This window comes from Dipodomys merriami, unplaced genomic scaffold (assembly GCF_024711535.1).
Source record: "Dipodomys merriami isolate MVZ:Mamm:240054 unplaced genomic scaffold, mDipMer1.0.p SCAF_248, whole genome shotgun sequence".
NCBI lineage: Eukaryota > Metazoa > Chordata > Mammalia > Rodentia > Heteromyidae > Dipodomys > Dipodomys merriami.
In genome coordinates this window covers 890,650-1,034,828 of record NW_027203915.1, presented here as the reverse complement: position 1 = coordinate 1,034,828, position 144,179 = coordinate 890,650, and the positions used below count along the sequence as shown (strand labels likewise).

At 37.7% G+C, this 144,179-nt stretch overlaps 1 non-coding gene across 1 annotated transcript; it reads right to left on the bottom strand.

The window, feature by feature from the left end:
- Positions 1-107,619: 107,619 nt before the first annotated feature.
- Positions 107,620-107,726, bottom strand: LOC138836063 (U6 spliceosomal RNA). The gene has a single exon (XR_011374895.1). It is a non-coding gene; the product is annotated as a U6 spliceosomal RNA (small nuclear RNA).
- Positions 107,727-144,179: the final 36,453 nt, after the last annotated feature.

Here is a 144,179-nt window from a genome sequence, read left to right as displayed (position 1 = left end):
ACACAACAACCTTGTTTCTCACAGTAAGACTGTATTTCCTGGGTAAGGACAATTCGCATGTTAGCCTACAGGATTTACAGCACAGTTTGTGAGGCTTGTTTGTTTAGTGTAAAAATGAGCCATCTTACCCACATTGCTCCCTCTCAGCTAAGTCTCCATGGATTTTTTTGCATGAAAGCCTATTTTCCCAGGCAATTTTAAATTTTAATAGGCTAAGTTAAAAAGTTTGAACAATTAAAATTTACCTGTCATAATTTTAAAACTCTTTTGAAATTCCTTTATCAGAATCGCGAATTTACCAAACCTAATTACACCTTTACCATCAAAAACAGTTAACATGTTGTTTTCATGATATATTATCCATGAAACTATTATTTTCCAGTTTCTTTATTATGCATATATATGAGCATATAAACTGATGCTGAGCAAAATAAACTCCAAGATATGGACAGAGATATTTATTTGCAGTTGTTGTTTTTAATGTAACTTTTTAAAAAATCCGTACTATTTGGCATCTAATTTGAATTAATTACCCCTTCTTTATCAGAGGACCATCAACATGAATGTTATATAACTTGACAATTTTTTCACAATATAATTGCCAATATTTTCATAAAATAATAAATTTGTACTTTCTCATACTAAAACTGACAACTGATTAATTCTATAGAAACCCATAATTTTTAAAAGTAAATAAGTTGTGTAAGAGGACAGAATATGTGTGTTCCTCAAAATAATAACTACTAATAACTACTCACTTTCAAATTCTGAACACTCCATACCTGAGAGATTCAAAATAGTACCTATTTGCATGTTATGTAATTCTGCAATAGTTGCATTTTGCAATGGGGTGTTACACATTGAGAAGTGAACAGAAAAATAGCCACATTCTGGTATAGGATAAAACTATGAAGCTTGTTATAATTAATTCTTCAAGATTAAGCAATTGTTTATCAGATTAAGCTATTATTTCTATGACCATCAATCCCAAAATTTATGCCATAAAGTCATCCTAGACCAACAGTTTCCAACTTGTAGGGTGCACCTCAAAATTCCCTTAATTCCCATCACAAATAACTTATTTCTATTGGAAAAAATACTACACCTATGCTAATGGGATGCCCTGTGTGTTCTGGAAAGAACACCACAATAAACTGGGTTGCATCATTTTTCCTCCACTGGCATTCTTGAAAATATTATATATATTTATACTTTTTAACTATCATAGATATTCAGGATGCTAAGATCGGAAGATTACAGTTCAAAGCCCACCCAGCAGGAAAGATCCCTAGATTCTTATCTCCAATAAACTTCTCAGCAAAAGCCAGACACAAGTGGTACTGAGCTTGAAGTGGTAGGGCACAAGCCTTGAGCTTAACAGGCTCAGAGACAGTGTCCAGGCCCAGAGTTCAACCCCTAGGACAAACCAATAAAACAAAAACAAAAATAAAAACAAACTCCAAACCCAGCATTTTTCTTATTTTATACAGAGGCATTTAATTAAGGAAATTGCTTCCTGTGTTACATACAGGTAGAAAGAAGTCACACAATTATTCTCTTCATAACATGTTATACCAAAGCCTCAAAACATTGCTGTTTTTCTAAATTTATAAATTAATATCCATTTCTTGGCAACTCGGTCTACATTATTTACATTATCATTTTATACAGGAACTGTTGGAATTATCTATTAACTGAGTTCTAATTATAACTCTCTTGAAATAACATGCTAGGCAAATTGAATGCAAGAAACATTTGTAAATTTGTCAAGTAAACACACTATTTAAAAAGAATTTTGTAGTATCTTATAGAATATGAAATTACAAACAACACCAAATTATTTATTTGAAGTCTGAACTCTAATTTAGAAAGATCTATCAATTCCTACATTAGATGAACTTTGCTATTCCTCAAGGCTTAAGCTTTTGTAATCCTTCATCCTTTCCTTGGAATCTAACAGAATGATGATTACTTACTTTTTCTAATTTTGCATGGGAATTATGAGCCATTTTGCATCTAAGAATGTTCTGTAATGAAGAGAGCATTTAAAAGCAGAAGTGAGGATTATATATGAGTTGCATTTCAATAGGAAACGACTTCTCAAAACATAATGACAAAATTAGCCCAAACTTCCAACTGCGTATTCCTTTCTGGTTTGGTATCTTTTAATAATAGAAAATTATACTACCTGGTCCAGGGAAGGTATCACCATGTAATTCCAGTCTCTAATCTCCTGTCAGTCTGAGTGCTAGAATTGAAGGTTTGTATCACATTGCCCCACCGTAGTTTCTTGGTTTATTTATATGTATATATATTTATTTATTTACTTATTTGTTTATTTATTTATTCATTTTTGGAACCGGTCATGGGGCCTGAACTCTGGGACTGGGTGCTGTCCCTCAGCTCTTCATCTCAAGTCTAGGTCTCTACCACTTGAACCACAGAGCCACTTCCGGCTTTTTTCTTTTGGCTTATGTAGTGCTGAGGAATGGAACCCAGGGTTTCATGTATGCAACGCAAGCACTCTACCACTGAGCCACCTTCCCAGGCCCAGAATAGCAATTCTGAACTTCTCCAGTTATATTATCCACTAAACTTCTCAGACTGTTCATGTACTATTTTCAAAGATGTTCTAACATTTGACGCAGGATATGAACATTTTCAAATGCACCTGCGGGGTCTCTGATTCATTCCATGGATCTAATCCCTTTAATACTGATTACTTGAATCTCTTACTATCCCGATCTCTATCTATGTAATTTTCTCACACTTTTTTGAAGAATGTTCGCTTGAGGATTTTTTAATTTTACAAATTATCACTTGATTCTAGTCTTACTCAGGACATATTTTCTATTGTTTTCTAACTTTTCTACATATTCTGAGAGTTGCTTCATATTTGTATTTGTGTGTGCACATATAAGTGTCTCTATATATATGTGTATGATTGTATGTATGTATGCAAAAGCGTCAAAATCTTATTCAGCAATCTTGTTCATGACTGGTATTCTAATACTTGAGCCATACTTCCAATCCATCTTTTGGCTGGTTAATTATAGTTTCTCAAAGACTGTTCTGCCCAGGTGGATGCAACCTGAACTTCCCAGACTCCTTTACATTCTTAGGTTTTATTTATCCAGTGGAATCTACTGTTAAACTACAAAGATTTTTGTGAGTGTAAAGTCAAAGCTGTAGCCCAGCTTTTCAACTCAAGAATTCATATAAAGATAGATGAACATACACATTACATATGCTGAGTGTACACTGTTAAAAATGTGATCCTAAGCTGGGTGGTGGTGAGATCTGAGGATTGGAGTTCAAATCCAGCCCAGGTAGCAAAGTCCCGGAGACTCTTTTCTCCAATTTACTGCAAGAAAACTGGAAGCGGCACTGAGGCTCAAGTGGTAGAGCGCTAGCCTTGAGCTGAATAGCAGAGGGTCAGTGCCCAGCCTCTGAGTTCAAGTTCCAAGACCACCACCAACAAACAATATATAAGTAAAGGAAAGAAAAAATGTGATCTTATCCACCAGTTCATAGCTAGTATAACCCTGCTCTCACAAGATGGACTTTTTTTTTTCCCAATTAAGTCTATGCTGTTATATCTCACTTGCATTGAAAAGAGAATTATTCTTCCATTCTACTTTCTACAAAGTTGTGTCATTAGCAAGCATGATTTAGAAAGGGAGTGGCCTCATACTTCCTGTTCCATGTAGGAGTAATGCTTTCTATATATCACTCTCATAAATCTACATACTGGACTTGGCTTTATTGTTTCAACGTTGTCTTATTTGTAGAGTCTTCTATAGTGTATTGAACCCTTATACTTAAACACAGAATTTCTCTTTCTCTTATTATTGCTATAGTTAACATGAGTTAACAAATTCATGTACACTTGGGAAATAATGCGCAGAACATACACTCACAAAAAAATGATCTGAGAAACTTCTTCCCCTTTAAAATTTGCCTTAATTTACAGAGAATTTACAAAGTTTGAACTAAATATACTCATGGATAATGTATTTATAAGCAATATAAATTTCATATTTTCACTTTACTAAGTTGTCTCTGAAACTCGTATTACTTCAGGTCCAAAGGTGTCCTTGTGTTATTTCGTTGAAGTCAGAAATCATTCACTATACCTCAAACAGCACCATAGATTGTTCCCGGAAGTAACCGTTACTGGATGTGGAAACTGATCCAAGGAGAGGAATTGAACATAGAGGATTTACAAAGTTCAAGTTAACTTGTGCTTTCCTTTTTACTGTAAAAGAAGAGAATCCGAGGTCTTGAAGAAAACTCTGTCCTTGACTTTGTCTAGTGTGTTTTTACTCATATATAATTTTTCTGTAAATTTCTAGTTGAGAGAATTACAAAAAGAACTAATGTGCCATTTGATGGCCAGCATAGAACAAAAGGAAATAACGTTGTTTTAAATATGTTCTACTGCAGGGGCTGGGAAGGTGGCTCAGTGGTAGAGAACTTACTTTGCATGCCTGAGGCCCTAGGTTCGATTCCTCAGCACCACATAAGCAAAAATAAACCAGAAGTGGTGCTGTGGCTCAAGTGGTAGAGCACTAGCCTTGAGTTGAAGACCTGAGGTAAAGCGCCGAGGCCCAGAGTTCAGGCCCACGCCTGGACCCCCCAAAAAAATTCTACTGCAAAGAAACAAAGACATGGAGGTTTTAAAGTGTTTTATGGATGGATATTTCACTCCTGACATGATTCTCTTATTGTAGGAGTCAGTTATCAATTCCTTTATTTTGGTCCTGAGTTCTCCAGAGCAATAAGGATTCCAAAAGAGCATCCAGTGCGTATGATCAGCAAAAGGAGCCATTTCTCACACCAGTAGTCCTTAAAGGAGGGTCCCAATGAAATATCTGTTTTTCTTTGTTTGCTTTTTTGTTTAGTTTATGTTGGTTCTGGGGCTAGAACCCTGAGGCTGGACCCTGTCCCTGAACAGTTTTTGTTCCTGCCCACCAGCCCCCAAATCTAGTACTCTACTGCTTGAACCAAAACTCCACTTTTTGATTTTTTGCTGTGTAATTACAGATAGGAGTTTGACAGACTCTGCTGCCTGGGTTGGCTTTGAACTAAGATAGTAAGAAAGCCAAGTGTCATCAACTGTACAGTCTTCTCTTTTCAAATGAGAAATATTAGATGAAGCTTATTGTAAAGCTAATATTTGACCATATTTTCTTTCTTTTTTTTGTGAGCATACCTTACAGAGGAGTTACAATTACATGGGCAAGATAACGAGTACAATTCTTATCAATCATTGTTGCCTCCTTTTCGTTTCCCCTTCCCATCCTTTCCCATATACCCCCCTCCCCCATCCGGTCCTCCCCCCCCACCAAAGTTGTAAAGTTCATTTTTCCACATAACGATTTGTACATCTCATTGTTACAATGGGTCCACCTGTATCCCTAGTTAAACGATTTGTTTTAGAGAATATATCCAGCAAAGAATCCATAACATAACTCAGCAAAAGTAGGTGCACTGAATCATTTTGGAATTTTTTTTTTTTTTGGTTGGGAAGATTATTGATCTTGCCGTTCCTTTGGGGGAAACTGAAAGTCATATTTCACCACTTTTTTTCTTGAGGGGCTTGAACTCTTATCCTGGGTGATTAGCTACAACACCACTCCTGGTTTCTGGTGATTAATTGAAGGTTAGGGTCTCATGGACTTTCCTGACAAAGCTGGCTTTGAACCACAATCTTCTGGTCACAACCTCCTTAGTAGCTAGGATTACAGGTGTAGACCACCAGCACCTGGCTCATATTTGCATTTATGTGCACTGAATGACACTGTGTAGAAAAAGAATGGAAATTTTAACCAAATGATGACATTGCAGCATTTCAGAAAAATTGAAGTAGCAAGAAATATATCCTCCTTTTCCATTTTGTTACATTAATGACTGATGAGCTTTGGGACCCTTACATTAGCATCCTCTGCCATCTGTATAGATGTATTTAGTATCAGGAAATGTTCATAGAGAAATAGAGAAAGAATGAGATTTTTAGAAATCAAAAGAGATAAGGTATGAAAAATGGCATAGAAGGAGATACATTTATGTAGGGAGCCAGGGTAAACGCCATTACAAGATGGCACCCACTCCCTTGCAGCTTTGAAGTAACCACTCCATTTCAGGCGGTGCTTGGCGGGACGGTGGGTCCTGGGCTTTGCACATGCGCGAGCCACGTAGAGTCCCCAGCCAATCCCGTGGCACCTGGTGACGGTGAATGGCAGAAGACCAATGATAGAAAGACCCGTGTTCCAATCCCTATATAAGCGGCCATGTTTTGGGTGCACGCTTTCTCGCGCTCAAGCTCTCCCATCAACTAAAAGGCTCTCCAATAAAGCGTGATCTGAGAAGACTCCTGGTGTGGTGGTCGTTTTTTCTCGCTGGCCGAGAAGGCGTTCGCCGCAAACTGGTGCCGAAACCCGGGACCCGTGCGAGAGGCCGAACCGGAGACAGAACTCAACATGCGGAGAGGTATGCTGTTCACTGTAGATTTAGATATTTATTGGTTGCTTGCATTGCTTCTTCCCTTGTGGCTTGTCTTTTTGATGGTGCGCACTTGCCTGGAGGAGGGAGGGTTTGATTTAATCCAGGAAGGATGCAAAGTACTAACACAGCATCAGGATAGTCTATCAGAGTCAGCATCCAGTAATGGGGAGGAAAATAGGCCTAAAAGAAAAAGGGAAAAAAGACAAAAGGATCCTAAAGAATTAAAGCAGGAGGGACTGCAGCCCTCACAAAAGGAGAAGGGTCTTAGGGAGGAGGGGGTCTCAAGGAGACCCCCATGCCCTTCTTTAAAAGCAAACTGGTTCTCAGCCCTACATGTGGAAGGGTGGGACCAAGAATGCAGTGAACTTGTGAGTGACTCAGAGGAAGAAATGTTAGAGGAGGAGGGAGAGCAGCTCGATCCAGCTGATAGTGAAGACTTAGAAGAGGCTGCGGCAGAGTATGAGGCAGACAGATATGGGGGGTGGCGCCCCCTAAGGGTGGGGGTACCGCAGCAGCCAGGAAGAGGAAACGGAGCTGGCCCTCACCCATCGGCCCCCCGGGCGTGCCCGCCAGCGGGGCGGAGTCACTTTATAAAAGGAAGCACCTGGTCGCGGCTGGCGGCCCCCTTTCCAGTTTTTGAAAATCCAATTACTAATGAAAGAAATTTTGAGCCGGTTTCCTACTTCCAGCTTAAGGATTTAGTTGAGGCAGTCCAGACTTATGGAGTGACAGCTAATTATACCACTGCCCTGCTCCGAAGACTGACTGTAAATGCTATGACGCCCACGGACTGGTTTGTGGTAGCCCGTACCTGCCTCAATCATGGGCAGTTCCTCGATTTCCAGTCTATTGTTCAAGAAAAGGCTCAAGCCCAATACAGACAAAATGTCCGTGACGGGCACCTGGACTGGACCGTAGATATGCTTCTCGGGCAGGGACCTTACACGGTAGACCAGACAGGATATCCTTTTGAAGTATACCGCCAGGTAAACGAGATCTTTTACATGTCCTGGCGGGCCCTCCCAAACAAGGGAGAGATGGCTGGCAAACTAACAAAAATCATGCAGGCCCCTAATGAGCCATTTTCTGATTTTGTTGCCCGTATGCTCGAGACAGCTGAGCGGGTGTTAGGAAATCTGGAAACAGCCATGCCATTTGTACAGCAAATCATTTTTGAACAAAGCACCAAGGAATGTCAGAGGGCAATTACCCCAGTAAGAACTCAAAGCCTAGAAGCTTGGTTAAAAGCCTGCAGAGAAGTAGGTGGCCCCCGACCAATGCGGGGCTGGCGGCTGCTGTCTTGTCGGCTGCCGGGGCCGCAAAAGATAGTAAAGGGAAAGGGTGTTTCCGGTGTGGTCAGTTGGGACATTTTAGACAACAGTGCCCACAAAATGGTGGTCCTGCGCAAAACGTACCCAGGCCGCCAAGGACTCCAGGAGTGTGTCCTCGTTGTAAAAAGGGAAAGCATTGGGTCAACGAGTGCAGGTCAGTTAGAGACATCAATGGACATTTTATCCCCCAAATTACTCCAAACGCTGATTCAGAACCAGAGCCAAAAAACGGGAAGGAGGGCCCTCGTCCCCAGGGCCCAAAAATTTACGGGGCTTTTCAGACTCTGGCTCCCGGACAGCACCCGCAACAACCCCCAGCCAAAGAGAGCAACCTCAGGCTCCGCAGGGGTGGACCTCTGTGCCACCTCCGGACGGGTATTAACACAGCAGATGGGTGTCCAGATTGTGGAGACAGACATGACAGGACCCCTAGATGAAGGCACTGTAGGAATAGTTTTAGGACGCTCCTCCTCCACAATGAGAGGATTAATAATTTTCCCGGGAGTGATTGACCCTGACTATACGGGGACTATAAAGGTCCTCTGCCATGTCCCGGATGGAGAGGTGTCCATTTCTCCCGGGGATAGAATTTCACAGCTCCTGCTTTTGCCTTCTCTTCATGGCAACTTCCCTGCTAAGGAGATAGAGAGAGGAGATAAAGGGCTAGGCTCCACTGGAGTCGACCTTACATGCCTGTCCATAAGTTTAGACCAAAGACCCATGCTAACTCTCCAAGTGGAAGGGAAAAGATTTGAGGGACTGGTGGATACAGGGGCAGATCGAAGCATCATCCAAAGAGGGGAGTGGCCAAAGCAATGGCCAACTCAGAAATCCTCCCAGACCTTACAAGGGCTGGGCTATGCCGATGCCCCACAGTTAAGTGCAAAAGAATTGACTTGGAGAACAGACGAAGGCCAAGTTGGAAAAATGCAGCCATTTGTGGTAGACGTCCCTGTCAATCTTTGGGGAAGAGATGTGCAGCAACAGCTAAAGCTAACTTTAACTAATGATTATTCTGAGGCCAGTCAGAATATGATGAAACAGCAAGGATTTGTGCCAGCCTTGGGGCTTGGTCGGCGTCTCCAAGGATGCAAGGAACTGATAGAGCCACTTCCTAAACAGGACAGGAAGGGTTTGGGTTTTTCTTAGGGGCCTCTGAAAACAAAGCTTCCACTGAAGGTGCTGTACCCATACCTTGGTAAACACAAAAGGCGGTGTGGGTTCCTCAGTGGCCCCTCTCTCGAGAAAAATTGGAAGCGGCTCAAACTCTTGTCCAGGAACAGCTGCAGCTGGGGCATGTTGAGCTTTCAGTGTCATCTTGGAATACCCCAATTTTTGTGATTAAAAAGGCCTCCGGAAAATGTAGATTATTACATGATCTTAGAGCAGTAAATGCCCAGATGCAAATTATGGGACCCATCCAAAGGGGACTTCCATGGCTCTCTGCGTTACCTCGAGAGTGGCCTATTTTAGCTTTAGATATTAAGGATTGCTTTTTTTCCATACCTCTTTATGAAAAGGATAGGGAGCGCTTTGCCTTTACTTTGCCCTCTGTTAATCATGAAACCCCGGATGCTCGCTATCAGTGGAAAGTTCTCCCCCAAGGGATGGCTAATAGCCCGACAATTTGTCAATTGTTCGTAGGGGCTGCATTAACCCCTGTTAGGAAAAAATTTCCAAAAGTACGGATTGCCCATTATATGGATGATATCTTGTTGGCTGCTCCCTCGGTAGAGACTCTTCATAAAGTGTTTGGGCAGGTAACGGAGACCTTAGCTGATAAAGGACTGATTATTGCCCCTGAGAAGGTGCAACAGACTAGTGTTGTTCAATTTCTGGGAACCATAGTTTCTCATACTGAGTTTAAATCACAAAAACTTTCCATTCGAACTGGTCATCTCAAAACACTTAATGATTTTCAGCAATTGGCAGGAGATATTAATTGGATAAGGGGGTTTCTTAATCTCCCTCGGTCAGAGTTGTTACCTTTATTTGCCATTTTGGAGGGCGACCCTGAAGTCACCTCCTCTAGATCCCTGACACCTTTAGCACTAAATTCCCTACAAAAGGTTGAGGCAGCTTTGTCTAGGGCTCAACTTTCACGGGTTGATTTAAAATTACCTATCGATTTATGTATATTAAAAACAAAAAATTATCCCACGGGGGTTCTTTGGCAAAATGGCCCCTTATGGTGGCTCCACGGCAATTCTGTGGGAGCAAAAACTGTTCAATATTTTCCTGAATTAGTGGCTAAGCAGGCAATTTTGGGTATAAAGTATTGTTTGATGCACTTTGCAAAAATTCCAGATAAATTAATTATTCCATACACCCGTGAGCAAGTTGAAATTTTAGCAGCCACAGTGGATATGTGGGCAATTCTTGTTTGCTCATTTCCAAATGTAGTTGATAACCATTATCCTAAGCATCCTCTGCTTGCCATAGTTAACAAAAATTTAATGTATTTTCCTGTTGTCACTTCAAAGGAGCCCTTGGTTGATGCTCTGACCATCTTTACGGATGGATCAAAATCTGGACAAGGTGCCTTTTTTGTTCAAGGACACAAACAGCCGGTAGTCTTTAATTTTCGGCCGAATGTCCCACAGGCTGTTGAATGTTTAATTGTGCTTGAAGTTTTTAAAAGATTTGATCAACCTTTTAATTTATTTTCTGATTCATTATATATTGTAAATGCCGTTGCTTCCCTTGAAGTTGCTGCTTCAATTAAGCAGGCCAGTACAATTTCTAATGTTTTGTTACAGATTCAGTCCCTTATCTTAAACAGAAAACACTCTTTCTATATTGGACATATTCGCACCCACTCTAAGTTGCCGGGCCCGATGGCAAGGTGTAATGATTTGGTGGACCAGGCAACTCGGGCTGTGGCTCTGGTCGCTGCTGATCCTGTAGAATTGGCAAAAGACTTTCATAGATTGTATCATGTACCTGCTAATACCCTTAGGAAAAGATATAATTTGTCCAGGCATGTGGCAAGAGATATTGTTAAAGCCTGTAAATCATGTGTTACCTTTCTTCATCCTCCCCATGTGGGGGTAAACCCCAGGGTGTTGAGACCAAACGCCCTATGGGAAATGGATGTTACTCATCTGACAGAATTTGGTAAGTTAAAATATTTACATGTGTCTGTGGACACCTTTTCTGGTGTCATTCATGCCACACCTTTGGCAGGAGAAAAGGTGTCTCACATCAAAATACACTGCTTAGAAGCTTGGGCAGCTTGGGGAAAGCCCCTTAGACTCAAGACGGATAATGGCCCTGCTTATACTTCCCATGGTTTTCGCGCCTTTTGCGCACAAATGCAGGTTGCCCACACCACCCGACTGCCCTACAATCCTCAAGGACAAGGTATAGTGGAAAGAGCTAATAGAAGCATAAAAGAAATGCTTCAAAAACAAAAAGGGGGAATTGCTGAGTAGGGTCTCCCAGGTAAAGACTTTCTTGTGCGCTCTTTACCCTTAATTTTTTAAATTCTAAATGACAACGATCAGTCTGCCGCAGATCGGCATATGACAAGAGACCCCATGGATACTAAAGACATGGTTATGTAGAAGGATGTTATTAATAATAAATGGTATGGACCGGATCCGGTAATAACGAGATCCAGGGGAGCTGTTTGTGTTTTTCCACAGAGTCAAGAAGTACCACACTGGGTGCCAACGAGACTGACCAGGCTGGTGGAGAATGCAGAAGAACCCCCTCTTGAAGATGCCATCCACTCGTCTCCTGATGCTGCTGATCTTCCTGCTGTTAGCAACAGTGCTAATAGCAATCCCTGTGATAGCTAAACCGATGATGTTGTGGGCTGTTACAATTTACTGACTGGGCCTCTGCGGTTTCCTTTTTCAAAGAGTGGGTGGGAGTCGGAATGTTTTTAGCCTGCTGCCTGGGAGGATGCGTGGTCTGCCTATGGTTGGTCTGTCGCCTTCGAGCCCAAACCAGAAGGGACAAGGTTGTTATCTTGCAAGCATTAGCCGCTTTGGAGAGTGGATCCTCACCCCAGATCTGGCTGTCGGCCCTGAGAGGCAATTAAGCCTTACCACCCTGCATAGCCTTAGCACCCCGAGGGATTAGGGGATCCCATTGCACCGGGACAGGTATGCAACTTGCAATTTGGGACAGGGTGCAAGGCAAGTGCACTGCACTTGAGGAGGACCATCTCCTCAAGAAGAGCATGCTGGGTTGCAAGTGGGTTGATGCCCAAGATCCCACCTCTGCAAAAAAGGCATCGGACGGGCCTGGTCATCACTGGGGAAGGCGCCCCTCAGGCGAAGGCCAGTGCAAGGTCCTAATGTTTTAGACAGAGGCCCAAACTCTACTCTTACCTGTTGCCAAAAAACAAAAAAGGGGGAACTGTAGGGAGCCAGGGTAAACACCATTACAAGATGGCGCCCACTCCCTTGCAGCTTTGAGGTAACCACTCCATTTCAGGCGGTGCTTGGCGGGATGGTGGGTCCTGGGCTTTGCGCATGCACGAGCCACGTAGAGTCCCCAGCCAATCCCGTGGCACCTGGTGACGGTGAATGGCAGAAGACCAATGATAGAAAGACCCGTGTTCCTATTCCCTATATAAGTGGCCATGTTTTGGGTGCACGCTCTCTCGTGCTCAATCTCTCCCATCAACGAAAAGGCTCTCCAATAAAGCGTGATCTGAGAAGACTCCTGGTGTGGTGGTCGTTTTTTCTCGCTGGCCGAGAAGGCGTTCGCCACACATTTATCACACAGAGACTAAAAGCTAGCCTAAGAGATTTAGAATGCTAAAGGCAAAGAGGAAAAGCCTAGTTGGCAACAAGTTCTACAATAACCAAAAATGGTTCTCTAGAACAGTTTCTGGTATGCCTTAATTACTATCATTTATTCCTTCTATCTGGATTTATTCTTTATTTTCTTTTACAACTATTAATTAGCCTCTGCCTTTTTGGTGCCATACCTCACCAAAAAGATTTGAAAACCACACTTAGCGTACCCTTCTCTTTGTGATTAGCAGTGACGACACATATCCTGGAATCATTGAATTTCCAGAATTAAACTTTACCTGACATCTAAGCACATTCCTGGCATTAATAACTGTGACTTATTGAACAAAACTTTTTTAACACTGTATCCTAACATAACTAAAGTACATAAATTAGGGACTGTTGTCAGGTGTCAGTATGGAAGAAGCAATTATATATTCCAAGTATGGGGTCTTTATTTTGCATTTACTAACTAAATGTTTTTTGTTTCGTTTTGTTTTTGTTCTTTTTGCCAGTCTAAGGGCTTAAACTCAGGGATAGGGAATTTTCCTGAGCTTTTTTTCTAGCTCAAGGCTAGCACTCTACCGCTTGAGGCACAGCACCACTTCCAGTTTTTTTTTTTTTTTTAATGTGTTACTAAGGAATGAACCCAAGGTTTCATGGCTGCTAGGCAATCACCGTACCATGAAGCCAAATTCCTAGAGCCCTAAATAACTTTCTTAAGATGGCATTACATTTTCATTCCGTAACTATATATCATAATTTTTTTTTTTTGGTTGGTCGTGGGGCTTGAACTCTGGGCCTGGGCGCTGTCCCTCAGCTCTTCAGCTCAAGGCGAGCGCTCTACAACTTGAGCTACAGCGCCACTTCCGGTTTTCTGGTGGTTTATTGGAGATAGGAATCTCACAGTCTCTCCTGCCTGGGCTGGCTTTGAACCACAATCCTCAGATCTCAGCCTCCTGAGTAGCTAGGATTACAGGCGTGAGCCACCAGCGCCCGGCTATATATCATAATTTTGACGAGGTTTTAGAAAATGATGTAGAAAGCAATACGATACAATAAGTCTACTAAGGCTGGATGGACAATGAATAACTGTCAAGGTCTAGACAGGGAACAGAAGGGCTTATCTCATGAATCTGTTTCAACAAGCTAGCGAGACAGCTAAAGACCCACAACCCATCTCCAGAATGAGAGGGCCACCTTGGGTTCCAACCACATGGGGATGCTGGGCCGCCCCTTCTAGCTTCTATTCAACCAGGTCTTGGGAAAGAGAGAGAAAAAAAGTCAGAATTACAATTTACTTGGGTGTGGTAACTCAGAATTCTAATCCTAACTACACAGGAGGCTGAGATATGAGGATCATGGTTCATAACCAGCCCAGGCAGGAACGTCTGTGAGACTCTTATCTCCAAAGAACCACCAGAAAATCAGAAGTAGTGCTGTGGACTCAAGTGGTAGAGCACTAGCCTTTTGCTGAGGCTCTCGGCAACAGCGCCCAGGCCTAGAGTTCCAGCCCCAAGACTGACAACAAGTGAACTTCCTAACAGAAGAAGTGGACTGAATAGCACCCATTGTCCTAGGGAGCATGGTAGCGAAGTCAGACAGAGCTTCCTGTGAAACTGAAGTCATAAGTAGGTCACCTGGCTTCTCTGTGCCTTGGTTTCGCCAGCTACAAAACTCAACACAGTGAAGAATCCTCTTCCTCATGGGGATAGGGTAATGATGAAAGAGAGCCATGTTTTGTTTGATAATCCCACATCTGTTGCACGATTAATAACAGGGCCAACCTGAGCCCTTTCCAGGTATCTTCCTGTCATTTGCTCACAGAATTGCGAGAACCTTCTCTGAAAGCTGCTCCCTCTGTGCCTAGACATGCTCCAAAGATCCCTCTGTATAAATCCCTTTTTTCCTCACAACTGTCCTGTGAGGAGAATGAGGTTCGATGGGTGGGACCCTACCCAGAGCTTCCCCTGTGGTCAAGAATCATCTGCTGTGATTTTTCTGCTTGCTCAAACTGACTTAAGAAACCATTCAAGCCACAGGAAAATCAAAAACCTCAAGCAGACCAGAGACTCCAAAAAGAGACAGGTTAAGGACACAGGGAGATACAGGATCTTCCCATCCCCCCACCCAAAAACATCTAAGAACTCTTTTTTTGTACCTTTTATAAAAAAATTTTTTTTTTAATTTTTAATTTTTAACTTTTAATTTTTTTGTTTTCTATTAACTTTTTTTCTTCCTATTATAATTTTTATTTTAGGGGTATATATGTGTGTACTTTTTTTTCTTTTAAAAAATTTTTTGTTTAGCCCTACTGACCCTTTGATCCTTTTTCCTTTCCTTCTCATTCTTTTTAATTTTTCTGCTTTTTCATTCTTCTTTGCATGACATAATTTGTTATGCCAACAGTTGATTATTAGACCTTACCCCCATTGTGTACATGCTTAATCCAGAAATTTATTACTTAATTTAAAAACTATTAGACTTAAATTCCTTAATAGCAGTACTACCTCTTTATACCTATATAATATTTTAAGCATTTTTATTTTTAAGTTTTTCACATGTCTTTTATATCCATCTGCTTCTCTTATTCTATCCATGTTCTTTTCTGAATATTACGTTTTAAAATTTGCATAATTTTTAAGTGTTGCTTTTCTTAATTTTTAATTTTTGTTTTTCTATTTTTTCTTGTCTTTTTTCTTTCTCTTCCTTCTTATTTTCTGTCTCTCTACTATCATTCTATCCAACTTATTTACCGCTTTGAGATTACGATTGAGTTAAGTTAAATCTCCCACAGCCTTTCCACATCCCTATATGCTTATTTTTACCCATATATCTCCTTAACTTAATAATTTCAGTTTGCCAAATTCTTCTTTGCAGTTCGTAGCCCATTAATACATAGTTGTTCGGTGTTGAATAGGTATATCTGTTGAACTAGATTTTTGCTGATTTTTGACTTTGCAACTACAGACTTTCGTTGATGCTTGCCTTAAAATACTGTGCTAGCACAAAACTGGTGTTACTTTCATCTCAAATGATCAGAGCAACTGGGAAAAACACAAGAAAAACAGCTACTCCGGGTATCTCAAATCCCACTCATGATAATCAGGGGACAGAAAAGATAATGAATAATCCAGAGGAAAGTTCCCAAAAAGCTCTACAAACACTACTGGTAAACATGGTAAATGAAAATATTGAAAGCCTGCAAAGGACCCTGAATGAGAGTGATAGGGAGAGAGAGGAGGCAAAACAAAGGTTAATACAAGAATATCATGAGCGTGAGGAAGCTACTCAACGATTGATACAGGAATTGCATGAGCAGCTTGAGAACACTCAATGAGAAATAAAGGAATGTTGTGAGAAGACTGAGATCAATCAATGATTACTACAGGAACTGCATGAATGTCAAGAAGCTAAGAAAAGGGTAATACAGGAATTGAGAGAGCTGGATTAGAATGCAGAAAGATCACTAAAGGCATTCATGGAATCCATAAACAGAGAACTGAAAGAAGTCAGGGAGACCACAAAGGGAATGCTGGATGGAACCCAACAGAAGGAATGGGAATAACCAATCAACTAAGTGATTTGAGAATAAACACTGAAAAACAAATTAAGGAATTAACGAAGTTCATACAAGATATAAAACAATGCTCCAACAAAGAATTTGAAGCCATGAAAGCCTACCAACTAGAAGAAAAAGAAAGAAAAACAAAGTATAAAGTCTTCATAGTAGGTTACACCATGCAGAATATCGAATCTCAGGGATTGAAGACTGCCTAGATATTATAGAGAAAGAAAATACATCCATCCAAGACAAATCCAAGAAATATGATAGATCCATTCAACACTTGGAAGACACCATCAGAAGGGCTGATCTGAGGATAATGACTGTAGAGGAGAACCCAGAGACAGAAGTTAATGGTCTATGAAATTTGTTTAACAGGATCATAGCAGAGAACTTCCCAAACATGTAAAAAGATAGGCCTATTCGGATACAAGAAACTATTTGAACTCCAAGTAGACCGGACCAGAATAGGACATCCCACTGTCACATTAAAATCCACACAGGATAAATTCAGACCAAGGAAAAGATCCTTAAAGCTGTCAAGGAGAAAAGATCAATCGCCTATAAAGGGAAACCAATGAGAATGACCTCAGATTTCTCAGCAGAGACAATCATAGCAAAAAGAGCCTAGAATGATGTATGCCATGCCTTAAAGACAAACAACGATCAACCAAGAATTCTGTACCCAGATAACCTCTCCATAACTGAAGGTCAAATAAAAACCTCCATAGGAAAGAAAACTTGAAACACTATATCTCCACCAAACCAGACCTACAAAACATTCTTAAAGGCGTCCTACACATAGAAAACCAACAAGACCCCAATAAAGGCCAAGAAATTGCCCACAAACTGAGAATCCAATAACCTCAGGAAGAACCCAGTTACCTCAGCCCCCAAGAAGGTGGATAACATGGCAGGAACTCCCAAATACCTCTCAGTCCTATCTCTCAACATTAATGGACTTAACTCTACAATTAAGCGACATAGACTATGAAGTTGGATTAAAAAGCAAGATCCTTCTATCTGTTGCCTTCAGGAGTCACATCTTGCCCATAAAAACAAACATTTTCAATGTGAAAGGCTAGAACAAAATCTACCAAGCAAACTGCCCCTGTAAACAGGCGGGAATTGCAATCCTAATATCAGATAAAATAGACTTCAAATTAAAATTCTTGAGAAGAGGTAAAGAAGGTCGCTCCATACTAATTAAAGGATCTCTCATTCAGGAGGATATTACAATTCTAAATATCTATTCGCCAAATAAGGGAGGACCCACATTAATCCAAGAAACACTACTTTCCCTCAAATCCCACAGAGATCCAAAGACATTAATTGTTGGGGCATTTAACACACCATTTTCCCCACTAGATAGATCAACTAGACAAAATCTCAACAGAGAAAGCACAGATCTAAACAACTGCATAGCTCATCAAGATTTCACAGACATCTACCGAATATTTCAGCCATTAGCATCAAAATACATGTTCTTGTCAGCAGCACATGGAATGTTTTCTGAAATAGACCACATTATTGGTCACATAGCAAACTTGTCCAAATTCAGAAACATTGAAGTTATACCTTGCATTCACTCAGACCACAAGGGAATAAAATTAGATCTCAACACCAAAAGCCATCAAAGAATGTCCTGTAACTCATGGAGGAAATTCAAAGATTCATGATATTCAACAAAAATGAACAAAGGAATTACCCGCTCCTCTGGGAAACAGCAAAGCCAGTACTCAGGGGGAAGTTTATAGCTCTAAGTTCCCACCTCTACAAATTAGAGAGGTCTGAAACCAACTATTTGATAAGACATCTGAGCCTCATTGAAAAAGAGCAGGAAGATAATCCTCAATCCAGTAGATGGTAAGAAGTAATTAAAATTAAATCAGAATTAAAAGAATTATAATCCAAAAAATATATAGAAAGAATCAACAAAACAAAGAGTTGTTACTTCGAAAAAATTAACAAAATGGACAATCTTAGCAAATCTTATCAGAAAAAGAAGAGAACAAACCCAAATAAATAAACTGAGAGATGAGAATGGAAACATCACCACAGAAACATCCAAGATTCAAAACATTATAAGGGAATACTTCTCAAAACTTTATGCTAATAAGTTTGAGAACTTGGCAGAAATGTACCTTTTCCAAGCAAATATTGACATGACGAAACTAAACCAGGATGAGTTAAACCATCTTAACAGGCCCATATCAAGCATTGAAATAGAAACAGCAATAACACACCTCCCATCTAAGAAAAGCCGAGGACCAGAAGGCTTTACAGCAGAATTCTATAAGGCCCTCAAAACACAGCTCACACCAATACTACTTCAACTCTTCAATTAAATTAAAAGAGAAAGTTCACTACCGAATTCATTCTATGAAGCCATAATAACCCTCATCCCCAAACCAGACATGGACTCATCACAGAAAGAGAACTATAGACCCATTTCTTTGATGAACATTGATACAAAACTTCTCAACAAAATTTTGGCCAATTGACTTCAACAATTCATTCAAACAATTCATCATCTAACAGGATACATTTCAGGGATGCAAAGCTGATTCAATATATGCAAATCAATTAATATTATTTATCACATCAACAGGAGCAAGGATAAGAACCACATGGTTATCTCAATAGATGGCAAAAAGGCATGTGACAAGATACAACGCCCCTTTATGATGAAGGTTCTGGAAAAATTAGGAATCCATGGAACATTCCTCAATACAATAAAGGCTGTATATGATAAACCTACAGCCAGCATTATACTTAATATTGAAAAACAAAAGCCATTTCCTCTTAACTCAAGAATGAGACATGAATTTCCAAGCTCTTTACTTCTCTTCAATCTAGTATTAGAATGCCTAGCTACAGGAATAAGACAAGATGCAAACCTAAAGGGGATCCAAATAGGGAAAGATGAAGTAAAACTCTCCCTCTTTGCAGATGTCATGATCTTGTAGTTAGACAATCCCATAGACTCCACTCCCGAGTTACTCAAGGTGATTCAAAACTTTGACAAAGTAGCAGGGTATAAAATTAACCCTCAAAAATCAATGGCTTTTCTGTATGCCAACAATGAGAAAAGTGTGGCTGAAATTAGGAAAACAATTCCATTCGTAATATCCCTACAAAAAATAAAATAACCAAAAAACGGAAGGACCTCTTTGATGAAAACTTTAAAAACATGAAAAATGAAATCAAAACAGATCTTAGAAAATGGCAAAAACTCCCATCTTCCTGGAATGGAAAAATCAACATCTTGACAATGGCAATACTTCCCAAGGCTATCTACAAATTCAATGCGATACCTATCAATATTCCAACCTCATTCAAAAAAATAGAAAAAGCAATCCAATAATTCATAGGGAACAATAAATACCCCAAATAGCAAAAACAATCCTCAATAGAAGGAACAGTGCTGGAGGAATATCAATGCCAAATTTCAAATGCTACTACAAAGCAATAGTAATCAAAATAGCTTGGTACTGGCACAAGAACAGACCTCAGGACCAATGGAACAGAATTGAAAACCCAGAAATGAAACTACAGACCTATAGCCTTCTAATATTCAATAAGGGAGCTAACAAAATACATTGGAAGAAAGACAGCTTCTTCAGTAAATGGTGCTGGCAAAACTGGTTAACTACTTGTAGAAAAATAAAGCTAGATCCTTATATACCACACTGAACCTGAATCAACTCCAAATGGATCAAAGACCTGGATGACAAAGCAGACAATCTGAAAACATTACAGGATGGAATAGGAGATATCCTAGGTCTCTTTGGCACCGGCTGAAATTTTCTTAATAGAGACCTAGAAACACAACAAATCAAAGAAAGTTTGGACAAATGTCATTGCATGAAATTGCAGAGATTCTGTATGGTAAAGGACCTAGTTAGCCAGATCAATAGAAAGCCCACGGATTGGGAGAAAATCTTCATTAGCCATACAACAGACAAGGTTCTCATATCTACAATATACCTGGAACTCAAAAAAATTAAATCCCCCAACAACAAATCTTCAAAGAAACAACTGCCCAATAAATAAGTGAGCTAAAATCTTAAAGAGAATCTTCTCTAAAGAGGAAAGAAGGATGGCCAATAGACACATGAAGATATGGTCAACCTCTCTAGCCATAAAAGAAATGGAAATCAAAACAACATTGATATACCACCTCACTCCAGTTAGAATGGCTATACTCAAGAACTCTAATAACAGCAGATTCTGGAGGGGATGTGGACAGAAGGGAACCTTACTGAATTGTTGGTGGGAGTGTAAACTTGTTCAAACACTTTGGAAAGTAGTATAGAGGTTTCTCAAAAGACTCCACGTAGAACTCCCTTATGACCTAGCAATCCGACTATTGGACATTTACCCAAATGTTCACAAACAAGACCACACTAAAGCTACCAGTACAACTATGTTTATTGTAGCCTTATTAACATAGCTAAGATATGGAACCAACCCAGATGCCCCTCAGTAGATGAATGGATCAAGAACATTTGGTATATATACACAATGGAATTCTATTCCTCCATCAGAAAGAATGACATTGCTCCATTTCTTAGGAAATGGAAAGACTTGGAAAAAATTATATTAAGTGAAGTAAGCCAGTCCCAAAGAAACATAGGTCCCATGATTTACTATTTTCAATAACTAGTATATGTCTGACTCAAACAGAAAAGCTCAGATAAGTTAGGGAAATGAACCCTGAGATATGTATTCAAACATTTTTACTTTCATTCCATTTTTTCTAGTACATTTATAAGTTTATTTCTTTGTTATTTTTTATGTCCCTCTCCCATGGTATAATCCCTGCTTTCACTGTATTTTATATTGTTATAATTTATGGAGGGGAAGGAAAAGAAAATCATTTAGGGATTACAGGTGGAACCATTGCAACAATGAGATGTACAAGTCCTATGTTGAAAATGAACTTTACAACTTTGTTAGGGGGAGGTGGAGGGTCGGGTATGGGATGGGGAGAGGATGGGATGGGAAGGGGAATCAAAGAAGGAGGCTACAATGCTTGATAAGATATGTACTCATTATCTTGCCCATGTAATTTTAACCCCTCTGTACAGTATTTTCACTATTAAAAATATGAAGAAAAACGAATCAGCTGCTGTGGACTAAAAGTTTACGGTAATCCATCTAAATCGTTGACTGCGCATGAAGTTACATTTCTACCATCCCAACTCCAGAGGACCAGGTCTGGTGAAGCATACCTGTCATAGATAGGAGGACCTCGATCCAGCCTAGCCAGAGCATATCTTGAGTCTCTGTTTCAGAAATGCCCAAGACAGAAAGGTGGCTCCTCAGACTCAGGGAGAGGACACAAGTGGGGGGTCATGGTGTCCCCAGAGGGGTGTCTGACCTGTGGTAGGTGTGGTTTGGGGGCAGCCACTCACTTGGGCTTCTGGGAGAACTTACTGTAGGCTGCTCCAGGTGGGGCGAGCAGCGATGGCAATGGCATTGCAGACACATGGCCTCAGAGCAAAGAACCAGGGCCAGGGAGCACGTTGGGGCTTTATGCGGCCTGGCAGGGTACCATTGCCGGATGTTTGAAATTCCGCACCTTGGGAAGGAGGGAAGGAAGCCAGGGTGTGTGCAGGCATCTCAATTTCCTTCTATATTCCAAAGTTGCCTGGAGTCTCTTCCTCACCACTCAGCCATCTCTACCTTCCTCAATTGCTCATAGTGGTGTAAACTAACAGAGGGAATCCTGGTGCTACCAGGCAGCATGGAATGTGGGCGTGGCCAACATTCTTGTATATCATTGGTCAGAAAGAACTATGAATGAATGGGGGTGTGGCCAGAATCCTGTGATGCAAGCAGCATGGGCGGAGTCAAGAAGAGAGCTGCTCCCCCAGCCCTTTTTCCAGGGAACAATGGGTCCAATTCTGTTGGAAACAAGGGGGTGACCTCATTTAGGTGGATGGCTTCACAGATTGTTCTGTATGTCTGTTTGTTCCCAGTCCCAGACCTTGTACTCAGGATATGAGCACAGTCTGTGAGCTGCTTTTGATCAAGGCTGGCCTTCCACACTAGAGCCACAGGGGTTCTGGCTTTGTTGGCACTGAACTTGGACTTTCTTGCCTAGGGTGACTTCGACCATGATCCTCCCATCACAGCCTTGTAAGTATCAAGGAGGACTGCTGAGAGCCAATCGTGCCTGCCTAATCATTGGTCTTGTTGATGTTCTTGGACAGACTGGTGTGTTCCCTATGCTCGGGTTTAAGTGGTGGGAGCTGTAGCCAAAAGTTGGAATCTTGGTCCTGCCACCTCCAAATGGAAGGAGATCCTAAGAAACAAATTCCTGTCCATATGATTACCAATGGAATATGATGTATGTCATGATTGAAAGAGCAGTTCTTGAATGATTCTGGGATAAAATTATAAACAATTATGTTATAGGACACTGATCGTTGTTAGTTAATATTTTATAAGGCATTTAAACAATCACATTAATAAAATGGAGGTATAATGAAATACCTTAGAATTACTATACTATTACATACTATAATGGTGCCATTTTTTCTGCCAAGACTGGGATTGGAACCCGTGGTCTTGGTAACTCTGTTGCACTGTGTGGGAAGGGGAAACTGGCCTCCTAGAAGTCAAGAAATGCATGTCTATTCCTTAGGCCTGAAATAGATCCCCACCACTAGAAAACATCCTATTCATGTACAATTTACATATATGATTTATATTTATATACATATGTTGACTCCATATTGCATTCAGTGCAGTTATTTTATTTTTTGTTTTATTCATGTATTGACCAATTATTTTGACTATTATGGCACATAAAACATTGATTACATTGATTACATAAGATAGAGGTCTCCATATGTATTCTACTTCATACCTGACACCCAGGACTTTCATAGAAAAGGAAAACATGTGTCACCATCAACTTCTTACTCCACAATTCATTTTTGGGGAGTACTGGCATCTGAACTCACGGCCTACAAGCCTACGAGGCCCAATTCATGAATGGGTGAATGTCAGCACGCCATCCTGGGGCAAATTGAGCTGACAGGCTGTTCCCAGGACCTGAGCTCAAGCCCCAGTGGTTAACAAATAAGAAAATATTGACATTCAGATGGAAGTATGTTAATAAATATGTGCTTTTACAAAGTATCAGAGATGTCTATACATTATTCAGTTATATAGACTACAATCCTACTAATTCCTGGGTATTAATTATGTGTCCATGTAATTAATGTTATTGTTTTCATCCTTATACTATTAATAAAATCAATCAGTGTCCTGAAATTATTGTGTTCCTGTAAGTAATAATATTCTTTTTATGCTTCATAAATATTAAATAAAATCAATTAGCTTCCTGAAATACTTCTAATTTTATAGGAGCATCATTCATGATCCACTCATTGAACCTTGACATTGATAATATTATTCCATTGTTCTTCCTATGGATGGGTACCATTTTTTTAGTCTCTCCTGCCATTGGTTGGTGTTAGGAGGGGAATTCGAAATCAGGGCCTATGTTGCCATGTGGGCCTATGGCTTCCCAGATAGTCTGCCAGCCTTCAGCATTGCAAGGTGAAGTACCCTTTGCAACAGTGTCATTCAGACCCATGAGGGTCAACGAGCAAAGGAAGAAAATATAAAAAGGCCACATTTTTCTGTGCATTGCTTTCCCTACAAGACCTGTGGGTCTAGGATCCCAGAAGCAGCTGTAGATCTACAGTCTGCACCCCGGCCTAGGGTGATTGAAGCTGAGGCAGAGTTGCCACAACCTGATTTCAAACCCCGTACTGAGATAAAAAAAATAAAAAATTTAGCTCCCTGGCTTGCAATTCACACAGTTTATTCTTACTGGCTTTGGATTTGAACTCAGGATCTGGGTAAATCTGCAGCAATGTGGATGAAGGGGAAGATCACTGTACTTGAAGATAAGAAAGGCAGGCCTGTTCACTAGCCCTGAATTCAAGCCCCAGGCCTGGAAACATAGCATTTATATATATTGTAAAGATAGGATTTATATTTACCTATAGATGTTCAGTCCATACATGTTTGGTGTGGGTGTTCCTTGAATTTTTTCTTTTATTTGTTTATTTACCATTGATTGTACTATGATGAAAACCATTCCGTTTATTACATTGATGACATCCTATCACAGAGCATCTAGATTTTTAGAAATGTTCTCCACCATGCCAGGATTCTCAGGATCACCCAGGATATTCAGAGAGAAGGAAAACAAGTTTCACACTTGGCTTCTTACTCTACAACCCACTTGTTGGTAGTGCTGGGATCTGAACTCAGGGTCTAGTAGGACCAATTGTCCAATAAGTCAAGGTGAACACACCAACCTGTGAACTAAGGAGCTAGGCCATTCCCAGGATCTGACATTGATCCCCAAGGTGGTCCACTATAGTCATGAATTTATAATTTAAACATACAATCTATATTGACATTCATGTATCCACAGCATCTTGTGTTTAGTGAACTTCTCCTTATTTTTTCTCTTTTTCATGGAGGTATTGTGTATTTTACTAAATATGGTGACAGGTATAACTTTGCTGACATGGATGACGACCTGTTCCTATGGTTATATGGTTGCCTATGAATTCCCCTTCTTGGTTGAGAATCAGGACTTTCACAGGAGAGGAAAACATGTGCAACAACTGGCTTCTGACATCAGGATGAATTTTTTGTCAGTGCTGGGATTTGAATTCAAGTCTGAGTATCTCTGTTGCACTGTGGGGGAAGGGGAAGCTCACCATCCTTGAAGACTAGAATTTCCGGCCTGGTTTAGGACCTGATTTGAAGCCCCAACACTGGACAAAATCGCATGCCCACCTTTTTTAAACATAGGATCTTTCTTTACCTACAGGAGTGGTATGCATATTACATTCAGTGTAGTTACTCTTTTTATTTTGTGTCTTGTTCATTGATGTATTGTGCATTTTATTGAATATGGTGACAGATATAACTGTGCTGACATGGATGACAACCTATTCCCATGGCTATAGATTTGCTTATATAGCATTATCCATACTCGATGAGACCCAGGATATTCACAGAACAGGAAAACATATGCAACCTTGGTTTTCTCACATCAGAATGAATCTTTTGGCAGTCCTGGAATTTGAACTCAAGGCCTATCAGGCCCAATTGGTAAATGGGTCATGTTAAGCACAGCAGCCTGTGAGCCTCTAAGGAGCCAGGGCATTCCTGGGACCTGAGATTGAGCCCTGGTGTGAGGCCAATATAGTCATAAATTCATAATTAAACAAAGGATCTATATTTCCAAACATGGGTGGGCTGCATCTTGCGTTTGGTGTACTCATCCTGGCTGAGACCCAGAAGTTGTACAGGAAAGGACAACATGTACAATGCCTGGCTCCTCTCATCAGGGTGAATTTTGTGCTGGGATTCGAACTTTGGCCCTAGGTGGCCCAACTGCCCAATCGGTCCACATGATTAAACCAGACTGTGAGCCACTAAGGAGATGGGCTCTTCCCAGGAACTGAGATAAAGCCACAGGGAGGCCAAAATAGTGCTCAATGCATCATTGAAACATGGGATGTATATTCACATCCCTGTGTGGACTGCATCGTGCATTGAGTGTACTTATTGTTTTTATTTTGTATGCTATTCATGGATGTATTATGTATTTTCTTATGTATATGATGAGAGGTATAACTGGACTGACATGGATAACAACTTATTCCCATGACCACAGTGTGGCCCATGCATTCTGCATCCTACCTGAGACTCAAGACTTGCACAGGAAAGGAAAATAGATTCAACAATTGACTTCTGACAAAAAGATGAATCTTTTGACAGAGGTGGGATCTGAACTCGTGGCCTAGTATGCAAAATTGGTGAATGGGTCCACATGAGCACACCAGCCTGTGAGCGACAAAGGAGGTAGGCGTTCCCAGTACCTGAATTTGAGCCCCCTGGGGGGAGAGTGGGGAGCACAATAGTCATCCATTCATAAGCTGAAGGCAGAATACAAATAAGTACATATTTGTATAGAGTAGGATTGTGGTGACCTGTGATGGAATCCAATCTGTGAGTACCTATATTTGGATCTTTTCTGATGCCTCCATTTCATGTATATGATGATTATTGTCATGCTTCATCAACTCTTCTTTACAAATAATCTATACCCCATGAGTCTTATGTATCATTTCCTACTCACATCATGCACGAAATACTCATTCAAGGCTAAGATCTTTAGCATGCTATGGCTCTTCCTAGGTCCAGAAACGAGTATTTCAGGATTTCGTTTTATTCATTTATTTACCATTTATTTTATCGACTCTGATGACACCTCTACAATTTATTACATTGTTTACATCCTATCACCTAGAATCTAGATTTTAGATGTGTTCTCCATCATGCGTGGCAATGTGAGGATCTGAACTCAGTGCCTAGCAGGCCCAATTCATGAATGGGTGAGTTTGAGCATGGGAGCCTCTAGCCAATGAAGCTGTCAAGTGGTTCCCAGGCACTGAGATCGACCCCCATGTTTGGCCAAAACAGCGATACATGGATAGGCAGACAGTGGTATACAAATAAATATATATTTTTAAAGAGTGCCAGAGCCGTCTATCTATGATTAAATGACACCTACTACATTCCTACCAACTCTTAGGTATTTATTATACCACCATTGAAGGAATATTATTCTTTTCATGCTTAATAAATTATACATTAAGATCAATCAGCATTGTAGGGCTATTGCATCCAAATTTAGACGAGACGGATGCATGAACTACTCATTCAATTGGTATTCCCATGCATAGGAATGAGTCTCTTGTGATCTCCTGCCATTGGTGCCAGGACTGGAATTTGCACCCAGTGCTTATGTTGACAGATTGGCCTATGGCTTCACTGATAGCTCACCAGAATCATCAATGGCAAGTCAGGTCCACTTTGCAGCCATATCATTCAGACCAGGATGGTCACCATGCCCCCCAAAATCATAAAATGCCAGCCCTCTGCAGCTCACCACTTTTTGTGCTTTCCAGCTTTTTTTTTTCTTCCTGCAAGCCCTCTGGACTAGGATCTTAGGATCGGCTATGGGTCTGGAGACTGCACCACAGCCTAGGGAGATTCAAGCTGAGGAAGTGTTTCCACGACCTGAGTTCAAGTCCCATAGATGGCTAATAACTAAATAAATAAATAAAAATATTAATTATTTAACTAAATAAAAAAATAAAGCTCCCCGGTTTGGAATTTCTGCCAGTTTTCTTTCCTAGCCTGGGATTTGAACTCAGAGTGTTGGTAAATTTGTAGCAATGGGAGGGAAGAGTTGCCACTACTTGAGTTCAAACCCCGTGCCAACCACAAAAGAAAAACTAAGTCACTGACCTCAGCAGGGTGAAGTAGTTGTGGAGATGGGAGGGAAGGGATGATAGGGGGAAAACAAAGAAGGAGTCAACAATGCTCAATAGGAAATGTACTCATTACCTTCCTCCCGTAACTGTAACCCCTCTGTAAAACACTTTTGCAATAAAATAGTACAAAATAAGAGAAACACTGTCATTCTCAGAGATGCACTTTAGAGGCAAGGAAAGGATATCTGAATAGCTGTACAAATTCCACGCTGCTTTTTTTAATGTTCAGTATGGAACTGAGTAAACATAACTGCTTCCATAAAAATAGAAGTCACTGTCTTGGAACTTGGGCCACTGTTTCTGCCGTTGCTAGGATTTTAGAGCACTGTCCAGGTGTTCTCCTTGACTTGAAGGTCTAAAGGACAGTGCCCAGGCTTGAGTTCAAGACACACAATTGGGAAAAAAATGAGGGTTCATCAAGGTACTTTTCCTATTTGCTAATTATGAGAACATCCTTTGGAAAATGAACACTGATGTATACCTGAATTGGAGTCAGGGCTTAAGAATCAAGTGTAACACATCCATATGCCCAGCCTCTCAGACTCTAGCATTGTAATCTTGTGTCCTACAGGATTCTTAAAGGTCCAATGTTGAAAGGCTTAATCTGCTCCCCAAGCCCTTTGTGATAAGCAGTTGACTTGTATTGTCAAGGTCATCACAGTTCTGAACCTAGCAGAACACCAGTAGTTCAGGCCCGTCATCCTACCTCAGGAGTCTGAGGTCTGAAGATCACAGGATGAAGCCAACCAGGGCAGAAAAGTCTATGACACTCTGACTTCCACTTGTGAAAGTTCAGATGTTCAAGAGCTTCCTGTTTTTCCCTTGGTGATGAGAAGTACTTGCACTCTAAATGTTCTTAGAGTTCTTGAGCTATAGAAGCAAGAATGAAACATGATTGACCCATACTTTAGGTTTGTTCAGCCCTATACTTCAGGTTTGTTCGTTTGTTTCTTTCTTTTTTTTTTATTATTGTAGGAGTTGATGTCTGGGCCTGCGTGCTGTTCTTGAGCTCTTCAGCTCAAGTCTTGTGCTCTACCACTTGAGCCAAAAGCCACTTCAGCTTTTCTGGTTGTCCATTGGAGCTAAGTGTCTCAAAGACTTTCCTGTCCAGGCTGGCTTTGAACTATGATCTTCAGATCTCATCCTTCTGAGTAGCTAGGAAGACAGTAATGAGTGACAAGCACCTAGCTTCCACTTCAGGTTTCTTAGAAGTGAATTGGAGATAATAGGCTAAGGGGACCTTTTGTGTCTGGGATAATTTGGAACCCAGATCCTCAGATCTCAGCTTCCTGAGAAGGCAGGATGAGAGACCTCAGCTACAGACCAGTAGGCTGTAGCCTTTGCTGAAAGGGGGTCCATGGCTCCACGTGGTGGAGTGCTAGTCATGAGCCCAAGAGGTAAGGGTGAGAGCTTAGGCCCCTAGTTCAAGGTTCATGACTGAGAAAAAACAAAAGAAACAATTGTCTGTAGTAGACAACTCACTAGTCTTCAGTAATACATAATTTTTTCCCTGCCATGGAGACATATCTGAACCTCAATATTCTTGTCTGCATAATCATCTCAGTGGGGAGACCTTACAAGGACCCAATGAAAGAATGCACCTGGTGAAGGACACAGCACATGGCACTCTTTGCATTATTCAGCACACAGCATCCAGTGAAAGACTCAGAACCCAGCACCAATGCAGGACTCAGCACAGTGCACCCTGTGAAGGACTCGGCACATAGCACCATGTGCAGGACTCAGCGCAGAGTACCCTATGGAGGACTCATCACATAGCTCTGTTCCACAAGCTGTCATTAGATGTAGGGTGCTCTAATCAATATCTCCATTCTTTGAGGAACATTTCACAAACCACAAAAGTTCACACCTAAGTGTTTAGTGGGATGTTTTATTTGGGGGGGCAGAGTTAGTCATGGAGCTTGAGCTTAAAGCTTAGGGATCTTATTGTTCTAACCACATTTGCACAAGGCTAGAACTCTACCACTTTGAGCCATATTTCAAAGAGTCTCACAGACTTCCCGCCAGGTTTTAAAGCCCCAGAGTGGCCAGGATATCGGGGGTATGCCAGGGTAAGCCAGGATGATGGGGGTACCCATGGAGCTGGGTTGCAGCAGTTTATATCTAGCTAAGTCAGGTTAGGTGGCAGCTGTCAGTACCCGACTCCTAACTTGCTCTGTCATGTGGTATTTGAAGTACTGTCCTTATATAGTTGCAGTTAGAACATAGTACCTCTTTTTGGCGGCAGTCTTGTGGCTTGAGTAAGGGCTTTGACACTGTCCCTAAGCATTTGTGCTCAAGGGTAGAACTCAGTTGATTGAAAGACAGCACCCCTTCTGGGTTTTCGGTTTTTGTATCACTGAAGAATCGAACTCTGGGCTTCATGCTCACTAGGTGAGCACTTAACCACCAAGCCCCAGTAGTGAACGAGGTATAAATAGATAGAGATTGATATATATAAGCATTATATGCAGAGAAAGATGTCTGTATATTATTATTTTATAGATATTACTACCAATTATTACTTATTAAATCATGTCTCCATTTAATGATGTGTCCCAGTTAACAATTATTCAAACATTAACTAAATTACTCAATATCCTGTTATTGTTTATCATATATGTACATACATCCATACACATAATTTCATATTTTATAGAATGAGACAGATGTCTATATATTATTAAATTATGCATCATGTGTTACTACCAATTATTAGGTATTTATGTTTCCCATGACATTTTTATTCTGGTAATACTTAATAAAATATTAAACTTAATCCACATCCCATAGTTTTTGTTTCTACTTTTATCCTAAAATGATTCACTACTAATTCAATCTGTATTTTATTTATGGTAGTGACAACTCTTCCACCTATGACATTTCTTACATTTATGACATCCTATTACATAACATATAGATTTGCATCTGAATTATACATCTTACCTGTCACCGAGCACTTTCAAAGAAAAAGAAAACATGTGTCACGCTCGGCTTCTCACTCCAAGATTACATTTTTTGGCAGTGTTGGGATCTAACTCAGGGCCTAGAAGGCTCGATTCATGCATGGCTGACTTTCAGCACAGCAGCCTCTAGCCAATTCAGCTGCCAGGCACTTCCCAGTTCCTCAAATCGAACACCATATGATGACCCCATATTGTGCTTAGTGTACCTATTCATTTTATTTTTTGTTTTATTCATTTATTTACCATTTATTTTATTGACTGTTATTACACATGAACTATTTATTACATTTATTACATAGGATATAGATTTGCCTATGTATGAAACTTCACACCAGATTCCCAGGACTTTCACAGAAAAGGAAAACATTTGTCGCCGTGGGCTTCTTACTGCATGATTCAATTTTTGTGAGTGCTGGCATCTGAAGTCACAGCCAACAAGGCCCAATTCATGAATGGATAAGTGTCAGCATGCCAGCCTGCATATTGAGCTGACAAGCATTTCCAGAACTTGAGATCCAGCTCTAGGAGTTGACAAAATTAGAACAGATTGACATGGAGATGATAGTACAAAAATAATTATTGATTTTTATAGAGTGCCAGAGATGTCTATACATATTGAGGTTACATTCCTATCAATTCTTGGGTATTTAGTCTACCTCCATGTAATTAATATTGTTTTCATCCTTAATTATTGATGAAATCAACCACTGTCCCGAAACTATTGTGTCCATGTAATTAATAGTATTCTTTGAATGTGTCAAAAATATTCATTAAAATCCATTGGCTTCCTAAAATCACTCTATGTATATAGTAGTATTCAGAAAAATCTACTTCAACCTTGCCATTCATAATCTTCCATTGGTATTCCTATGAATGGAAACGAGACACTTAGGATCTCCCTCCATAGGCCCTTCAAACACAGGGCCTACATTGCCATGTTGGCCTATGGCTTCCCTGGTAGTCCGCCAGCCTTCAGCAATGCCAAGTTACCAACATTCTTCAACCAGGTCATTCAGACACAGGATCTCACCTAGCAAATAAAACAACTGTAAAACTGGTAGCCATCTGCAAGTTGCCAGTTTTTTCTGTGTGGCATTAATTACTTTTTGTCTTGTCAGCCTCTGGTTCCCAGGAACCCAGGTTGGGCTGTGGGTCCTGTGGCTTCACCCCAGCCTACAGTGATCAAAGCTGAGGCAGAATTGCCATGAAATGAGTTCAAGCCCTGTGCTTGACAAAAGAAAAATACCTACCTACCTACCTATCTACCTACTTACATACATACATACAAACATACATACATACATACATACATACATACATACATACATACATATATACATACATGCATGCATGCATACATACATTAAAATATTTTAAAAATTATGAGGCTCCTTGGTTTGGAATTCATGCCATTTTTTCTGCCAAGCCTGGGATTTGAACTGAGGGTCTGGGTAAATCTGCACCACTGTGAGGATTGGGAAGATCACCATTCCGGAAAAAAGAAAGTAAGGCCTGTTTCTAGGGCCTGAATTCAAGTCCTAGAACTCGAAAAAATAATATTCGTATATATTTTAAGTACATGAATTTTATTGACCTACACATTTTTACTGCATATTGCAGTTAGTGTATTCATTTTATTTTGTGTTTTATTTGTTTCTTATTTATTTTAGTGAATATGATTGCACATATAATAGTTTTTGTATCCTATTACATAAGACATAGATTTGCCTATGCATTCTACATCATTCCTGAGTCCCAGGAATTTCACCAATAAAGAAATCAAGTGGGACAATTGGCTTTCCACCAGGATTAAGTTTTTGGCAGTTCTGTGAATTGAAGTCAGGGACTAGCAGGCCCACTTCATGAGTGGGTAAATGTTAGCACACCAGTCTGATGCAAGAGAAGTTGGCGGGCAAATTTGAGGACATGAGATCAAGCCCTAGGAATGGCCAATATATAAACAGATAGATGATTAGACTGCAGTGTGTGTGTGTGTGTGTGTGTGTGTGTGTGTGTGTGTGTGTGTGTGTGTGTGTGAGTGTGTGTGAGTGTGTGTGTGTGTGTGTGTGTGTGTGTGTGTTGTGAGATGCTTTTAATCAGGGCTATCCCTCTACCACTGGAGCTACACAGATCTACTTCTGGCTTTGTTGGCACTGAAGTAGGACAGGGATCTCAAGGAATTTCCTGCCTAGTGTGAATATGACTATGATCCTCTTATCACAGCCTTGTAAACGTCAATAAGGACTTCTGAGAGCCATTGGTGCCTGCCTAATCCTTGGTCTTGCAATTCTTGGACAGACCAGTGAGTTCCCTATCCTCAAGTTAAAATGGTGAGAGCTGGAGCCCACAGTTCGAATCCTGGTCCTAGCACCTCCAAATGGAAAGAGATACTTAGAAACATATTCCAATCTATATGAATACCAATGGAGCATGATGTATGTTATGATTGAATGGGCAGCTTTAAAAAATTGTACGATAAAATTATACACAATTATATTATAGGACACTGATTGATTTTAATAAATACTTTATGAAGCATTTAAACAATCATGTTCATGCCGGGAAGGTGGCTCAGTGGTAGAGTGCTTGCCTTGCATGCCTAAGGCCCTGGGTTCGATTCCTCAGCACCACATAAGCAAAAAGAAAAAAGCCGGAAGTGGTGCTGTGGCTCAAGTGGTAGAGTGCTAGCCTTGAGCTGAAGAGCTGAGGGACAGCGGCCAGGCCCAGAGTTCAGGCCCCACGACCGGACCAAAAAAAAAAAAAAAAAAAAAAAAAAAAAAAAACAATCATGTTCATTAAATGGAGGCACAATGAAATACCTAAGAATTGGGCGTCACATAGTATAAAGCTGCCACTTTTTCTGCTAGGACTGGGATTGGACCTCATAGTCTGGGTAACTCTGTTGCACTGTTTTGAAAGGGGAAGCTAGCTTTCTTGAAGCCAAGAAATTCATGTCTGTTCCTTAGGTCTGAAACCTATCCCCAGTACTAGAATATGTCCTACTTGTGTACATTTTAAATATATGATTTATATTTACATACATAGGTTGACTCCATATTGCATTCAGTGTAGTTATTCATTTTATTTTTGTTTTATTCATGTGTTTGTGGGGCACATGGGCAGCAATGATGGTGCTGAGAGGAAGTTGAGTGGGCACAGCCCAATTGTTTACCTTAAAATCTGATTGGATAAAGCTTAGGTACATGATAGAGTGTGACCTTTACAGTGATTGGTTGGTTCCTTTCCCTCCCCTTCCATGCCTTGCAGTTTTTCTCTTTAAAAGGTGTTTGCTCTGTGGTAATAAATGAGTTCTTGCTTGACTTGACTCCCCACTGTGTCTGAATGTCTCCTGGGCTAAGGGAGACTGGGGAATGGGCGAGTGGCACACTTACCTTTACTTGGGCCCCATCCATCTTTCGGGGGTAAACAAAGACCAAACATGTATTGACTGTTTATTTTAATGACTAATATGGCACATAGAACATAGGTTACATTGATTAAATAGGATATAGATCTGCATATGTATTCCACTTATACCTGACACCCAGGACTTTCACAGAGAAAGAAAACATGTGTCACCATCAGTTTCTTACTCCATGATTCATTGTTTGGGCATGATGGCATCTGAACTCAAGGCCTACAGGGCAAAATCATGAATTCGTGTGTGGCAGCATGCCATCCTGGAACAAATTTAATTGATAGGCAGTTCTCAGGATCTGTGATCGAGCACCGGGGGTTGACAAAATAAGAACAGATTGACACACAGGTTGTAGTACATTAATAAATACATATATCTTTACAGAGTGCCAGAGATGTCTATCCATGGTTCACTTATATATATACTACATTCCTACCAATTCTTGGATATTTATTATGCTTCCATGTAATTAATATTTTTTATTTTTTTATTTTTTATTGTGAAAATAATGTACAGAGGGATTACAATTACATGAGCAAGATAATGAGTACATTTTTTATCAAGCATTGTAGCCCCCTCCTTTTTTTCCACTTCCCATCCCTTCCCATCCTCCTCTGTGCCCCCCCCACCCAATTCTCCCTGCTCCCTCACCACCACCACCCCCCTCGCACCAAAGTTGTAAAGTTCGTTTTCGACATCATGACTTGTACATCTCTTTGTTGCAATGGGTACACCTGTATTCCTATTTAAAAGATTTGTTTTTCTCCCCCTCCACAAATTATACTGACATCAAGTACAGTGAAAACAGGGGTTATACAGTGGGGAAGGGACATACAAAGCAACAAAGAAACATTCTTATGAATTTGTTAGAAACAATTGCATGAAAGAAAAAATAATTGAGTAGATATCTTAGGGTTCATTTCCCTAACATCACCTTATCTGACCTTTTCTGCTTTACTTAGATATATACTAGTTATTGCAAATAAGGGAAACCATGGGATGGGACACTAGCCTTGAGCTGAAGAGCACCCAGGCCCAGAGTTCAGGCCCCAGGATCCACAAAAATAAATAAATAAATGTTATTATTTTTATATTTAATAAAGTATTAAGTAAATCAGTGTCCTGAAATTATTGCGTCCCTGTGAGAAATAATATTCTTTTAATGTTTCATAAGATATTAAATAAAATCAATCAGCCGACTGAAATCATGAAGTTTAATTGTGTACAAGTATCATTCATGAGCACGTCATTCAACTATGACATTGATAATATTCCATCATTATTCCTGTGAATGGGAATGAATTTCTTAGGCTCTCCCACCATCTGGAAGTGGCATGACTATTCGAACTGTAGGCCTATGTTGCTTTGTGGGACGATAGCTTCTCCAATAGCCCTCTATTAAAAAAAAAAAATATTTAGCTCCCTGGTTTGCAATTCATGACATTTTTTTTTTGGCCAGGCCTGGGATTTGAACTCAAGGTTTGGGTAAATATGCAGCATGGTGACGGAAGGGAATCTGAACATGCTTGAAGACAAAAGTCAGGCCTGTTCCCGAGGCCTGAATTCAAGCCTCAGGGCTGGAAAACATACTCCTTATATCCATTTTAAAGATAGGATTTATACTTCCATACAGCTAGTCAGACCATATTTTGTTGGGTGTGGTTATTCATATTATTTCTTGTTTTTTCATTTATTTACCATTTATTTCATTGACTCTGATGACCCCTCTACCATGTATTACAATGTTTATATCCTATCACAGTATCCAGATTTGTAAATATGTTTTCCATCATGCTTGACACCCAGACTCTCACAGAAAAGGAAAACATGTGTCACACGTGGCTTCTTACTCCAACATTAAATTTTTGGCAGTGCTGGGATGTGAACTCAGGGTTTAGCAAGCCCAATTCATGAATGGATGAGTGTGAGCATGGCAGCCTCTAGCCAACGAAGCTGTCAGGTGGTTTCCAGGTGCTGAGATCCAGCTCCAGGTTTGGCCAAAACAGTGATAGGCAGAGGGTGGTATACAAATAAACATATATTCGTAAGGAGTGCCAGAGCCATCTATCTATGATTGAATGACACCTAAGACATTCCTACCAACTCTTAGGCATTTATTATACCGCCATTGAAGAAATATTATTCTTTTCATACATAATAACCTATTCATTAAATCAATCAGCGTCCTAGGAATATTGCATCCAATTTTAGACTAGACCGAAACATGAACTACTCTTTCAATTGGTATTCCTATGCATAGGAATGAGTCTCTTGTGATCTCCTGCCATTGGTATGTGTCAGTACTGGGATTTGAACACCGGGCCTATGTTCACAGGTTGGCCTATGGATTCCCTGATAGCCTGTCAGCCTTCAGATATGCAGGTAAGGTCCACTTTGCAGCCATGTTATTCAGACCCAGGATGGCCACTGTGCAAAGAAAAAAAAAGGAAAACCCTCAGCCCTTTGCAGCTTGCCCCTTTTTGTACTATGCTACGTTTTTTTTTTTTTCTTCCTGAAAGCCCTCTGGGCCTAGGAACCCTAGATTGACTATGGGTCCGAGGGTGCCCCACCCTAGGGCGATTGAAGCTGAGGCAGAGTTTCCATGAGCTGAGTTCAAGCCCCATGTTGGCAAAATACAGAATAAATAAAAATATTAATTAATTAGTTAAATAAAGTAAAAAAAGGAATAAAGCTCCCTTGTTTTGATTTTCTACCAGTTTTCTTTCCTAGCCTGGGATTTGAACTCAGGGTCTTAGTAAATATGTAACAATGTGAGGAAAAGTGCAGATTTGGCACTACTTGAGTTCAAACCCCATGCAAATGCAAAAATAAAAATTAAGTCACTGAGCTTGGCAGGGAGAATAATTGTGGAAATGGGAAGGAAGGAATGGTAGGGGGAAAACAAAGAGAAGGCAACAATGTTCAATAGGAAATGTACTCATTACCATGTTCATTTAACTGTAACCCCTCTGTACAACATTTTTACAATAAAAAAATGAAAAATGTAGTGCTCAGACAAGCATTCTGGGGTTAAGAGAAAGGTGTCTGATAGATGTACAAAATTCTACACTGCTTTTTTTTAATTGTCAATACGTAACTGAATAAACAAAACTACTTCCATTAAAAAAAAATTAAGTCACTGTCTTGGAACTGGGGCCAGTATTTCCATCATTGCTGGGATTTGATCTCACCATCCAGGTAACTCTTTTGCACGATGGATGAAGGCAAAGCTCACTGTCCTTGAGGAAAAGAAATTCAGGCTAGAGTTGACAGAGTCTGAATGAAGGCCCTGCAATAGAAAAAAATTCTATATATGTGTAATATATGATATATATTTACTTATGTATGTTTATTACATATTATAATTTTTATGATTGATTTTGTATTTATTTTATTTTTTACTTTTCATGTACTTATTGTTTATTGTATTTAGTATTATTATACACATAATATTTAGTACATGTTGCACATCTATTATAAATTTATACACAATAATTTAGGACATTGACTCGTTTTTATTAATATTTTATTAAGTGTTGAAACATGATACATAATTAAATGGAAGCATTTGTCACAGTCTTCACAGGTTTAGGGTCTCTCCTAAATATGAACTTTGTCTTCTTTATCTTTAGAACCTTCCTATAGGAATTTCTTTAGATGATTTTTACTTAGAAGCCTTTTCTTGGGGATAGGTAAGTTGAGGGATAAAATTTTAAGGGTGGGGCTAGAAATGTGGCTTAGTGGTAGAGAGCTGGCTCAGCATGCATGAATCGTAAGGTTTGAATCCTCAGTGCCACATACTCAGAAAAAGCCAGAAGCTGTGGAGTGGCTCAAGTGGTACAGTGCTAGGCTTGAGAAAAAGGAGCTCAGAGACAGTATCCAGGCCCTTAGTTCAATCCCCAGCTCTGGAAAAAACAACAGGCCTCATGCCTGTGGCTCACAGCAGGAACCCTGCTTCTCAGGAGGCTAAGATCTGAAGATCACAGTTCAAAGACAGCCTAGGCAAGGAAAACCTGTTAGACTCTTACCTCGAATGAACCACAAAAAGACCACATGTGGTGCTGTGGGTCAAGTGGTAGAGTGTTCGCCTTGAGCTGAAGGGCTCAGCGACTGTGCCCAGGCTTGAGTTTGAGACACAAAACTGGAAATAAAGTGAGGGTTAAGCAAATAACCTTTCCTATTTGTTAATTAGGAGAACATTCTCTGGAAAAATGAATGTTCATGTACACCAGAATTGGAGTTAGAGCTCAAGGTTCAAGTGTAGCCCATCCATATGCATAGCCTCTCAGACTCTAGCATTATAACCTTGTGTCTGAAAGGTCCAATGCTGAAAGAACTAATATGCTGCCCAAGCCCTTTGTGATAAGCAGTTTACTTGTAATGCCAATGTTATTACATTTCTGAACCTAGCAGAGCACCAGTAGCTCATGCCCATTATGCTAGCTCAGGAGGCTGAAGTCTGAGGATCACAGGATGAAGCCAGCCAGGGCTGGAACGTCTATGACACTCTGACTTCTATTGCTGACAGGTCAGATGTTCAAGAGCTTTCTGTGTTTCCCTTGGTAATGAGAAGTTACTTGCACGCTAAAAGTTCTTAGAGTTCTTGAGTTATAAAAGCAGGCAAGACACATCATTGACCAATCCTGGGTTCACATGAAGTTCTCAGCTTCTAACCCCTAGCCCTGTTAGCAGGAAGAACTCCAGTGTAACAAGATTTGAAGGCAGAAAACAGTTTCAAAAGCCAGACTAGGTGAAGAGACCTAGGCCTACAGGATTAGGAGGCAGAATGTACACACTCAACAGGTCAGTGAGCTGCAAAACCACTTCATTCATTCCAGACACTGCCACCAATGAGGGGTAACCTGAAACATTTGTCAGAGTGGCTTTTCTAAGCCTCTTCAAACAATGACTAATTAACCTTCCTCCCCCAGGTGAAGGGAACCCCAGGCTATCTTTAGGTTAACAATAGACAGCCTTGCTGTTTGGTCTTAGGGAGTGGGTTTTTTTTTTATTAGAAAAATACTGTACAGAGGGGTTACAATTACATGGGCAAGATATTGAGTGCATTTCTTATGAAGCATTGTAGCCTCCTCCTTTGTTTACCTTCCCATACATTCCCATCCTCCCTGCTCCCCCACCCAATCCTCCCCCCCAAATTGTAAAGTTCGTTTTCAACATGACAAATTGTACTTCTCATTGTTGCAAAAGGTCCACCTGTATCCTTATTTAAACGACTTGTTTTTCCCCTTCCCCTCCACAAATTATACCGACATCAAACACAGTGAAAGCAGGGGTTGTACTGTGGGGGAGGGATATACACAGCAACAAAGAAATAATCTTATAATTGCATTAGAAACAAATGCATGAAAGAAACAAAAGATTGAAAATACATATCTTAGGGTTCATTTTCCTAACATCACCTTATCTGACCATTTCTGCCTGACTCATACATATACTAGATATTGTAAATAAGGGAAATCATGGGACCTGTGTTTGTTTGGGCCTGGCTTACTTCACTTAATATAATTTTTTCCAAGTCTTTCCATTTTCTAACAAATGCGGCAGTATCATTCTTTCTGTTGGAGGGATAGAATTCAATTGTGTATATATACCCCAATTTCCTGATCCATTCATCGACTGAGGGGCATCTGGGTTGGTTCCAGATCTTAGCTATGGTAAATAATGCTGCTATATGCTCACATAAAGGGTATACAAATAGGGAAAGAAGAAATAAAACTCTCCCTCTTTGCAGATGACATGATCTTGTATTTAAAGAATACCATAGACGCAACTCAGAAATTACTCAAGCTTTTTCAAAACTTTGGCAAAGTAGCAGGGTATAAAATTAACCCCCCCCCAAATCAATGGCTTTTCTGAATACCAACAATGAGAAAAGTTGGGCTGAAATTACAAAAGCAACTCCATTTGTAATAGCTCCAGAAAAAATAAAATACCTTGGAATTAACTTAACCAAAAAACTGAAGGACCTCTATGATAAATACTTAAAAAGGAAATCAAAACAGAACTTAGAAAATGGCAAAAACACCCCATGCTCCTGGATTAGAAAGATTAATATCGTGAAAATGGCAATACTTCCCAAGGTTATCTACAAATTCAATGCGATACCTATCAAAATTCAAAAGTCATTCTTCAAGGAAATAGAAGAGGCAATCCAAAAATTCATATGGAACAATAAATGACCCTGAATAGCAAAAACGCGCCTCAATGGAAAGATCACTGCTGGAGGAATATCAATACCAAATTTCAAACTCTACTATAAAGCCATAGTAATAAATACAGCTTGGTCCTGGCACAAGAACAGACCTCAGGACCAATGGAATAGAAATGAAAACCCAGAAATGAACCTACAGACCTATAGCCATCTAATCTTTGATAAGAGAGCTAAAAAAATAGAATGGAAGAAAGACAGCCTCCTCAGTAAATGGTGCTGGCAAAATTGGTTATCTACTTGTAGAAAACTAAAGCTAGATACTTATATATCACCCTGCACCAGAATCAACTCCAAAATGGATCAAAGACCTCGGAGTCAAAGCAGACACTCTGAAAATATTACAAGATTGAATAGGAGAAACCGTAGATCTCCTTGGCGCAGGCCGAAATTTTCTTAATAGAGACCCAGAAACACAACAAATCAAAGAAAGGTTGGACAAATGGGATTGTATGAAGTTGCAGAGCTTCTGCATGGCAAAGGACATAGTTAGCAAGATCAATAGAAAGCCCACGGATTGGGAGAAGATCTTCACTAGCCATACAACAGACAAGAGTCTCATATATAAAATATACTTGGAACTCAAAAAATCAAATCCCCCAAAAGAAATACTCAAACAACTGCTCAATAAATAAGTGGGCTAATGACTTAAAGAGAAACTTCTCTGAAGAAGAAAGAAGGATGGCCAATAGACATATGAAGAAATGCTCAACCTCCCTAGCCATAAAAGAAATGCAAATCAAAACAACATTGAGATATCACCTCACACCAATTAGAAGGGCAAAAATCAAGAACTCTAATAACAACAGATGCTGGAGGGGATGTGGACAGAAGGGAACCTTACTTCATTGTTGGTGGGAGTGTAAACTTGTTCAACCACTTTGGAAAGTAGTATGGAGGTTCCTCAAATGACTCCACATAGAGCTCCCCTATGACCCAGCAGTCCCACTTTTGGGCATTTATCCAAATGTTTACAAACAAGACCACACTAAAGCTACCAGCACAACTATGTTTATTGCAGCATTATTTACCATAGCTAAGATTGGGAGTGGGTTTTTCACTCTCCATCTGTCAGATTTGAAGGCCCTTCTCCTACCTTTGCCAGTCCATTATCCTTCCTTCATTATCCACATCATTAATGAAAATCCCCAGTCCAAGGAGAGGTAGAGCCCTTTCTCTTCTGGCTCCAAGCACCTGAGTTAGAACCTGCCTCTGCCCTCTTGACTCTGGGGCCCTCGGCTGCCTGAGAAGTGGGAAAGATACAGTCTTCCTGTTCTGTGGTTGTGTGAAGACCATGTTGGTGTCCTGACACACTGCACAAGGCCTCATGACTGGGAAGTGTTCCCTTCTTTCCTCCTGACATCCAAGTCCAATTCTGGCTTTTTCTTGAATGTGCTACTGAGGAATCAAACCCAGGGTTTCTTGCATGGTAGACAATCACTCTCTCACTAATCCACATTCCCAGCGCCCTCATCTTTTTCTTAATGGTAGTTTTTACATAATTATGCTTCAAATTTATGTCCCCAATTTTAATTTTCTGAATACTGGTTACTTCTAAGAAACCTGATCTTCTCGTTCCCTCCCTGGTTTGTGAGTGTTCCTGCATTGGCCTCATATTAAAATGTAAATAAAGCCTGCTGAGGGTGACATGCTTTAGGCAGATGGCTACACAGATTGTTGTGTATGTCTGTTTGTTGCCACTCCTGGACTTTGAACTCAGGATCTGGGCACAGTCCATGAGCTGCTTTACTTAAGGCTAGCCCTCCAACACTGGAGTCATATGGCTAACCTTCTGGCTTTGTTGGCCCTGAAGTTGGACAGGGCTCTCAAGGACTTTTCTGCCTAGGGTGACTTTGACCATGATCCTCCTATCACAACCTTGTAAGTATCAAGGAGGACTTCTGAGAGCCACTGGTGCCTGCCTAATCATTGGTCTTGTAATTCTTGAACACACCAGTGAGTTTCCTATCCTCAGGTGGGAGCTGGAGCCCACAGTTCGAATCCTGGTCCTGCCACCTCCAAGTGGCAGGAGATCCTAAGAAACTTATTCCTATCCATATGAATACCAATGGAATGTGATGTATGTCATGAATGAATGGGAAGTTCTTAAATGATTCTAGGACAAAATTGTAAATAATTAGATTATAATACACTGATCAATTTAATTAGTACTTTATGAAATATTTAAACAATCACATTCATTAAATGGAGGCATAATGAAATACCTCAGTATTGGGTGTCACATAGTATAGAGGTGACATTTTTTCTGCCAGGACTTTCTTTAGTTAATTTTCATATCCCATTATCTGAATGTAATTTGGTATATGAAACTAGGATATATTATATATCAATTATTCAAACAGTTTTTATCAGAAATGTTTATAGCAAAATAAAGAGACAAATCCAAATTATATATATTTTGAAGACAGTTCTTGGTTAGTCCTCTTCTCATATTCCTCATTCCCTTCATGAGAATAATACACATTGTAATGTAATGCTTAGAATGTTTCTGTGAGATAGGTTGACTTTAAACCAGTGAGTTACTCTATGCTGCATTTTGTTTACTATATACCCAGAAAAGCAAAATTCTTACTTTATCGTTTTCCTTATGCTTTATACTCAGATTTAATCTCTGATGGGTGACAACAGAAAGATATAAACATTTTTTAACAGTGGCAAAATTTAGGCTGGGGAATCTAGGTACAATGTAACTCATGCAGATAGGCCTTATAAGTAATGAGACCCTGGTATCAAAATGTTAACCAATGCTTACTGGTGTCATGCTTATGAGATTTTGTGTGTTATAAACAGCGGTTATTAGAATGTTTTTGGAATCAAAATCCTTTCATGGGTTAGGAAAAGAAGAGAGCCATTACACACAGAACAAAATTTAAGGAGGAATTCAAAATTAGTTACCAAGATATACATCATGTAACACAATATTTTGAAAATGCAAACTAAAGGAAATAATTTATGAGAAACATCAACATGTACAATAAACACAGAATCACTATGACTGATTTTTCTCTTATCCCAGTTGCAATACGGATTACATAATGACTTTTCTCATGATAGGTTTAGTTAAGTCTTGATATTTAGTTGGAGAAGTTATGTTCTTTCATATATTCATTTGTCAGATCAAAGAGGAAATGAATTCCATGCCAGACTCAACATCCATAATAATGTTACAGATGTATCCTGTTACTTTGCCAAAGTTTCAAATCAGCTTGAGTAACTGGGGTCTTTTTTTGGATCTAAATAAATAGGTATGCAATTTTGTCAGTACTAGAACGATTTTGACCACCATTTGTTAAGCTATTATTTTCCAAAAACTATTTCTCTCTTTTCATGAGATTTTTAATTTCATTTATATCATGTGTTGATGTTCTCCTTTAGATTACCCACATTCAATCTTCTACAAAGTGTATTTTGGAATAGTTTGAAGTATATTCACTTTTGTACACTGCTCAGATTCTATTAGTTGCATATTTTTTCTTGTTAAATCAGTAGGAAATAGTTCTCAATATGGATAATATTGTTCTTATTCATTGCTTTTCTGAATTCCCTACACAGAGGGAAGAGATGGTAATTTAAGGGTTCCATAGCTCATGAGGCATTAATGAAACAAAATGGAAAAAGAGGACATATTTATTGCTACCTCAATTATTCTGAAAAGCTGCAATGTCACATCATTTGATTCAGATTTCCATTATTTGTATACTTAGTGTCATTAAGTGACTAAATGCAAAATGAGCCAGGTGCTGGTGGATTATGCCTGTAATCCTGGCTATTCAGGAGGTTGAGACTAGAGGATTGTGGTTCAAAGCCAGCCTGGTCAGGAAAGTCCATGAAACCCTTATCTTCAATTAACCACAAGAAACCTGGAAGTGGTGCTTTAGCTAAAGTAGAGCGCTCAACTTGAGCTGAAGAGCTGAGGGACAGTGCCCAGGATCAGAGTTCAAGCCCTAAGACCAAGAAAAAGTGCAAATATGACTTTAAGTGTCCCCCAAAGGAATGATGAAGTCAATAGTAATCTTGCCAAGCAGAGAAAATAATTTTAAAATGATTCAGTGCACCTATATTTACTGAGTTATTTAACTTATGGATCCTTTGCTGAATATATTTTCTTCTTTTACAAATTGTCAATTATTAACCTAATAATAAACTTCATCTAGTATTTCTTGGCTCAAAAGAGAAGTCCATAAAATTGATGTCACATAACTTTCTTACTGTCTTAGTTCAACGCCAAACCAGACAGGAGAGTATGTCAAATTCTTATCTGTAATTAAAAACCAAAATAGCCAGAAGTGCAGTTTTGGTTCAAACAGTAGAGTACTAGCTTTGGGGGGAGGTGGGCAGAGACACTGTACAGGGACAGGGTCCAACACAAACTAAACAAACAAAACAAACACCAGGTATTTCTTTGGGAGCCTCCTTAAAAGGAGTACTGGTCTGAGAAGAGGCTGCTTTTGCTGATCATACTCACTGGATACTGCTTTTTTGGAATCCTTATTGCTATGGAAAACTCCGGACCAGACTAAAGGAATTGATAACTGAGTCCTGCAACAAGAAAATCATCTCAGGAGTGAAACATCCATGCATAAGACACTTTAAAACATCCATGTCTTTGTTTCTTTGCAGCAGAACACTTTTAAAACAAATAATTCCTTTTGTTCTATGCCAGCCTTCAAATGGCATATTGTTTCCTTTTGTAATACTCTCAATCATAAGTTTACAGACAAGTTTTATATGAATAAAGAACACACTCCAAAAGTCTTTAGCCCCCTTATTAATAGGGCAGTTGTTTGTTTGTAGATTTGTTGTTGGGGAATTTATTTTTTTAAGTTCCAGGTATATTTTAGATATGAGACGCTTGTCCGTTGTACGGCTAGTGAAGATCTTCTCCCAATCCGTGGGCTTTCTATTGATCTTGCTAGCTTTGTCCTTTGCCACCCAAAAACTCTGCAATTTCATGCAATCCCATTTGTCCAAACGTTCACTGATTTGTTGTGTTTCTGGATCTCCATTAAGAACATTTCAGCTTGTGCCAAGGAGACATATGTTTTCTCCTATTCCATCCTGTAATGTTTTCAGAGTGTCTGCTTTGACTCCGAGATCTTTGATGCATTTGGAGTTGATTCTGGTGCATGGTAATATATAAGGATCTAGCTATAGTTTTCTACAAGTAGTTAACCAATTTTGCCAGCACCATTTACTGAGGAGGTTGTCTTTCTTCCATTCTATTTTTTTAGCTCCCTTTCCAAAAATTAGATGGTTATAGTTCTTTATGTTCATTTCTGGGTTGTCAATTCTATTCCCTTGGCCTTGGAGTCTGTTCTTCTTCTAGGACCAAGCTGTTTTTTTTTTATTGTGAAAATACAGTACAGAGAGGTTAAATAACATAGGTAAGATAATGAGTACATTTCTTATCAAGCATTGTAGCCTCCTATTTGTTTCCCCTTCCCATCCCTTTCAATCCTCCCCAGGTCACCCCAGCGAATCCCCCTTATCCACCTGCCCCCTCACACCAAAGTTGTAAAGTTAGTTTTTCGACTTAAGGACTTGTATATCTCATTGTTGCAATGGGTCCACCTGTATCCCTGATTTAACGATTTGATTTTTCCCTTCCCCTTCTCAAATTACACAAACATCATATACAGTGAAAGCGGGGCTTATATCATGGGGGACAGACATACAAAGGAACCAATAAATAATCTTCTAAATATTTTAGAAATAATCTCATGAAAGTTAAAAAAAACATTTGAATACATATCTTAGGGTTCAGTTCCCTAACATCAACTTATCTGACCTTTTCTGCTTAACTCAGATATATACTAGTTGTTGCAAATAAGGAAAGCCATGGGACCTATGTATCTTTAGGCCTGCCTTACTTCACTTAATATAATTTTTCCAAGTCTTTCCATTTCCTAACAAATGGGGCAATGTCATTCTTTCTGATGGAGGCACAAAATTCCATTGTGTACATATATGACATTTTCTTGATCATTCATCTACTGTGGGGCATGTGGGTTGGTTCCAGATCTTAGCTATGGTAAATAATGTTGCAATAAACATAGTTGTGCTGGTAGCTTTAGCTTGGTCTTGTTTGTGATCATTTGGGTAAATGCCCAAAAGTGGAATTGCTGGTACATAGTGGAGCTCTATGTGGAGTCTTTGGAGGAACCTCCATAGTGCTTTCCAAAGTGGTTGAACAAGCTTACACACCCACCAACAATGTCCACATCCCCTCCAACATCTGTCGTTATTAGAGTTCTTGATTATAGCCATTCTAACTGGGATGAGGTGGTATCTCAATGGTGTTTTGATTTGCATTTCTTTTATGGCTAGAGATGTTGGGAATTTCTTCATGTGTCTATTGGCCATCCTTCTTTCCTCTTCAGAGGAGTTCCTCTTTAAGTTTTTAGCCTACTTATTAATTGGGCAGTTGTTTCTTTGAAGATTTGATGTTGGGGGATTTAATTTTTTGATTTCCATGTATATTTTAGATATGAGACCCTTGTCCGTTCTATGACTAGTGAAGATCACCCAATCCTTGGGCTTTCTTTTGATCTTGCCAGCTATGTCCTTTGCCATGCAGAAGCTCTGCAATTTCACGCAATAGTATTTGTCCAACCTTTTTATGATTTTTTTTTGTGTTTCTGAGTCTCTATTAACAAAATGTCATCCTGTGCCAAGATTACCTAAGGTTTCTTCTATTCCGTCCTGTAATATCTTCAGGATGTATGCTTTGTCTCCGGTCTTTGATCATTTTGGAGTTGATTCTGGTGCACGGTGATATAGGATCTAGATTTAGTTTTCTACAAGTAGTTAACCAGTTTTGCCAGATCCATTGACTGAAGAGGCTGTCTTTCTTCCATTCTATTTTTTTAGCTCCCTTGTCGAATCTTAGATGGCTATATGTCTGTAGGTTCATTTCTGGGTTTTCAATTCTATTCCATTGGTCCTGAGGTATGTTCTTGTACCAGTACCAAGCTGTTTTGATTACTATGGCTTCGTAGTATAGCTTGAAATTTGGTATTGATATGTCTCCAGCACTGTTCTTTCTCTTAAGGTCGTTTTTGCTATTCGAGGTTTTTTATGTTCCATATGAATTTTTGGATTGCCTCTTCTATTTCCTTCAAGAAGGAGGTAGGAATATTGATAGGTATCGCATTGAATTTGTAGATAGCCTTGGGAAGTATTGCCATTTTCACGATGTTAATCTTTCCAATCCAGGAGCATGGGAGGTTTTCCCCTTTTCTAAGTTCTGTTTTGATTTCCTTTTTTAAGATTTTAAAGTTTTCTTCATAGTGGTCCTTCACTTCTTTGGCTAACTTAATTCCTAGGTATTTTATTTTTTGAAGGGCTATTACAAATGTAGTTGCTTTCCTATTTTCAGTCACACTATTCTCATTGTTGACATACAGAAAAGCCATTGATTTTGAGGGTTAATTTTATACCCATGTACTTTGCCAAAAGTTTTGGATCACTTTGAATAATTTGGGAGTGGAGTCTGTGGGATTCTTTAAATACAAGATCATGTCTTCTGAAAAGAGGGAAAGTTTTACTTCTTCTTTCCCTATTTCAATTCCCTTTATGTTTGCATTTTGTCTTATTGGTGTACCTAGGCATTCTAATAATAGATTGAAGAGCAGTGGAGAGAATGGACATCCTTAACTCGTTCATGATTTTAGAGGAAATGGCTTTATTTTTTCACATTTGAGAATAATACTGGCTGTAAGTTTCTCATATACAGCATTTATTGTATTGAGGAAGGTTCCATAGATACCTAATTTTTCCAGAACATTAATCATAAAGGGGTCTTAGATCATGTCAATTTTTTTCTGAATCTACTGAGATAACCATGTGGTTCTTATCCTTGCTCGTGTTGATGTGATGAACTATGTTAATTGATTTTCATATATTGAACCAGCTTTGCATCCCTGAAATGAACCTTGTTTGATCGTGGTGTATGATTTTTTGGATGAAGTGTTGAGGTCGATTGGCCAAAATTTTGTTGAGAAATTTTGCATCTATGTTCATCAAAGAAATGGGTCTATAGTTCTCTTTCTTTGATGAGTCCATGCCTGGTTTTGGGATGATGGTTATTATAGCTTCATAGAATGAATTCGGTAGTGAATTTTCTCTTTCAATTTCATTGAAGAGTTGAAGCAATATTGGTGTGAGTTTTCATTTGAAGGCCTTGTAGAATTCTGCTGTAAAACCATCTGGTCCTTTTCTTAGATGGGAGCCCGCTTATTGCTGTTTCTATTTCAATGCTTGATATTGGCCTGTTACTATGGCTTAACTCATCTTGGTTTAGTTTCCCCATAATGCTATTTGCTATAAAAAGGTCCATTTCTGCCAAGTTCTCAAACTTATGTGCATAAACGTTTGAGAAGTATTCCCATATAATGTACTGAATCTTGGTTGTTTTTGTGGTAATGTTTCCATTCTCATCTCTGAGTTTATTTATTTGGGTGCGTTCTCATCTTTTTCTGATAAGATTTGCTAAGGGTCTGTTTATTTTGTTAATTTTTTCCAAGAACCATCTCTTTGTTTTGTTGATTCTTTCTATGGTCTTATTGGATTCTAAATAATTTAAATTCTGATTTAATTTTAATTATTTCTTTCCATCTACTAGATTGGGGTTTATCTTGCTGCTCTTTTTCAAGGAGGTTCAGATGTCTCATTAAATTGTTGGTTTCAGATCTCTCCATTTTGTTGATGTAGGAACTCAGACCTATACCTTGCCTCTGAGTACTGACTTTGCTATATCGCAGAGGAGCTGGTAATTTGTGTGTACATTTTTGTTGAATATCATGAATGCTTGAATTTCATGTCTATTCACTTCCATGACCCACTGGTGGTCCAACAATGTTGTTCAGCCTCCATGTGTTACAAGACTTTCTTTGGTGGATTTTGGTTTTGAGTTCTAATTTTCTTCCTCTGTGGTCTGAGAGAATGCAAGGTATAATTTCAGTGTTCCTGAATTTGGACAAGTTTGCTTTGTGACCTAAAATGTGGTCTATTTTGGGAAATGTTCCATGTGCTGCTGAGAAAAACGTGTATTCTGATGCTGCCTGTTGAAATATTCAGTAGATGTCTGTTAAATCTAGTTGATCTATGCAGTTTTTTAGGATTCTCTGTTGAGTTTTTGCCGAGGTGATTTATCTACTGGGGAGAGTGGTGTGTTAAATTCCCCAACAATTAATGTCTTTGGATCTATGTGGATTTGAGGGAAAGTAGTTTTTCTTGGATAAATTTGGGTGCTCTGTTGTTTGAAAAATAGAATTATTAGAATTAGAATTATAATATCCTCCTGAAGGAGGGATCCCTTATTAGTATATAGCGAGCTTCCTTATCTCTTCTCATTGATTTTAATTTGAAGTCTTTTTTATCTGATATGAGGATTGCAACACCTGCCTTTTTTATGGTGGCCTTTTGCTTGTTAGATTTTGTTCCAGCTTTTAACATTCAAAATGTGTTTGTTTTTATGTCCAGGATGTGACTCCTGAAGGCAACAGATAGTAGGATTTTGCTTTTTAATCCAACTAGGCAGTCTATGTTGCTTGATTGGAGAGTTAATTACGTTAATGTTGAGAGGTAGAACTGAGAGGGATTTGGAAGTTCCTGCCATTTTATCCACCTTCTTGGGATTGTGGCAACTGGGTTCTTCCTATGGTCCTTGGATTCTCAGTTTGGGTGCAGTTTCTTGGCCTTTATTGTGGTCTTGTTGGTTTGCTATGTGTAGGATATCTTTGAGTATCTTTTGTAGGCCTGGCTTGGGAGAGATATATTGTTTCAATTTTTCTTTGCTATGGAAGGTTTTTATTTGACCTTCAGTTATGAAGTAGAGTTTAGCTGGATACAGGATTCTTGGCTGATAGTTGTTTCTCTTTACAGCATTGCATACACCATCCCAAGCTCTTCTTGCTTTAGTTGTCTCTGCTGAGAAATCTGAGGTGATTCTAATCGGTTTCCCTTTATTGGTGATTGATCTTTTCACCTTGACAGCTTTGAGGATCTTTTCCTTGGTCTGAATTGATCCTTTACAGATTATATTGTGTTGGTGAGATGTCCTGTTCCGGTCTGGTCTAGTTGGAGTTCCAAAAGCTTCTTGTATCTGAATAGGCCTATCTTTTTGCATGTTTGGGAAGTTCTCTGCTAGTATTCTGTTAATCAAATTTCCTAGACCATTAACTTCTCTCTCTAGGTGTTCCTCTATACACATTATCCTCAGATTAGGCCTTCTGATGATGCCTTCCAAATGTTGAATAGAGCTGTCATATTTCTTGGATTTGTCTTGGATGGTTGTATGTTCTTTCTCTATAATACCTGGGCTGTGTTCAATCCTTGAGATTTGATCTTCTGCATAGTCTAACCTATTGTCAAGACTTTCTACGTTGTTTTTTATTTCTTTTCCTTCTATTAGGTCCGTTTTGATGGCTTCAAATTCTGTGTCGGAGCTTTTCTTAGATCTTCTAATAACTTCTTTACTTCCTTAATTTGGTGTTTAGTGTATATTCTCAAATCACTTAGTTGATTGGTTATGCTTTCCTTGGACTGCCATTCCTTCTGTTGGGCTACATTCAGCATTCATTTTGTGGTCTTCCTGACTTCTTTCAGCTCTCTGTTTATGGATTCCATGAATGCCTCTATTGATCTTAGTCTATTCTCATCCCGATCTCTCACTTCCTATATTTCTCTTTGATTAGCTTCCTCACGTTCACGCAATTCTTGTAGTTCTCTGAGTGTTCTCAGCCTGCTCATGCCATTCCTGACTTTCTCTTCGTCTGTTCTCAGCCAGCTCACACAATTCCTATCTCTTTGACTGATCTCAACCTTCTCACGCAATTCCTTTCTATCTCTTTGATCTCAACCTGCTCAGGCAATTCCTATTTTTCTCTTTAAGTGTTCTCAATCTGCTTATGAAATTCCTGTATCAATCTTTGAGTAGCTTCCTCAGGCTCATGACACTCATGTATTGATCTTTTTTGCCTTCTCTCTATCCTTGTCATGCTCACACTGAGACCTTTGCATGTTTTCACTCTATTCATTTACCCTGTTTACCTAAAGTGTTTGTAGAGCTTTTTGGGAACTCACCCCTCTGGATTATTTATTATCTGTTCTGTCTCCTGATTGTCATGAGTGGGAGTTGACATCCCCAGACTTGCCATTTTTCTTGTGTTTTTCCGGTTTGTTCTGCCCATTTGGCATGAAAGTAACATCAGTTTTGTGCTAGAACACTGTTGTAAGGTAAGCATCAACCAAAATCTGTAGTTGCACAGTCAAAAGTCTGCAGAGACAATCTAGTTCAAGAGATACAATCTATTCAACATCAAACAACTATGTCTTAATTGCCTAAGAACAGCAAAGAAGAATTTTACAACCAAAAATGATTAGGCTTATCGAGAACGTGGGGGGAAAAGGATTAGAGGGATGTGAGAAGGTGAGGGAGAATGGACTTAACCAAGTTCTGATCTCAAAGAGGGAAATGGATTGGACAGAATGATAGCAGAGAGAGAAAAAAAGAAAAAGAAAAGAAAGAATAAAGAAATAAAGAAGAAAAAGAAAAAAAGAGACAAGAAAAAATGGAAAACCTAAAATTTAAAATTAAAAAGTGGAACCCTTAAAAACTGAAAGTTTGAAGAAATAGTATTCACAGAATAAAGGGGATGGGATAAGAGAAGGGGAGGGATAGAAAGGAGACATGAAAAACTAGAAAAATAAAAATGTTTTAAAATATTTTATGGGTATAAAGAGGTAATACTGATATTAAGGATTTTACCTCTAAGATTATGAATTGAGTAATAAATTTCTGGATTAAGTGTGTACACGTTGGGGGATAAGATCTAATAATTGACGACTTCTAGATCTGAGAATGAGCAGAACAGCAATTAAGTCACGCAGAAAAGAATAAAATAGAAGTGAAAAGAATGAGAAAAGAAAGGAAGAAAGAGGGCTGTGAAGGTGGCTCAGTAGTAGTGCGCTTGCCTTGCATGCATGAGGCCCTGGGTTCGATTCCTCAGCACCAGATAATCAAAAAGAAAAAAGCTGGAAGTGGTGCTGTGGCTCAAGTGGTAGAGCGCTAGCCTTAAGCTGAAGAGCTGAGGGACAATACCCAGGCCCAGAGTTCAGGCCCCACGACCGTACCTAAAAAAAAAAAAAAAAAAAAAAAGAAAAGAAAGGAAGAACGAAATAGGATCAAAAGATCAGTAGAGATAAACACACACACACACATATATACACCTAAAATAAAAATTATATGAGGATGAAAAGAAAAAATAATAGAAAACATAATTTAAAAACAATTAAAAATTAAAAATTTAAAAAAAAATTAAAATAAGGTACAAAAAATTTCTTTTTGGGGGCGGGGGATGGGAAGATTCTGTATCTCCCTTGTGTTAGTAACCAGTCTCTAGGTGGAGTCTCTGGTCTGCCTGTGGTATTTAGTTTTTCTGTGGCTTGATTGGTAACTTAGGTTAGTTTGGGCAAGCAGAAAAATGTGCTGCTTTACCCAGGATTTTGTGATCCTCCTCCCAGGCTAGTTTAGTAGGAGGAGATCTGTTTTGAGTATTGCAAAAGAGGGAGATGGCTGTTTATTCTAGTGTGGAGATGCTGTGCTGAGGCTAAGTTCTGGGTAGAGTTGAGGCCTTTCAGCAAACAGTAGCTTTTCCATGAGGGGCTAGCTTGAGACACTCACAGAGCCCAGCCTGGAGCCATTCTCAGGGTTTATGTTTACAGAATTTCAATTGATTGTCTAGGCTGCTGTAGGGAGCGGCAGTGTCTGGCTCTGTTTACCCAGTGAAGAAAGCCACTCCTGAGGGTGAATTTTTCTCTGCCTGCCGTGGGTGACTTTTTCCTGGGTGGAGTTGAGCCTGGCAAGTCTGGGCAGGTTCCAGTGACCAGCTAAATGACTCTTTTGTTTTCTCCCAAAGCCTGAGTTCGCGCTAGCATCTCAGCCAGGCCTTTGCCAATATCAAAGAGGGAGATCTCTGGTAGTAAGGTAGGGAATGGGTGGCCTTCCCTCCTGTGCTCTCTGAGAAGGAGTGAGGATGTCAGGCTTCTACTCATACTGCCAGAGTGTTGGTTCCTGGGTCGTCTCTGGTCTGCGATCTGCAGGGTGAAGATATCTGCTCCTTCTCAGTTCTTGCTGGTGTTGAGTAGAATCCACTTGCCCGCTGCATCTGACACTTCTGTCCCAGACTCTCTGTGTTGCAGGTATGGCGGCTACAACCAATGCCACAGCATCCGCCACTGTCGCGGCTGCTGGCAAGTGCTCAGATCTTTCTCCTTGCTTGGATTTTCCCCCTTTAGCCAAACTTTCTGTATTGTGATGGCACATTTGGTGTAATTCTCTGGCCTAGGACTGTTCACTGGAACACTAAAATTTCTTTCTATGTGAGAGCTTGTTTAGCCTCCAGCTTCACCAGGACATCTTAGTGCTTCACATTCTTACATATGTTTTAACATCGATGCATCCAATGACAATGACACATTGCTTCAGTCACCCTTTTGATGACTGAAAAGAAACCATGCTGCAATGTCATTCTATGGAAAATTTGTGCTTTTAAATTCTTTTAGATTAAAAATTGATGTGGGAGAATGAACATTCTGCATACAATTTTATATTTTCCTAATTATTTTAATATACTTTCCAATATTATATAAGCTTAAAACATTACTACTTATTTAGTTTTAGGATTTCTAAAATGGCCAGAGTAAAAGTTCTATTCATTCACAATTTTAAGACAATAGTGTCCATTATGACCAAGTGAGAAATTTTACACTTTTTATTTGTCGTCCTTAAAGGTTGTGCTGGGGAATCAAGTCCAGTGCTTCATGTGTCTTAGTCTACTCATGCCTCTGAGGCTGATGTGACCTGTGCTTTTATTTTAACTCAATTGGAATAAAGAAAAATTTCACTAGGAAGGTAATTACTTGGTTATTTTCTCCAATATCTTTCGCATACATAAGTAATATAATTCTACACTGACAGAAAATGGTGTTCCTATTAGCAGTAACTGTTTATTTTTTGTATCCCCACTCTTCAGTAAGTCTTGCCCCTTTCCTATTCTCCTGTCCCATAAAACTTGACTAGATCCACTGGAAACCCTCTTCCAGTCAGCCTCCTTCTAAAAAAGTCCAAATTTAACTAACATACCACCTGGTAGTCCTGCTATAAATTTTCAAATCCTGACTGCCACCAGACTCCTTCCTAAAAGCCCTCCTTTGCTACAGGAAAAGCCTTCTTCTGCTCCACCCCTTCCTGGAATCCCTGCTCTGCACCCCAGAAACCAGGCCACATCCATATCTTCTCTCTCTATGTCCTGCTTTGATGCACCAAGAACCCCACCTAAATCAGGTTCCTCCCTTGAATCCTCACTTCATCCACCAGATACCCCGCCCATAACTACTCTAGTCCCTCATAGTCCCATTGCTCCCATATTCTAGTACCTCCAAGCTCCTACTTCCCTTTCATACCCCACCCCCCAACAGACTGCTCCCTCAAGCCCCTCCTGGTTTCATCAGAAACTCCACCCATAACTAGCCTACTTTTAAGTGGGCTAACCACTCAAAGTCAGCCCTGAACCTACCTCTTCCCACAAAGCCCATCATGCTACACAAAAAACCCTCCACCTTCGTTTAACTGCCCTTGAAGCCCCACCTAGCGTGGCCAGAAGCTTCTTACACAGCCCATCTCCTGCCTGTAAAGCCAGCCCTGCCCCACCCCAAGCCCCTCCACCTCCCAAATCTACTCTCTCAATGCCCTACATTGTTCCCCAGATAAACCCAGCCCCTATTGGATCCTCCCTCAGATCCACACCCTACTCCACCAGATTCCCTGCCCATAATTACCCTACAACTTTGTAGACCTTCCACTCTTTCTCAAAGCACCTCCTCCAATTAGCCCCATGGCTCTAAGACCTGACCTGCTCCAGAAAACCCCCACCACACTATCCCATCTCTCGACACCCAAATTGCTCTACTGGAAAACACTGCACCAGTTAGCCTCACTCTGGAAGCCTCACCAGGCTCAACTGTAAATCCCTGTCCCTCCAAAGTCCCTTTTTGAAGCTTGCCTTGCCCTACTGGAAACCCTGTCCAAAGTCCTTGTCCTGCCTTGCAATACGGAAATCCTTATCCAACATTACTCTTCTTTTCGAAGTGGTGCCTGGCTATACCAGAAACCCTGTCCTAACTAGTGTAGTCCACTGGATCCTATCAGTGCTCTCACAAAGCCCTGGTCCTGAAGAACTCCTCTATACATCACGACTACATCTTGCTCTGCCAGAAACCCCACCTCCACCCTAACACACTTCCAAAAGACCTGCCATTCTCCACCAGAAACCCTGCCCCTTATTAGCCCACTTCTTCCTAGCACCTCCCTGCACTCTCAAGGCCTGACCCCGAAAAGCCTCTCCCTCATAGCTCCGCATTCCTGCACCAGAAACCCCACCTTCTGTCAGCCTCTTGCCTCCATTTCTCGCCCTGCCTTGTGGGAAATCCCACCCTACATATCCAACAAGGGCTCACAGTGCTCCGCCAGAACCCCTCCTCTAAGTAATCTCTTCTTTGTAGTCTTGTTCTTTTCAAAGCTCTGCCCCAAACAGCCTCCTCTCCAGTGACCGCAACTTCTTCAACTGAAAACCCATCCACCTGCCAGTCTCCATCCTAAAATCCCACCTATTCCACAAGAGACACAGTCCCTAATAAGTCTAGTCCTTCCAGTCCCTTCCCTGCTGTCTCAAAGCCCTACACAGACTGGCCTTCAACCTCAAAGCCCTTCCCTGCTCCACCACAGAGGATGTGCCACAACCAACAGCTCCTTTGTACCAGACAGGGCTCCACCAGAAATCCCACACCACCTCATCCATGAAGGTCCCACCTAGTAACTTTTAGTACAAATGTGATTTTATACTAGTCATAGAATTCATACTAATCAATTTGATAAGAAAGCATCATTAAATAAAGACAACAAAAATTAGATAGCTATTAGATGCCTTAGTCTACTTTGGGGTTCTGTTACCAGGCAGATACAGGTTGTGCAAAAATGTGTGAAGATGATTCCTCTAACTGGAAAGTATTCATTGAAGTATCAGTAAGGTTTCATGGGTGATCATTTTATTTCTAGAAAATTCGTGAACATTGGTGCTCATTAACTTCAAAAATATTAGTTATTATAAATCCTCTGGTTTTGTTGAGGAAAGAGTATTAGTATGTAAAATGATGACTTTCAAATCATCTCTCTAATGAATAATTTTGGAGTTGCTCACCTTACTATGTACCAGAGTTTTTAGTAACAGAAATTGTCTATCAGAATCAACTTTGATTTTCTTCCTTCCACTAAAGTGCCCTTTGGAAAAGATTGAAGTGTGATTACACAGGTAAAATGCCAGAAATAAAAACATGTTTGAGATTATAACAAAATTATGATGAAGATCCCACTCAATGTGCTTTAAATTTTCTAACAAAAGTAACTTAAGCATATTTAACTGCAGACTTTGTGAAGACTAGAAGACAAAATTTCAAGAAATGTTATGTTATACCATGGTTCTGAAAACAGAACAAAACCAGGAAAGACAACATAATGAGACAGAAGGGAGTGAGGAATGTGTACAAGTGATATAGAATGTAAAACATACACTGAATCAGGTAAAAATAATTTTGGTCATGAGGCCTGGTCGTTCAATATATTTCATTGTAAATATTGTTCTTTGTTAACCTGTGACTTAATATAGATCTCAGCAGGGATCTGTCCAAGTAATTGTGTAATTAGTCAATTTCATCATTGCAAGATCGTCAGGATGGTAAACTCCCACACACCTTAACATACCTGCAACAGCACTAGACATACACTCCTATTGGTCCAACAGAGTAAGCCAGACCTGTAGTTTATCAAAGCTTTGTTTGTGGTATGCTATAGATTATTCAGGCTTGATGAAAATTGTCTCTGCCCAGAATTAAATGATGACATTTATAGCTAAAATAATTTAGGGTCATTATTAAAATCTAAAACATGCTGAGTTTTTTTATTTATACCTCTCCTTTTCCCTTTCTTTTTTCCTCCCTTCTTTCTTTTCTTTCTCTTTCTTTCTTTCTTTTTTTTGGGGGGAGTACGGTTGTGGGGTCTGAACTCTGGGCCTGAGTGCTGTCCCTCAGCTCTTCAACTAAAGGCTAGTGCTCTACCACTTGAGCCACAGTGCCACTCCCGGCTTTTTTTCTTTTTGTTTATGTGGTGCTGAGGAATCGAACCCAGGGCCTCATGCATGCAACACAAACACACTAGCACTGAGCCACCTTCCCAGCCCCTTTTTATTTCTATTTTCTTCCTTGTTTGCTTTCTTTCTTTCTCTCTTTCTTCCTTCCTTCCTTCAATTCTTTCTTTCTCTGTCTCTTTCTCTCTCTTCCTTTCTCTCTCTCTCTCTCTCTCTCTCTCTCATTCTCTCTCTCACTCTCTCTCTCTCTCTTTCTCTCTCTCTCTCTCTGTCTCTGTCTCTGTCTCTCTCTCTCTCTCTCTCTCTCTCTCTTTCCTCTTCTAGGAAATGTATGAATTTAGATATTTTGTTTGTTGAACAAGTATCCTACCATTAGAACATCCTTTTTCAATTTAGTTACTTTGCTCATTGGTTATCAATTTTGCTGAGGGCTGAACAGAGGCTAAGTTACTCACTTCAGTCTGCCAAGTAGCTGGGATCACAAATGCATTCCAACATGCCAAGCTTTAGGATGATATGAGACTCTTATTACTTTCCTTGCACATTGGTTCTGAACTGTGATCTTCTCAAATTTTACCTCTTCAATTAGTGATGTGTGTTCCAGTAGCCTGCTCTCGGTATAGAGTGTCTAAATGAAGTATTGAAGGCAATTTCACATTAATCTCTTTTTCTTTGCCAGTCCAGGGACTGTTATAGTTTTATTTCTATACATTTTTTGTGTATATGTGCACATTAGCTTAAAAATGTTACATTTTCCCCCTTTGTTTCTTTTTTCTTCTTCTTGGTCATGGGGCTTGAATTCTGGGTCTGGGCATTTTCCTAGGGCTCTTCAGATTAAGGCTAGCACTTTACCACTTGTGCTATAGTGAAACTTACGGTTTTCTGGTGGTTAACTGAAGATAAGTTAACTGAAGGTAAGATTGTCAAAGATTTCCTCCAGGACTAGCTTTTAACCACCATCCTCAGACCTCAACTCCTGAGTAGCTAGGATTAGAGGCATGAGCCACTGGCACACAGCTAAATTGTGACTTATTTTAAGTTCTAATATGATTTATTTGAGGGAGTAGCATGAGTGTGTAAAAAGTTAACTTTCAAGTCATCTCTCTAAATAATTTCAGAGTTTCATTTTCATAATATTTATTGCAGTGATTAATGACAGAAGCTCCCGAGGTAACAGATTGATCCTTCATATTCTCTTTCCCATAGGTACTATTAGAAGAGAATGAGTGAGATCTAAGTCTAAGACAATATGTACTTGAAATTATAAAAAAATATTTTGATGATACATAAAGAGCCAGATAACAAAATGTGCTTTTCATTTTCTAAAGAAAGGAATGTCATACAAATATATTTATTGTCAGGCTTTTTTATCTGAAAAACAAAGAAAAAACAATACCTTAAAAAAGTTGAAAACCATGTAAGTGTGATATAGCATTGGAGACTTTAACACATGAATTGGTTCAGGTAAATAATTCTTTGGGAAAGATACCTGTTCACTAAATTTATTCATTGTAAATTTTTTATTTTTATATATTATGTTACTTAATATATATATATATGTATATATATATATATATATATATATATATATATATATATGTGTGTGTGTGTGTGTGTGTGTGTGTGTGTGTGTGTGTGTGTGTGTGTATGTCTGGTGAACTGTATGTTTAGGTAATTTCATCATGTCAAGTTCATCAAAAGGATGCACTTCCATAAGCCTTAACAAACTTGCAACAACACTGCACATGCATACTTATGTGTTCATCATTGTAAGCTAGACCTGTGTTTTACCAAAGCTTTATATATAGTGTGTTATTTTTTCATTTAGGCTTGACACAAAATGTGTTTACCCCTAAAAATAGATGATGGCATTTATAATCACAATAATTTAGTGTAAATCTTTACATTGAACACATGCTCAGTATGAGTGGTTCTTTCTTTCCTTTTCTTATTTTATCTTTAGGAAGTTGATTTGAGTTTTGATGTTTTGTTTGCCAGACAGGTATTCCACCACTGGAGTCACTCCACCAATCCTTTCTTGTTTAAGTTACTTTACTCATAGAGTAATAATTTTTGCACCCACCCCAAAAAACAGGAATCATGATTGCATTCCAATATCCCTACCTAGTAGGTTGATACGGGAGATACTTTCCTTCCTAGACTGATTCAGAACTGTGATCCTCTCAAATTCTACCTCTTTAGTTAATGGTGTGAACTCCAGTTCTGCCTACCTCTAGAAGATATGACAGAAATAAATGATTACAGGTAATTCGAGTTAATCATTGTTTAATATAGGTGATTTGATATTAAAATGTAAGATAAGTTGAAAAGACAGAAAGGAAGAAAGGAAGAAAGGAAGAAAGAAAGAAAGAAAGAAAGAAAGAAAGAAAGAAAGAAAGAAAGAAAGAAAGAAAGAAAGAAAGAAAGAAAGAAAGAAAGAAAGGAAGGAAGGAAGGAAGGAAGGAAGGAAGGAAGGAAGAAAGAAAGGAAAAAAGAAAGGAAGGAAGGAAGGAAGGAAGGAAGGAAGGAAGGAAGGAAGGAAGGAAGGAAGGAAGGAAGGAAGAGAAAGAAAATGATTGAAAATGAATTTTTTGAATTCAGGAATCACATGGCACAGGTAATTCCTGTATTTTGTATTAGGTCTGCCCCCAGGCCATGCAGACCCTTTGCAGACACCTTCCCACTTCTTGACTAAGTTTTCACCCTTTAAGTGTTACCTTTGTATTTGGCACATCTGGAGGCAGCCACCGTCCCCTCCTGCTAAGTCACAACCTGGTCAGCCTGGTCACATTTTCCATCTAACCATAGGTGAGTCCCAGGCCTTAAAGTCACATCAAGATCCAGTGTGGCCAGAGTTTTCCCCCACCTGGCCACACCTCGTCCCATACTTCACCTGGATACGTCCTCGCCCGAGGTTAAGTCGCCCCATTTTTTGTACATGCCTTTCTACCATATATGGCATGGGCAGCAGTTCAGTAAATAAACTACTTACCTGACTGAATACAATGTGTTGTTCTCTTCATTGACTACCCATGAAACTCACCTAATTAATATGCTTTACTCTTAAGGGTTTCTAGCTATGAATCCATGGATACTTTTGTGACACATGTGAATTAAGTATCTACAAAAGATATGTACTGACTCATCATTTAACAATATAATTCTGCCTGGAATCTTTTTTTGGGGGGGAGGTCAAGTCATGGGGCCTGAACTCTGGCCTAGCCACTGTCCCTCAGCTCTTCAGCTCAAGGTAAGTGCTCTACCACTTTTGCCACAGTGCCACTCCCGTTTTTTTTTTTTTTTTTCATTTTGCTATGTGGTGCTGAGGAATCGAACCCAGGGCCTCATGCATGCAAGGAAAGCACTCTACCACTGAGGCACCTACCCAGCCCCTGCCTGGAATATTTAATAGCAGTTTAATTAACCATAAAGTATATTTTGTTTGCTTTTCTTTTTTTTTTTGTTTAAAGTAATAAAGGAGTTGGTGGGACAATCTGAAAGGATCTCTGGCTTCATATTTTCACATCACTCTGGGCTACAATCTGTGTGCTACCAGCTCTGATTGTGGGATTTGAAATTTTGGAAAGAAAATGAACATCATAAGGACCCATGTCTTCGGGATTTCTCAGATTCTTTTTATAAATGTAATTGTTACTAAGGTATATACAGTGAGGTTACCATTTCACAAGAAATTCAGACATTTAGATGTTTATTTATATTTTTGTCGGTTGTGGGCTTGAATTCAGGGCCTGGGGACTGTCCTTGAGACTCTGTGCTGAAGTTAGGTAGCATTCTACCAATTGAACCACAGAGCCATTCTGGCTTTTGAGCTGTTAAATGGAGATAAGAGTCTTAGGGGGACTTTTCTTCCTGGGCTGGCTTTGAACTGCAATCCTCAGATCTCAGCAACATGAGTAGCTGGGATTACAGGCACGACCAACTGGCACCTGCCTTGATATTGTCTTTTTGTGTGTCTGTGAAAATACCGTAGAGAGGGGTTACAATTATATGGGCAAGGTAATGAGCACATTTCTTACCAAGAATTGTTGCCCACTCCTTTGTTTCCCCTTCTCATCCCTTCTTCTCTCCCTGCCACACACCTCCCCTACCCCCCATTCCCCACTCCCCACCCCCCACCACCGGGCAAAGTTGTAAAGTTCATTTTCCGACATAAAGTCTTGTACATCTCATTGTTGCAGTGGTTCCACCTGTATCCCTAATTTTAAAAAAATGTTTTTTCCTTTCCCCTCCACAAATTATACCAACATCAAATACAGTGAAAGCAGGGGATATACCGTGGATGTGGGACATACAATTCAACAAATAAATCATCTTATAAATATGTTAGTAACAATCTCATGAAAGAAAAATAAAACGTTTGAATCTTTATCTTCTGGTTCATTTCACCTAATATCAGACGTATTCCATCACGCAGAGCCAGGGGTTGGGGAGAATTGCAGGTAAAACTACACTGGTCTTGAAATTATGTCCCAAACAGGTAGCTTTACCTCCAAAACATTGTTGTATTCTGTTTCACTTTAAAGTAGTGTTTGTATATACTTAGAGATACAATGATAACACACTACATGTGTAATATATAGAATAGTAACATAATTAGCGTGTTGATCTCCTAAAACATTGAAGCTAATGTAGTTTGGTAACCTCCTGAGTCTGCTAGTTATTTTTTGGAATATACAATACACATGAATACATTGATATTGTGTACTAGAAGATTGGAAGTTGATAGAGATAGAAAAGTTAGACTATGTGTAATATCTATCTATCTATCTATATAGATAGATAGATAGATAGATAGAGAGATATAGATATATTGCTGCTCTGAAGAACATTATCATATTCACCATGACAATACCACCATTTATTCACCATGGCAATTTTCCTACAGTGTAGAATTTTCCATTTCATAACCTGCCATCTTTTATCCTTTTTACATTCTCCTTATAAGTATGAATATTTTCCAGTTTCTTATAATGTTTTGAAATTACTAAGAGGGAATTTAAATATTTGTAGGGTCTACTGAAATTATCTCATATTGTTTGGTTTTGTGATGCTAAGTCATTAAGACCAAGTTTTCCTGAAATTTATGCTAGCAGACTATATCACTAAATTGTATTCTAATTAATTCTTATTATTGTATTTTGATATAGGGTATTATATTTGAGACATTTTTTATGATATAGAGTGTTTTATGATATAGAGTGTTGTGGAGGTGGACTAAAACTTGCAACCCCACTGTCTCCCGTAACAATGCTTTATCACCAGGTTCTGGAGGCTCATTTTTATAACTAGCTAATCAGGAAGTTGAGACCTGAGATTTGGTTCAGATAGCCGGAGCAGGAAATATTATGAGTCTCTCCTCTCCAGTTCACTACAAGAAAGCTGGCAGTGGAACTGTGGCACAACTGGTAGAGCACTACACTCAAGGGCTGAGATCTGAGGATCACGGTTCAAAGCCAGCTCAGGCAGGAAAGTCCATGAGATTCTTATCTCCAATAAACCACTAGAAAACCGGAAGTGGTGCTGTGGCAGTAGAACACTCACCTTGAGCTGAAGGGCTGAAGGATAGCAACCAAGCCCAGAGTTTAAGCCCCATGACAAGCAAACCCAGGGCCGATGAGATCCCCTGGCAGAGTATTGGAATAATTGCTATCTTTCTGAGACTGTTTCACTGGGGTCTTATCAAAGAAACTTGGCTTGACACAAAGAAGTGCACTCCCCGGCTAATTCCTTAGTACTGGGCTGCCAGAATATTTCATTTACCTCATAAATTAGTGGAGGCTTAGCAATTTGCTTGCTGAGAGATTAGGTTTAAAGGAATGAGCCAGTGGCACCCAATGTCCACCCTAACCTAGGAAATCACTATCTTGGTGGCTTTTGAAGGAATATAGACAGAAGAAAGGATGCAACTTGAACTTGAATTTGGGGCCTGAGCGTTGTCTGATTTGTAGCACTCTACCAATTGAGCCCAAGGTCTAGTTCTGGCATTTGGCTGGTTAATTGAAGATAAGTGTCTTTAGAATTTTACTAACTAGAGAGGGTTCAAACTGTGATCCTCAGATCTCACCCTCCTGATTAGTACGATTAAAGGCATGAGCCATTGTGTATTTATTGGGACAGAGGTACAAAATTTCTAGGAAATTGTATAGGCATAACTCTACTTTTTGTCTGTCATGTTTACTTTACCATGTGGGACATAGCCAGTCCCATTTGTGTCCTGTTAGTTCATAAAAGGAGAAGCATAGAGTTAACTTCAGAAATGGAGAAGCATAGAGTTAACTTCCTACTCTTCTCCCATTGGTAAAGATCCTTCTACCATAACTGGGAGGAAGATGAACAAGTGAAAAAGTAAGTGGATGTTGGCACAAAGAGAAGTTTTTGTCCTTGAAAACTTGGTATTTTCAGGTTTGTGAATCAAAGTCAACTTTCTTCTTTGCACACCAATTGTGATTTTCACCAGGGAGCTGAGGCTTGGCACTTCAGTGAATAGCAGATTACACAGTTATGGATATGCTTGTGGGTTTGGATTCTCATGGATGACAGGGAGGGCTGTGTATAGCAAATCCGATCCAGTGGGGAAACAAATTTTTCTTCCTATTACAGGGAGAATTTTAGGGGATTATATTTGAGACATTTCTAAAAGTGGGTTGTGAGGAGCACGCTGCTTGCAGGAGTCTCTTCCCACTTTCCAACATGCAAGTCCTGCCAGAAATAGGCTTTAGTACAAGACTCAGAATGGGGAGTGTGGGCTCTCATGTTCTTTGTCATCAATCTGCACATAGCATGTTTTGTTCCATCCTCCCTATGTGGATTGACTTCTACTCTGATCCTTTCTATGAGCCCAAGAACCATGACACCCAAAAGAACTTACACAGTATGTCAAGCTCAACATGCCCTCTTCCGACCTGATCTTCTATTATGTATTCTTCTGGACTAGCTGGAGGAACCCATGACCTATGAGACCAAGTAAAAGAGTAAGAAGTCCTTGTTTAGATGCCTCATGAGTAGGGATGGAACCTGTGTCGCTAGGGATGGGCCTGATTGGCCAAGAGCCCTTAGTACTCCCCAGCTTGGCAAAATGTCCTTTTATGGATATTCTAGGCCAGATAATATCTGTTCTCCTTTTGAAAGAACTTGGAAGTAGCCACTCATTAGAAACACCCTAACTTCTCATCAGTTTTCAGTCCGAACTCAAATCTTACAGCTTCCCGCATTTGGTCCTAATGGAAGTTTAGTCACACCGTAACTTCTAGTGTCTACTCTAAGACTCCTGTACCTCTTTCCATTCTCAGGTTTGCATCACCATAGAGCAGCTCCTGATAAAGAACCCATCAGTGATGCCGTCTATGGTGACTGATGGAGATCAGAATCCATCCCTGATCTCCAGAAAGCATGTGAACCTAGCAGTTTTTTTTTTCAATTTGTAGAAAGGCCCAAGTAGATTTTGAGTCCTGTGGACATCCCACTGGTTCTGAACCCCACATGTGATTCAGGTGTACCTGTACATACCACCAAGGAAGAAGATGATCCAGAATGTCTCCCACTGATGTTCACAATCCAGCTAGATCAGCTCCAAACCGATAATAATAATAAAAAAAAAACATGTCATAGTGTTCAGGGTAAATGTGTGCTAATGGAAAATGACCCCAGTCTATGTTCAGAAAAACCAATAATTGAGGTCCAAAATCTAGATTCAGCTGAGGAAAGGGAATCTTTCATCAAAGAATTCTCAGATCAATCTCTCCTCGTGCAGCGGATCCAATTTCCAATTTAGAAATTAGAATCTGTCCCTACCTGGACTCAGGAAGAAAATTCTGTCTTTAGTGAGGAAGTAGATCCCTTTGAGGACTCTGAGGCAGAATTTCTGCCTGAAGGCAATTTAGAGGCCAATCTAGATTTCGAGATTCCTTCTTCCCTTTCTGAGAAAATCTTCTTTTTCTTTTTGTCCTGATTGTTGTAAGAGGTTCATTGTATTTATTCTTCTAACTTTATTAAAATGTCAATGTTTTTGTTATATTCTAGAATTCTTGAATCCTAAATGTTTCTTTTTAAATCTGCAATCTGAAGCATCGTGAATATGTGTTCTGTGAGATGGAAAACACAGAGTGACAGGGGGCTGTACAAGTGACAGGGGGCTGTACAAGAGACGTTACTGGACATAATGGGAGATGTTAAATGCACAGGGAATGGCAATGAAGCCAGGCCATGCCTGTATGGGGTTCTAAGGTGGCTACAAAAGGTTTAGGACATAGCAGATCAGATGTCCTAGAAAACTATTCTGTCAATTGGTACAAATGCCACAATAATTATAGTGGTATGTGGGACATGCTTTCAACAGTGCGTTCCAATCTGTATACATCTTCATTGTGCTTTGGGCAAATATGGAAGAAAAATTAGGCTCCAATAATATAAAAAGTCTACTTAGGGCTGAAAATACTTGAAAAAAATATATAGGAGATATGTATACTGGAAAGTAAAAACAATCATCAATAAAAGAAGGCTTACAGATGTGAACAAACACAAAATCAGGAAGAAAAAACACAATTAAATAAGTTATATGCAAATACATGTTATATTCTTTATGTTATATAGAGTATATTATATGATATATAAGATTTAATATGATTTTCAAATTAAAAAGGCACTTAAATTTTTAGTCTTGAGTATTTTTTTGCATAAAACTTTAGTGTAATTATTATTGGGGAAAGAAGTGATATAATTTGATTATAATTTTATGAATATATATTTGTGTTTCTAGATACAACACTGATTATAAATAGATGAATAATCATATACATATATTTGTATATATCTATGAAGTGAATATAATGAAAGTGAATATTATGAAACTGACTTCAGTATGTATAAAAAAGTTGAGTCCATGAAACTCAGGCCTGTAATCCTAGTGATGTGGGAAGCTGGGTTCTGAGTTCTAGTATTTCTAACCCCAAGCCTTAGATTTTCAGAGGAGGCCTGTACCGCCAGTGTAGCAAAGAGACACATATACAGTGGGATCACACTCCCTGACCTCAGAGGAAAGTCAGTAGAAATCAGGACAAGCCTCTATCTTATTACAGTCTACTCAGTTCCTGTACCAAGATGGCCACCTGTAGAACATCAAATGGAAAGTTGATATTCCCTCCAAAAGGTTCCAAAAATAGACTTCTGAACTATAGTCTCTGACTATATTGAATTAAAACTTACTTCTGTTCCCAAGCTGCAAACACATTGAAATATGGCAGGGCTCAAGCCAGATGGTTAAAGACACAAATACATAAAATTATATACTCTGTTTCAATAATTCAATGACAAATCATCAAAGGCATGTCTTCAATTTTTCTTTTGTTTAAAGGAATTGGACACATCCTCTGAGTTTATCAGGAACTGGTGATAGTTTGGTTGCTGAATTGTTGAATGCACTCCTGGGCAAAGGAGACATATATCTTGGGGAAATCATGTGGGGGTTGGTGTCCTCACACAGCTTCACAATAAAATGGCCATAAATTCTGTGATGTCACAGCAACTTTGGCCATAGCAGCAAATAGGTGTTAGGCACTGATTTGGCCCTGAAGTGGACTCAACAACACCAAAAGGTACAAAGAATAAGAGGGAATGACTACTAGCCAACAAACTTCAGCTTGAAGAGCTGTCCTTACCAGAAGCTAGGATAAATTGAGTTGGAGAAGCCTGATCTCCATGTAAGGCTCCTGAGCACTAAGGACTAGGCACTATTAGAGGTGTTGGAGAAGCAGAAGTGAATGTGGCTCTCTTCTCACCAATTTCATACTGGAAAGAAAACCAGAAATCGTAATGATAATTTCTATAAATCAGAGACATGAAATTGGTGATTTTGTGGCAACAACTTAACATTGAGGAGGGATGTTTATATGAGAGCAATCATCCAGGCAATTATCTAGGAGCAGGCACTTCAGGCATTAAGAACAGTAAGTACATCCCCCATTGATGGGAATGGACCTGACTTGTTTCAGAAAAGGAAAATAGCACTGGCATGCTTGCTTGTGAAATAAGAATGGAAAGGTACAAAGAAGAAAAAAGAAATCAGAAATTAAGATAGGAATAAATTAGATAGATATTGGATGATGTCGGTTACAAGAAGAAAAGTTCTGATTTTAGTTTAAATCTGACATGACCCACTGGAACCAAAATTCAAAAATAGTAGTGAGACACAACTGATTCAGTAAAGAATACTTTTAAAATGTGAATCTAGCTGGGCTCTTGTGGCTCACAACTGGAATCCTAGTTATGCAGGAGGCTGATATCTGAGGATCAGGTTTAAAGCAAGCCCAAAGTGGGAATTTGGTAAGATTGATCTCCAATTAGCCATGAAAAATATGGACATGAAGCTGTGTGTCAACTGGTAGAGCACTAGCCTTGATAAAGAACTAAGGGACAGCACCTGGGCCCTAGGTCCAAATCCCAGGACTTCACAAAACAAAGAAGCCAACAATTAAAATTTGGTGTGGTCATTATTCCTTAGAATTCTAATTCAATATATTTGGTATGAGCCTTGGAAATTTTATTGTTAGCTAATGCTCTCCCCGGATATTTTACTTCATTAACAGCTTTCAAAGTCCTGGCATCACCACTGTCTCCTCCCAGTTAGCATAGCAGTCTACCACTGGAAATTTGAAGATATATTTTATTAATCATAAGAATTCTGATCATTTTCCACATACATCAAATGAGTAGTAGCCATATTCCACTACTACGAATATTTTTAATCATCCTTTGATTTAATAAGCATTAAGGCTTAAAAATTCTAGCATGGTTATCAAATTAATTCAATAGTCATCATTCTTCCAACCAAATTGTAACATATGTTTATAAAAGGAGAGACTATATGAAAGTGTGCACACAACTTCTAACTATAATACTCTCAAGAAGAAAGGTTTTACAAAAATGTCCTGATTGCTTTGCCAAAGGAAAGGATAAGAGATTTAAATAAGCGACCTAACATCTCAGAAGGAAAATGCTATTGGCTTTAGAACACATTCATTTGCCTAGAAGTGAGAAAATGAGTTTAGAAATGCCAGAGGCAAAGGGTATTATTCAAATTACCTTATCATGAGGTACAAGCAGCCGTCTAGATCAATCTTCCAGGGAAAAAAGCAATGAATGAAAAGCAATTAATGCTTCTAAAACAAGACAGATGGTGGTGGTTCATCCTTGTATCCTAGCTACTTAGAATTCTATGATGAAAGGATCTCAATTCAAAGCCTAGCCTGGAAGAATACCTTTCTCTCTGCAACCAGCAGACAGAAGCATGAGCTCTGTGCCTGAAGCCCAGATGGACGGCTTCTGCCCATAGACATCCAGATACCAAAGACCACCCCCATCTGAAATATTATCAAAGACATTCAAATAATATCTCCTATTTGGGAGATAATATTTAAAAGACGTATCAAAAACATTTCATGAGTTCCTGTTAAAAAAATTCAGAATGAAAGTGGAAATATGTACTCACTCACTGAAAGGTAAGTAACTGACCAGAATGATGTTAATGGGGCTAGAGGCCCATTTGGTAACTTATCCACTCAACCATCTTTCCTCACAACTTGTCAGACATCCTGAACATTCAGGTTTTTGAATGCAAGGAATGTGTGTGAGCATGTAGCTTCTGAAAGTAATCATCAAAAGCTAGGCACTGGAAGCTCAGGCCTGTAAAACTAGCTATTCAGAACCCTGGGATATGAGAAACTCAGTTCAAAGCCAACTGAGCAAAAAAGACTCTTACGACCAATTAAATAGTAAATGAAGAAAGCTGAGCTATGCTTCAAATAGTTGAGTGCGATCATCACATACAAAAGCTAAGGGACAGAATCTAGGCCCTGAATTCAAGCCTCAGTACTGGCTCTCATACACAAAATACTCATGAAAACACCACAGTATATGCATATGTTAGCAAGGGATGTAGATGAATGGGATGATGACATCATTTACCTCACCTTAATCTCAAGCATTCTGTACAGGGTTGCTCAGTCTGTGAAAAGCCCTAGGTGAAATCTTTCCTCAAAATCAGTACATATATCCTCATTTCCCTCAGCACATTCACACACACACACACACACACACACACACACACACACACACACACACACACACACACACACACATAAAGGCTATATTTTTCTTTTTTAAAGGCTATATTTTTCTAACTAATTTTGAAATATTTAACCATACATACATGCTTCAGAATTAATTGCCCTTGTTTAAGTTTCATAGGGAGCTAATATATCCAGGTTCTGGCTCATTCTTGTAATCTTAGCTGCTCAGGAGGGTGCATCTGAGGATCACAGTTTGATGCCAACCCAAGCTAATAAATCATCAATATTCTTATCTTCAATTAAGTAGCAAAAAGTCAGAAGTGGAGATGTTGTTTGAGTGGCACAATGACAGCATTGAATAAAATAATCTATGCGAGAGTTCCAGACACTCAGTTCAAGCCTGAGTTCTGTCCCACTAACACTCCAAAAGCCACAAACCTCCAAAACACCAAATCAAAAATATGTCAAAATATTTTGCAACTTTTGAAGCAAAATCTAATTAGGTAACATAGTTTCTGGTTTGTTGAAGATTTGGTGGGGAAAACCCAAATTCAACATATGTTTAAGTGATTTAACGAACAAGCAACCAAATAAAATTTCCCAGTAAGGAATCTTCCTTAGTATTCACTGGGAACCCTGACAAAGGTATATTTTTCTATGCTTTTTGAAAATCAATGTTTTCTTTTTCGGTAAAGGAAATAGTATAAACTTTTAGTATGTGTTATAGGAATCATTGGAAGCTCCAAGTGAAATGAATGTATAACAAAAAACAAACAATATTACAAGTTTCTATGCCTCTGTTGAGACACTAAAAACCTGAAATAGTGTGGTTTCTCAGAAAGAGAAGGGGGATGCTCAGCATCACTGGTCATAAAAGAAATGCAAATCAAAACCAAAACCACATTTGGATTCTACTCATCCCAGTTAGAATGGCCATTATCAAGAGAACAAACAATAACAGATGCGGGGGTGGATGTGCCTAAAGGGGAACACTACTACACTGATGGTAGGAATATAAACTGGTTCAACCACTCCCGAAGGCAGTATTGAGGTTCTTCAAAAGACTAAACATAGAACTCCCCTAAGATCTGAAGTAGGTCCTGAGAGGAGACTTGAGTTAGTACAGTTTTTTTCTAGGCTTTGACTTGGTTTTAGGGATTTTAGAGGGAGAAAAAAAAAAAAAAACCTTTAAAAAAGATTTACTAGACCTTGGCTCCAACCAGCCCAGTTTCTGGAATGGAAACAATGCCCCGCTACCCCCGGCCCTTAACAATCTAAACCGCCTTGATTGTTCTGTTAGGACTAACCAATAAAACGGATATGTTGTAATCTGAGTCCTACTTGCAAGATCTCATGCTTACCATAAACACCACGTTTTTCACGTGCTTATGGTAAATTCCAATAAACTCCTCCTTTGTGTATGCTTATCATAAACTCTGTGTTTTGCACGTGCTTCGCCTTACCCATTGAATTTGTGAGTCATTTAAACCAAAAGTGACAGGCTGGTTTTAACACCCATTATGTGACAAACTGTAACCTCATTGACCACCTGTGTGTGTTCGAGTTTGACTGTGCAATCTTTGGTGTGTGTGACAATCTCATTGGTCATATACATGACCAGGATTGACCTCATGAATTTTGCCTAAGATATGTATTCAAAATTTTTTTTGTTCTTTCATGCATTTGTTTCTAACGCATTTATAAGATTATTTCTTTGTTGCTTTGTATGTCCCTCCCCCACAGTAAAATCCCTGCTTTCACTATATTTGATGTCAGTATAATTTGTGGAGGGGAAGGGGAAAAACAAGTCGTTTAAATAAGGATACAGGTGGACCCGTTTCAACAATGAGAAGTACAAGTTGTCATATGGAAAACGAACTTTACAACTTTGGTGGAGGGGGGGAGGCTGGGAAGGGATGGGAAGGGGAAACAAAGGAGAAGGCTACAATGCTTCTTAAGAAATGTATTCATTATCTTGCCCATCTAATTGTAACCCCTCTGTACAGTATTTTCACAATAAAAAAAAATAAATAAAAAGTTAAAAAAAACAACGTACGTGGGCCACTAGGGGTCACAGTATCAGCTCATGAGCCTGTGCTTGGGCCCTGACAGGACAGTGTCTCAATAAAGTTGCTTCTTTGTTAACAACTTTGTTGTGCTGAGCTCTGTCACTCTGGACGACTGGGTGGGCTTGCTTGCCTGAGTAGGGATCTTCCTACTAGAGATCCAACAATTCGAGTCCTCAGCATCTATCCAAATGATCTCAAACTAGGGTACAATAATCTACCAGCACAACTATTTTCATTAAAGCATTTTTTACCATAGCTAAGATACAGATCCAACCCAATTACATCTCAGTAGATGAATGGATCAAGAAAATGTGGTATATTTACACAATGGAATTTTATGCTTCTATCAGACAGCATGACAGTGTCCCTTTTGTAAGAAAATGAAAGGACTTGGAAAAAAATCATATTAAGTGAAGCAAGCCAGGCCCAAAGAAACATGAACTCTATGATTTCCCTCAATTGCAATGGTTAGCAATAGCCTGTTACTCCTGAAAGTGGATCATAATAGCTCAAGAGTTATGAGCATATATATGACCCTACAAAATGATGCTAATTGAAATGAACACCAAGACATAGAAACATCAGGTCATCTCTTGTTTAGTTGTCAAGATTGATGTAGCCAATGTACTGCAGCTAGTTCTTTCTTCTTACTTTATGTCATTTTTCTTTTCCAATTGGTTTAATCCATGGCAATTCCTGTCTATGATTCTGATACCCTGAATCCTGTATATGCATTTATCTGATTGGGGGAAGGGAAGGGAAATAACAAAATGCTGAAAGAAGTACAAAAGCTGACCCAGTGGAACAATGATACTCACAGGACACTAGGGTAGAAATTAACTTTACAATGTAATGGTAGGGAGTGGGTGGAGGGACGGGACAGAGGGAGAAAAACACTGGAGTGTGTAATAATGTTCAATGAAAAATGTAACTTACTCCTGTAAATGTAACCCCTCTGTACAGCAGCTTTATAATATAATAGATTTTTAGAAATGTAAAAATTAGAAAGTTTTTTTCATAAAATCTCAAGCTGATATGATAACAATGGAACTTCTGAGTTCATGTCAAAGAGATGTTTTGGACTTCCAAAAAGGTAGTACTAAGCACATATAACCACAATTAAGCAATAATGAGAAAAGTAGCACTTTTAATTGTATTATAAGAATAAAGGAAAATTTCTTTTCATTTCTATTTACTTAGAATTTACGTTTGTGATCTGCATTGTTCCCAAGTCAAATTAATGTCTTTTCCTTAGCTTTCTTTGGTATGTATAGCTTGGACCTGTAATCTGAGGTATAAGAAGTATTCTTTGTTCCATTTGGAGGCCTAGCATAGAGACACTTCTCCCTGGCCAAGAAGTTAGACTGGAGGAAACCTAATACTCGCTGTGGTTTCTCTCGCACAGCTCACTGAGGAACTTAGGAGTTTGAGAAAGTGACTGCTAATTAAGTGCCTCTTACTAATAAGAATTATTGGTAGATTTGAAAAAACATATTTGGGTAACAAATAGACTAGAAAAAATGTTGTTTGATATTTTTTATCACTACATTTCTTTTTGTCTAAGTAGAAAAGACAGACTTTCCCTAAGGGCCTAGACTAAGCAAAATGGCTTATATAGAGCTCAGATCATTTCTTTCCACAGAAGATGACAGCAATAGAAGAAAAACAGGTCCACAACTGGTACAAGGTAGAGAGAGTTTGATGTCTCCATAAATCTTAGGATCAAATGCTCAATGAGGAGCCATAGGGACTGATGACAGCTTAAGGACCTAACATTTCCTGTGTCGTTCCATCATAGGAAGCAGTCAACAGTCTCCCATCACACTGTAGGTGCCATGCCTGACTGGTGACCTTGGCTGTGACCTGAGAACGTCCAGCAGGGCTCTGTCATGGTCACTGGAGATTCAGGATTGCACTGTAAGAAGACCTACAGGAAGGTCTGAGTCAGGGTTTTGTCAGATCTAGATGATTTGTAACAGGCACTACTTTCTTCTTGCTAACAATGTGGATATACCATTGGGGCCCTGCACACAAATTTATCTCAAGTGTTAGCTTGCACCATTTCTTAATGAAAGTCAACAATAATGCCCTCTGGACATATTCTCATCAATATTTAGTAGGTAAAAAGCTATAAAATCAAGTTCATCATGAGGAAAAAACACAGATGAAAACCAAATTGCAGGAGCATTTACAAAAAATGTTTTCCTATACATATCAAATGTGACAAAATATTAAAAGTTAATGAAGTTAGGAAAGTAAAATTTATTTTTTTTAACTATGGTTTCAACTGTCTTTTACATTTCAACTACTTAAAAAAAAGAAGGTAGGCATAGCACCACCAGTGGCACACCCCTGTAACCTTGCAATTAAGAAATCTGAGATCTGAGGAAAGTGAATTGGAGCTAGACTAGGTAGGAAAAACCGGTGAAAGGTTTATCTCCAATTAACTATTCAAAATCAAGAAGTGGAAATTTGGTTTACGTCGTAGACTGTTACCCTTGAGTAAAAAAGCTAAAGGTCAGCTCCCTGAGTTCAAGCCCCAATACACACACACACACACACACACACACACACACACACACACACACACTATCTCAAAAATAACCAGTCATCAGGAAACAGAAATAAGATGATATTTTTCTTTATTTTCTTTCATTTTTCTCAATTTTTAAAATTTATCTCTCTGTGAGAAGTTAAAGGTGTCATAGAAAAGGACGGACAAAGGATGACCATGTGCAACAGTGGTATTCAATTGGTACTATGTTGAAAAAGACCTATGCAACTTGTTTTTGGGGAAGGACGGGGAAACTGGAAGAGATGAAAGGAAAGGGTAACATTGTCCAAAAAGAAATGCACTCAGGAAAGTAGAACTGTGGCTCAATATGAGTGCCATTGTTTAGCAAAAGAGCTCAGAGACAGTTTCCAGGTCCTGGGTTCAAGCCTCATTACTGACCAAAAAAAATATAGACAAAAGAAATGTAACCATTACCAAGCCACTGTAACTAAACCCTCTACAACACAATAATAATAATAATAATAATAATAATAATAATAATAATAATAATAATAATAATAATAATAATAATAAGAAGAAGAAGAAGAAGAAGAAGAAGAAGAAGAAGAAGAAGAAGAAGAAGAAGAAGAAGAAGAAGAAGCGGAGAAGAAGGAGAAGAAGAAGAAGAAGAAGAAGAAGAAGAAGAAGAAGAAGAAGAAGAAGAGAAGAGGAAGAAGAAGAAGAAGAAGAAGAAGAAGAAGAAGAAGAAGAAGAAGAAGAAGAAGAAGAAGAAGAAGAAGAAGAAGAAGAAGAAGAAGAAGAAGAAGAAGAAGAAGAAGAAGAAGAAGAAGAAGGAAGGAAGTTAATAAAACCAAACCAGTGAAAGAGAAAAACTGAGGAGCAAGGGAAGAGGTGACCTTTCAAAAAAGATATATATCCATACCTGACATATAACTGTAACATCTGTGTAACTCGCCTTTATAATAATAATACAAAAGAGGGCTGGGAATGTGGCTCAGTGCTAGAGCGCTTGCCTTGCATGCCTGAGGCCCTGGGTTTGATTACTCAGCACCACATAAGCAAAAAGAAAAAAGCCGGAAGTGGCCTTGTGGCTCAAGTGGTAGAGCTCTAGCCTTGAGCTGAAGAGCTGAGGAACAGCGCCCAGGCCCAGAGTTCAGGCCCCACGACTGGACCCAAAAATAATAATAATACAAAAGAAAAAACAGAAATATATTTCTGGAAGCAAAACTCAAATGGAAGATCAGATTAATATGTATGTTGTACCAAGGTCAAACCCCATTATCAATTTCCCCTTCAAAAATGGCTCTTCTCATCACTTGTGCTTTCCCTAGCTTATGAAAGGGGGTGTAAACAGTTAAAGAGAGAGAAAGGTAATCTGTCAGGCACAAAACTGTACTTGCAAAGAGCTGTACTTGTTAGAACAAATGATGACTAGACCACATGATGACTCCACGTTTCCTAAAATATACAGAAATTGTTGGGCTTGAATACAGGCTCCACTGTATACTAGCTGGGGATTCAAAATTAACTAAACTCTCTGGATCTCAAATTATTCTCAGGTAGAGTGAGTATAACAATACTTATCTCACGGGATTATGAGATCTGGGTGTCATCAAACATGGAGTGGGTTTTATCTTAGGTGTGTATGCAACACCCAAAAACTGCTGGAAGGTGTAAAACTGGCATGATGTTTACTATATTACTTAACAGTAATACACCATGCCTGTAATCCTACTCACAAAAGAGGCTGAAAGAAAAGGATTAAGTTTCTAAGCCTGGACAGGAAACTGGATCAGACTGACCTCCAATGACCTCTAAAAACCTTGAGGTGGTGTTTGGTTCAAATGGTAGAGTGCTAGACTGGAGCATAAGCCTCAGGAACAGTGCCAGGCCCTGAGTTCAAGCCCTAGGACCTGCATAAGCACACACACACACACACACACACACACACACACACACACACACACACACACACACACACACACTAAATTTTTTATGTTCCTATAACCCCATTTAACAATATTTTCCCTCTTCCAAGCTCACCAGTTGTTGTTTTTTAGTTTTAAAAGGGACTTGCTGTGTAGCTCAGGCTGCTCTTAAACTAACAATCTACCTGGGTGCTGGAATTACAGACCTGCCTACTATAATTTGCTTCACTCAATAACGCTATTTATAACATTTTCGCAAGAAATTCATTCATACTCATGAAGATATATGGCTTAAAAGTGTTCACAGTAATATTATACTGTACAAAATTCAAATAATATAGCTGCACATGGTTGTGTGCTAACACATGGTAATGCCAGCCAATCATCATGAACCTGACACAGGAGAATAAGGAGGTGAGGAAAGCCTGGTCTACACTGCAGAACCTGGTCTCCAAAGGAAATAAATTCTATAAATATTAATCCACTATGAAACATACAATCAGTTAGATTTATATAATGATACAAATAGATCATTGTTAATGGAAACAAATTCTTGGCAGAAATTTTAAATACATACGTATGCATATATATTTAAACTTGGAGAAATAAAATTTCAAGTGGTATTATCTGCATCTTTCAGTCTACCTGTCACCTATATATTTACTGACACATTGATTTCTGTTTAGTCTGCAAAACACTGTTCTCTCATATAAGTACACAAAATTGCAAACAAAAAGTACAAAAAATACATTATCATAAATACAAATGTAGTTTAATCTCTTCCATAATAATTTGGAGAAAAACATGCGTTGAGTTAATGGCATTGAATACTACTCAAGAAGGGGAGTCTAGGAGAATGTAGATTTGTGTGTGTGTGTGTGTGTGTGTGTGTGTGTGTGTGTGTGTGTGTGTGTGTGTGTGTGTGCATGCATGAGCCTACACGTGCACACTCATGTGTTTTTCATGAGAAAATAATGGAATTATAATTAGACCTATAATTCCTGTTTGGTCTTTTTGCTCAAAGCTGACACTCTACCACTTGAGCACCATATCTACTTCTGTATTATGGTTTCTTAATTGGAGAAATATCACAGATTATCTGCATGGGCTGCTTTAAACCTGAATTCCCAGTTTTTGACCTCTAAATTAGCTAGGTTTTAAAACATGAGCCACTGGTGGCCAGCAACTACGTTAACATTTTTGCATGCTTGAATGAATTTTAAAGTAAGACATATATGTTACTTTTGAAAATGGCCGGAAATAGTATTACAATTAATGTTTAGCAAAATTTAAAACATACAAACCTGAGAATGGCAAGTAGCTGAGAACAGAATGGAATAAATCAAAATTATCTATGACAGTTTTCAGTCTGTGCAGAGAAATGATTGCATTGATGGAGCCCAAGGCCATCAGATAGCTGAGCTCCAGCTGACTGCTATGCTCATGAGGCCAGCTAGTGCTATTCACAAGAATGTGATGTTATTGGATGACAATGATCAGCTTCAAGTTCAGAATATGAAATACATCTATTGATCTAGAAGGGGAAACATACCAGGACAAGAAATGTGATTAAGAGTGCTGAATGCAAAAACCATCCAGTCCAAGGAAGACAGAATAGCTCTTTCTATATCTGAGAAGAGTATTATCTCACAAAGAATCCTAAGCTGAATATGGTGGTCCATGTTTGTAATTTCTGAACTTTGGAGGCAAATTTAGAAGTTAGCTTGAGACCAGCCTAAGTTTTAGGCCAACAGAAATACACATAGTAAAATGTTATCTTAAAACAACAACAATAACAACCAAAGACCCAATTACTGGGAATGTCGTTAGTGGTAGAGTGCTGGCCTCCTCGCATGCATGAAGCCCTTGATTTGATTCCTCAGTATGACATAAGCAGAAAAAATGGAAGTGGTGCAGTGTCTCAATTGGTAGTGTGCTAGCCTTGATGAAATGAAGTTCAGAGAGAGTGCCCAGGCCCTGATTTCAAGCCCCAGCTCTGGCAAAATTAAAAAAACAAAAACAAAAACAAAAAAACAACCAACTGGAAAATGCTGTTTGTTAAAATAAATATGTTGGCCATGCACCGGGGGCTCACACCTGTAATCTTAGCTACTCAGGAGGCTGAGATCTGAAGATCGTGGTTCAAAGCCAACCTGGACAGGAAAGACTGGGAGACTCCTATCTCCAAGAAACCACTAGAAAACTGGAAGTGGCGCTGTAGCTCAAGTGGTAGAGCACTTGCCTTGAGCTGAACATCTGAGGGACAGTGCCGAGGCCCAGAGTTCAAACCCCATGACCAACAAAAATAAAAAATAAAAAAAGAAATAAATAAGTTGAAGAACTCTTTACACTCACTAGAAAATTGGGCTGTTGGGCATTCATAATGAACTTTGTTAGGAAAAAATAAAATAAATTAATCGAATATTATCTGGCATTGGACAGGACATAGTGAAATATAAAAATGATTGCTGCCTATGGTTACTTGATACAACGATGTTACAGATACACTTGCCAGTTTGTGATTTTTTTAAGTATACAATCGTAGGTTTTTTCTTTTTCAAAATAATTTTACTGCCGAGCCCCATTGGCTCATACCTGTAATTCTAACTACTAAGGAGGCTGATAACTGAGGGTCTCTGTTCAAAACCAGCCCGGGCAGAAAAGTCTGTGAGATCCTTATCTCCAACTAAAGGTTCAGAAAATGTGAAGTGGCACTGTTGCTCAAGTGGTAGATTGGTAGCCTGGAGCTGAAGAGCTGAGGGACCATGCCCAGACCCATAGTTCAAGCCTCACAATTGACAAAAAACTATAGTAGTAATAATATTTATTTTATTTTTACTATTAAGGTGTTATATATAAAGGCTACCATTTCATAAGTTTGTTTCATTGCTAAGAAACACATATCCATCTTCATTGCCAACAGCCAGGATTTGGCCATCTGCTTTTCCTCTGATCTCTGGGTATAGAGGCAATGAGTAATACAAAGCAATACAAACCAGTTCTGACTATTATTTTTCTCTGCACATTTTAAAAATCAATGACAACAGAAATAAAAAAATCCTTAAGTTTAAAACCTTCTAGACAAATTATAGAAATACTGAGGAAAAGTATTTTAAGAATAAGTCCAGGCAGCTTGAAATCAGGGCCTGGGTTCTGTTTCTGAGATTTATTACTCAAGACTAGCGCTGCCTCAGTGCCACTTCCAGTTTTCTCATGGCTAATTGAACAGAAAAGTCTCACCAACTTTCCTCTCCAACCAGGCTTTGAACTAGGATCTAGAGATCTCAGCCCTCTGAGTAGCTAGGATTATAGCCATGAGCCCCTGCCACCTGGTTAGAATAATTGCTTACCTGGGACAGATGTCAGTTAGTATTAAATATCAATCATGATTAACTTCGTAAAATAAACTTAACTGAAATGCCTTGCCCTAGAAATAAGGAATCAAATGTTTAGGTGGGTTACAAAGTTCTTACCAAATCTACATATTTCGCTGGTTGTTTTTTTTCTTCCAAAATTGTGTGCTTTCCAGAAGCAAGCCTTACCTTTCCTTGCTGGTTTCTTTAGTTTATTTCATACATGCCCACAGCTTCTTCAACTATCATTTATTTATGTGAACTGCTTGTAAATATCTATTTTCAGTCCAAACTTCTTGTATGCATCTCTCATCCATATATTCAACTGCCATAAAAACTTGTGAAACATTAATCATCTCTTCTCATTACTGGATATTAATGTGCAAGTAAAATTTAAGAAAATAAAGATTAATATCAATAAATATAACATGATTCTAATAGTAATCCTAAACATAAATACAACGTTGATTATTTTCTGAGCAATTCAGTAAAAACCTCAAAGAAAAGAAATCAAGTTTTTTTGAGTGCTGATATTATGGTTTAAACTCTGGACCTTACCTTCTCAAATTTTTCCCTCAAGGGTGGTGCTCTGTATTTGAACCACAGTTCCCCTTCCAATTATATTTGGGGGATTATATACAGATAAGAAACTCATGGAATAAAAAAATTGCGTTCATTTCACATAACATTGGGGTTCATTTCACATAACATCCTCTTATATGGTTATATGGTACCATGTTCTAGTTACTGCAAGTAAGGATACCCATGGGACGTATGGTTATTTAAACCTGGCTTATTTCACCTAATGTAATTGTTTCCTCATCTTTCCATTTCCTAGCAAATGGGGCGATGTCATTCTCTCTGATGGAGGCAAAGAATTCTAGTGTGTGTGTGTGTGTGTGTGTGTGTGTGTGTGTGTGTGTGTGTGTGTGTGTGTGTGTGTGTGTGTGTGTGTGTATCATATTTTCTTATCCATTCATCTACTGAGAGGCATCTGGGTTGGTTCCATATCTTAGCTGTTGTAACTAATGGTGCAATAAATATTGTTGTGCTGGTAGTTTATTATGGTCTTGTGTGTGATCATTTGTTAAATGGCCAAAAGTGGGTTTGCTGGGTCACAGGAGAACTCTAAATGGAGGCTTGGAAAAAATTATATTAAGTGAAGTAAGCCAGACCCAAAATAACATAGGTCCTCTGGTTTCCCTTATTTGCAATAACTAGTATATGTCTGGTACTAGCATGAAAGTCCAAAAGCTATGTAGATATGACCAGATAAGATGATGTTAAGCGATATGAACACCAAGATAGGATTTATTATCTATCATGAGATTTTTTGTATGTTCCTCACCCACGGTATGAACCCTGTTTTCACTGTTTCTAATGTTGGTGCCCTGCATCTTGTATACACACTTCTCTAGATTGGGGAGGAGAAGGGAAAAAACAAAATGTTTAAATAGGGATATAGGCCGACCCATTGTAACAATGAAATGCAGAAGACACAATGTTGAGAAAGGAAGTTCACAATTTAGGCAGGGAACTGGGGAAGGGAGGAGAGGGGGAGTGTAGTTGTGGAGGTGGGAGGGAAGGGAGGGTAGGGAAAACAAAGGAGGAGGTAACAGTGCTTGATAGAAAATATACTCATTACCTTGCTCTTGTAACTATAATCCCCTCTATACAGTATTTTTAGAGTAAAAAGTCTTTTGAAAAACAGAAGGTGTCATGTACACCAAGTATAGTAGCCCAAACCTGTAATCCCAACCAATTGGGAAGCAGAAATGACAAGGATCATGATCTAAGGTCAGGACAGAGAAAAAAACTCCCAAGACAGCCATTTCAACAAATGCGCTTGCCATTGTGGTTCACATCTATAATCCTAGTTAATTATGTGGGAGACATAGGTAGCAAAGTCTCAGATAATCTAAGATCACACCTGGGCAAAAAATTCAAGACCTCAAGTACATAAAATGGACTAGAATTATGGCAAAAGTAGTTGAGCTGCTTGGTGCTATACAACCAAAGTCCTGTCTAGCAAGCAGAGAACCCCTGAATAGAACCCTAGTAATATTCCTCTCTTTCACCAAAAATACTAAATAAATTTATTCTATTTGCACATCTAATTTCAAGGCCACTGAGAGATCAGAGATGGTGACATTCTCTTTTAAATTATATATTCAAAAGAGACAGTTATTTAGGTTTTGAAAAAAATGAAAAGGAAGGAAAATGCATGTGATTTTTATTAGCGCCATAATTCTTGAAAACATAAAATACACTCAAGAATTTAATAGATATCCATATGTGTGCGTAGGTCCATGTATGTTATGTATATACATATATGTGTATACACACACACACACACACACACATATATATATATATATGTATATATATATATATATATATATATACATGAATAGACAAAGAGAATGAGCAGAGAATTCATATTCACGAATGTATGGCTAGCCAATAACCATGAAAATATTCTACATCAGTTTGCATGTGTCAGTTACTGCAGTATAGGGACAGTATGATGACAATGCGATACCAGGCAGATGAAATGAGAAATGAGAGATACAACTAGTACAATATTCTTTCTGATGGGTAAGTAGAATTTCCAGTGTGTGTGTGTGTGTGTGTGTGTGTGTGTGTGTGTGTGTGTGTGTGTGTGTGTGTGTGTGTGTGTGTGTGTTACATATTCTTGATACATTTCTCTCTCGAGAGGTATTTGGGCTGATTCAGTAAGCATGGTTGTGCTGAAACCTTTACTATATCCTGGTTTGTAATCCTTCGAGTAAATGCCCAGGAGTAGAATTGCTGTATCATATGGAAGTGGGTATTCAAAAGAGGAGTGAATGGGGAAAAGGTAGAAGTATGAACAGGAGAAAAGGGGGAAAATGCAGAGAAGAATCTAGTAAATATCCTACAAAATTAAGAGGAGTGAAGGAAGAGGTGCATCAGGAGTGATGGACGAGAATGTGGAAAGGGTTGGCATTGATAAAGATATATTGCATGCATAAACTGCTTTGTTTAATGACAACTCCTTTGTTACTTAAAATAATAATTTAAAAATCATGTCCTTAAAATGTTATGCAATTAGAAGCAAAGCATAAAAATCTGTTGAGATCATCTCAAGGGTCTATAAAACTTTTTTGGTTAGGATAAATTTTAGAACAACAGTAATGATACATATGATCTGAAGAAAATTTAATGATTTCCAGCTATTTAAAATAATCATTATTGGAGATGTGGCTCACGTGTCAGAGTGCTACATAGTGAGCAAAGCTGTCAGATATTGAATTCAAGTCTCGATCTCAAATAAAAGTAAAACATTCAGTAAAAGTCAGGCACATTCCTGGGCACTGGTAGCTCATGCTTTTAATCCTATTTTTAATCAGAAGGCAGAGATCTGGGGATCTCAGTTCAATGTCAACTCAGATAGGAACGTCTGTGACACTCTCATCTGCAATTCACTGCGAAAGAAACCTGGAATTGGACTTGTGGCTCAAGTGGTAGAATGCCAGCCTACAACAAAAAGCTCAGGGACAGAACCCAAGCATTGAGTTCAAACCTTAGAATAGTGCATATACATACACAAAGGAATTAAGTCACTCAAGTTCTCAATCTTCCATTTCCCTAATCCTAACTCTAATCATGGTCAGAACACTGAGTAACCTTGATGATAATAGTAACCCAATCCTAAAATTAATGGAAAATACTCGAGGTTAAACACATCCTAACAGATACTCATTGACTATGAAATGATTTGCAGTTTTCTCCAAATCCTCCAAATTCCCTGACTTGGACTCTGAAATAGTTCCCTATTATGAATCATTAATCTCAGACTTTCATATCATGAAAACTACCATAGTTTCCACTGATCTTAACTTTTACTGAACTCCTATATCTCCAAACAGAAGTTGCAGTTTTACTTAAAATCTAGTCTAGTTTCTAACCCTAACTAAATATCTAAACCTTACTATAAAACTTACTTTAAATTTAGCCCTATTGAACGCTGAATAGCAGACTTAGGAAAACCCTATAGCTTTTGTTAAATTTCAAACTTATTTTTCTTGAAAGTGTTAGCAGAAAACTCAGTTTTACCCTGAAGCTTTCCCTTACCTAAACCTAAGTATAACCTGAACTAGAAAAGTAACCCTAGAACTAATAGCCTTTGGATTCTAAAAGCCATACGAATTCATTAGTTTTTATTAATCCTAACTTTGATTTAACTCATCTTTCTAAAAATTTTGTAGTTTTACTCAATATCTTACCATTTTTGTAACTCTAACCCTAACTGGGATATTGAAGCTAACTGTCACACTAATTATACCCTAATCTTAACATTATTAGCAGTTTCCTATTTCACATTCATCCTAATTCTAACTCCACTTGTTATTCGAAGATTTACCCTAAACTTTCCATTTCCCTAATGCTAACACTAACTCCAGCTGCAATTGAAACCTAACTTTCACCCTAATGATAGTCCAATTCTAATGTTTAAGAAAAATACTCTAGTTTTTATTCATTCTAATGAATACTCCAGTTTGCACTCTGGAAATGAGTTTAAATTTGCCCTAATTACCACAAATTTCCTGACTGTACTGCTGAAGTGATCTTTTTCCCTAACATGAACCATTATATTATTTGATCTCAAATTCTCTTATCAGGAAAAATACTGTAGTTTCCATTTATCCTACCTTTTCCTGAACCCTTGTACCCTAAAGCAATTTCAGATTTACTTACATCTTGTCCATTACTTAACTCTAACTCTCAACTTAAACCTGGCTGGAAAACTCCTCATTAATCATTACAAGAATGATCACTAAGAAATAAATATAATGATAATGCTCTAGTTACTATTCAGTCTGACATGTTTGTTCTACTTGTTAGTGAAAACTCAATTTTATACTAAAATTTTCCTATTAATAACACTAATCATAATAAGAACAAAATACTGACCCTAATATTAATCCAATTTATATGTCAATATTAACACTAACACAAGTACACTTCTTTCCACTTATCCTAACTTGATTCACATAAGCCTTCCAAAAATATGTTTCAATTTGTGTCCAAGATCATAGTCATTTTCTAACCCTAAACTTGACCCTCAACTTAACTGGAGCACTGAGAATAACCATAAGCCTAATTGTAAGTAGATTCTAATATTAATAGCAATACTCTAGTTCACATTCATTCTAATTCCTACCAGGCTTATTCTAAAATTTACCTTCAATTTGACTCCATTTTTTCTCCTTCACTCTAATCCTAACTATGGCTAGAATCCTAACCATATCCAAGACAATAATGATATCCCAGTTCTAAAATTTATGTAAAATTCTGTTTTTGTGTCATCCTTACTGAAATTGCACTTGTAATTCTTGAAATAAATTTCAGGTTTTCCTAAAGCCTACAGATTTTCTCACTCTTATCTCGGAATCTATCTTGTTCCTTAAGAGGAATCATATATGCATTGATTTCAAATCCTGATATTATGAAATAAATTGTACTTCTATTATCCTAGCTTTTCCTGAATTCCTAGAAACAGGAAATAAGTTCAGCTTTACTTAACATTTAACACATTTCGTTTTTTTTTCTTTTTGTCGGATATGAGGCTTGAACTCTGGGCCTGGGCAAGATCCCTAAGCTCTAGGCATGAATGTGATCCCCGAGTTCTTTAGCTCAAGGTGTGCGCTTTACCACTTGAGCCACAGCACCACTTTTGGGTTTTCTGGTGTTTAATTGGAGATAAAATTCTCATGGACTTTCCTGCCCTGGCTGTCATTGAACTGCGATCCACAGAAATCAGCTTCCTGAGTAGCAAGGATAACAGGCACAAGTCACTACTTTAACCAATTTCTTTATCCTATTCTCAACCCCCTTTAACCAGAAACCTAATCCTAATCACAATCTGGTTTAACACCAAGTGGTTAATGTAAGGATAACTATTCAATCAAACAATTATTTGCTTCTACTTCTTATTGGAAAGCAAAGTTTTACCCTAAAACTTATCCTTCCCTAACCCTATCCAGAACAAAAAGTAACTGACACTTTAAGCCAAATTATATCTGAATGTTTAAAGTAACACAGACACTGGTTTTCATTCATTTTAACCTTGATGCCATTCATTCTTCTTAAAATATGCTTCAGTTTTACACCTTTTTATATCTTACATCTTATATGCACCTTTTTATATATTATATACACCTTTTTATATATTACACCTTTTTATATATTACATCATTTTCTCATCCTAACCCCAGCTCTAACTGGAACACCTTGCCTAATCCTAAACCTACATATAAGCAAATCATAATGTTAATAGCAAGCTTCTATTGCACATTTATTCTCTTGCTCAGCATGTAGGTCTAAATTTTACTTGCATTTTGAGCCTAAATGTTTTAAGTATTTTTCTATTTTCTGTCTGGTTTTATTTTTCTTTTTTTTTTTTTTTTGGTCTCTCATGGGGCCTGAACTCTGGCCTTGGGCGCTGTCCCAGCGTTATTCAGTTCAAGGTGAGCGCTCTACCACTTGAGCCACAATGCCACTTCCGATTTTCTAATGATTTATTGGAGATAAGAGACTTAGGGACTTTCCTGCCCAGGCTGGCTTTGAACCGTGGTCTTCTGATATCAGCCTCCTGAATAGCTAGGAATATGGGCGTGAGCCACCAGCACCCATCTTCATTATTTTTTAAAAATTTTATGTTATAGTAAAGATGCTTTAAATAAGGATTAGTTACATGTGTAAGGTAATGAGTACATTTGTTGTTGAGAATTGTTACCCCCTTCTTTGTTGTTCTCCTACTAACTCACCTCCCTTAGTCCTCCCTCCCCATGGTGTAAAGTTCATTTTCAACATAGGGTCATTGAGTATCATTGTTGCAATGGGTCATCCTGTGTTGAACCTAAATTTTCTATTTCTCTAACCCTAATTCTAATTCTGTCTGGTATCCTACCCTAATCATCATCATAATAATAGTTCAATTCAGAATTTAACAAAAATATTCAAGTTTTTTCCATCCTGTTATTCCATTGTACATCTTGACTTAAGTTGCAGTTTAGCTTAAATCTATTTTTTAAAATTAGATTATATGTGCATATATAAAGATGTAATTTTATGTGAAAAACAGAAGACCTTTGGAAAAAAGGGTAATGAAAAGGAAATGGAGGGAGTATAATCAAATGCTTTAAATATATTATGGAATTGCCACTTCTGACAATTAATAAATTTTAACAAAATAAATAAAATTTAATAAAGAACACATTGCCTTCTAGTGTTCTTTAAGAGAACCATGATATGTCTTGTGAATAAAATACTTGTTTTAGATAAACTTTGTTCGTGAATATTTTATATTATCATTAGCTAGTTATTTAACTTAATGAATAAAAATATATTAAATAAGATTCCATGATAAAAAAACATAAAATTATTACTTAGTAATTGTTTGAGAAAAAGTTATAGTCGTGAGTTTTAGGAAACTAAATTTCTATTTCCCTACAAAGCAATGATTTAAGTTTACTAATTTAATATTTCTAATAAGTTAGGGAACATAATTGGCATGAAAAACAACTAACTGTACATCTTGTTTCTTAAATGAATTTTATTTTAAATATTGTCTCTTATTCAAATGAATAATTAGGTTTACTTTTCAAAATAATTGCAATTTTATATCCTTTCAGAACAAGTAATTACCCTGCAATTAAATGAATTAATATATTCAGATATTTAAAAGCTAAATTTTCTATGTTTGACACATAGCTCTAAATATTCAAAATGCCATGATTTTTTTATTCATAAATGTCTAACCTCTGGGATTTTTGCTTCATCAATATGAATTATCTCATGAGGTTGTTGAGAAGGCTCCAGTAACAAGTGTGGTCAAAAACATTTCCTGAATTCTAAATATTAAATCTGGACATTTTTAGCCTTTGATTACATCATTTATTGTCTCTTCAGAGCAACTAAGCTAAAATAAATACTACTGTTTAAACATTTCGCTTACATTTAAATAATATCAACACAGGTCACAAAGAGACTAATTATTTCAGACTCATCATATTTTGTAAACTTAGTGTGAAGAATGTAGGGAGCAGAAGGTTCTTATACTCAATAAATATTTTTGGTTAAATTAACTTAAATCTTATATCTGGATTTCTAATTTGGAGGTTAATCACATGGTAACAGGAAAATAATGTTTTGTTTTTTTTTAAATTACTTTGAGGCCATTTTTCTTCTTAAAATTATGAAGCAAAAATATCTCTAAGAAATATATCTGTGAAGAAAATGTTTCAACCCTTAGTAAAGTGCTTTATACTTTAATATAAAGTTTATGTCAAAAAAATTCTGCAACTAATCTTATGTATGTTTTCATGCACAAAATGCTGTGACTTCTAATCTTGTTATGTGATTTTAATTATATTTTTTAGTTGTGACATGATCCCTACTTACATTTATTACAAACTTCTGTAATTATACAAATCATGCCTGTACACACTAATTTATGTAAAATAATATTCAAACAAAATTATCTTTTTTCCTGTCTCCAACAGGGAAGGATGTTGTGCTGAAGTACAATAAATGAAAGCTCTCTAACAAAGAGTCTTTATGGAATGGAAATTGGCAACATGAGAATGGGAACATGAGCACTTTCTACTTGGCTGAACAGGAATTTTTGTTTCTACAGTACTTTCTTACCTTTTAATAACACAGGGAAAGCCATAAAATTTGAAGTTCATATGAAGGAATTGCATTCCTCAAAGGTGTGGCAAACTTTCTCAAAAGCTCGATCTTATCACTAGTTCTTTGCTCTTGCTGGCTGATCTATTTCTCTATCATATGTTTCATATTATTAAGCATATTAGTAATTCATCAATGAGTACATTACAGGAGACTCCAGAAATTCACATCTATTGTGGTGTAATAATCAGAAGAGAGAAAAAAGATTATATTAATTTTCAATTCCTCCCTTTGGCCTTCAATATGCCAATTAATTTTCAAAACAATCATGTACAACGTTTGTTTATTTTTCCCTTTTTAATTAGATATTAAGCAAGTGTTTTTGCAGTAAAAAGAGATGACAGTGGTATAAGAGCTCTGGTATGAGCACCTTCTCTCTAACAAGTAATGCTCTATGGACTGTAAATATGGAAGCCACATTAAAAGTCTCTACACACTCCTCTCTCTCTCTCTCTCTCTCTCTCTCTGTCTGTCTCTGTCTCTCTCTGTCTCTCTCTGTCTCTGTCTCTCTCTCTCTCTCTCTTACACACACACACACACACACACACACACACACACACACACACACACACACACACACACACACACAGCTGCCACCCAGACACATCAGAGAATCAGCGATCAGTTGCATTCATCTGTAATGATTGTTGATTGATGTTTGATCCATTGCTTTATTTCAGCTTCAGATCTTGCCTGGACCTTTATCTTTCCCTGAGATCAAGTCCCTAGTTCTTAGTTTATTGTGGGTCTGAGTATTCATAATATGTTCCTGGCTGCTTCAGGCCAATTAACAATACCCTAAATACTGTATCCTCAAACTTGATATTCAAGTCAAACTCCATGAATTTATACTAGTGTTCCAAAATACTAAAATTTATTGGATCTAGGAACCAAGAAAGTGCCCACCTTGATACTTTAGTAGCAACTGACATCATGAAAGTAGAAGAATAAAATGTAGAATACTGGATGGGTGTTACAGATACATACGGACTGCCAGTGAACACAGTTAGCCTTTTGTCCTTTCCCAGCGTTAGAGCTTGGGTCAGGGCTATTAACTTGGCTCTCTGGGTTGATATGGCTACTGGTAGAGGTTCAGCGCAGACCACATCAGTCTCAGTCACTACTGCCACTCCCGCATAATTCTCCCTGATGAATAAAGCTGCTTTCATCTGTAAACCACACGAGTTCAGCGTCCAGCAATGGCTGGACCCTTAAGTCCTCTTGGATGTTATGGACTTGTGCCAGGATCTCTGAGCAGTTATGTAGTGGCATGTTTAGATCCTGATCTGGTAGAAGTGTTTCCCGGTGGAGAGCCAAAGGAGCCTGGAAATTGATTCTGAGAGGGTTGAGTAGCATTCCTTGGTAATGGGTTAGTTGGGTATTGCTGAGCCACCGATCTGGTGGTTGCTTTAACATACCCTCAATTGTGTGTGGGGTGGTCACATACAGTTCTTGTCCCATGGTTAGTTTATCTGTGTGTTTTACCATCAGAGCAGTAGCCGCTATCATTCTCAAACATGGTGGCCATCCTACTGTTACGGAGTCTAATTTCTTTAACAAGTAGGCTACTGGTTTTCTCTACAGGCCCAAATATTGGGTTAGGATTCCTTTTGCTATTCCATTATGTTCATCCACATATAAGTAAAAGGGTTTACTGGCATCAGGGAGTCCCAACACTGGGGCTTATAATAACGCAGTTTTTATCTGTTCAAAGTCGCATCAGCTTCCTCTGTCCATTGAAACAGTTGCTTCTCCTCGTAAAGAGGTTTAGCCAGCTCTGCAAACCCTTGGATGCACAGATGGCAAAAGGTGGCAGAACCCAAAAACTCCCTTACTTGGTGCTGTGACCATGGTGTTGGAATTTTGAAGGACAGTTTCTTTTCTGTCTTTGGTGACACATCGCTGCCCCCATTTCAATAAATAGCCCAGGTAAGTTACCTCTGATTTGCAGGTTTATGCTTTCTTGGCCCATGCTCATTAACCAAGGTTTCCCAATATCTGGGGTAAATCTTCTGTTCCTTGGATGCATTCTCTTTCAGTTTCACCAGCAGTTAATAAGTCACCCACATATTGCAACAAAGTCAGACCAGGGTGGCTTCCCCTAAACTCACCCAAGTCCTAATGCAGAGCTTCGTCAAAGAGTGTTGGTGAGTTTTTGAATCCTTGAATGAGTCTTGTCCAGATACATTGACACCTCCTTTGACATCTGTCCACTCAAAGGCAAAGGGATCTTGATTTTTGGGCACCAAGGGTAGGCTGAAAAAGGCATCTTTTAAATCTAATACAATGTACCACTGCCTATATTGAGGCAGGGTGCTCAGGAGAGCGTAGGTGTTAGGTATGGTAGGGTGATTGTCCATTACCCTTTTATGGACTTCCCTGAAGTCCTGTACTGGCTTATATTCATTAGATTTGGGCTTGCAGACTGGTAGCAGGGGAGTGTTCCACTCTGACTGGCAGGGTCACAATACACCCAGGTCTAGCAGACACCTAATGTGGGGTGTAATTCCCCCTGTGCCTCCATGGACATAGCATACTGTCAAACTCTAACTGGGTCCACCCCTGATTTTACTTTGATGAAGAGAGCTGGTCTATGTTTCGCTAGTCCCACTCTGCCAGTCTCTGCCCAAGCTTCTGGATACCTTTCCAGCCAATAGGTGATTTCTTGGTCAGGAGTCTAGGGTGGTTGGAGCAACCGGTCCTCATCTTCCAGGCCCTGAGTCAATACTTGTATTGGTCTTCCTTGAGCATCCTCCACCGGGGGGCCTTCTGGATATAAGTGAATCTGTGTCCTGACCTTGGTTAACAAGTCTCTTCCCAATAAGGGATAAGGGCTTTATGGAATAACCAAGAATGAGTGGGACACTCATCCCATCCCCAGGTCCACTGTTCTTTCAGTGGTCCATGAGTATTGTTTAATTCCCATTACTTCTTGCACCCCAGAGGTTTTTTGTTGTTGTTTTGGTTTTTTTAACTGTATTTTTTTGTCTTTTCTTTTTGGTACTGGGGATCGAACCCAGGACATTGTACTTGCTAGGCAAGCGCGTTGCCACTGAGCTACATCCTAGCCCAACACCCAAGAGATTTTATTTGAGACTTTTCCTTGGGGCTATATTAAAGCAGAGTATTGGATCCCGGTATGTACTAGAAATTTTACTGGAGTCCCATCCACTCTCAGTGCTACCCTGGGTTCAGGGAGGAGAATTGAACCCTGACATCCCTATTCATTATTAGCAGTACTGTTAGCCATTAGTGTCGAGGTTCTATGAGGCTGCCACTGCTCTGTTCAGTTTCCCTTTCTTAGCACATTCTTTGACCTAATGCAATATTTCTTGGTAGTAAGTGCACTAATGTCTGTGTAGACCTCGACTATTTGGGCATCGTAGGGTTTCCTTCCCTGTAAGACCATGTATACTTTAGCCAAATTGTTATGTTTGCAGGCTACTGCCCTGAGATCTGCCATTAGAGTCTGGTGATAGACCCTTAATCCCCCCCTACATTCTGACGTGTTGTAGTCCCAACCATCATTTGGAGGCCTGGTTAATGGAAAAGATGCATTGGTGAAATCAGGGTTAGTAGTAGGCTACCTGTCATCCACCAGAACCAGTTTCCTAGCCTCAGTTTGAATCCTTTCTCTTTCTTCGGTGTGGAACAAGACCCGAAGTAACTGCTGGCAATCATCCCTGGTCAGCTGACACATGGACATTACATTATGTAGGAGATAAATCAAATCCTTGGGATTATCTGAAAATTTTGCATTTTGTGTTTTCCAATTATATAAGTCATTCATGGAAAGGGCCAACACTGAATTCGGGGGTTTCTGGTTTTGTCCGGTGGCCCAATTTCTCTGAACAGCAGCATCATGGTGGTGTCAGGGAGACTCAGGCTGGCAGCTCTGTGAATGCTACCAAGAGTTCTTCCTGTTGGCCCTTCCAAGTTGCTGCTGGCTCCTTGCTTCTCATCTCTTACTGCCTCCCCTTCCTCCAAGAGGGGTGGAGGAGGCAGCAGTGAAGGGTATGGGAGGAGATCAAAGGCTAATAAGAGAAGATCTTCACTCCCTGTAAAATGGTATATAAGGAGGCTGAGGGCAGTAGTTGACACAAACTTTTCTTATGCTAAAATCTTGTTTTTATTGACAGAAAGGGGTAGAAAGGGCAACAGACACTTTGGAGGTTCCTGCACCAAATTCTGCCATACTAAAATATAGGGAATCTGATTGGGGTGCCCTGCACTTCCTGGGAGAAAAGCCCTACATTTAACCACCCAAATGGTGTTTAGATTAAAAGTTCTTTGGGGGCTGGCATCCAACCTCAAAAGTAGTCCACTCTGACTTGCACAAAATAAGTAATTTTTCTTTTTTAACTTCAACACCTAAATTGTTAGCTCTTTCCTTATCATCTTTAAAAATATCTGTCAGAAAGGTAAGAGGTGTACTTTGGTTCTGACTCATTTCAGCGTATATCAATCCACACACAAGACAAGAAAAAAGGAGGAAGGCAATTACAAATGTCACAAAATTAAACAACTGGTGCTTTCGGGGATTTAGGATAAAACCACAACTCAGAGTGTCCCAAGGAGAAAAGTGTGGATTCACTGGCCTGTTTAGGATCCCAAAGAGGTAGATGTAGACACTTGGTGATGTTTCAGCAGTGTCATCGGGTAAAAGACTACCCGACTCTAGCTTTGCTTTAAGTGGGCCAACTTTCTAAGCCAAATTTCACCCTTCGAAGCAGAAGATAAGAGAGTCTGAAAGAGAAAGTAATTATTGTTGGACAAGAAACTGAACAAAGCATAACAATTTTACATGGAGGCAAACAGGGTTTCCAGGCATCTGTGTCAGGATGAATATGAAAGAGTGAAATGTTCCACGAAAGCCACAATAAGACAGACACACAGATTTTAAGAGAAGACACATTAACAGCATGCAGGTGATAGACTGGGTGGTAGACTGTCAGACAGAAATTGCTGGACTAAAGACAGGAAACATCCCAAATGTCCACACTAGTGGACAGTCTACCCTGTAAACTATCAAGCAGACAGTTCAGGACTACAGATGGGCCCAAATGTCCGCACTAGTGAATAGTTTACCTTCCCTGGGCTTCTCAGGGACATCTCCCACTGGTTCTGTTGGCTGCCTTATAGCATGTCCGCCAGGATTTTTTGCCAACTCCAAGACCCAAACTGAAAACTACACAAATATCACAGTTACAAAACTTACTGGCTGTTCTTTACAGCCTGTAAAGAACAGGTGTCTGGGTGAGCTTATGAGGGAGATCCCATATGAGCCCCTATTTGTTGTACCTGGACTTGAGACCCCCCGAAGACTACCAGAGACCACGACCAATGCAAATAACAAAGGAGTCGTTTATTTGCAAGCTCGAGGTTGATCCTCCACGCACTCAGTAACCGGTGATGCTAAGAAGCCCCGAGCATAGAATAAGCACAGTTTTTTTTATAGTATTGAACAAACAACTTTAAGGAAGTTTTACATGAGAAATTACATGATTGGTTAACATTTTAAGCAAACTACACTATACATATGTGATTGGCTAATATTATTATGGATGTGATATTTATGGGAATTGTCTGGCCACTGGGTCACTGTGTCCTGCATGGCCACCCAGTGTTTGGTCAATGCATCTGGAGAAAATTCCTGTGGCTTTCCCAAGGATCATTTATGTCTCAGTTGTCCAGGAATTGTTTTTCTTTTTGTGTCATTTCTTGGTCAAACACATGGTTATTTTAATAATTCATACCTTACAAGATGGTTGCTAGCCTGTAATGGAGTTACTAGGCCTTCATTGTACCTCTTTAAGCCTTAGGCTCTTCACATTTAGTATTATTATTGTCTCTTCATGCAAGCCTGAAATCACTATTTCAAAGTAACAGAAATATAAAAACAAAAATAATCTGATACAACCATCACAAATCATAAATTATGTTAAAAAATCCACAATATAAATAAATAAACCTGAGGAAGAGGAAAAATAATGACAGAATAACAACAGAAAATTACCCTAGCTCTCTCTAATGAAACAGATATTGAGAGTCCTAGAAGATACTCCAATTCTAGAGGTTCATACCAAGTCAGCTATAATTATATATAGATATAAAATTCAGAGGCAGATTTTATACTGACTTCACAAAAAAATACAGAAATCTATGGAAAGTTACCCAGCCAGGCAGGTGACTGCTGTGACTGTGTTGGCCAACATATTCAAAAGCACAATTGCATTGTGGAAACAAAGGGCCACATGGGAAATAAATCATGAACAGAGACAGTCACATCTAAACACAGACTCAATTCACCTTACCACTGGACAGTCCAAACTGTCATTGTAACCACAAGTATTAACATGACAACATCTCACCACAACTGATCTCTTCTCCTACACTTAATGGTCTAGACAAAAACCTAAATCCAGAAAAAGAAATCACAACAGAAGATCAAATCAACACCTGGCAAAAGATGGATTACTTATAAAAGATATAGAGTCAGAATAAATACAGATTTCTTAGCTGATATGGTAAAAAGGAGAGCCTGGCATGAATATGACAAACATTAAAGGCAAACAACTACCAACCATGAATTCGTTCCCAAGCCAAACTATCCTTTATATTAAAAGGATATATAAAAATATTTCATGACAAAGAAAACTTGAAACAATGTATCTCCACCAAATCAGCAGGATAGAAGTTAATCTAATATATCCTACATAGAGAAGATCAAGAAGAACAGGAACTGGTGACATAGAATGCTCCCTACCAGAGAACAAGGTAAATATATTAAGAGTAGATGAGGCACAGCTCCTAACAACAGGTGCATAACACAGCAGGACTTATCAAATATTTCAAAGTCTTAACTCTCAATATCATTGGACTTAAATTTCAAAATAGAAGACATAGATTAGATACTAGTATCAAAAAACAAGATGCATCCATCTAGTATCTACAAGAGACACATTTTATTGACAAAAACAAACACATACTTAAACTGAAAGGCTGGAAGGAAAAATTTCAAGCAAAAGGACACCATAAACAGGCCACAGTAGAATTACTAATATAAGATAAAACAGAATTCAAATTAAAATTAGGAGGAAGAGACATTATATATTGATAAAAGCAACTCTCCATTAGGAGGATATAAAAAGTCTAAACATCAATGCCCTGAATCCTGGAGCACCCCCACTTCATCAACCAAATAACACTTAACCTAAAAACACATCTCAACACATCGTTGTTATCCTTGGATAGGTCATCCAGGAAAAACTCAACCAAAAACTGCAGGCTTAAATAACTACATTGACTGCCTAGCCATAACAGACTTCTACAGAATATACATTCAGCATCAATAGAAACATTCTTCTCAGCAGCTCTTGGAAGAGTCTTGAAAATAGAACATATCCTATGTTACATAGAAATTCTATCCAAAATGAAAGAAAAATAAATTGACTTGCCAAATCATGTCAGACCACAACAGACTAAATTTAGAATTAAACTGCTAAAGCAGAAAAAAAGTCTCAAATACATGAAGACTGAACAACACATTACTGAATGACCAGTGGGGCACTGAATACATTATAATGAAAATCTGAAAGTTTCTGAAAATTAACAAATTGAACACACAAAATACCAACTCCTCTGGGACACAGTAAATGCAATACATAGAGGAAAATGTATACCTCGGAGTGCCTACATCAAGCAATTGGGGAAATCTCAAGTCTGTATTTTAATTATATACCTCAATCTTCTTGAAAACAGGAACAAGTCCAAACCCAAAGCAGTAGACAGAAACAAACAAACAAAAAAAGAACTAAATCAGAGACACGCACAGGTTGTGGCTCACGCCTGTAATCCTAGCTACTCAGGAAGCTGAGATCTGAGGATCGAGGGTCAAATCCAGCCCTGGCAGGAAAGTCCGTGAGACTCTTATCTCCAATAAACCAATAGAAACCCGGAAGTGGCACTGTGGCTCAAACGGTAATGCTCTCGCCTTGAAGTGAAGAGCACAGGGACAGTGCCCAAGACCAGAGTTCAAGCCCTACGACCTACCAAAAAAAATTAAATCAGAAATACCTACATAAAGACAAAATGAAACATAAAAAGATCAACAAAACAGAGTTGCTTCTTTCAACAAATTAACAGAATTGACCGACCCTTACCAAATCCGACTAAGAAGAGAATTTATATAGATAGAAAGATAAATAAAAAGTCCACAGATTGGGAGAAGATCGTTACTTGCTCTGCTACAGACAATGGACTCATAACTCAAATATATTTAGAGCCCCTAAAGTTAACCCCCCCCCAAAAAAACAAATAATCAAAAAACAGCAACCCTATTAATAAGTGGGCTGAAGATTTAAGGAGAGAACTCTCTGAAGAAGAAATATGAATGGCCAATAGACACATGAAGTAATATGCAACATTTCTGGCCATAGAAATTCAAATCAAAGCAACATTGAGATTCCACCTCACCCCAGTTAGAATGACCATTATGAAGAAAATTAATAATAACAGATGATGGTCTGGTGGGGATATGGCCAAAAAGGAACATTACTACACTATTGGTGGAAATGTAAACTTGCTCAAATATTCCGTAAAGAAGTGTACAAGTTTCTCAGAAAGGCTCCCCTATGACTCAGCAATCTCACTCCTGGGCATTTACCCAAATGACCACAAACAAAGCCACACTAACGCTACTATCAAAACTATGTCCAATGTAGCATTATTTACCATAACTAAGATATGAAACCAAAACAGATGCCCCTCAGTAGATGAATCGGTCCAAAAAATGTCATATACATTCACAACAAAATTCTATGGTTCTGTTAGAAAGAATGACATTGCCCCATTTGTAAGGAAAAGGAAAGACTTGGAAAACATAATAAGTCAAAAAAGCCAGACCCAAAAAACCATAGTCTACATGTTTTCACTCATTTGGAAAAACTAGAATATATCTAGGATATTCTCAGAAAAGAGCACAATAGCTCAATAGCTATATGCATATCACCATAAAAATGATGCTTATTGAAATGAGCTCCCCGAAATGGAAACAAGATAATTGTATGGTGAACTGTTTTTAGTTATTTCTATTTACTTTTCCCCCTTTGGTTTATTCCCTGTAGTCACTGTTTTTGATTTCCGTACCCTTTGTCTTATACCTAAGTTAATTTTATTTGGGGAAGGAAGAGAAATCACAGAAATGGTGGGACAAAGATTAACCAAAGCAAAAGTGATAAACACTAGACACTATGTTAGAAATGAACTTTATAACTTTGTAGGTGTGGGATATCAAGTTTGGGGGTAATGTACTCATTACTTATTTTAATGAAACCCCCCCGTCTAACACCTTCATAATAAAAAAAACCCTGAAAATACAATAAGAGAACTCACCCAAATAGAGAAATTAGAGAAAAAATTAGACATCACAACATAAATAAGCAAAATTGAGAATGCTATAAGAAAGTACTTTGAAAACCGTATGCCAGTCACCTGGAGAATTCTAGAGAAATTTATGCTTTCATATACTCGAACTGAACCAGGAAGTGATACATAAGAAGTAATGAAAATGAAATGTCAATAAACAATTTCCCATACCAGAAAAATCTAGGACTCAATGGATTTACCATGAAATTAAGGCCTGCAAAGAGCTTGCAATACTCAGATCTAACTCTTCAATGGAATAGCAAGGGAAATGAAATTATCAAACACATTCTATGAAGCTAGAATTAGACTCTTCCCCAAATCAGATAGGGACTCATCAAAGAAAGAGAACTATGAACTGAACTCTTGATATGCATTGATACAGAACTTCTCAATAAAATTTTCACCAACCAATTTCAGCAACTAACAAAAAAATCGTATACTATAATCAAACAGTATTCATTCTAGGATCCAATTGGATCCAATATACTTGTAAATAAACATAACATAAACCATCAGCAGAAGCAGGGACAAGAGCCACATTATCATATATACATAGATGTAAAAATAGCTTTTAACAAACTCCAATACCCCTTTATGATTAAAGGTCTGAGAAGCTAGGAATGCATGGAACATTCCTCAATATAATACAGAGTATGTATATGACAAAGAGATAATAAACATGTACCTAATGGTGGAAGCAGGAAGACATTAAAATCAGGAATGATAAAAGGATGTCCACTCTCTCTACTAATGTTCAATATAGTACTGGAGTTCCTAGCAAGAGCAATAAGCAAGAGAAAAACATAATGGGGATCCAAATAGGGAAGAAGGAAAAGTATCTCTTTTTACAGATGAAATGATCCTGTATTTATAGGATCCTAGAACTTCCTCCCTCAAATTAGTAAATGTGATGTTAACCTTCAGCAACGTAGCAGGGTATAAAACCCAGAAGAATCAGTAGTTGTTTTGTGTTACCAACAATGGGAAGATCCAGGCTGGAATCCAAAAAACAACCTCATGTATATTAGCTCAAAATCAAATCAAAACTAAACAGAACAAAACAACAACAAAACTAGGAATTAATTAATTTAACTAAAAATGAGAAGGACCTCTACTGTAAAAACGTTAAAACTATAAAATGGGTAATTGAAGGAGATTCAAGGAAATGGAAAGTCTTTCAATGCTCCTGGTTGGAAGAATTAACATTGTGGAAACTGCAATATTACCCCCAAACAATTGACAATGCAATGCCCAGCAAAATCCCAACAATATTCTTCAATACAGTAGGGAAAACAATCCAAATTTAATATGAAATTACAAAATTACAGATGAAACAGAAAGCTTAGAAATGAACTCATGGGCCTATAGTCATTTTAAACACACACCCACACACACACACACACACACACACACACACACACACACACACACACACAGTGGATTTCTATTCACTCATCAGAAGGGATGACTTTTCACTAGTCTTAACGAAAATGAAAGGCTTGGGGAAAGTATACTAAGAGAAAGGAATGCACACTCAGAGCAATATATGTTTCATGGATTCATTTACTTACGGTAGCTAGCAGGTGCCTAGAAATCTACAATAACAAGACAGATTCTAGCTCGTCCCAGTTAGGAGGGCCATTATCAAGAAAATTGACAATAGCAAATTCTGAGGTGGATGTAGCCAAATGGGAACTCTATTACACTGTTGCTAGGAAATTGAACTTGTTCAACCACTCTGGAATGCAGTATGAACTTTCCTCAAAAGTCTAAACATAGATCTCTCTATTACCCAGTAATTCCACTCAGGGTCAGTATTGCAAAAAATAACAAAGAAGTTCACATTAAAATTACCAGCATAACCATGATCATGGCCAAGGCCCAGAGTTCAAGAGTTACAAGGCCCAGAGTTACATTGCTGGTATTTGTTTCCCCAAATATGAATCTTTTGACATAAGATTCCATATCATTCTATTTGCAACAGCTACGATAGGACTTAAATGTAGTCGGTTTTAAAATGGCTTCTTTATTGAATGTTAGGAAAAGCGGTAAGCAGTCCAAGAAAAGGGAGAATATTTTGTTGTTGATGTTGGTTGAGAGGCTTGATGTCTGGGCGTGGCCACTGGCCCTGAGCTCTTCAACTCAAGGTAAGGGCTCTATCTCTTGAGCCACAGGGCCTGCTCTGACTTTCTGGTGGTTAATTGGAGATAGGAGGCTCAGGGGCTTTCCTGCCCAGGCTGGCTTTGAACGGCAGTCCTCATATCTCAGCTTCCTGAGTAGCTAGGATTACAACTATGAGCCTGTGGTACCAGGCTAAAAATGGGGGATTTTTATAAAAGAAAATCCACCTCTTCACCTGTGTCTAAATATCAGATGTCACTATTAGAACACGGCACCCTCAACTCATTTCATCAGACATTTGTAAATTTTCTCTTTTCCTTCATCTGGGAACATTGCAGTCAATATCAATTCAGCTGTGGGACTGGATCAATTGTATGTTAATTGCTAGCATGTAAATCAAGAACTGTTATATCAAAACAAATAAAACCCTCATTTGGAATAATAATTGTTTTCTCTTTTAATTACAAATCTGTGTTTGATTACTTCCTAATGTGATATTGGACCACCTAAAAGAGTGATGACATTTTCTTTCTCTTCAGCAATTGGCCTTTTCCCACATGTGGTCAAATATTTAAGAATTCAAAGATTTCCACTGATAATTCATTAAGCTGATCTCTAAGAAAATGTGTATTTCTGGAATTGGTCTTATGTCTTGTTCTTACATGCACAAGTGTTCTATGATTTATTTGTTCTACAAGGAATTCTATTATCCAATCTTTGTGTGATCAATTTTAGTCTCTCTGATCTGCCCTTCTGACCCTCTCTCGGGAATCTCATTTCAGTCTGCCTCATAAAAAAATATATTAGTTATTAGCTAAATGACTCTCAGCTTCTGTTTTTTTGCCTGACTTCATGTAGGCTGTGATAGCAGCCCTGACTGGCTGTACTTACTGGAGTTCTCTGTTTGTTGGTGTGTTTTTTAGAGATTTATGATTACTATTCAAGGTAGTAGATTCTCTGGGCACCAGTGATCCCCTGGCCTAGAGTCAATGGCTTTTTTTCCTAAAGATACAAAAACAACTGACTAAATTCCTGTTTTAGTTGTCTCAAAATGAGGCAATCTGGATCCTTGCAAAGCCATCAATGAGCCTCTGTAACCACTTACAGAAATGGTCTATCAAGATGGCTTGTCAAGGTTGACTGTGAAAAATGTTCATTTCCAAGTGTCCACCATAAAACAGATCACCTCACTGGGAACAGACTTTTCTATGGAAGATTAGCCTTCCTTCCTTGTCTTACGATAGATCAAAACATAATATTCTGCAGTTTTGCCATCCTGGAGCATATTTTCCAAAGAATATTCTGTAGTGTAAAAGAGGACCAATTATCAAAATAAAGGTGAAAATACTTGTCTACTACAGACTGATTTATCTGGCTTATATCTGTTGTTATTTTCATTACTTCAAACATATAGATAATTTATATTGCAATTAGACAAGTGGCAAAGGATTAATGGAATAAACATTTAATTTACTTTCATATATCCAATATAATACACTTATCCCCTTATGGAATATTACATCCAACAGTAGAAACAATGTCAGGAATATAAAATGAACCTCAAGATGTGTAATCTGGCACATATAAACCATCATCTACTCAAAAATTCAGTCTCTCTATAAAAATTTATTTGGTACAAAATAATAAAACTTTAATTAATGAATATGACTTTTAAGAATCATCTGAAATGCTACTCGTGTATCTAATTGCATATAACTGTGTAGAAGTCACCTAGAAAGGAATTTAACATGCATGAAGAAATCAAATTTCCACAATTTAAGCTAGATGAGAGGAGTCATACCCTCATGTACTGTGTGGTGTGAATTTTACCACAGTGCTGAACCCTTCCACCTAATACCAAGAGTCATGTGCAATAATTTATTATTTGATGTCAAGATGAGTGCTAAGTGTAGAATACACTTTGAATTATTCCATTAATTCACATAAATGAAACAGTAATGATATATTATTTTTTAAATTCTAATGCTTGTCAATTTTACAATTCATGAAATGTATTATTAAAATTAGTTTCAATTTCTTCTTTTCTAAATTTTAAATTATATATTAAATTTAAATTTAATTTATATATTAAATTTAAATTATATATCAAACATTTAATATTAAGAAATCAGGAATAAGTAACCTGTTATTAAAATGATCTACTATTAAAATTATCTACTATTAAACTGTGATTTGAATTATGTTTCTAACAATTTGTGATGTAAAAAAACTTTTCTTGGGGGTTCCAGACTTGGGGCCTGAACTCTGGGAATGGGCTCTGTCCCTCAGCTCTTCAGCTCAAGGCTAGTGCTCTACCACTTGAGCTTATGTGGCCGTTTGCTTGGTAGATTTTGTTTCAGCATTTCACATTCAAAATGTGTTTGTTTTTATGGGCAAGATGTGACTCCTGAAGGCAGCAGATAGAAGGATCTTGCTTTTTAATCCAACTAGGCAGTCTATGTTGCTTAATTGGAGAGTTTATTCCGTTAATGTTGAGAGGTAGAACTGAGAGGGATTTGGGAGTTCCTGCCATTTTATCCACCTTCTTGGGATTGTGGCAACTGGGTTCTTCCTATGGTTCTTGGATTCTCAGTTTGGGTGCAGTTTCTTGGCCTTTATTGTGGTCTTGTTGGTTTGCTAAGGATATCTTTGAGTATCTTTTGTAGGCCTGGCTTGGGAGAGATATATTGTTTCAATTTTTCTTTGCTATGGAAGGTTTATATTTGACCTTCAGTTATGAAGGAGAGTTTAGCTGGTTCTTGGTTTCTAGTTTTTGTCTTTAGGGCATGGCATACCTTATCCCGGGCTCTTCTTGCTTTAGTTGTTTCTGCTTAGAAATCTGAGGTGATTCTAATTGTTTTCCCTTTGTAGGTGATTAATCTTTTCTCCTTGACAGCTTTAAGGATCTTTTCCTTGGTCTGAATTTATCCTGTGTGGATTATAATGTGATGGTGGGATGTCCTGTTCTGGTCTGGTCTAGTTGGAGTTCCAAAAGCTTCTTGTATCTGAATAGGCCTATCGTTTTGCATGTTTGGGAAGTTCTCTGCTAGGATCCTGTTAAACAAATTTCCTAGACCATTAACTTCTCTCTCTAAGTGCTCCACTACACCCATTATCCTCAGATTAGGCCTTATGATGGTGTCTTCTAAATGTTGAATAGATCTGTCATATTTCTTGGATTTGTCTTGATGTTTGTACGTTCTTTCTCTATAATATCTAGGCTGTCTTCAATCCCCGAGATTCGATCTTCTACATGGTGTAACCTACTGACAAGACTTTCTATTGTTTTTTATTTCTTTTCTTTCTAATTTGTCGGTTTTGATCGCTTCAAATTCTTTGTTGGAGCTTTGTTTTAGATCTTCTATGGAGTTCTTTGCTTCCTTAACTTAGTGTTCAGTGTTTATTCTCAAATCACTTAGTTGATTGGTTATGGTTTCCTTGGACTCCCATTGCTTCTGTTGGGTTCCATTCAGCATTCCCTTTGTGGTCTCCCTGACTTCTTTCAGCTTTCTGTTTATGGATTCCATAAATGCCTCTAAAGATCTTTGTCTATCTCATCTCGCTATCTCAATTCTTGTATTACTCTTTGATTAGCTTCCTCACATTTATGCAATTCCTGAGTTTCTCTTTGTCTATTCTCAGCCAGCTCACGCAATTCATGTCTATCTCTTTGACTGGACTCAGCCTGCTCATGCTATCCCTGTATTTCTCTTTTAGTGTTTTCAATCTGCTCATGCAGTCCCTGTGTCAATCTTTGAGTAAGTTCCGTTCCTCAAGCTCATGATATTCATGTATTGACCTTTGGTTTGCCTCCTCTCTCTCCCTATCATGCTTACACTGAGTCGTTTGAAGGTGGTCAATTTTTTCATTTACCACGTTTATCAGTAGTTTTTGTATAGCTTTTGGGGAGCTCTCCCCTGGATTATTCATTATCTATTCTGTCCCCTGATTATCATAAGTGGGAGTTTAGATACCCGGAGTTGCCATTTTTCTTGTGTTTTTCTGCTTGTTCTGCAAATTTGGGATGAAAGTAACACCAGTTTTGTGCTAGAACATTATCTTAAGGCAAGCATCATCCAAAGTCTGTAGTTTCACAGTCAAAAGTCCGCAGATACAATCTAGTTCAACAGATATATTTATTCAATATCAAACAACTATATACTAATGGGCTATGAACAACAAAGAATAATTTGGCATACCAGAAATTATAAGGTTTAGGGAGAGATGTGGGTAAAAATAGGAATAGAGGAATGTGGAAAGGTAAAAGTAGAATTAAATTAACTAAGTCCTAATTTCAATAAGGAAAATAGTTCAGATAGAATGATAGTAGAGAGAGAAAAAAAAGAAGAAAAACTATGAAAAAGAAAAAAGAGACTAGACAGAATAGAAAAACAAATATTAAAAATTATTAATTGAAACACTTAAAATTTATGCAAATTTAACAACATAATATTCACAGAAGAAGAGGGATAGGATGAGAGAAGAGGTGGAGCTGAGCCTGGCAAGTGACATCAGGTTCCTGTGACCTGCTAAATGACTTTTGTTTTCTTCCAAGGCCTGAGTTGGAGCTAGCTGCTCAGCCAGGCCTTTATCAGTATCAAAGATGGAGATCTCCAGTAGTGGAGAGGGGAGGAGTTGCCTTTCCTCCTCTGCTCCCTTAGAAGGAGTGAGGATGTCAGGCTTCTACTCACAGCAGACTCTTGGTTTCTGGGTCATCTCTGGTCTTCAATCTGCAGGATGAAGATGTCTCTTCCTTGTCAGCTCTTGCTTGTGTTGTGTAGAATCCCCTAGCCCGCTGATCTGGGGCCTTCGTCCCGGACGCTCTGTTTTTCAGGTTTGGTGGCTATGGCTGCCTCAGCCACCGCCAAAACCACAGCTGAGCCTGCTGGCAAGTGCATGGACCTGTCCCCTTGCCTGGATTTTCCCTCGCTGGCCAAACTTTCTGTACTGTGATGGCACCCTTGGTGTGATTCTCTTGCTTAGGACTGTTCACTGGAACACTTAAACTGCTTTCTATGAAAGAGCCTGTAGCCTCCAGCTTCTCCCTTACCATCTTCCCAGAACTCTTTTGAATTTTAATCATTTCTTGTTAATCTCATCTTTAATCTCTTTATACAAAATCCATAATTAATTCAAGGGAGGAGAAAGGAAAAAAATAATAACTCCTTACATTTTTCAATTTTCAATAACATAATATTGCTTATATCATTTTCTGTTTACGCTTTAGACTATATAACTCAATTTAGTTAGACCTTTCATAAGGCTATGTGTATTTTATTTATTTTATGTTGATTGTTCTTTCAAAAGCCTGCATGTCTAATTTACCTTGGTTTCTTTCATACTCAAGTAGTTCAGATTTCAAATTGAAGAATAAATTGAAAGAAGCAAACAAAAAATACAGTTCCTCTCATCTGATAATGCTTCTACAAGAATGAAGAAAGAGTTCATCTTGCTAAGGACCTATGATAGGATATCAAAAAGAGAATTCATGGTTCTAGGTATTCCCTATCTTTGCAATGCAACTTAAATGATGTAAAACACAATATACTGCTCAGGTACTTTTACGTTTTATCAGTTTTGCACATTATCATATGGACATTACCTCAGTCTACAACATTCCTTCATTATTCTGTCCTTGATACTTTTACACTACCAAGACATAAGATAATCAGTTTGATTTAAAGCATGAGACATTGTACACCTGGCTTCCTTAGAAGCAGAGCATGGTCAATAGATCATATTCCTTCTGGTTGCTCACTACCTGTAATGTTTTCTGTAATATTATTGCATTCTATTTAGTATTAAAAATTATGGCTAAACTCAAAGCTCATTCATAGAAGTTTATGTTAAGTATTTTGCAAGTTTTATTTCTCTCAATTCTTAAGATAACATTTGCTATAATGCTAATGTTATTATCATTTTAGTGTTGGGAAAAAATTGTAATTAAAGGCATGAAGTGCATGGCCCAAACACACACAGTGACGAAGGAAATGAGTCACAGTCTCCAAAAGCCTTTTAGCAATACAAAATTTGTAGGTAAAATCTCTCCATTCTCTTACACTCTCAATTCAATATTCATATTGTCCTATAATAATAGCATACCAAATATTGCCCATGGCGATTGTTTTCTGTTACATTTTGTCTCCAACACAGACTGTGTTGGTGACATTGTGTTATCATGCACAGAACTGAGCTTATAAATTGATGTCCAAAGAGAGTCAAATTTCTTTTGTCCCACAGCTCCAGTGTCCTTTTTTAAAAAGTACTAAAACTTTTAAATACCAACACTTACTATCTTTTAAGAATCCGAAAACGAAGTAAATTCGCATATAATCACTCCAAAATGCTTTAAAAGTAGGAGATGATAAAACAGGCCCCCATAAAGTAAACTTTCTTCTATTTTTAAAATTATTCTGAAGGCCTTGTCCTGGGTAGTCACACCTGTAACCCTATCTACTCGGGATATCTACTCAGGAGCCTGAGATCTGTGGATAACTGTTGGAAGCCACTCAGGGCAGAATAAATTCATGAAATTATTTTTCAGAAATTATAATGAATTAGTAAAGAGCCAGGAATGGAGATGTAGCTTATATATTAGCTCATCAATCGAAAGAGGAAAGGCCTAGCAAGACCTTGAAGCCCTGATTTCAAACTCTGAGCATGCCAATACACAAGCATGTGCATGTGTGCATGTGTGCATGCGTGTGTGTACAAACACCCCCTACTCACATTTATTTAAAATACCTTCATATCAGCATATCAGTGTTCTGCATTAATTTCTTTGTTAACGTTATTATCTGGGTAAAATAGAGGAAATAAACTCTTCTATATCAGAATATTTTTATACTTTTTTTACTGTGAAAATACTGTACAGAGGGGTTACAATTTAAGGGGCAAGATAATGAGTACATTTTTTATCAAGCATTGTAGCCTCCTCCTTTGTTTCCCCTTCCCATCCATTCCCATCCTCCCCAGCCTTCCACCCAATCCTCCCTGCCCCCCCCCCAAATTTGTAAAGTTCGTTTTTGACATAACAACTTGTACTTCTCATTGTTGCAATGGGTCCACCTGTAAAAATAACTGTACAGAGGTGTCATATTTATTTGAACAAATAATGAGTACATTTCCTAACAAGCATTGTTATCTTTTCCTTTCTTTTTCTTCCACCATCCCTTCCCTCCCACCTCAACAAATACACTCCTCTCCCCCTTCCCCTGTCTAAATTGTAAAGTTCATTTTTCAACATAGTGTCTTGTGCATCTCAACCTGTATCCCTATTTAACTATTTTGTATTTCCCTTTCCCCTCCCCAAATTAGAGAAACTTATACACAGGATGTAGGCACGCAAACTTCAAATACAGTGAAAACAGGGGTTAGAGCGTAGGGGAGGAACATATAAAGGAACAAAAAACATCACATCACACATTATAAGTATCTTAGAAACAATAGCAAGAAACAGAAAAATCACTTGTCTGATTCATTTCTGGTAATATCATCTTATCTGATATGCACATAGCTTATGATCTATTCTTATTCTAGACATATATTATCTGTTGAAAATAAGGGAAACCATGGGACCTATGTTTCTTTTGACTTGGCTTACTTCATTTAATAATTTTTTTTCAAGTCTTTCCAATTCTTAACAAATTGGGCGATGTCATTCTTTCTGATGGAGGCATAGAATTTCATTGTGTATATATATATATATATATACCACATTTTCATGATCCAGTCATCTTCTGTGGGCCATCAGGGTGGGCTCCATATCTCAGCTATTGTAAATCATGCTACAGTAAACATAGTTGTTCTGGTAGTTTTAGTATGGTCTTCTTTGTGATCATTTGGGTAAATCCCCAAAAGTGTGATTGCTGGGTCATAGTGGAGCTTTATATGGAATCTTTTGATGAGCCTCCATACTGCTTTCCAAAGTGGTTGAACAAGTTAAAACTCCCACCAAGAATCAAGTAAAGTTCCCTTGTGGCCACATCATCTCCAGCATCTTTAGTTGTAAAAATATGGAATGATTCAAGAATTTGCATGTCAACCTTGCGTAGGGGCCATGTTAATCTTCTCTGTATTGTTCCAATTTTAGTGTATGTGCTGCTGAATTGAGCACAGAGCATTTTATATATATAAAGTGTAACTGATTTTCTTAAACTAGACAATTCAAAGAAAAGTAAGTTTTGAAGAATTCTCGTTAAATTTTAGAACCATGTACCTCTTACATAAGCACACATTTAAGAATAGTCAAGATTGACATGTCAGAAACAAAATAATCCCAGATATTGTTGTTCAAGAGATGTGTAGGATCGGGCGGGAGGGTATTGGGTAGGAGGGGTGGAGGAAGGCTGGGAAGGGATGTGAAGGGTAAACAAAGGAGGAGGTTGCAATGCTTGATAAGAAATATACTCATTATCTTGCCCATGTAATTGTAACCCCTCTGTACAGTATGTTCACAAAAAATAAAAATAAAAAAATGAGATGTGTAGGAGGACGAATTCAATTATTCTGTACAAGGCACCTGTCATGAACACTGCGGCAAGTGTTAGGTTTTGTTAAAAGTTTTAATGTTTTAAATATATTTAATTTTGGGAATTTGCTTATATAGGCCAAAATTAGGACTGTTTGTCAGGTCATACAACTTTTCTATAAATATTTAAGATTTATGGTAGCAGACATATGCTACTAAAAAGTACATTTCAGAGTTTATTAGAAACATTACTAATGAGATGTTGCAAAGTCTTAGTGTAAAGAAGCAGAGTGAAGAGTTAAGACTTTGTTAACTGCACAGTTTCTCTTAAAACTTTAGGGCTTCCTTACTTTATATGTTAGTGAGGAACAAATGATGATATAAGCCATATACAAATGATGAGATGAGTCATAAAAAGCAATCTTAGTTGGTAACTTTAAAGACTACACATAGCCTATAAACTTTGTTGAACATCATAATCTTATTCATTGTTAAATGTACAGGAATGTGAGAATAGTAAAATTAAATATGTAAGTACACTTCAAATACTGAAAACCCTGGTAATTCTTCGATATTTTATTTTATTAATCATTAATATTTATTTATTGTGTTTCTATATTTGTAGTATTGTTTCCCTTGTAATATAATAAAGCTTTTTGTTATTCATCATCAGGAGGTACTTTGAGAAGGTTACTGGGATAGCCAAACCATTTTTATAGTTGCATGTGAATTTACATAAAGCAAAATTAAGAACAAAATATTGATTAAAAAATTATCAAGTACAGTCAGAATCAGGAGGGATGATAAATGTCCACACTTAAAATCTTAGCCCTAGGCTGAAGCAGTGATATTACAGAGTTGAGGTCACAAAAGTGAGAGACTGTGTTTTGTTTTGTTTTTTACTTTGATTTTGTTGGCCATGGAGTTGAACTCTGGGGCCTGGTTGCTGTACCTCAGCTCAAGGCTAGTGCTACCACTTGAGCCACAGAACCACTTCCGTCCTTTTCTACTTATGTGATGCTGAGGAATCAAACCCAGGGCCTCATGCATGCAAGGCAGGCACTCTACAACAGCCACCATCCCAGCTCCTGATAGCCTGGTTTTAAAAATTCATCCAAACAACATTTGCTTTCTGCTTTGGGTTATATAATGAAATATATGAATATCTTTTCATATTTTTGTGTATTTTTATACTTCTAAATTTAAACTAACCCCAGCCACATTATTCTTTTCAAAGTCATGAAATATCTCTGAGAGTTTGCTAATGTGAAAATTGTTTTAGCATTTTAAATTACTTCTGAGTCATTTTTATTTTTTATTAAAATCATTTTATATTTTGGGTTGATGGATTATCATACATCAAATACCTTCAAGTGTACATGTAGAGCCTAAAGATAACAGTATGAATATTCTCATACAGCTCTTTTATCTGTTATGCACTTTCAGTATTATGATATTTCTCCCTCTTTCACGCTCTCTCATTTCCTCTTTCTCTTTCATGCTCCATGTCTGCTACATAGAATTTCTGCTGGTCTACTATTATCCTTGAGGATCCACTGGCTTTGTGGGAACATGATGGAGACTAACATTTTCCCTTGCATTCTTAAAGAATTATGAGTGACGTGATATTATTCTTTGACATTGTAAATGGCAAAGCAACAGGTCTAGGAATTCCTTTTCATGTTTACTACTATTACAAATTTTATCTCATAGGAATCATTTGGATGGATATGATATTTTAATGTGGGCTAGGAAGGTGGCTCAGTGCTAGAGTGCTTGCCTTGCATGCATAAGACTCTGGGTTCGATTCCTCAGCAGCACATAAGCAAAAAGAAAAAAAGCCAGAAGTGGCGCTGTGGCTCAAGTGGTAGAGTGCTAGCCTTTAGCTGAAGAGCTGAGGGACAGTTCCCAGGCCCAGAATTCAGGCACCAAGACTGGAACCCACCCCAAAAAAAGATATTTTAACCTGTGACCTAAAAGTTCTTTTTCTTTCACAAACAACCTTTGTCTTTGATTACCAGTTTGTAACTACATGTAATGAAAATAAAGCTCTCCTATGGAAACTAGACCGAAGTTGTTCACAGGGATGAAAAAGAAGGTAATGATGGAAGTGAGTACAATAGAGCAAGGTCCTCAGAGCAGTTTATCATGAACACTTTGTGAGAATGACAATGTTCTGGGAACTGAACAATGGTATATATGCATATATATTTGTAAATGGATATTTATTTATATATGCATATATGTGTGTATATGCCCTTATATTGCACACATATATGTTACTATACACACAAATTCACATATACATATACACGTATACATGCACACATGGAGAAAGACACATAATTACAGCCAACACAAGTTTCATTAGTTGCTGAAAATGCCTTAGATGGAATGCTTGGAAAAAATATGTTCAAGATGTATTTGTCTCTAAGAGTTCTTTTACCACTCCTCTTATCTCTTTAAACTGGGAGGTTTTGACAGATTGGACTTGCAAAATGCAGTACACATGATAGCAAGTTACTCAGAAATGTCAGTATGTAAAGATCATATGGTGTCTCCTTGATCCCCAGGGAATGCTTGCTCTTATACACACACTCTCAACAGCCAAAGTAACAGGAGAATATCATGGTAAAGAATAAAATTATAAGCCATTAAATGGCACCCTTCTTTGACCTCTTTTCCAACAGCCAGCATCAATTCCTAAAAAGATTATTGAGTCCTCATAAAACTGGACCTCAGGTCAACAGGTAACCAACTCATGTGAAAAGTCCTATGAGAGAAATGCTGACTGAGGTCTTGCTGATTTTCTGGCCAAGAAAATAAGAAAAGAAGAGATTATTATTAATATATTAAAGTTTGAGAATAATTTGTAACTTGTCAATAAATGTCTAGAACACAACTAAACCAACTGACAGAAACGTTGTCCATTTCATTTAATATGCTCTTGGACTTGGTGAGTGATTTTAATTGTGTCTACACAGTTGAATCAGCATAAAACAAGCCAGCATTTCTTCATTTAATATACAAAGATAGGATTCAGGTTGACCCATTGTAATAATGAGATAATAATAATGTAATAATGTAATAATGAGACACTTTATCAGAGAGTGGGTGGAGGGATGAGTTGAAGAGGTGTGAAGAGAAGGGATGGTAGGGGAAAACAATGGATGGGGTGAAAATGCTCAATAAGAAATGGACTCATGCCAGGTGCCGGTGGCTCATGCCTGTAATCCTAACTACTCAGGAGGCTGAGGTCTGAGGATTGTGGTTCAAAGCCAGCCAGGGAAGGAAAGTCCGTGAAACTCTTTTTCCAGAAAACCGGAAGTGGCACTGTAGCTCAAGTGGTAGAGCGATAGCCTTGAGCTGAATTGCTGAGGGACAGTGCTCAGGCCTTGAGTTCAAGTCCAGGACCAATAATGAAGAAAAAATTTGTACTCATCATCTTACTTATGTAACTGTAACCCCTCTGTACAGTATCTTTACTACATATATATATATATGTATATATATATATATATATATATATATATATATATATATATAAAGATATAAGGAAAACTTATGTACTTATAGGAAGTTGTATTTGTCACTCAATATCAGTAAGGTATTGATTTTAGGACCACAGGCATATTAAAACATCGGATATTCAACTACTCTACATGAACACAATATATTATTATTTACATTAGAATCTGCCAACAACCTAGTGCAGTGTAATTACTATGAAAATTTGTACTACATTCTATGTTTGTAATAAAAAATAAAAGTATATGCACTGTCAACAGATACAAATTTTTTTCAGATAATTTTTGTCTGCATTTTGTGGATGGAATTGGGAGCACAAATTTCATCACGAAGACTGGTCTGCAAAATGTAAGAAAAAAGCTTACACAGCATCATTGAATAGTACTGAACTCCAAGGAGAAGTACTTGGATTGAGACATTATCAGAAAGTGTAAGCATGCAAGTACTTTTTAGAAATACAGCTGCTAGATTTCTAATGGAGAGCTTTCATAACACTTTGTGAAACGCAAGCCAGAACCTCACTGAAGAGTAAATGGTTTTCCCTCAACTTTCTGTCATGCTCAGTCATTATCACTCAACATATAGCTAATCTTGAATAATCCTTTAATAAGAAAATGTTGATGGAGTGTTTATATGCAGAAAACCTGGGAAGGCTAAATGTTTCCAATTAGGATAGTCTGTATTCTATGATCCAGCAGAGAGAAAACTAGATAAGCATCCATTTACAACCTTCTGCATAATTCTGATTCTGCCCATATCAGTTATCTATCCATACCTGTGCCCGAGTGAGAGGATTTAAATGACTTTAGTGTTTTAAAATTTAAATTTAAATGTGGAATGAAATTAGTTCCAATGCATTACCTTAAGATATTTAGAAACAACTAAAGGTCTATAAGATTTTTGTTATTTGAAGTGAAGGGATATTGGAATTTGGTTCTCTATAGTTTAAGCAATTTTCAAAAATAATTGGCAAAGTAAAATTTACATTTGCAGCAGACGACACTTATTAAATTTTGTATATTGAAAAGAGCACAAGCCTCAACAATATGTCAAAGCTATCCTGTTATTTATCTCTAACGGTTTATGCTTTTGGTCTCTTAATAATAAAACCAATTTTTTTAATCTTTAGCTAGTTGTGCAAAGGGTTTCACTCCATCATGTCAGTGTGGAATAGAGTGTATGTACATTTCATTGTACAACACATCTGGATCATTGTTAATCTTTCCACTTTTCTTCCTTCCCTTTCCCCAACCCCACCTATCCCTTCAAGTTTCCTATTCATATTCTCACATATGTACGTTGAGTGATCTGACTATATTAGTCCAACATTTCCCCCTCCATTCTTCTGTCCTACTCCCTTTAAGCCCAGCTCCTTATTTAAGACTTATTTCAACTTCACGGTATTTTGTAAAGTATCTCTTCCTTTGGCATTTGGCTTTGGGCTTGCCAAATCCTCACTTCCATGTTTGACCTACATAAATGAGGCTATTTCTCCACATTTCCAATCTGTGAATGGCTGAGATAGGTCTCCTTTACTATTCACCTTCTGTCTTAAATTTAGAATTGGACCTTCAGGGCCATCAAATAGAGCTTTTTCACTTTCTACACACTGAAGATGGAAGGAAAATAATTTCCATCATCTCAACATTATGCTATCCATCATGAATGTCCATCACTTATGACTTCAACAGTCTAAATTTAAAGTTATGTTTTCTGCATTATATTCACACATTTTAAGTGAATATCGAGGACAATTTACCTAGTATTGGAAGTTTAGGGACGATTTTCAATTTCTGGTGATAGAAACAGGAGTCAGTTTTAATTGTGCAGAATCCACTATATAGTGAGTGCTGTAGTCTTCTAAATTTTCAATAAATTCTGAGTTACTTTTTATTAATAATTGAAACAAGTTTTATTTCAATAAGTTAGAATGAACTCCCCCACCCATTTCCCCTACTAGTTCAGGTTAAGTCTCCTTTGGCTTTATTGTTTGAGGGGATGAGGGTAAACAGATGAGTGTAAACAGAAAGATGATCATTGCTCAGATATCTCCTACTTCTTCTGTTTCTGCTATTCTTTTTTAAATTTTTATTTATTTTTTATTGTGAAAATATTGTACAGAGAAGTTACAAGTACATGGGCAAAATAATGAGTACATTTCTTATCAAACATTGTAGCCTCCTTCTTTATTTCCCCTTCCCATCCCTTCCCAGACTCCCTGTTTCTGCTATTCTTGTAGAAAGGAAGACTGGAGCAGGGAACAAGAGTAATACTTGGGCAAGGGAGCATTCCTGGCATATCAATTATTGTTTCTCAGAATCACTTAAACTGCTTACTCTTGCCTTGTCTCTAACAGTAACCTAACTGTGGCTTCCTTCGTGCAGGAGTAAGCACACTAACAGGTTTTACATGTAAATTTATATTTTATATCTCAGCTTACTACTACCAAAAATAGAAAGCTTTGGTTACATAAATGCAAAGGCGCTGATTGTTCAACAATACCTTAGTGAGGAATAGACAATTCTACTCAGCTCCCCCCTCCTCTTCTATCCTTCATTCCCCTCCCCTCCCATCACATACCCTCCGTTCCCTTCTTTCTTTATATCTCTCTCCTCCATATTCATTTCTATCTTCTCTCTTTTTCTCTTCCAGTAGGAAGTGATTTGGTTTATACATACGTAATTGAACAAATATGTATTCTCCTCTTTTTGAGAATATTTATTATTAAGAAGTGAGTTCTAGCAGAGCACCAGTGGCTTACAGCTCCATACTAGGTGGGTTCAAATTTGACAATTGTAATTCAAAGCTTTTCCAAGTAGATAAACCTAAGAGATTCTTTTCTCCACTTGTGGTAAAAGGAAGAAGTGAAAGTGTGGTTCAGGAGGTATAGAGTAAGCATTGGGATTTAAAGCCCAGATTGTTAGGTTTTTAAAGAGTAGTCGAGTAAGAACCACACAAACACGAGGTATTCAGGAAAGGGGTAAGTTTTTTTTATCATTCCCGCTGGCAACAGGCCATGTTGGCCCTCCATGCGGCTGGGAAAGTCCTGGGAAAGAAATGGAAAAGACCTGAGAAATTGAACATCTAGGGCTGGGCTAGACCTTATCTATGGTATGGATGGAGAAAGGTGTGGCCACATCAAATTCAGATGCAGATGTGATATCTTCCAGGAGTGCCAGTTGCCAAGGTAACACAGGTACTGGGAGGAGACTTTGCTTGGAGGAGGGTGGAATCTGCTTGCTATCCAGAAGCAGACCTTATATTCCAGCCTTTTAATAATCATGAAATAGGGTGCGGATCCTCTCTGGCTACTTCCTGCTGACAAGGTGTATCAAAATTAGGGGTAAAAGGCTGGAATTTGGTCCCATCCCAGAGAAGGCAGTGAGCTGCAGCTGTCCTTTGGTGAGTGTGAGTCTTTAATAAAGTCTGGCGGAGGCAAGTCTCTTGGATGAAGTCTAGAGAAAGTCTCATGAGGCATTGAGGGGCTGTAAAAATTTATTAGAGAGCAAATAATGGCAAGTGGAAGGACTTGGGGCTGAAAAATGTTGGTAGAAATGTCCCTATCTTGTGACTAGGTAGAGGAGAATTCAGGTAACAAAAGCAAGAATGTGAATTCCCATCCTGTTAAAAGGTAGACAAGTATGAACATTAGATGGCAGGTTTCTTACTTATATTGACCTCCTGCCTCTGGTTAATTTTGAAAGGGCAGGCACAGAATGGCTGATATGACATCATCTCCTCTTACTCCTCTCCATATTCCCTTGTTCCCCAGACTGGCTGAGTCTAGGTGCTCGTTTCTGGGATGACTTGTCTCAGTGAGTATTCATGGAGATTTTCACTCAAGGCTTGGGCACTGTGCCTGAGCACTTCTGCTCAAGGCTAGTGCTCTACCATTTTGAGTTACAGTACCACTTCCAGTGTTTGGCTGGTTAGAATTAAGAGTCTTCGGCCATACTTCCAGCCTCGCTCTTTGCAGGTTAGTTGGGAGATGGAGTCTTAGGGATTTTTTCAGCCCCGGTTGGTTTGAATTGCAATCTTTGTCACAAAAACTCTTTATTATTTCCAATTAAACAACATGGCGATCAAATAGAATAAGTAGAATTTACCTGGTCCTTACCAAGAATTGACCAAGTAATATCTTGCAATGACAAAACTCGTTAGATTTGAGAATCTTAGCACAGATATGCCCAATATTTTAGAATCACGTAGTCAGTACTAGAATACATAACACCAAACCAAAAAGGCAAAACTCAAAATCTAAAATTTTTTTACATTAATATTTAGACATCTTTGCTAACAAAGCACATCAGATACTTGGGCCTCAGTTACCAGAGTCTGAGAAAAGAGCAACTTGTTAGCAAGGTACAATAGAATAGATGGATGGAGGAGTAGTAAAATTAGTGGAAAGATATGGGTCAGATAGGACCAAACACTGAACCCACCATGTGGCCAAGATGGCAAACTCACGATGGTGAATTTCTGAAAAAATGCAAAGAAAGCCTGAACAAAGAGATGAAGCCTAGATTGGCTAGTCTTTGATAGGGAAGCTAGAGGAGGTCCCCAGGACCCAACTCTCATTACACTCTTCAGGACACAATCCAAAAAGTTGTAGAAAAGAAAGGGAGAGATACACGAAGTTGGCCATGATTAGCAGAGAGCAAAGAGATCCTGAAAGTGAACAGACTTCTGACCGTTTACCATTGCAGAGGCAAAAATTGTCTAAACCTGAGAAGAGACTAAAAAATTAGGTGCTCTGGCTATCCAGGGAGTGCAGGAAGCATTTCAGAGGGGTTTCGTGGCACTGGAGTTACACACAGCTCCCCATTAAGGGTGTAGGAGAGAGAAATAACTAGTGAGTGAAGGTGGGCTTATCGGATGGAAGTGGAGCCACAACTTACCACTGAGCCCTCTAGGGGGAGTGGCCAAGCAACCAGAGTCAAGTGCCCTTGGCTCCAGACGTGACTGGGCTTTCAGTTAAAGGCCTAGCAGGTTCTTCGGTGTGGAACCACATCTGGAGAGAGACTGAGCGACAGAGAAACCTTAGAGAGTAGTTCACTCACCAAAATGTTCAAGCATGGAGGTGGATGCAGAGGCCAGCAAGGAATTGATTCACTTTGTCCACACCAGACAAACCGGTTCCCAAAAGGCCTTCAGAATTGTGGTATTCCTCAGAGCAAAAAAGGGAAAAACAAACAAAAGAAAGAAAAAAAAAAGAGAGGAATCCCACCTCCTATCCTGACTTTAAGCCTTTCCCAGATTCAAATGGCACCATTTATGTTAGGTTTTTCAAAGTGGTTGCTGAGTAAGAACGACACCACACATGAGGTATTAAGGTAAGGAGTAGGTTTATTCATCAATCCTGCTGGCACCAGGCCATGTTGGTCTTCCAGGGGGCTGGGAAAGGCCTGGGAAAGACTTGGGAAAGACCTGGGAAAGAGCAGGTCTGGACATGGGCTAGGCATTGTCTATGGGATGGGTGAAGATAGGTGTGGCCACATCAAATTCAGATGTGACCTCAGCAGATGCAGATGTGACATCTTCCAGGTGTGCCAGTTGCCTAGGTAACACAGTTATTGGGCGGAGACTTTAATACAAGGAGGATAGAGTCTGCTCTCCATCCAGGAGCAGACTTTACACAGGTAGAGCGCAAGGCCAGGATTTCAAACCCCAGTACCAGCACAATGTAAAAAAAAATGAGTCCTTTATTTTTGAAAAGGGATATTTCTCCAAAAATTCATACCCAGGAAAATTTTCAAGGTCAAAGACTGTTTGAAAGGCTCTTTCACATCTTAAAATGATTTCTCTGTTTGATTCACATTATGGAAAATAGGAATCACAGTTCACATTAAAAAGTATGCACATTGTTGAACATTTTTAATGTTCAACAAAATGTAAAAATTGTTTATATTTTTAATGTAAAGGAAGCATGGGAAAGGAATGCACCTCATTGGGTGAATTAGGTTTGACTCACTGACAGACTTTTGCAATTAAATGAGGGTCTGTTTACATGTAAAGAAGTCTATACAGATGGATTTCTAGGAGGGAGAACAAGCTTAGCTGCTGTCCAGGTTTGAATCAAAGTAAGTTTATTCCTATGAAATGACAAAGAGTAGCTCATCTCATAGAATTCTATGCGAACAGCAATTTGAAAAGGTTTAAAAAACCCATGTCTATGTTGTGAACAACCAAGTTTTCACAAACAAAAAAGAATTTCCTGAGCCAAAAATATATGTTAGAGCAAAAGAAACTATGTTAAATATAGTTAATGGCTGAGGGACAGGTGTAAAATTGTTCTGTAATAACAACTAAACTATACATTTTTCATCAAGTCCCTAACAAGAATCTCCAAGATAGGCCTTGCTAAATCTGTCATAGAGGACTGGGTTTATGCAATTGTCAATTTTGTTTAGGGTCCAACATCTTCTATGGTCGCTTTGTTTGCAAATTGCTCACACCACATGCAGTGTCTGGAAAAACGTGCTCTCTTGCTAGACACCTAAGGGATTTTTATGCCACTTTGAATATTTATCGTTTTACTTCTTGTAATTATACCTGTCAATGTGAAGTCCTTTCGTGATAAGAATAATAGCTTCTGGAAGTGGTACCTTGGCGCCCAGGCCTAGAGTTCAAGCCCCATGACCGACACACACACACACACACACACACACACACACACACACACATTTACTACTTTGACTCATGTTAGGTTCCTGACATGGGATATCACACAATGATCTAATAATCAAACTTTCCTCCCCAGACAATACATTCATACTTCCACACAAACAAATACACCAGATCATTCAAAATAATGAGAATAATGAACCATCTACTCCGTGATTTCATTCATTCATGATGATGCATTTTTCATATCATAATTAAAAATTTTTTGAGTCTCTCTGATTATTAGACAAAAGTATGTTATCATATAATAGAAACTCTAGGTAAAATTAATTTTCCCTAGTTAATCTTTAATATATCATATCAAAGAATTCTCTTTCCTTCTTGCAGAGTCTGTTTCTGGCATTTTTCCCTAATGTCTAATATTAAATTACAAAGGACATGCCATATTCCTTAATTCATTTTTCCTAAAGGTTATGCTATAGAGTTGAATCTGATTTGTTTACTGATTCTAAATTAACTTTTCTCAACAACTTGTATTATTGTTTATATTGCTCCTAAAGCATTTGAAATGTCAAAAAGAACTGGATATTCACCTTAGCAATGATTGTGAATCGCAGCAATGTTTGTGGGGAAATGAAGGACTTGGAAGTATCTGGAGTGCCTAAAAGATGGCAATGCTATTTAAAGGGCTGATCGTTTAGTAATCTTTTAAAATGTGTTCTTCTGATTACATCTAAGAAGATAAAAGTATGCTTTTCATCACATTGTGGCCTGTAAAGCACTTGAATCATTTCCTTTGTACATCATATGCCCGGCTGCTACTGTAGTGAAACCCACAAACAACTGCACAGCTGTGTTAAGCTGCTCTAGATTTTGAAATTTTCTTCCAGTAGCCCTCCCTAGTGATTCAAGCCCAGACTCATGAGATAGTCACATAATCCACAATTACAAAGAACCACGTGCAAAATGAGGTTCATTTTTTTCTTTATTGTTTCCTTTTTATTGATTGTCTTTTAAGGAGCGTGGGGCGGTTTATTTCTCATTATTCTTGGTGTGACTTAAATATATTTACCAGATTTTTGAAATAAAATAGATATAAAAAGGCATATTTAGTCACAAAATAAGAGTGAATATTTGAGTGATTCTTTTCATTCTACTCCTGTTCACAGTGATTTTAAAGTAACTTTGAGATGAGATAAGCATATATGTAAATTGCCACGCACCAAGCACACAGGACTCTGGAATCTTTGGGCTTTGATTTCTATATCAACTTCACCTAGAAAAGAACATAATCAATTGGTTTATGTCTTAAGTAATCTACTTAAAACAAGTTTTATTAATTTTATCAATACATCTCATAATCTATGGAATTGATGCATTGCATAAGTATTTGATTTCTTATTTCCACTACATTAATATTACACTTATTTTAGTTTTTTGCACAAGAAATAAAGACATTCTTTTTTTTGGGGGGGGCGTTCGTGGGGTCTGAACTCTGGGCCTGGGCACTGTCCCTCAGCTCTTCAGCTCAAGGCTAGCACTCTACCACTTGAGCCACAGCACCACTTTCGGCTTTGTTATTTTTGCTTATGTGGTGCTGAGAAATCGAACCCAGGACCTCAAGCAAGCAAGGCAAGCACTCTACCACTGAGCCACCTTCCCAGACCAATAATGACATTCTTGAAGATAAAACATTCCTGTTTTTCTTTTTTTTTATTTTCTTTTTTTTAAATATTATTTCATTTTTTTGTGTGAACCTATTGTACAGAGGGGATACAATTACATGGGCAGGATAATGCATACATTTCTTATCAAGCATTGCAGCTTCCTTCTTTATTTAACCTTCACATCACTTCCCCACCTCCCCCCTACCTCCCCTCCACGCAATTCTCCCAACTCCCCCCTTCCCCCAACCACCGCACCAACTGTGTAAAGCTCCTTTTCGACATGACAACTTGTACTTCTCATTGTTGCAACAGGTTCACCTGTATCCTCAAATGACTTGTTTTTCCCCATCTTCTCCACAAGTTGTACTGACAACAAATATAGTAAAAGCAGGGGTTATACTGTGGGGGAGGGACATACAAAGCAACAAAGAGATAATCTTATAAATGTGTTAGAAACAAATGCATGAAATAAAAATACATTAAAATTCATATCTAAGGGTTCATTTTCCTAACATCCTATTATCTGATCTGCAAATAAGAGAAACCATGGGACCTATGTTTCTTTGGGCCTCGGTTACTTCACTTAATATAATTTTTTTCAAGTTTTTCCATTTCCTAACAAATGGGCCAGTCTCATTCTTTATGATGGAGGCATAGAATTCCATTTTGTATATATACCAAATTTCTTGTTCCATTCATCTACTGAGGGGCATCTGGGTTGGTTCCATATCTTAGCTATGGAAAATAATGCTGCAATAAACATAGTTGTGCTGGTAGCTTTAGTGTGGTATTGTTTGTAAACATTTGGGTAAATGCCCAAAACCGGGATTGCTGGGTCATAGAGGAGCTCTATATGAAGTCTTTTCAGGAACCTCCATACTGCTTTCCAAAGTGGATGAACAAGTTTACGCTCCCACCAACAATGAAGTAAGGTTCCCTTCTGTCCACATCCCCTCCAGCATCTGTTGTTGTTAAGAGTTCTTAATTATAGCCATTCTAACTGGGGTGAGGTGGTATCTCAATGCTGTTTTGATTTGCATTTCTTTTATGGCTAGGGAGGTTGAGCATTTTTTCATGTGTCTATTGGCCATCCTATTTTCTTCTTCAGACAAGTTTCTCTTCAAGTCTTTAGCCCACTTATGTATTGGGCAGTTGTTTCTTTGAGGATTTGTTGTTGGGGGATTTAATTTTTTGAGTTCCAAGTATATTATAGATATGAGATCCTTGTCTGCTGTATGGCTAGTGAAGATCTTCTCCCAATCTGTGGGGTTTTTATTGATCTTGCTAGCTATGTCCTTTGCCATGCAGAAGCTCTGCAACTTCATGCAATCCCATTGGTCCAAACTTTCTTTGATTTGTTGGGTTTCCTGGTCTCTATTCAGAACATTTCAGACGGAGCCAAGGAGACCTGGGGTTTCTCCTATTCCATCCTGTAATGTTTTCAGAGTGTCTGCATTGACTTCGAGGTCTTTGATCCATTTGGAGTTGATTGTGGTGCAGGGTGATATATAAGGATCTAGCTTTAGTTTTCTACAAGTAGTTAACCAATTTTGCCAGCACCATTTACTGAAGAGGCTCTCTTTCTTCCATTCTATTTTTTTAGCTCCCTTATCAAAGATTAGATGGCTATAGGTCTGTGGGTTGATTTCTACATTTTTAATTGTATTCCATTGGTCCTGAGGTCTGTTCTTATGCCAATACCAAGCTGTTTTGATTAGTATGGGTTTATAGTAGAGTTTGAAATTTGGTACAGATATTCCTCCAGGAGTGTTCTTTCCGATGAGGAGCGTTTTTGCTAATTGGTGTCTTTTATTGTTCCACATGAATTTTTGGATTGCCCCTTCTATTTCCTTGAAGAATGAGGGTGGAATTTTTATAGGTATCACGTTGAATTTGTAGATAGCCTTGAAAAGCATTGCCATTTTCACGATGTTAATATTTCCAATCCAGGAGCATGGGAGGTTTTGCCATTTTCTAAGTTCTGTGTTGATGTCCTTTTTCAAGATTTTAAAGTTTTCATCATAGAGGTCCTTCACTTCTTTGGTAAAGTTAATTCTTAAGTATTTTATTTTTTGTGGGGCTCTTAAAAATGGAGTTGCTTTCCTAATTTCAGCCATACTTTTCTCATTGTTGGCATACAGAAAAGCTATTGATTTGGGGGGGCGGTTAATTTTATATCCTGCTACTTTGCCAAAGTTTTGAATCAGCTTGAGTAATTTGGGAGTGGAGTCTGTGAGATTCTTTAAATATAAGATCATGTCATCTGCAAAGAAGGAGAGTTTTATTTCTTCTTTCCTTATTTGGATCCCCTTTATGTCTGCATCTTGTCTTATTGCTGTAGCTAGGCATTTTAATACTAGAATGAAGAGAAGTGGACAGTGTGGACATCCTTGTCTTGTTCCTAAGTTAAGAGGAAATGGCTTTAGTTTTTCACCATTAAGTATAATGCTGGCTGTAGGTTTGTCATCTACAGCCTTTATTATATTGACGAATGTTCCATGGATTCCTAACTTTTCCAAAACCTGTATCATAAAGGCGTGTTGGATCTTGTCGAATGCTTTTTCTGCATCTATTGAGATAACCCTGTGGTTCTTATTCTTGCTCCTGTTGATGTGATGAATAATTTATTTGATTTGCGTATATTGAACCAGCTTTGCATCCTTGAAATGAATCCTGTTTGATCGTGGTGTATGATTTTTTGGATGAATAGTCGAAGTTGATTGGCCAAAATTTTGTTGAGAATTTTTGCATCAATGTTCATCAAAGAAATGGGTCTATAGTTCTCTTTCTTTGATGACTCCCTGCCTGGTTTTGTGATGAGGGTTATGATGGCTTCATAGAATGTGCTCCGTAGTGAACTTTCTCTTTCAATCTCATTGAGGAGTTGGAGGAGTATTGCTGTGAGCACTGCTTTGATGTCCTTGTAAAATTCCGCTTTAAAACCATCTGGTCCTGGACTTTTCTTAGCTGGGATGTGTTTTATTACTGTTTCTATTTCAATGCTTGATATGGGCTGGTTAAGGTGGTTTAATTCATCTTGGTTTAGTTTTGGCATGTCAATATTTGCTAGGAAAAGGTCCATTTCTGTCAAGTTCTCAAACTTATTAGCATAAAGTTTTGAGAAGTAATTCCCTTATAATGTTCTGAATCTTGTTTGTTTCTGTGGTGATGTTTCCATTCTCATCGTTGAGTTTATTTATTTGTGTGTGTTCTCTTCTTTTTCTGATAAGATTTTCTAAGGGTCTGTCAATGTTGTTAATTTTTTTGAAGAACCAACTCTTTGTTTTGTTGATTCTTTCTATAGTTTTTTTGGATTCTAATTCATTTAATTCTGATTACATTTTAATTATTTCTTTCCATCTAATGGATTGAGGTTTACCTTGCTGCTCTTTTTCAAGGAGGTTTAGCTGTGTCTTGGGTTCAGATCTCTCCAATTTGTAGATGTAGGTGCTCAGAGCTATAAACTTGCCTCTGAGTGCTGCCTTTGCTGTGTCCCAGAGGAGCTGGTAATTTGTGTGTTCATTTTTGTTGAATAGCATGAACATTTGAATTTCCTTTCTAATCTCTTCCATGACCCACTCGTGATTCAGCAGTGTGTTGTTTAGCGTCCATGTGATACCGGACTTTTTTTGGTGGCTTTTGGTGTTGAGTTCTAATTTTATTCCCTTGTGGTCAGAGAGAATGCAAGGTATAACTTCAATGTTTCTGAATTTAGACAAGTTTGCTTTGTGGCCTAAAATGTGGTCTAATTTAGAAAATGTTCCATGTGCTGCTGAGAAAAACGTGTATTCTGATGCTGCTGGGTGAAATGTTCGGTAGATGTCTGTAAAATCTAGTTGATCTATGCAGCTGTTTCGAGCTGTGGTTTCTCTGTTGTGTTTTTGCCAGGTTGATCTATCTAGTGGGGAGAGTGGTGTGTCAAAATCCCCAACAATTAATGTCTTTGGATCTTTATGGGATTTGAGGGAAAGTAGTGTTTCTTGGATAAATTTGGGTGCTCCATTGTTTGGTGAATAGATATTTAGAATTGTAATATCCTCCTGAAGGAGAGATCCCTTAATTAGTATGTAGAGACCTTCTTTATCTCTTCTCACGAATTTTAATTTGAAGTCTATTTTATCTTATATGAGGAATGCAACTCCTGCCTGTTTATGGGGGTCGTTTGTTTGGTAAATTTTGCTCCAGTCTTTCACATTGAAAATGTGTTTGTTTTTGTGGCCAAGATGTGACTCTTGAAGGCAGCAGATAGAAGCATTTGTTTTTTAATCCAACTAGACAGTCTATGTAGCTTAATTGGAGAGTTAAGTCCGTTATTGTTAAGAGATAGGACTGACATGTATTTGGGACTTTCTGCCATGTTTTCACCTTCTTGGGGGTTGCGAAAACAGGGTTCTTCCTATGGTTCTTGGATTCTCAGTTTGTTTGATGTGTCTTGGCTTTTATTGTGGTCTTGTTGGTTTTCTATGTGTAGGACATCTTTAAGAATCTTTTGTAGGGCTGGTTTGGTGGAGATGTATTGTTCCAATTTTTCTTCGCTATGGAAGGTTTTTATTTGGCCTTCAGTTATGAAGGAAACTTTAGCTGGGTACAGTATTCTTGGTTGATAGTTGTTTGTTTTTAGGGCTTGGCATACATCATTCCAGGCTCTTCTTGCTTTGATTGTCTCTGCGGAGAGATCTGAGGAGATTCTAATTGTTTTCCCTTTGTAGGTGATTAATATTTTCTCCTTGACAGCTTTAAGGATCTTTTCCTTGGTCTGAGTTGATCCAGTGTGGATTATAATGTGACAGTGGGATGTCCTATCCTGGTCTGGTCTATTTGGGGTTCTAAAAGCTTCTTGTATCTGAATAGGCCTAACTTTTTGCACGTTTGGGAAGTTCTCTGTTAGCATCCTGTTGAACAAATTTCCTAGAACATTAACTTCTGTTTCTAGGTGCTCCTCTACAGCCATTATCCTTAGATTAGGCCTTCTGATGGTGTCTTCCAAGTGTTGGATAGATCTATCATATTTCTTGGACTTGTCTCGGATGTTTGTATGTTCTTTCTCTATAATATCTCGGCTGTCTTCAATCCCTGAGATTCGATCTTCTGCATGGTCTAACCTGCTGTCAAGACTTTCTACTTTGTTTTTTTATCTCTTTTCCTTCTAATTGGTCAGCTTTGATGGCTTCAAATTCTTTGTTGAAGTTTTGTTTTAGATCTTGTATGAACTTCTTTACTTCCTTAATTTGGTGTTCAGTGTTTATTCTCAGATCAGATAGTTGATTGGTTATGGTTTCCTTGGACTCCCATTCCTTCTGTTGGGCTCCATTCAGCATTCTGTTTGTGGTATCCCTGACTTCCTTCAGCTCTTTTTTAATGGATTCCATGAATGCCTTTAGTGATCTTTGTGTATTCTCTTCCTGCTCTCTCAGTTCCTCTATTACTTTTTGATTATCTTCCTCCGTTTCGTGGTATTCCTGTAGTTCTCTTTGAGTGTAATCAGCCTGCTCACGCCATTACTGCCTTTCTCTTTGAGTATTCTCAAGCTGCTCAAGCAAATCCTGTATCAGTTTTTGAGTATCTTCTTCACGCTATGATATTCCTGTATAAACTTTTGGATTGCCTCCTCTCTCTCCCTATCACGCTCATACAGATTCCTTTGTATGTTTTCCATCTTTTCATTTATCATGTTTGCCAGCAGTGTTTGTAGAACTATTTGGGTACTCTCCTCTGGATTATTCATTATCTGTTCTGTCCCCTGATTATCCAGATTGGGAATTGAGATACCCGGATTTCCCATTTTTCTTGTGTTTTTCCGGCTTACTCTGCCCATTTGAGATGAAAATACCACCAGTTTTGTGCTAGAACACTATCTTAAGGCAAGCATCAATCAAAGTCTGAATTTGCAAAGTCTATATTATACAGATATTTCATATTATTTGAATTTTAGAGGCTCCATTTAACAAATTAACGTTTAGACATTTATTTAGTTATTAAACTTGAACGTGCAGTGTGAAAAATAGTGTTCTTTTTTATGAAAAATAAATACACTCAAAGGTTTAGATGACAGAATCTTTGGACAAATTGAAATATTCTATTATTCAAAAACGAAAAAGAATAATTAATTAAATTTCTCATGTAAACTAAAAGCAACAGGCTCTGTCAGCCTTAATGAAGCAATTTTACATTACAGTAAATATTATATACTTTGGTCACATAATTTTCTCTTTTTAAACATAAACTATATTTGACAGAAAAAAGTAGATTCATAAATTTTGGGGTATATAAAAATCTCAGTTATTGGTCAAGTATTTCTAAGGTTTGAATAACAAGTCATTTCAGAGAAACACTGAATTTCATGTATTTTATGTCAATAGTGATTTTAGAAATGAATCAATCTCAATATGAGATAACTAAAGCACGAAATTCCATCAGTTATCCAATTATTCCAACAGACTTTAATAGAACTTATTTTTGAATAGCGACTCTCTATAGAATAACTAAGAAATAAATGATCATGATAGTATTTATTGTTCCTTCAACTATAAAGAAAGAACCTCACTATCGATGACACATACTTGAATAGAAATGCCATAAAATTATGAAAAATTCAAGTCATTATGAGTTAGATGTAATAATCAAAAGTGAAATCTCTTGAAGCTTCCTTATCTGTTAAATAAAAAGCATTTGCCCTCTAAATATTTCATTCATTTCTCCAGCAATGGTATAACCAAACCACCTTTATGCCAAATATTTTCTCTGATTAAGTCAAGTAAATATTTAGGAACAGAAGTTATCACAATTGTATAGAAGTATCTACCCACCACGCAATAAATTAAATCTTAAATCAAAAAGGATTGGGATTAATAATTAGCTTTCACTGTGTTGCCATAAAGAGGTGAACCCTTTCAAGTGGGCATAGTCATAAAGATTTGGTCACTGAGAACTTGTGATCAAAGAGAATGTTAAGATCAAATTCCTTTCTTCCTCTTCCTTCTTTTAATTCTCTTTCTCCTTCTCCTTTTCCTTCTCCATCTCCCTCTTCCCCTGCTCCTCTTTCCCCCTTCCCCCACTCCTACTCAACCTTTTCTTTACTTCCTCGCTTCCATGAATACAAATAATCCATCACTTGTTCCTGACATGGGGTACTGTGCCACCAGCAATGCAAAGCAATGAGGATAAGAAACATAAAATGAAATGTGTAAAACAAGAAGTCAAGATTTATCTTTCCTCCTTTTAAGTTAATTTTATAATGTATTTTGTCATATTAATAGGAGACTGAAACAGCATGTTCTCATTTATTGTAAGCGATAAGATTTACTGGAAAAAAAATCAGACCAACATCGCCCTAATGAAATAATTGATTAAATTAATATTATATTAGAACAAATCTACTTTAAAATATTAGATATAATTGAATAAGAGGCAAAAAATCACCTCTATGATTTCTTACGAAAAGACAGCAGAATACGATCTGTTAACAAAAATGGGTTCCATGGAACAATGGGAAACAAAATCTACACCTACAGATTGTGATATAGCTAGAAATTAGTTTTCACTATGCTAAGTCTTTGAAATTTTAGGTTTGTTTACACAGCTACTGTCATCTCTTAGGAAATGACTTTATTAATACTCAAGGGTTTGCAGCTTATAACCCAGCAACAAATAATGCTTCTAAATGTAAAAAGGCAGGGGCTTCTAGTTCAAAGCCTTGGCTTGGTGCCAGCTTAGTAAGTTATAGCTGCACCAGGGAAGAGGGGTAAAACAGGAGTGGGTATAAAAAAAAAAGCACTGGTCTGAAGCCTCAAAATAAGGACCCCATTCTGTGTGGACCAAACAGTCTCTAACATGAGGTTCTTTTTAAATTAACAAGCACGATTTTAGATTTTTGCAGAGTGAGATGATGCATAGTTACAGACGAAGTCTGACATGTCAGGTAATCCAGTCTGCTCTTTCACATGTTACCCAATAGCCAGGTTTCAACACGTATGACTAACATGAGATTGTCCAAATTATACTGTGACTTTTACCTCTCATGAATCAAAATTCTGTCTAATAATTTCTGTCTTCCAGATGTTTTCACAATATTTCTCATGATCTTTTCTACTATTTTGTCTTCATTATTGATGCTCATACTACTTTTTTGTTGTTGTCTTTTGTGTATATGCCATTTTTAGTGCTTGAACTCAATGTTTAATGGTCTTCCTTGTATTTTTTGCTCATGGCTGATGACACGCTATTCTTTGGGCCACATCCTCATCTTCTGCCTCCTGCTGGATAATTGGAGATAAGTTTTCACATTTTTGTCTGTTTGGACTGATATTGAGCTAAAATATTCAGGTGTTAGCTTCCTGAGTTTCGGTGATTCTACACATGAACAACTAACACCAAGCTTTGCTATACTATTATTTTAATTATGTCTTGGAAGAAAGTGAAGTCTATTTGCATTAAGTGTGCAATTTTCAAATACAAGTTTGAATATACTTGATATAATGTAACTGTTATCAATTTTAACAGTTAAATCAATGAATGCTAAACATTCCCAAAGAAATGTAATTGAAAAAAATGCATAATTATTTTCTTTAAACAAGTAAAGGAACTATGAATTTTTTCACTTTACAATTCATGTTTTATATAACTTTAATTAGCAAACTTCCATGACTAAAAGTAAATATATTAATTTTTTACTACAAGAAGCAAAGTGATTGTACTTAAAAATAGATATTTCATCACAGCCAGGAGATAAGTTTTTGAGCATTCTCCCCATAAAGAAATGTTACATGCAGAAATTAATGGATATGATGTGACTTGATCATTAAACAACATATAAATGAATGGGAGTATCACTCCATACTTCATAAATGTGCAAAAAATAATTATGTTGCTAGGCGCCAATGGCTCATACTTGTAACCCTATTTACTAAGGAGGCTGAGAGGTGAGAATCATGGTTCAAAGCCAGCCTAGGCACGAAAGACCATGAGACTCTTATCTCCAATGACCCACCAGAAAACTGGCTGTGGCTCAATTGTAGATCACTTGTCTTGAGCTGAAGACCTGAATGACATCGTCCAGGTGACGATTTCAAGCTCCATGACCTACAAAAATTAGAAATAAACAGTTACAAATAAACTAATATTTTGGTATAAATGTTAAAATATGTATTATAAAAACCTTTAAATCCTCACTAGATATACTAGTTTATATAAACGTAGAGAAGTGAACTCTGGTTTTAAATGTCATTGAATCAATTGTGTAAATCACACATTTCTCACCCAATATATATTTGTATGTTTATATACTTATAGGCCATAAGTATAATTAACTGATATGTGATAGGGAGTGTTGTTTTAGGAATCTCCCTTGGCTTTCTAACATTAACCCTTCTACCCTAAAATAAATAGTCTCTCTAACCTTGTAAGAGGTTTCATCTCATTGAAGCAGAAAAATATAAACCATAATCATTTTTTGGAACAACTGTAACATTTTATATGCATTTCACTTAGTTTAAGAACCAAAACATTCAAGTCATCTTAACTGTACAAGTAATAACAAAATGTCTTCTGAGCTTTTCAGTCTCTTAAGAGATGAAAACCTTTAATTATATATGTATTTTTTTTCTGCCTAACGTCCTATTCCTTAGAAAGATCTTTTGTGTTACCTTGTGTTCCTGAACAGGAACAAGACAGGAACAAAGGCAATAATGAAAATAGCCAAGGAAAATATTTGAAACAATTATAAAACAATCGCCGACACTCCTGTATTCACTGGTTTTAATGAGAATATACGTTAAAGTATCACGTTTTTGTTTTCATTTAAAGAGCAATAATTAAACTTCCATTAACAGTGAAGAAGGGAACAGAAAACTGAAGACAGCTTGACTTTGAACAATCCAACATAAGTAAAATGGAGTTATCTTTTTTTTCTTTGTAGTTGCCAAAATAATAGAGAGCAACACCCAAAGGCAAGAAAACACCTAAGCCAAAGCAGTAAACGTTTGTCTATAAAATAATGGTGAGGGTCTGACTCGTTCAAAGTCAGGCTTGCAAAGAGGAAAAGTGTATTTGCTTTAGTGTGAATGATAAAAAAAATATAAAAATTCTTTATTGAAATTTTACATATCTAGACTAGGACTTCTTGTGTTGGAGAAGAGGAAAGGTATGAAAAAGTTCAAGATTGTTTGACTATTCCCCAAGATCATTCTACTTTATCAGATATAGCAATGCAAGTTGCCTTGGTTACTCTTAGTATCATGCTTGTTTACATTTAGAAGCATTATTTGTTGCTGGGTTATAAGCTGCAAACCCTTGAGTATTAATAAAGTCATGTCCTCAGTGATGAAAGTAGTTAAAATGTCAAACACTTAGCATAGTGCAAACTATTTTCTAGCTATATCACAATCTGTAGGTGTAGATTTTTTCCCATTGTTCCATAGGACCCATTTTTGTTAACTTCTTTTTCACCATCTGGTGATCCTATAACATCCTATACCATCCTGCAATTGCTTATCTTTACTGGATTCTTTGATTTATGTTGGAAAGTTAGGAAGGAGAGAAGATTGAGTTACTGTTTCAGTTTTACCTCATTTTTTTATTACCTTAGAAACTGTAAATCAAAATAACATAACTTATCTTTATAATAAGAGGAGACAGATTTCATTTCTATATTCTTACCCTAGCTTTCTAGATAACTTTGGTACTTAGTGATCCCCAAATATTAAAATGAAGATAGGGAGCTTCTTGTTTAAATATTATTTAGGAATTCAAGACTACATTAATGCAAGGCCCTTAGTAGTATGTACATCATAAATGTGTATAAAGCTGGTGACAACTTTTTCTTATTCTCAGAAACTAGGATACTTGGTATCCTTGTACTTGCATCAGGAAAAGGCTGTATTTGATTTAGCTTACTAAACCAACTCTGCTGTAAAATATTTCTACAAGATAATTGTCTTGAATGATCTGTACTTATCATTTACATTTCTAAAGGACAGAAATCAAAATAAGTCTCACTAGATTAAAATAGAGCCTCCTACAGAGCTAAAATATTTTTCAGGTGATTCTAGTGGAAAAGGCATTTACTTCCTGTTCCGCTTTCCAGAACCTTCAGTATGTTTGTTCTTGTCTTTCCCTTAATCTTCTAATGTAGCATTTTACATCTTTCTGTTGATTCTTACCTAATGATGTCCCTTTCGAACTACAGCTGGGACTTTTGAGTATAATTTGCCAATCTGAAAATTATTCAAATTTGTGTTCCTTGGGTAATGAAAGGTGATTATTTTACAAACTTATATATAAAATGTAAATCTACATTTGATTGATTAGATATTTCGGGACTATAGATATTTTCGGAAGGAATATTACTGCCTACCACAATGAGTGCATAAGCATTCCTTCTACAGGTTATAACCTGTTACCCTTTCCTTAATTTTGAACAAAATATTTCTTCAATAAAATATAACTAGAAAAAATTTGGCTCCTGAAAGCATTTAATCCTGATTAAAAATTGTCATTTACTAGAAATCTTAAATATCAGACAGCAGCTCCTGAAGCAGTTCTGGCACTATCACTTTTTGTATATTCTGCTTACAATCTTCTCTTTTCAAGAGAATTTGATTGTTATTATTTTGGAATTATGGTTAATAGTTATTTGACTGCTATTTTTAAAGAATGCACCACCAATACTCCTTCTCGTCTTTTAACTTGTTTATGTGTAATCTATTTCTGAAAGAAACATGGCTATTTGAATTACATGAACTGCTTATTGAAGTGTGGAGAGGAAAAGAAGAAAAAAGATGCCCCTGTGTGTATGTCATGTTGAAAATTTACCTAAAAGCTATTTTCTTAACATCATATGTTTTTTCATTTTTTTTTGATTCTGATAAAATTTAGCCTCTCAACTCACACAATGTTAATGCTGTCTTATTTCATGCCTACTAAAAGCAAACAACAAATTAGTATATATTTTAAATTTTTTAATTGTTAAAATTATTATTTATTAAAAAACAATATTTTTTTAAAAAATTAGCCAAGGAAAATTGTTTGTTAGATGTTTAGAGTCATGTGCAGACTGTATTGTTGAAGCCAGAAAGGGAAAAATCATGCTTTTCTTCTTCCTTGAGCCACTCTGATTTATTTCATATATTTCTGAAAGAATAAAATTCTGGCTTTGAAGCCTTTTGCTTGATATCCACAATGTCTCATTCTTTCTTTATTAATAGGAAAATTTGGAGAAAGTATGAGAATTCTCACTAGAAAAAGGAGGAGAGGAAAAGAGAAGTGAGAAATCTAGATATTTCTTTCTCATCTCAATCACAAGTTCTTGATAATGATTGTGGATGTTAGATACAGTCTTCTAGAGTGATTAAACACATTTATAGAAAAAGTTAACCCCTCAAGTGATCACATAGAGAATGCTTATTTATTTAAAAAATGTAATAGCATCAAACAGGAAGTGTTATCTATTTATTTAGTACTGGTTTAGTATTTCTTAAATTCTGATGTGCTGTAGTCATACAAGAATGGTAAGAAACTAACATATTAATACCACATTCTAATATTCGCTTAATTCTTGCTGTGTTTGAGTTTTGCTTCAATTTTACATGCTATATTCTTCCACTATATAAGTTGAAAAAAGATTCCCTCTGGAAATATGCTATTTTTATCGGTAAGTGTAAAGAAGTTAGCTCTTAGACACAGACAATGGGATAGAAATCTTTCCCTAGAAGTAGCCTTTGACCACTTCTGGTTCATTTTTGTTAGCTGAAGTAAGTCACATGACCCATCTTGACATTGCAGAGTAGAGGTAAATCTCACCTACAGTAAGCTAATGCAGGACAGACTAACATGCCAAGATATGCAATACTTGAGATAAAGAGGAAAAAGAAGAGAACCATAATACAATCAGTCATACATGCCATCACATGTCTCTGCAGGAAGGAAACTATTATGTACCTTTGTTTTTAAAACTACTGAGATCTTTAAATCATGTCTTTTATGTTTCCATGTTACTGGAATTAGAGAACATCTTAATACTGAGACAACATAAAATCTCAAAGAAAGCTCGACTAATCATTTCAATACTACATTTTGTTCTGCTAGGACATGAAACCATTTTATAGACAATACTTTATACTGGTAACTTTTTTTTTCCAGAACTGGATTTTGTTAATATATGTGATTTTCCACCAGAATAAATGTCTTCATTTATCTGCATTTTGTGCAGACAGCATATTAAAGTAGATGTGGAGTTCGTCAGTAGCACTTTTTAAAAGTGCAAAAAATGTGGACTGGGAGCCAATATACATATTTTTCCAACATCACCTTCTACATCTCCTTCTTCCTTCCTAGGAAATACACCCAATCAATAAAAAGGCTTAGATTTTTGGCTCTTGAACTTGAAAGTGGAAGTAGAATGTTATGGATGTCGGGGATTACTTTTTATGATTTTTTATATAATAATGTAACATGCAACATCCCTATGAGTCCTGCAGGTGTTAACACTGTACTTCTTTAGGGATGTGATAGGAATGTTAGCCTTACTGGACTTAGTATTGTTTTCCACTTCCTTTTCTACCACCTAGTCTAAATTATAATACATAGTAATGGAATGAAAAAGTAATGCCATATTAAGAAAGTCATTTAGGGTTCTGGGAATGTGGCTTCATGGTACAGTGATTGCTTAGAGTGCAAGAAATCCTGGGTTCAATTCCTCAGTACCACATAAACAGAAAAGAAAGTGGTGCTGTGCCTCAAGTGGTAGAGTGCAAGCCTTAAGCAAAAATAAAGAAAAAAGTAAAAGAAAAAGAAAAATCTCAGGAAGAGTTCCCGCACCCTGAGTTCAAGCCCCAGGACTGGCAAAAAATTCTTTAGCTAGTAAATGCCAAATAAAGAACCTATATTTGAATATATAATTGCTCCTTCCAATAATGATGTAACAATAGTTCTTATGTACTTTATCTATATTAGAAGGCTGTGTTGAGAAAAAAAAATTGTTAGTAAGTCACGGCAATTAATGGCAGGAATGTGCTTAGGTATCAGGTGAAGGTTAATCCTGGAAATTCAAAGATTCCAGGCTTTTGACTGATCACTGCTAATCACAATGAGAAGGGTCGTCTAAGTGAGAATTGGAAATCTTTTTGGTCAGTATGGCACCAAAAAGGCACCAGCTAATTAATAGTTGTGATAGAAGTGAAGGAATAAATCCAGATGGAAGAAATAAATGAGAATTGTTAGATTTTTTTTAAAAAAAGAGATAGCCAAGTAAGAACAGCACCATGCACGTGGAATTCAGGTAAGGAGCAGGTTTACTCTTCGTTCCGGCTGGCACCAGGCCATCTTGGTCCTCCACGTGGTGGGGAAAGGCCTGGGAAAGATTGCTGGGAGATCTGGGAAAGAGAAAGAGCTGGGAAATAGAAAAGAGCTAGAAAAGAGAGAAAAGAGCTAGAAAAGAGAGAAAAGAGCTAGAAAAGAGAGCATCTGAGAAAGAGGTGGGAAAGGGAGAGCTAGGAAAGAGAAGAGAGCTGGGAAAGAGAAGAGAAGGAGAGAGCTGAGAAAGAGCTAGAAAAGAGCAGAGACAGGGCGTCTGGGCCTGGGCTAGTCTTTATCTAGGGTATGGGGACAGAAAGCTGTGGCCACATCAAATTCAGATTGACCTCAGTGAATGCAGATGTGACCTCTTCCAGGTGTCCTAGTTGCCTAGGTAACACAGGTACTGGATGGAGACTTTGCTGAGAGGAGGGTGGAGTTTGCTAGCCATCCAGGAGCGGACCTTATATTAATAATAACTAAATTATACCAGAAACTCTTCTAGGGAACCATATTTGATTATTGAAGAACTAGTTATGAACCAAGCTTATTCCTCATTACCTTTAGCATTCTATATCACTTAGGCTAGTTCTTAATCTCTGTGTGATAAATTTTATGCCATTCTATGTTGTTCTTTCCTATCTGATCTCCATTGCTTTCTAAAAATCTCAGTCTTTCTATATTTCTCTACTGACAATTATTTATACTAAGTCCACCGTCGCATACATCAGAAGATGCTAAAGTAAGAGTCCAATAGCTCATGAGTCATTAATGTAACAACATGGAAAAGGAGGACATATTTATTGTTACCTCAAATTTTCTGAAAAGCTGAAATGTCATCATTTGATTCAAATTTCCATTATTTGTCTACAAGTCATTACTTGCACATAAATACAAAGATGAGCCAGGTGCTGGTGGCTTCCATCTGTCATCCTAGCTACTCAAGAGTTTGAGACCAGAGGATTGTGGTTCAAAGGTAGCCTGGTCAGGAAAGTACATGAGACACTTATCTTCAATTGGCCATCAGAAACCAGGAAGTGGTGCTGTGTCTAAACTGGTAGAGCACTCAATTTGAACTTAAGAGCTGAGGAACAGTGCCCAGGATCAGAGTTCAAGCCCCACGACGAACAAAAAAAGTCAAATATACTTTAAGTTTCCCTAAAAAGAACTACGAACTGAATAGTATCGTCCCAAGCAGAAAAAATTTTCCAATAAGATTCAGTGCACCTACTTTTGCTGAATTATTTAAGTTATGGCTTCTTTGCTGGATGTATTCTCTTCTTTTAAAAATTGTCAAATATTACCATTATAATAACCTTCATCTAATACTTCTTGGTTCAAAAGAGAAGTCCATAAAGTTCATGTCATTTAGCTTTCTTACTATCTCAGTTCAAAGCCAACCCAGGCAGGAGAATCTGTCAAATTCTTATCTCTAATTAAACACCAAAAAATCCGGAAGTGGACTTTTGGCTCAAGCAGTAGTGTACTAGCTTTGGGGGCAGGTGGGCAGGAAAGACAATTGTTCAGGGACAGAGTCCAGCATCTGAGTTCAAGCCCCAGAAGCAGCACAAACTAAAGAAACAAACAAGCAAACAAAAAAAAAAACCCCACATATTTCTTTGGGACTATCCTTAAAGCACTGGTTTGAAAAGAGTCTCCTTTTGCTGATCATACTCACTGGATCCTGCTTTTTGTAGTCCTTATTGATATGGCAAACTCAGGACAAGAATAAAGGAATGGATATCTGATTTTTACAACAAGAGAAATATCTCAGGAGTTAAATATCCATGCATAAGACATTTTAAAACCTCCGTGTCTTTGTTTCTTTGCAGTAGAACATTGTACAACAATGTTATTTCCATTTTTTCTATGCTGGCCTTCAAATGGCATGTTGTTTCCTTTTGTAATACTCTCAACTAGAAGTCTACAGAAAGTTTGATGAGTAAAGAGCACACTCGAAAAAGTCAGGGACAGAGTTTCCTTCAAGCCTTGGATTATTTTCTTGTACAGTAAAAGGACAGCACAAATTAACTTGAACTTTGTCATTTTTCTATGTTCAATATCTCTCCTGGATTGAGCTTCTACTTCCTGTAAAAGTTCCTTCCTATTACTTCCGTAACAATCTACGGTGCTGCTCCAGGCAAAGTGAATGTTTTCTGGCTTCATTGAAATAGCACAAAGACATCTTTGGGCATGAGGTAACACGTGTTTCAGAGACAACTTAGCAACGAGAAAATATAGAATTTACATGGCTTATAAAACATTATCCATGTACATATGGCCATATAAGTCTATGTTAAGTGAAATGAGCCCAAAAATAGGGACACCAATTGTTTTTTTTTCTTTCTTACTATTGTTTTTAATGTATCTAACATATATTCTGTGTTTTTTTTGTTTCTCTTCTATTTTCTTCTTCCATGGTATAACCCGTTTCCACTGTTTGATATCAGGGACCTTGCACATACATTTTTCTAATGTGGGGAGGGGAAGGGAAATAAAATGGTGAAACAAGGATACAGTATGACCTGTTTTAACAATGAGATGAACAAAACACTATGTTGAAAATGAACTTTACAACTTGGGGATAGGAGGGGAGAGTTGGAGTGATGGGGAGAAAAGGCATGGCAGGGAAAAGACAAAAGAAAAGGTAACAATGTTCGTTAGATAGTGTAGTCATTAACTTACTTATGTAATTTTAACCCTTCTGTCCACCATTTTCACAATAAAAAACATGAAAAAGTAAAACATTATCCTGGAGTACATTATGTTCAAATTTCCTAAGTACTCTGTAAATTAAGACCTATTTTAAGTGGGAAGAAGTTTCTCAGAAACATTTTTTGTCAGTGTTTGTGTTGTGCATTATTACCCAAGTGTACATAAGTTAACAGAAGGAGAAACAATAGGAATAGGACAAAGAGAAGTTCTGTATTTAAGTATAATGGTTCAATACTCTATAGAAGACTCTGCAAATAAGACAACTTTGAAAAAATAAAGTCAAGGCCAGCATGTAGATCTATGGGAGTGACATAGAGAAAGCATTTCTACTAAGTGGAACATGAAGGATGAGACCAGTCTCTTTCTTCTACTACCTCTAAATCATGATAGCTAATCATTCAAGTTTGTAAAAAGTAGAATGGAAGAATAATTCTGGATCCAAGACAGTGGACTTAACTGGAAAAAAGGCCATGTTGAGAGAGCAGGAATTATACTAGCAATGAACTAGTGGCTAAGATTACATTTCTTTTTCTTTTTCTTTTCTTTCTTTGTGTGTGTGTTTTTTTTTTGATGGTAGTGGGGACTGAACTCCGGGCCTGGACACTGTCCCTCTATTCTTCAGCTCAAAAATTTTTTCTCTACCTTTGAGCCCCACACCACTTCCAGTTTTCTGGTGGTTAATTAGAGATAAATGCCTCAGAAACTTTCTACTCATGCTGGATTTGAACTGCAATGCTCAGATCTCACCCTCCAAATTAGCTAGGATTATAGGTGTGAACCACTTGAACCCTGCTTAGGATCACATTTCTAACAGTGTATACTCAGCATATGTAGTGTGTATGTTCATCTATCTTTATATGAACTCTAGTTAAAAATCTGGGAAACAGCTTTGATTTTACACTCACAAAAATGGTTGTAGTTCAAAAGGAGGTATCCCTGGAGAAATAAAACTTAAGAATGTAAAGGAGTCTGGGAAGTTCAGTTTGCATCTAGCTTGGGCAAAACAGTCTTTCAGACACTATAATTAACCAGCCAAAAGATGCATTAGGATAATGTCTCAAGTGAAGGAATACTAATTATGAGCAAGATTGCTGAAGAAGAGCTTGAGGTTTTTGCATACATATATACATACAAATACTCACATACACACAGAGGTACTTATATGTTCAAACACACATATGGAACAACTATCAGATTATGTAGAAAAGTTAGAAAATATGTCCTGAGTAAAAATAAAATCAAGTGATAATATTTAATATTAGAAAGTCCTCAAGTGAAATTTCCCCAAAAAGCTTGAGAATATTACATAGGTGGGAACAGAGATAGTAAGAAAGTCAAGTCATCATTAATAAAGGGATCGGGTCCAGGGAGTAATGAATCCGAGACCCCTTCAGGTGCATCTGAAAATGTTCATATCTTGTGTCAAATGTTAGAACATCCTTGATAATAGTTCATAAACAGTCTGAGCCATCACTCTAGTGGAAAATATTATTGGAGAAGTTCAGAATTGCTAGTCTGTATCTAGATTAAATAAATAAAAAACTATGGTAGGACAATGTGATACAAGCCAGGAATTCTAGCACTCAGACTAAGACAGGTGATTAGAAAGTGGAATGACATAGTGATACTTTCAGTGGAATAGGTAGTATAATTTGGTGTCAATAAACAAACCAAGAAAGGAATAAAAAATAAGCCAGAAAGGAATACACAGTTGGAAGTTTGGGCTAATTTTGTCAATATATTTTGAGAAATCAAGTTTCCTATTGAAATGCAACTCATATATAATCCTCAGTTGTGTTTAAATGTCGTCTTCATTACAGAACATTACTAGATGCAGAAGAGCTCATGATTCCCAACCAAGAATTTGATAAAGCAACCACATTCTGTTAGATTCCAAAGAAATGATGAAGGATTACAAAAGCTTAAGCCTAGAGAAATAGGAAAGTTCATTTAATATAGGAGTTTGTAGACCTGGCTAAATAAGAATTTAGATTTAAAATAAATATTTTTGTTTGTAATTTAATATTCTATAGGTTACTATAAAATTGTTTTTAAGTAGAAGATTTAATTTACAAATTCACAAATGATTCTGGCTTTCTATTTGCCTAAAATATTCTTTCAAGTAAGGCATAATTAGAACTTAGACAACAGTTAATTCCAACAGTTCGTAAGTAACATGATAATGTGAATAATCTAGATAAAGTTGACAACAAATTTATGCTATTAATTTATAAATTTACCAAAAGAGCAACTTTTTGAGACTCTGGTGTAACATGGTATGAAGAGAGTAATTGTGTGACATCTTAACTTCTAGGCCTGGGCACTGTCCCTGAGCCTATTTTTGCTCAAGGCTACTGCTCTACCTCTTGAAACTCAGCGCCACTTGTGTCAGGCTTTTCGTGAGCAGTTATTGGAGGTAAGAATCTAAGGAACCATCCTTCCTGGGTGGGATTTGAACCAGAGTCTTCAGATCTTAATAGTCAGACATTCAGATCTCCTGAATATCTATGATAGATAAAATATATAACTATAAATAATATTTGCAAGTGTTCTGATCTCAAGGATAACACTGGGAGGAAAATGATACAGAAAAGTTTAGTGTAGTGTTCTTTCCACAATACGAAGGGCATCACATTAGCAGAATTGTAGTATTTTTTCACAATAGTTATATGCTTGTCATGTTGTGAATTTAAGGAATTTTAAGGTGCACATTACAAGTTGGAAATTGTTGGGCTAGGATGACTTTATGACATAAAAACTTGGGATCGATGGTTATAGAAATAATGGCTTACTTTGATGAACAAATGTTTACTCTTGAGGAATTAATATAGGTATTTCATAGTTTTACCCTCTCCCAGACTGTGGCTATTTTTTCTGTTGAATTTAAATATGTAACGCTCCATTGAAAACTGCATTTATTGCAGAATTAAATAAAATGAAAACAGGTACTGTTTTGAATGTCTCTAGTGTGGCATGTTAAGAATTTGAAAATGAGTATTTATTAGTCATAGGAATGTTCAAGAACACATATACTCTGTCCTCTTAACAATTATTCCGTTTTAAAAGTTAGGAGTTTCAACAGAATTGAACTATTTTTGTTTTAGTATGAGACAATACTAAAACAATGTTTTTTTTCAAAATAATGGCAAGTATATTCTGAAATATTATATAGTTTGATAATATTCAAGTTGATGACCCTCTGATAAAGAGGTAATTAATTCAAATTAGCAGCCAAAAATGTTCATTTCTTAAAAAGGTAATACACATATAATAATATTTACTATACCAATACAGTGAAATTATATTTTATACAGCTCATTTTTAATTTCATTTTATTGTCAAGGTGATATATAGAAGGGGTTGCAGTAATTATAAGGTAGTGAATACATAGCATGTGTAACTATTTACCCCCTCCCTCATTTTTCTCACAGTTTTCCTTCAGCCCAATACCCCTCATAAGTTGTAATGTAAATTTTCAACATGTTGTTTTGTGAGTATTGCTATTGCATTGGTTTGCCCTTTGTTCTTTGTCTTGCCATTTCATTGTTGCTCTTCCCTTGCTAAATAAAGATAAATGTATATACAATACACAGGATATTGAAATCAAATATAACAGGGATAAATCAAAGGTAAAACCCAAAAGAAAAAAGAAATCTCATACTACATTAAAAACAACAACCACAAACAGAATATTCTGTTCCCATATCCAGAAGTCCATTTTGCTCATCATCATCTTATATGGTCATACATACATAGTTATTGAACAGTTCTGCTCAACTGCTAGATTATGCTACACATTTCCTACTTATTACAAATGAGGAAACCACGCAATCTGTTTATTTGTGTCTTGTTTATTTTACTTCGTGGGATTTTTCCAAGACTTTCCAGTTCTGTATGAATTTGAAGTATAGAATTATACCGTGCATACATAAAACACACTTTGTCAGTTCATTGATCTGCTGAGTGGCATATTGGTTTAAAACATGACTGCTTGTAAGTATCACTTAGGGTCATTCAAAAATGAGAGATGCCACTTCCCTAGACATTATAAAAGCATGATTTCTAGTAACATAGGATTTTATGGTGGTATGAGTTTTGAGAAATCTGGATGAGTCTCATGTATATCTTGCACTGAATTAGGCAGGAAGTTATCCAATATCATAGAGGATAAAAATGGTAGTGTCAAAAATATTTCCCTTGAGAAACATATAAGAAGTTGCCAGAAGTATAAAGTAGTTCAGATAATTTTGAAGAATTTAGAAATGCAAGCTTAAGTTTGTCCCTTTAAATAATAATTATGTAAGTGGAAGGGCAAAAGAAGGGGACAAGAAGAAAATAACTGACAGCAGATCATTGTCCCAAGATAGAGTAAAAAAGACATAATCTATAACTTTCAAGTTAAAGAGAGACCAATAGAATACAACGCATTTAACTTAGGTACATGCAAAATAATTAGTTGGCTTTTTCCTACTTTAATGCTCCAAAAAAATTGAAGGCCTATAAGAAAAGTTATGTGATTGCCATTGCTTCAACCTGAATACTGTGATGAGCCCTTTTTTCTCACTTTGCATTTGGAAAATATTCCTAGTTGATGATGATGTGGCTTATTAGTTTCAGAGTTATCGGCTTGTTCTTGTACATTTATCCCGGAAGAGGTTAAAGCAGTTACCCCCCAAGATATCCAAGTACATTGTCTGAATCTGTACTTTGAACACACCCTCACACCTGAGAACATTATTTGAAAATATACTTCAGCATTTCTTGGCACATTCTAATTTGTGCCCTTGTCTTCTTTGCACATTCCTATTGAGTTCATAGTTGCTCTATTTCCATTTCATCTGTAAAAACTGCTAGGAAAATTGTTCAACTACTACTTCTTATTTGACATGCCAGTCTATGTATGAAGGTATATTGTCCATGTTAAGCAATAGGGTAGTGCTCACTCTCTGAGGAGAAAAGTTCCATAATATGACCCTGGGTTCACATTAGAGTGTGTAGAATTTAAAGCATTTTAAGACAAACCGTGATATTAGAATTGAAAGGCTCCTTATGGACATTTTCTGGGAGCTCATTAGTTTTCCCAAGAGAAATATAAATATCCACAACATCTGGATTAATATTTTTTAATGTTACCACTGTGCATGCATCCATATTAAAAATTGCACAAATAAAGAAACAAAAAAACTAAACCATAACAGGTAGATTGACTATGTGCTTATAACAAATTATGGAATAGATTTTGGAAGTATTACAAATTCCTAACCAGTGTGAATTAACTTCCTCTCTCCCCACCAATACACACAAATATTTAGGAGTGCGAACAGAATTATTTCAAATACATACTGTAAATGTTACTGCAATATCATGTGTATATCTAAAATTCCATTGAAAGTAATAGATTCTACATTCTATTGAAATATTAGTTATTTTATTCTAGGAAACTTTTGGAACAATAGACTGTATGTCTTTGAAATGAAAAAGGTCAAAAAACAATAGCATAAAAGTTTTAGAGGAAGTCTGTCTTCAGCAATGTATATATATATATATATATATATATATATATATATATATATATATATAATATGAAGAAAGACATACATTTTAGAGATTATTTGTCATCAGAATTATATACATATATATGAATTTATGTGTAGAACGATGCACATTATAGTGAAACACAAATCTTAAAACATAATTTAAACTAAAAAATACATCAAACCAAGTGCCAGTGACTGATGCCTATAATTTGAGTTTTTCTGGGTAATGAGATCTTATAATTGTTTTCGAAACTAACCCAGACAGGAAGGTACTTTTAGGGGGCTGGGAAGGTGGCTTAGTGGTAGAGTGCTTGCCTTGCATGCATGAGGCCCTGGGTTGATTTCTCAGCAAAACATAAGCAAAAAGAAAAAAGCTGGAAGTGGCGCTGTGGCTCTAGTAGTAGAGCTCTAACCTTGAGCTGAAGAGCTAAGGGACAGTGCCCAGGCCAGAGTTCAGGCCCCACGACTGGACACTCCCCCCACCCCCGCAAAAAAGTACTTGTTAGATTCTTATCTCCATTAAACCACTAAAAACAGGAGTTACCTCTGTGCCTCAAGTTGTAGAATACTGGATTTGAGCATAAAAAGGCTGAAGGATAATGCCCAGGCCTTGCAAATAACAACAATAATATATATCACATTAATTTCAAAAAAAGCACCTTTTAACTGCTGTGAACATTTCTTAGAAACATGAATACATGCTCCTAGAAAATGTTAAGTAAAAATGATAGAATATTTACGTTTATGTTAAAGATATGACTATTTAATTTAAGACATTTAGGTAATGATTAGGAATTAAGAATAATGATAATATATTGGCACTGGTCTTTTATTCCATTTTACTATAGTAATAAAATGATATTTGTAATGATTTTATAAAAATACTCTTGTTTTAAATTGTTTTCCACAGGAAAAAATCATTTTCTTAATGGTATCAATTCTTTTGATTTTTTTTTCTTTTCTTTTTTTCCTTTTTTTTCCTTTTCCTCACTTTTTTTAAATTTTATTTTTTATTGTGAACATACTGTACAGAGTGGTTACAATTACATTGGCAAGATAATGAGTACATTTCTTATCAAGCATTGCAGCTTCCTCCTTTGTTTACCCTTCACATCCCTTCCCAGGGTATCAATTCTTTTGTAATGTCAAAACAATTAAAAAAATTACTCCAAGGCTGGTTTGCTCTAAGACTATATTTGTTTTCCTGTTCTAGTTTTTATGTTGGTAGAAATTATAATTCCAAAAATTCAATGGATATTGGTATTCAGGAACATCTTCATAGGTACTAATATTGGAGTCTCTTAAGTGGAATTGTTTTATTTCATTTGTTATTTTCACAAATAATTTAAGATGATCATGTATTTTGTTTCTTTTCACTGCTATTGGCTCTTACCTTAAGAATAATTTTTTTTTCCTACCAAAGTAGAGAATACAATTGGATTGAGGAAGTAACATATGACTTTCATAGAATGCAAATGCATAGATTTGGGCCTTCTGTCATTTGCTAAAAGTTTCTTCCAGAAAAGGTTATCAATTAATTATAAGTGATGCATAATTCCTAGATATTACAGTTATCACATACACTTTTTGATTGAGTTGTTTCTGTATAAACTAAAAAAAAACGGACCAAAAAAAAAACCCTCAAAATACACAGAAATCACATCTTTGTTTTAAACGCTGTAGTTTACAAAGAATTTTTAGCCATCACTGAAAACATCTTTTTATGTATTCTGCAATTTGTG